Genomic DNA, 124,802 nt, shown 5'->3' on the forward strand with positions numbered 1-124,802 from the left:
TTCAGTTCTGGCTTTTTAATGTATAAACGCAATTATTAAATTATTAAAATAAATAAATGTATTATGAATCATGTAAAACTTAAATACGAGATATATCGTATAGTATTTAAAATTTCAAAAATACATAAATCTAATAAATTTTTCCATAAAATCAATTTAAAATGTATTTCATACAAGTAAATCCAAGTTTTCCGTATTTTAAAACAAATTTGAAAATTTAATGATGGCTTTTTTGATAACTTTCAGTAGCAAGAAAAGAGCGCCTCTATCGGTAAGAAAAGATTTGGCGAACGATCAATAGGAGAATTGGGTATCGCCATTTAGCAACCCGCGAGATTATTTCATCTAAAGGTAACTAATTTAATAAAATGAAATCATTTCAATGTATCTAAACAATAATTTTAAAGCTAACTGATCTTTTGAAATAATCAGTAATTATATAATGTGAAGTTTTCCGTATTAACAACTCTGTACATCGGTTCAAAGGACAATGAGATTGACGCCATTTTGATAGTGGAGCAAATGTTAAGTTAGAAATTAAATTCTTAACTTCTTTGTACGTTTTCCATAAAACCAAAACTGATTTATTGAATTTGTGCGAGTTTAAAATTGCTGAAGAGATGTGATATTAATGTAATTAATAGAATCAGTATTACATAGAATCAAAATGGCGGGTAACGAAGAACACAAAGAAAAAAAATGAGTTTAGCTGTTTATTTCATTATATTTGAAAGGGTAAAATGACAAGATAGACACGAATGCTTTATGAAATATTTCTATTTTATACTTAATGAAATATGAAAAATTTGCTCTGATAAATTAACTCACTATCAGTTCATTATCAAACTCAATTTTTGATTTCTTTCGGTCATTACGTTATCAAATTTACAAAATTTTTTTTTTTATATATATATGTCTGTGACATTATATTGTAACTAATGTTTATTATTTAAAATTTACCACAAAAAAGATACTTTAATATTCATATGCTGATATTATTGACCTCTAAAGCCATGTGATTATTCACTGGAATCAAGTTTTTCATCTATTCATAATAAACACATTTATTTTGTTTTTAATTTCTATATGATCTCAGTATGAAATATCCTTTAAAATAAGTCATAAAATTTTTCTAAATAATATGTAGAGGTTTATAAGGGTGAACTAGCTACTGCGGCTACTCTGCTAAATTAGTCAATGCATCTTTGACAGTGGATGAAGTTTAAAGAGTGCTGTGCTTGTAACACTGTTAATTGGTCATCTTTGGACGTGGATGGTTGAAAGTAGAACTTTTCACCTTTTAACTTGTTCATTGATTGAGGCAATAACATTAGTGTTCTTTAAACTTAATTTGTTAAAAATGCATTGATTACTTTGGGTGTAGAATTTCAATTTGTTGATATTTTTATAGCACAAAAGTGGTAATATTGTATTAAAACATATTTGGTTATATAATCTTTGAATGATTGGTTGATAGGTTTCTTTTTGATGTAGGTTATTTGCATTTTTCATGGCATGCTCGCCTGCTGGTGTTTAATAACAAAACTATTTTATCTGGGTCGTTTGAATCATTCTTGAGTATTGTCAGTAGTAAAGATGAATAGCAATTTGCGTTTTTTGTGAACTTTAGGGGCATTACATTTTTACAAAAGGGCTACTTTATCTGGATCGTAAAATTAATCATATATTACTGTTCGATATAATGATATATGCTGCCTGTAGTTGTTTATCGAGAAATTTTATAGAAGGAGAACAATTATTGCTAGCAGGACATGTCATTGTGTGATATTGAAACAAGTGAGCGAGATCATTCTATACATATTTCTGCCCTTTGTTTTAAAAAATATCAGCTTTGACATTGTCCTATCAGAGTTGGATTTACAAGTAAAAAGCTATGTAAGTTGCTTAGGGCCTCGACTTTCAAGAGGCCTGAAACATTTGTACAAAAGAGAAAATTGAAGTCAAATTTTGTAATAAACATTTTGGGTGTACTATAGATTACTCCCTATGGAATTTCAGGACTTTGATTATATATTTGAACTCAGGGGTCCGAGACGAGTTCAACGGTACCCTATTTTTGGACCGGAGACGAAAAATAAAAAAGTTATCGCTCTTTTTAAGTTACCATACTTTTTTAATGCTCTCATGCAGACGGCATCGTAGTTGCTAGTATTGCCATCTTGCGGTAAAGTCTGCAAACCATGACGTCGGACTACAGTCATCTCCCGGAGCGTTAAACACGCGATACGAGAGCGGAGAGAGCGACGCGACTTCCGATCATCACGCGATTGCCATTTCGGTTAATGTTACTTATGGCAGCGAACATGGCGGCCCGACTGACCTCTCGTATGGGAGCCACCACACGCCGCCATGTGCTAAACTAGTGATCGATTCACGGTAGTTCTTGAACAAAGTAAAAAAGGGGGGAAACGTCTACTAAAGGCAATTTTAACGGCAAGCACGCGACTTCCGATCGCGATAGCGAGGCCGACTTAGCGGAGAGCGACGCGACTCCCTATCATCGCGTGATCGCCGGAAAAAAGTATGATAACTTTTTTATTTTTCGTCTCCGGTCCAAAAGTAGAGTATCATTGAACTCGTCTCGGTCCCCTGAGTTCAGATATATACCCAAACACACGAAATTCCATAGGGAGTAATCTATAGTATACCCAACATTTTTTTTACAAACCAACAAAATATACTTTACTTTTTATTTTGTGTAGTATTTCATTAATTTTTTTCTAAGAATCACGATAAGGTCTTTTTTTTAAAAAAAATTGATAAAACCAATTTTTAAAAAGATTTTTAATGGAATGGGTATAAAAATTTAATTATTCAGTTATAAAACAGAAGACTAGTGAAACCTCACATCTTTTTCTTCCAATATCCGTATTAAATCAGAGACATAATCTGATTTAATTCTTTTCTTTTGACTTCTAAAATTGTGAAGGGTTGGTAAGGGGACTTACAGAGTTCAGCTGAGGGCTTCGAAATTCTTAAATCCGACCCTGAGTCCCCCACAAAATTACTGGCATTTTAAACTTTAAGAAAATATGTTTTAAAATTGACAGCATAACTTGTTCATGAAAAGCTGGACAATCGGGAAACTCAATTCTTAACAGTCTAATCCACTCTCAGAATTCAGAGAAAAATATAACCGATTGATTTCCGAATAATCATATGGGAAAACTTATATTAGGCTCCTGTAAGGTTTTGAAATTGCAATTTGGAATGCAACAGAGAACTTTGCTTTTTCTATTGCTATACATCTTTACTGCTGATAATACACAAGAATGAATCAAATGACCCAGGTAGAATAGTTTTGTTTTTAAACACCAGAAGACGAGCATCTGGTGAAAAATGTGAATAGCAACTTACAAAGTTCAGATTAGTTTTATCCCAATTTTTGTAGATACAGTAGAGAGTCGAAAATCGGAATCAATTGGGGACTGAGGTTGTTCAGATTAGTGATTTGTTTCGATTACCTATTATGTACTAAAAAATATATTAACCTGTCCGATGTTCAAATTTTTCTCCGTTGGGTGTCGCTTTATGTTGAATTTTCGTCGATTTTAAGCCTAACGAAAAATTTTTATAATAATAATCGAGGCTATCGTATCGTTAAAAATTATTTCTGCATTTTGTACAAACAAAATAAATATATTGAAGAATATTAAAACATGAAAATTATACTTTAGAAGTAAATCTAGTATAAAAAACGTTCGATTCAGCATGACACAGTCCGACTGAAAATCGTTCCGATTACTGGTGATTTTGATTACCGGGGTTCAGATTAACGACTCTCTACTGTATTCATTTTTATTGCTTACTTTCTATTTTGAGAATTCTCAAAACAAATGTGATGAAGATATTTGATTGTATTAACTTCCAGTGATTGTGATAAATGTAATATTTTCAACAATTTGAAAGAGACTATTTTAGCAAATATAAACTATAACTATGGATATTCAAAATTTACACACAAAATCTTTTGTTAGCAACAAAACCATTTAATTACATTTTTGGCTTTTTTTAAAGACCATTTTCATGGATCACTACCATTTACTGTTATATTTTATTCATTTGTTTTGTTCAGTTCTGTATTTTACCCGAAGATGATCTTTAAAAAAGGCTTAAAATGTTTGTAATTAAACTGTTTTGCTGCTCACAATAGACTTTCAGCTAGATTTACTCTAGCTAGAGCTCTACATAGTGTAGACCAGTGTTACTCAATCTTTTTCTTTCTTGGGCCACATACACATGATAGCTATTACACACGGGCTGCAACATAACGATTATAATAAAAAACTTATATAATTTCTCACTCACCCTAGAAATTTAGTGTGACTGTTGATATTGCAAACATTTTTTCACAATTTCATTTAAATTAGGCTTGTAACTGCTGCATGCTACTCGTAAAACAGCATCCAGGTGTGAATCAGTAAGTCGATTTCTATATACAGTCAAACCTGTTTTTATGCGGTGGATAGGGACCGCATTAAAAAAAAAACGCATAAAAAAATCGCACGAAACTTCACGAATGGCTGTAAAAAATAGTTTTCACAACACAATTAAAAAAATATTTTTTTTTTTATGCGGTCAATAGGGACACCGCATAAAAAAAATCTCACATAGAAAATAACTCAAAACCGTACGAAATAGAATTTATTGACAACAGATGTCAGCACTTGACTGCATCGTCTGGTCTATCGTCTGTTTTACATATTTTTGTCCAGGTGGTGTTTTGTTGACTTAAAAAGTAAATTATTTTATTTTTCGCATATTCATGCAATAATATTACTATAATAAGTGCATTTATGCTATAATAAGTTTATTTAGCTATAATAAGTCAACGTGAGACATGACGAATCGCACGAGACTAGTCGCCAACTATATCGCACAAAAAAAAATCGCACAAAAAAAACCGCACAAATAAAAAATTTGCATTAAAAAAATTGCACAAAAAAGACCGCATAAAAACAGGTTTGACTGTATATGTTCTTTGCATATTTCATTTTTGAGTATGACGTTTCATGCAGTTACGTTGATGCGAACAACGTAAAATTTGAGCACATTTTTTTACAGAAAGGATAAAAGGGACTTTGCAGTGTGGGCGAAGTGACCGAATCCATTTTTTGCCGCAAAAATTTCAAAATTTATATTTTGACTGCATTATTTACGGGTCACGTCCGGGCCACTCACAAAAGCTCGGTGGGCCACATGCGGAGTATTGTGGGTGTAGACCAATATATGCCGCTGACCTCGATATAGAGACACAATTACAAGCTAGTGTCCTGGTAAGATGCAACACACTGCCTTAGATTTTTGGAGGTTTCAGAAATTTTTAAGGCAACCATGTTGAATTTTTGTCGATGTTAAGCCTAACAAAAAATTTTTTTTAAAATAATAATCATGGCTACTGTATCATTAAAAATTATTTTTTTATTTTGCACCAACAAAATAAATATATTGAAAAATATAAAAACAAAAAAAATTATATTTTGAAAGTTTGTTTTAATATAAAAATTATGACACACATCGACATCTAGTATCAAAAATGTTTCAATGCAGAAACGAGTATGTTTGGAGTCAATGGGTTAGGTCAAATGAGGTCAACACGAAAATACTCAGGAACAACACAGGATAGGTTAAACAGTGCACATATCAATTACAAAGAGGAACTTTCTTTGTCAGCAGCTTGGCAGGCCCTTTATGAACCAGAGTTATAATATTTAATTATTGTAGAACTTATGGTTCCTTCCACTAGCTCTATGGGCAACCATAGAGCTAGTGGAAGGAACGGCAAAACTAGATTGAGGCGCATCCAGGTAACAGAATCGGGGCTACAAAGGCAGCAGCAGAATTGTTCCATGTAGTACTTTTGTACTAATTTAGTACCTTTTACTTGTTCCAGTACCAAGATACCCAACACTATTTTCCTAGTACCATTTTTCTAGTACCATTCATGAAATCCTAGTACCTTTCCTTTCAATTTAGTATCTTTCAAAACATTCATTTCTATTTTATATTTCTTTTTTACTTTGGCAGTAAATAGATGTTTTTATTTCTTCCTCATTCAAGTGCAGCAGTTGAACATATTTTTTTGCAATTAAATTTAATAAAAACTAAACTACAAAATCAAGTTCTTACTGATTTCTATGAAGCACTGTTATTAGCAAAGGAGCTACTTAAAAGCTCCAATGATAAAATGTTACACTTGGAAACCATCATCTGTTTCAACCATACAAAAACATTCTAGTGAGGAAGATTCTGATGATGATGATCATACCAGTGATTTTTCAATGTGATAATTTTAAAGTTTAGTACAATTTAGTACAAAAGTTTAGTACATGTTGATTACTTTTGTTTCAACATTTTGTTCACTTGATTGTTGTTGAGGAATAATAGCATTTTTGCAATATATGAATTTTGTGTGTTACATGTAACACTATATATTTTAATAAATAGAAATTTGATAAATTATAAATTTATATACTTATAAATAATATATAAATTTATAATTTATGTGTATATATATTAGGGTGTCCCTTATCTTTTGAATATTTTTTTTCCAACACATAGGGCCTAGTTTTGTTTATTTTACCCTTAAATACTCCCACAATAAATTTCAGCTCATTTTGATCACTAGAACCAGTGCCGACTTGCATCGAATCATTTCCATACATATGATGCTAGAGAGTGGCACGTATTTGCTTTGTTTGCCATTCTAAAACAATTTGCTGGGCTATTAAGACATATAGTTTTTTTTTTGAAGATGTCAGTGGAATTACAAAGCACTAAAAAACATATTTTCTTAGTCGGAGAGATAAACCACCAAATCATGGGTGCAAAATTATCGTCAAATCAGCAAGTACTCGCAGTTTTGTTTTTTAACATTTGCTAAGTTAAACTAACTGTGAGTGAAAGCATAAATCTTGTAATATGCGAGTGTATCATTTTGGGAAAAAGCTAGAATACCTAAAAAATCTATACCTAACTATGTCAAGAAATTGTTGGATCTTTATCACATATAGAGAGTCTCCATACCTGAACACACAGTCAATAAAAACATGGATAGTATGGTACTAGCTGCATTCGCCAAGGAGCAGGATGTTATGGTTTATTGGGACAAGGCGGAGATTATTAAACATACAAGGTCAGCACAAGCGGTGAAATACATAGAAAAAATGGAAATACACAAAGTGCATCTCAACAAACAGTGCATTAATCATAGAGGCTCCGACAGTTTATCCATGGCCTGGAAGTCTTTCTATAAAACGGATATGACGTAATTTTATGACTCTGCAGAAGCCGCTTTACTTTATTCCTGTCTAATATTGTTTTTACCTTTGGGTAATTTATATACGTGTGCTAGGATTATTTTGGATGTTTAAATTTTACATTAGTTGTGACGTTATTAAGAATGGATTTACGTTTTTACCGTTACATGCACGACCAGTGTTTGAAATATTCGTTCTTTTTTAAATTCGAATTTAAAACAAAATAGTAAAACAATCTTTATTGTTTAGTGCTTTTGAAAATTTACCATTTTATCAGTAATAAGTAGTAAATTTGCAATCTCTGTACACAAATTATATATGTGTTTAAAATTTTGCTAAAGTGACTTTTTTATGTAATGCATAGGCAGTTACAGACTACAGCCAAACTTTGGTTTTATAACAATTTGTTTTTAAAAGTTGTTCTAAAACCAAAACAAATTTTTCCGTAAGAAACAATAATACCTTTAATATCTTTTTGTTTATTTGTAGTTAAGTTAGGACAATGCAACATTTGGGTGATTTGCCTAGGGGGAATGCCTTCCAGGAGGTCTTTTTAAGGGTAACTAGCCCCTATTCAGGCATTAAAGATGTGGAGAAAACTCAGAAATGCCACATGGCCGGCCTGTCATGTTCTCAATGCTGAAAACAACACTTTCCTGTAACCTTTTGACCTTCTAGCCATAAATTACTGATTTGAATATAACAATTGACTGTCCGTCGAGGCAGTTGCCGCTCATTCCTCCAAGACTTAACAAATTGTCGCCCACCATTTCTCCGATGGTTAAGCTTAGTTCACATTGAGTGCAATTCACTGGCGAAAGCAAAAAACAAAGGTGAATAACACGTCAGTCATGATGTCGTTTCTGGTGAATTTTATCATTTCACAAATTGCTTTGAAGTTCAGAACTGTCAAATTTTTTCGCCAACGAAAAAAATTTTGACACCGATCATATTTCCATTAGTTGTCATATGGTTCTTGTTATGTTCAAAGTAGCTACAGAAACTTTCTCATGCAATAGAGTAAATGTTGTAATTACAGATTTTTAATATTCCTCTCACCCAGCATTGTTTTCTTTTCAAGGTATCTTTCTTTCTCAATAAATAAACAAATGTGGTTAATGACCGAATATTGGAAGTGGCCATTTTGTTTCTCAAGATTATGTTTTCTCTTGCTTGAAAATGATTGGCTTCTTAAAATTCGCACTCGCTTTTTGGTTTTGGTTGTATGGGCCAATTTTGCTAAGCAAATAAAAATTGCTTTTTGCTTTTCTCATTTGCTTTTGCTATTTGCTCAGTGTGATCTAACCTATACAGTTGTTGCCAAAACCTGGTCCTATAACAGAAGTCCTTGCCAGCTCCTTAACCCATCATGTTTGCACTGTGCCTCCTACTTGGATTAACTTTGCCACCAAATGAACTTATTAAGTGCCTCTTATTTGGATTAACATCATTGCCAAAGTGGAATACTAAATTGCATCCTAATAGGATAACTTTGTCGTTGAAACTCTGGACAATTCTAGATTTCACCTCTATTCTCAGAACAGGGAGGTACCACATTTACTAGTGGATCAGTCAAATTTCAGGTATTTACGTCTACATGAGATATCCTGTAAACTCTCTCTTGCAATCACCTATGGTATATAGGTCAGTTATTTTGACATAGTATGATGTATGTATCATGTAATCCTTTTTCATTTTCAAATAAACAGTTATTAGTTGTTAAACAGTATGAGTGATTCACTTCTGACTCGCTGTCTCTCTGACTTCCATGCAACTCGCCGTCTCTCTGACTTCCATGCAACTCGTCGTCTCTTATATATCCATCCTGAATCTGATCACCTGTGCACAGGCGATCTAACTTTGACTCTTAACACTCGTAGATATTACAAAATTTAGACAAAACAGGAAAATAGAACATTTGGTGAAAGAAAAACATCATATTATAGTAGCAAAAATTCTTGAGTGTCAAGAAAGAAAATGTTAAGTCTAGAGATATGAGAAAAGATTTCAAAGTTTGTCACAGTAAAGATGCATTGTCAAACTTTGACACTGCATCTTTACTATGACAAACTTTGACAATGTGTGGATTCCTTCTAATCAGTCCTAAAGGCACCATCTTATAAACGATTGATCATGAGAGGACCAGGGGATGAAAAATGGGTTATAGAGGGCTTCAGGTGTGCAACTTCCAAAATCTGTAAACATTGATAGTAATTTCACCATTCTTAAGAGAGAAAGATATATCCAAAAAATGTGCCTTGGTGTCACTTTCTTGCTCAAGTGACACCAAGGCACATTTCTTTCTTTCAATGTAAGGCCAGATAAATTGGAGTTAGTATTGTTGACAAATTGTAGGATGTGGGGATGTCTCCTCCATATAATCAGCACATTACCAATGTTTATGAGTTACAGACAAATGTTTGATGCATACTTGGGCAAAGTAGCAAACTCCAGGAATCTAAGGACATTTCACACACCGTTTGTGAAAGTTGGCTCCCCAAAATAACACCCCTGTTCTGGACGTATGTGGTGATGTTAAACGTGAAGGAAAAGTAGATGACTAGGTGTGCAAGTTTTAAAATCTGTGAATGTAATGCTGAAAAGTAGTTGAACTTTTCCAGGAGAAATTCTTTGATGTGACATAAATGCAGTTTAAGTGTTAACAGGATAAAAATTTAGTAGTTGTAATCATTAAAAATATTCATGGTTATAATGAGTTACCTAAATTTTTAGTAATTACTACAACTCATTATAACCACGAATGTTTATACAGAAATGTATCTTACATGTAAACAAAATTTATTTCAATAACCATGAACAATTGTAACAAACAGTTTTATTATAACTGTTTAACTTATAATTACTTAATGAACTTTACATAACAGTAAGTTTGTTAAATCTTATGTTTAAATAATTTACATTAATATATTCCTAGTCATTTATTGAATATATTTTTATTGAAAACATTAATTTATATATTTCAGATATTTCTTTGTATTTGAAAACGTGAAAGATTCATAATGGTTCGAGTAAGTAAATTATATTTGTTGTCTTTTGGTACGTAAGTTTTGATGGTTATAGTCAGTAAGCTGGTGTTGCAGTGAAGATTATTTACACTAGTTTATTTTACTGTAGTATAACTTATTTGCTATTAATTTAGAATTTTACTATATTTCTTTTGTAACATTTTTAAGAATTTGTTAAATTTGTTTGAATGCTTTTTATTTGATCTTTGGAATGTGAAGAAGAGAATTTAATTCAAATTTATGATACTCATGTATCTTTCATAATAAACTTTTTTTTGTGAGAAGTACATCTAGTACTTAGATTAAGTTTTCCACATCATCACCATTCAAAATCAAGTATTTGTTGTATTGTGGCACCAGCTTTTACAATCCCTCATCAAAAAAAGTGGTATCACCAGGTTACCTAGCCAGTTGTTGATTTCATCTGTGAGCATCTCTATTTCAAACTTCTGCATATCCAGCCAGACCTTCATCTTCCTGAATAGATGCCAGTTACTTGGTGCTAAGTCTGAACTGTAAGGGAAGTCAAAAGTCTTCCAGTTGAACTGCTTGAGTAAAGTGTTTGTGTGAACTGCATTGTGAAGTGGAGCATTGTCTTGGAGGAGAACAACATCCTTGGTGAGCATTCCATGCCTTTTGTTTTGAAGTAACTTACAAAGCTTCTTCAGTGTTTCTCAACAAAGCATCTGAAGCTATTGTCCCCAGTTCTGTGAATTCCATCAATTGGGTTTGCAAAAGAACTTTGAAGATTCTGGTTGTTGTTTTTCTTCAGAAGTGTTGGTTTGAATTTCTCTGATTTGTTTGGAGAATGAGTGATTCCAAAGTTTTGATTGTTTCTTAGTCTCTATCCAGGAATTGAACCAATGTCTCATCCCTAGTCATAATCCTGTCAAGAAATTTGTCCCCTTCCTTGATGTTGCAGAAGAAATGTCAAAGCTGAGTTCATTTTTTGAGTTTTGTTAATAACAGTAAATTGTTTTGGTATCCACCAGGTACAGAGCTTTGGGGTAACCTAATCTCTCTGTCAATACCAAATAAACTAGTCTTCAAAATTTGAGTAAATTTGTCAAAGTTCTGAAATCATGAAATGTTTTTCACATGACTTGTCAACTTCTTTAATGAATTTATCAGCCAATTGAGTGTCATCCTTGTTCACACTTGTGCATATCTGTGTGCCATCCCTGAATTTCCTACACCAGTTCCTCACATAGCTGTCACTCATAACGTTATCGTTGTACATATATCACAATTGACAATGAATTTTGGTGTCAGTGTGTCCTTTTGCTTGCAGAAAATGTATCACACCATGCACATACCTTACAGCTGGCAGAAATGATGATGATGATAGGATCCATGTTTACTTGATAGCACAAATAAAACAAACAATAATGAAACTGAATAGCGTTCAATGATATTAACATTTATTAATTCTATATGTAATGAGACACATTGCATTGGCAACCAGTCAGAGGTGGATTTTGGAATAGTGCTGTATTATTAATAATTGTATTGTATGTAAATGTTGGATCAGAAACAATAAAATGTAAAGATATCTAAATTAAAATTTTAATGGATGTTAGTAGAGATCAGATTGAATGAGGCCTGTTTATTCTGACATTTTAGCATAATTCATATTAGTTATTAGTACCCTTTATAAATTAAAACAAAGTCAGTCTCAGTTCTTTCTATTGATCAGTTCAATTTTCTTTGATCCTCTACAACATCTAAATTAAGAAACAAAAATCAAGAACATTCACTCGAAGACCATGATTTAATTTTGGATATATATATATCCTAAATTAAATCATGCCAGCTTAATAATAATAACAAATTATATATATATATATATATATACACTGGACATTCCAGTTTTCAACACTGACTCGGTGCTGATCTCAACGTTCGTTAAAAGTCATTTTGTTTTTCAACGTTGAAGTGGCGCTATTGTCAGTGCTCTCTCAACACACTCAGCACTCAACAGATATGTTGACTGCTACTTTCCAATGGATTGTGGGTAATTGGTAAGACATTTGAATGGAATCCATCTTGCTGAGAATGGAATTATGGGAATTAAGCACTTTGTGCTCGAGTTGGAACATCGTTGATGACGTCAAATTGTTGACTTCAACTCTCAACACTCGCGTTGAAAATTGGAATGTCCTGATTACAGAATGCCAAGGGACCAAACAACTCTTCTGTAGTAGACAGGTTTCCTCTATATACAGGTTACCTGCTATAAATATCCCTTAATTAATGAAATTAATAAATTCTCGATGTTACCGCATATATCAAAATCAACCTCGATACTTGACCGAACAATCACCACCTGCGCAAATATTTTAATTTTAACTAATTTTTTTATTCATTTGTAAAAAAGTTCTCTAAAAATGAGTAACCAATTTAAAAATAAAATAAAATCTTGCAGCTGCCTACTTTTGTCAGTCAAAATTATACTCAATTCAGTTTGTTTTATTCATAAGTGGAGAGAAAATTGCATGCAGAACACAATCATCATCATGTTTTACAACCATTTCAAGTGGATGAAGTGTTTCAACAATATGCATCTGTGATACACTAAGATTTGTTGTAAATTCATCTGTCAATCTTTAACAATTTCTTCCATCAATTTCTCTTCAACAGCTTTTGGGGACCCATATGTTTTGTATCCTTCAGTTCATGATTTCCTGAATGAAATTTTCAAAATTTTGTCACATTTGACAAATTTAGAGTTTAGAAGCATTTTTCCCATATGCACTATGAGTATTTTTTTTTTACTGTTTGTATAGCTTGATATCCTTTATGAAACTTAAAAAGCATGCATAATATGCCTGATGTGCATTTTATCTGCGGACATTTCAACTTGATTTTATTCAAATGAAATGTGATGTAAAATAGTTTAAAATAAGCTGCAAAACAAAGAATACAATCTCACATCAGGAATAATGTGTTAGATTTCACAACTTATAATTACATCACATATTTACTTAATTAATTATTCACATATTAAATAAAAACAGTTGTTAATAAAAATACACAAAAACTTTCCATTCAAATCTCAATAAAATTACTCTAATACAGTAGATGTATTTTGCTATTCTGTATTGCATATGTGTATATATTGACTTTTTATGATTTATATATGCTAGACTTGTAAACTTCTTGTTAAATTTGTGTTAAATTCTAGTTGAAATGCTTTTATAAATGTCATCATTCTAACAACTTACTTTCTCTTGGTCAGGAATAACTCTTGGATGCACACGTTTTTGTGTGGTAAAATTAAAGATGTGTTAATTGAAACTTCTTCCATGTATGTAAAGAGATTGTTTCAATTAATTTCACTGATACCTTACATGTAAAATGGATTATCTTGCATACTTTAAAGATTAGGAGAGATTAAATTACTTCATGAAAGACACACAAAACACTGTTTTATTTTGCTTAACACAGTTTTCTACATCCCCGTAACATAAATAGGATATTTTATGTTTTGGAGTAGAAGTCAAATAAAGTAGTTTGCACTGAACTGCCCTTGAAAACACACTCTTCAGCTATTATTTTTGCTCTACTGGCCAGAAGCAGCAGTTCTGAGTCATTTCGACTCAGAACAAAGTCTTGAAGTTCTGTGATGTGCTTTAGAGCTTGATGGTAAGTCTTCACACACTATTCTTTGCAAGGATCCATGTTGTCTTCAGACTCCATCTCTTTATCTTCATCTTTATGCTGATGATCACAAAATGCACTATGTTCTCTAAATTATTTTTGGTTGCAACTTCGCTGTCAATACTTATGTAATCTTCAACATGCGATATTCACAAAGTTAGCATGATTTAGAATTTCCTTCAGAGTTCTGAATCTGGCACCATCATCTTTGCTAATTTCAACTGCGTCCTCATTGTCATTACATAAAAAGTTTGCTTTTCGAAAGCAAGATTTGATTGTCGCCAGCATCACTTTCCTGAGTGCTTCTTCTATCTACAGTGTTGCATCCAGTACAAATACAGATTGGGAAATCTCAGCTGTAGATGAACTGGATTCCATCTTTGTGATAATCGAATGCAAAACCAATTGGCAATAGTTTAACTTGATGCACTTTATTACACCTAAGTCTAAGAACTGCATGATGCTTGTTCCAGCAGGAAACAATGCAAGACACACGTTTGACAATTCAATGTGAGGGTGGCATGTTGCATTGTCCAAGAACAAAAAACATGGCGATTCTGACTCTTCATTCTATTGTTAAATCCTTTGAGCCATTCTTCCATCAAATTAGGCATCATCCATGCTTTTTTGTTTGCTTTCCATATCATGGGAAGTTCCCTGATATTTGTGTTGATGAAACATCTGGGCCTTGCTGGGATTTTCCTATGATGACAGGTATTTCTATCTCTCCTGTCATAAATGCACAAACAAAAAGTGTCAGGCAGTGTTTAGATTGCTACCACTCCAAAATGAACCTGTTACCGGTGTTCCTTGCGAAAATCGTCATCTCACTAACGTTTTCGAACTTATAAAAGTTCTTCTTCAGGTGAAGATGGAAGAATTTGAAAAAATAGAATAGAAGGTTTTAAATCAAACCGCTTTGTCTAATTCCGTCGTGGCTGATATGCGCTGTAGTGTCTGGGTGTTGGTTATTGTCTATGCACGTCTAAAAGGACTTGCCAGGCTGATGAAATGTTGATCTCCTCTTTTTGGTTGATGCAGATATTATTAAAGCTCATTTTATATATAGCAATAGCTTCTAACCACTTTATATGTTCCGGGTGGGGCGTCATTATGATGATTTTAGCCTTATCTAGTTCTGCCTTGATATCTTGATCGGATGCGTATGTACTTAGCGCCGTGTTGAGTTTCCAGTGCTGTAGGTCAGCTTGGTGTTCTTTTAATCTGGTCTTTAATGAGCGCTTAGTGGAACCGATGTAAATGAGTTCTCTTTGCCATCTGTTGTCCATTAGAGGGATAGAGTACACTCCATACATTCTGTTGGGATCCGGAGGGTCTTTGCAATTTTTTAGGATTTCGGCTATTGTGGGGCCTCTTCAATATGCTATCTGCATCTGCTGATAGCGTATTCGATTTGAAACCTTCTATTCTATTTTTTCAAATTCTTCCATCTTCACCTGAAGAAGAACTTTTATAAATTCGAAAACGTTAGTGAGACGATGATTTTCGCAAGGAACACCGGTAACAGGTTCGTTTTGGAGTGGTAGTTTATAAATTCCGGTGTCAGTAGAGAGTAGAACAGTAGTTTAGATTGCTTTCCACCTGAGCACTTTTTTCTCTTCAGATGCAGTTTTGTCAGGAAGTATTTGGTAAAATAAGCCAGTTTTATTGTCCATTTGCAATATCTTTGGGTTTGTAGCTCTCTATCAGAACCTTTAGTCTCACGGTCCATTCTGCTACGGTTTCTTCTGCAACATCTGATTTTCCAGACATGATCTGTAAAATTAGCAGATGTTGCAAAAGAAATGTCTTGAAAGAAATTGAATGCCTCTTCTGGAAACTATCCAACCAACAATTTGATGCTTTAAAGTCAATCTTACCTAACAGCTCAACAACTTTCTTTGCTTTCTTGCAATATAGTGCCAGAAACAGGCAGGTTCTTTTCCCTAATTTTGCAAAACCAAGCCCAAATCACCTTGTAGGCAATGGTCGTCGGGCACTATAGTCTTTGTTCGGTCAAAGCAGTGGATGATGATGGATATACATCTGACCTCATGAGTCGCCAGAGGAAAAGAGGCATGATTTCTTCAATGTCGCTGACTTCATTACTACGCGAGACCCTCTGGTGGCATCCGTAGACGTTTGTGCTTTCAGTAGTTCCCTACAAGTGCTAACGATACCTCACGTTGAAATGTACCCATCGTCCAGAGTGGGTTATGACTAGGGTTGCCAACTCAGTGGGTCAGAAATCCGGGAGTACTCTTGAATGCAGCACTCTACCCAGGAAATTCAAAAGTATGTAAACCATGTATATCAAACCCAAGCTATTTAAACCCCATAACTGATAATCTAAGCTTTTAAACCCATAACCCGGGGACAGTTAATAATGTAATTAATTAAATGCTACAAATATGTCCATGGCTTACCAGTTTCGTGGTTGAGTCAATGAGATGTTTGTTGCAAACGTCTGGAAGAAGTCTGTAATGGGATAAAAAGTTAACATCTATTAACAGTTGTGTAACGTCGGTAACAATGAATTGCCATGTGAAATTCCGTCGAAGAGAAAAATTGGGTGTGATTGTCACGTGGCTGTATGTTTTGATTTCTGTTCCATTCACTGCGAAGAGTTGGTAATCTACACAGCACCTTGGAAGACGCGAAACTGGGTAAATGGAGATGTCAGCACCAGTGTCGATGAGGAATGCCATTTTGGACATGCAGTCAGTGGTGAATAGGCAATGGCTTGGGTTTTCAGACTCAGTCACCGTCTGTACTGACTCCCGTTTTCGTTTCCCATAGAACAGGAGTGGCCAACTTTTGTGTACATAAGATCCACTTTTTATCTTAAAAATATGTTGTGATTGACTTGTTGTCATAGGCATAGTCTAAGTGGGGAGGGAAAGGTGTGAAATACGTACTATGTTTATACACTGTGTTTCACTGTGCACTCCCGCGGGCTATGGGTAGATAAGCAAAATATATGTTTAAAACTATTTTTTATTTTTTAAATCACTTATTAAGTTTTCAAGATATAGGCTCATAATGAAAATAAGTTTCAGACCCAACTATTGATATTTGCAGCTACAAGTTCATTCTGTACAGGTGGTACCTAAAAAATTCAATTTTTCGACTTTTTTACAAGATAGATTTTTATAAACTTAAAATATAATTTAATTTTTTTATCAATTGCAATGTATAAGTTGTGGTACTATTTATTTGTAAATATGAAAAAGTTGTTATAAAAATGCACAGTATAGCTGATAATTTGATTATAAGATTTTACTTTTGTGATTTTTTTTGGGCCAGGAAAATTTATTATTTTTAGACTTATTTTTTGCTAATCTATCAATAGCTTGCGGGAATGCACCTCGTACTGAAACACAGGGTGTTTCAGTACGAAGTGCATATCTACCTACGTAAAAAAATAACGGGCCAATAAACTGACATCCAGGGAAATTAAAACAACATGCGTAATTATTAACAATTCTTCACTCCACGAAAAAACCTTTATAGTCCAGTGATAGGTGTTTCTACAACAGCTAATGTTTTCAACCCCTTCAAGGTCTTCCTCAGGCACAGTTCATAATAAATTTCAAATACCAGTGAACGGAACAAAAAACCAAAGCGAATTCTATTCCATATTTGGAATCATGGAATTGGAAGATAAGATGGAACATTACGCTCGTGTTGGGATGTTGTTTACGCATGCGTACTATTACGTTTGCTGAACTTCGAATATAAATTATAATTTAATTCAACTTATATTCAAAGTTCGGCAAACGTAATAGTACGCATGCGTAAACAACATCCCAACACGAGTGTAATGTTCCATCTTATCTTCCAATTCCATGATTTCAAATATGGAATAGAATTTGCTTTGGTTTTTTGTTCCATTCACTGGTATTTGAAATTTATTATGAACTGTGCCTGAGGAAGACCTCGAAGGGGTTGAAAACGTTAGCTGTTTTAGAAACACCTATCACTGGACTATATAGGTTTTTTCGTGAAGTGAAGAATTATAATTCATCCAATATATAGTAAGAAGTATATTTATTATTAACAATATTTATTAATTCAAATTAGCTACAGATAAAGACAGATTTAGAATTTATTTTATTACCTCAATATTAATGGAAAGAATGAGTTTGCATGTCTCTAAGCAAGGAATCATAATTAGGTGTATATCCTGACAAAGATTGTAATAATGAGTCTTCAGTATGGTAATCAGTCAGGACAGAATGTTTTTTAGTCTTCGTTAACTTTAAGTATGAAAATGCGAATTCACACAGGTATGTAGATCCGAAATAAGAATAAATATATTTGCTACATTTAATGATACTGGGATATTTTTCTCGGTTGACGTATGATAGTACCAAATATTCAAGCTAAATGGCTGTGTTTTTCTATGAGTCTAGTAATAACTGCATGCATACTGTTGCATTTGCGTGTTACGTTTACATGTTGCATTTGGTTACAAGTGTAACACATTAAGTCAAGACATCACGAGCGATCGACCAAAATGGCTTCATGATAGACTTGTTGGCCACCCCTGCCATAGAACAAGGTGGTCAGGCATTTATGGCAAATTTTGTATGGTATCAGCAGATATTGTTAGGAGAGGTAATAGGTGGAGAGTGTCAACTGAGTCTTCCATACCTCAGGTGACAGCAGCGAGTTGGGAAATGGCCATATCGTCATGACATCTTAAAAATTTGTGTTGAGAGCTCTGTGATTTGCACTTTGAATGCAGCGATCTTGGAGTCATGGACATGGCAGAGATGTTTGGTGTTGGAGGGTATAGTTCACTAAGACGGTTGGCGATCTTAGTGAGGGATTCAAGCTACCCATTGGATATGGTTAGTATCTTCTGCATGTCTGCGGATAGATGGGATAACCAAATACTTTTGAGCAAGTCCTCCGTAACTGTATGACCCGTGAGTGTTCTCAAGCATTGTAGAAATTGCGATGGTGTGTAGTCGCCGAGCTCTTTGGAACATAGCTTTTCGAGACGTTGAGCTTTGGACTGGAACATGCGGTCGATCAATGTCCGTTTTATCGCTTCTTACTTGTTGGTGTTTGAAGGTGCAGCTAATATGTCCTGGACTTTAGTGGCCATGTGCTCTGATAAATTTGTGACTACATAGCTATATTTAGTTTCGTCGTGAGATACATTAAGAAGGATAAATTGACTCTCTAGCTGGGCGAACCATGATCAGGTTTTCATTCCAAAATGGCAGAGGCTTAATCGCCATGCAGTTGACAACCGGTTTGCTTATTTTCATCACATACCTGGTCAAATGTTGCTAATATCTCGGGGGAAATTTCTGAATTTCTATAGGAATTAAATGTTCGAAGGTTTCAAACATTCGGGCTCACCAATGTAGGCAGTAGTTGTCAGGCACTATAGTCTTTGTCCGGTGGATGATGATGGATATCTGTCTGACCTCGTGAGTTGCCACAGGAAAAAAAGCAGGATTTCTTCAATGTTGCTGACGTCACCTTTACACAAGATCCTCTGGTGTCTGTAGATGTTCGCACCCTCAACCTCATTAATTTCCTTGTGATGAATTTGCTCTAAGACAAAAACAATGACAATTTAGTTATACCTGTGTTTTCCAATTTTATACCTCTCTACAATTTGTTTCACAGTCACATTTCTTTGTTTTTTTGTTTTTTTTTTTTTTTTGATGAGCTTCCAGAATCGTAACTTTAGTGTTAAGATCAATATAACATGTTTGTTCACAGCCATGGTATGGCATTGAAGAACTGGAATAAACTAACAAGTGATTACAGATAATCAGTGTGAGATTTTACTTGGTCAATATTCCCTGTTCCTGTGGGGAAATCGGATGACAGGAGGGTTAATTTTGCTACATGTGCAAGTTGTTGTTTGTGATTTTTTTTCCTCAAAAAGAGCATTTGTGTAATCAAAGGTCTTTTGTACACTAGATGATTGCAAAAGTAGCACAGTGATTTATGGATTAATAAGTCACATATATTTTAACTTCAACAGAGATTTTTTATGAAATAATGAGCTTAATAGTAATAACTAAATGAAATAATAACTTTTCTACCTCAAAACAGTTTGCATTCAGTACCACATAACTGTCCTATCCTGTCCTCCTATTCCCCTAAAATAGAGACAGAGTTAGTATTGACCAAGTGCAATCTCTTGTTTCTATGACTATACTTGAATAAAGGCAACAAGGCCCAAGTCAACTAAGCTGTGTGTTATGGCCATGACTCATAGCCTGGCAGTGTGTACAGTTATAGAACCTTCTGCCTCTCCTAAAAGGTGCATTCCACATTGTTCATCAGCCTGAATAAAGATGCCGATTTTTCCATTAAGTGGTCTGGTTTTCCTTTCCATTTCTGTGTTACACAGGTTCTGCTATATACAAGTTAATTTACATATTTACATTAATTTTTGCAAAAAATTCAAGGGACTGAAGAAATTTTCTGTTAATGACAGGTTTTTGCTACGTATAGATTCTGTTATAGACAGGTTTCACTGACACGCACGCGCACACACACACACACACACACACACACAACACAGGGTAGAGCATCGATAATCCGAAACAGTTCGGGACCAGGGTTGTTCAGATAGCTGATTTTTCAGATAACCGATCATATACGAAAAAATATATTAATATATTCCATGTTGAAATTTTTCTCTGTGCGTGTTGCTTTGCATTGAATTTTTGTCAATGTTAAGCCCAACGAAAATTTTTTTAGAATAATAATCGTGGTTATTGTATCATTAAAAATTACCATATTTACTCACATGTAAGATGAGGTTTTTATTCGTTTTTTACTGCTTTGAAAACTATGTCGTCCTATACGTGCGAGCGAAGGATTCTTTGCATTTTTACAATAATTTCTGTGAACCGTGTATACTTCATGCTGTCATTATAGGTCTACAGTCTATTTCGCATAAGTTGGTACCTACTGTAAACAAATTAAGACACACTTTCCTTTGTTTATTGGTTTAATCCTATGTCCATTAATTATAAACTGCATTGCATCTCATTCATTTGCAGAAAATAGTTTCTGGTTATTTATAAAAACATTAATGAAATACAGGTTACTTAGCAATAATTATAAATGTAGTTATTTTATATTAGTTAAATTGTTATTTTTAATGAATATTAGCATATTCTGAATCATTAAAAATAAACTTTTTCCAGTCATGTGCATTATAATGTTTTGGTTTTGTTTTCCATTCATCACGTATTAAGGCAAATATGGTTGTTCAGTTAATACATGCATTTGATAATATTTTGTGATTAAATGAAATAAAATTAGAATTGTATTAATAAATCTAATTTTCTTTATTTTGATCTCTAAAGTCATACCTCGTCCTATATTTGAGATTGTCTTACATCCAAGTAAATATGATATTTTTTTTATTTTGCACAAACAAAATAAATATATTGAAAAATATAAAAACAAAAAAAATTATATTTCAGAAGTTAATCTAGTATAAAAACATTCCAATCAACGAAATAGGATACGTTTATAAAGTTGAACAAGTTAAATGAGAATGACGTCATCATTGTTATTATTTCACTAGACTTTTCGACCGATTCGTTTATAACTAAATGGCTGTTTCTAAAATTGAAGATATGAATGTTGCTAGTGCAGCCTTATCCATAATATTTTTCTTGGATTGCTTTGGGTGGATAGTTATTTCTATCATTTCATCTTTTAATTCACAATTTAAACACTCAAGTAGATTTACAAACATCAATATTGTTGGGTGCCATTTTCTTAACAAAGTAAACTAACTCTTTCCTTTGTGAAGAGTTAGAAGTTAGAGTTAGGGTTTTGTTCAAAACATCATCACCACAGAGCATGCACACTGAACAACACTACTACTTTTTGATCGATTCGTTACTAACATGTTTAACTCGTTTGACTTTACGGACGTACCGTAAAACAACGAGTTATTTTATCTCATGGTTGTGCCAGTGCTGCCAGCTAAAATATGCACACCAACACACACAATAATGAAGTAGCCCAAGACATAGCCAAATATTTCAGTGCCACAGCATCATTGGAAATTTGAATTTGCTGACTGGACAGCTTTTGGTTAACCAATGTTACGGTTGATCGGTATTTGGATAATTGATGCTCTACTGTATTATAATACAACACTACTTGCTATAATCATGTTTATTGTTATTAGCCTCTTATTTCTGATCACTTTTTAAAGTCCTAAGACATTCATGCATTTTCTATGCAAAATTCTTTGTTTAATATGATCAGTTTACAATAAACTATGTATCTTTGATACCAGTGCAAGCTGTTTCAAACATTTGTAAGTGGTCTGCAAACTTGTCATATTAGCTATTTCAGTTTTCCCTGTTTGCATTTGAAGTTTTTCTGTAGCTGCAGCAACAAAAAGAAAAATTAGTGAATGTCATTTAAGTGTTATTTATATTTCTACTATGCTAGTAACTTTTGAAATACCTTATCACCTTTTTCATAAAGTTGATTTTTCAAGAAATTTTGAAAAACCCAAAAAAAATTATTACGCTTCTAACTTTTTAAGTTATAGGACATGCAGTGTAAATTTTTTGCTGGTTTTTTAGAGAAAAATGATGATGTCTTACAGATGTCAGATAACTAAATTTGTAAATAAAATTTGCAGGAAAATTGCATGGGTGTGGCACTTGTGGAGTGAAGAAAATGTTTTTTTTTAATATTTATTTTAATATAATTTGATCCAAAAATGCAGAAAAATAAACACATCAAATTTTCAACTTGCTGTAAATTATCTAAAGTTTCACAGATTATCATTGAATTTGTTTGTAATTGAAGATTGATAGGTTTTCTTTAAAGTTCAGTGTAGTAAAATTTGATTACTTTGCAGCAAGAGAGAGGAGCAAGTTATACCTACTTGTAAACAAACCACAAAGTGTTTTATTATCTGCAATAAAACACTCTACTCTCTCTATTGAAAGTCAGTCAAATTACAGCATTATTGTTTTATTCAAGATTAAACAGTTTCACCCAATTGAATTATCTTTATTCTACTTTTTGCTGTGGGTACCGAGGAGGGATGACGAGGTCAGACCTCTGTTTAGTGTCGGCAACAAGTCGGAGGGACTTGCCTACGAGTCAGAGATGGCTTATTTGTCGGTAGGGGACTGCTTTTTATCTGGTCAAGTGTAGGAGGGAAAGTGGAGTCGTGGTAAGATGATAAGCGAATATTCGAGCAACCAAGACACCATTTAACAGGATAACAACGATTTAATGGAAACAAAATATACATTACAAAAATCTGACATTAAAAGGGGTGACATATATATATATATAGCTATATATCCCTATCACGCAACGGGAGAGAGAGAGTTCACATAAACGGGTTCCATACCTCTGGGACAATCAGCAATTCAAATATGCTGTTCGTCACGATGATCGAATATTCCTTTCTAGGGAAGGTTCGATGGCACTGGAGGCACAATAGTCAAATATATTCCGTAGGCACAAAGGGTAAGATCGCGACTCGATCTTAATCGATGAAAGACTCTCCAACGGGGGAGGAAGGAAACATCTTATATATATCTTTTTGCTGGGAATTTTGGTCACGTGCAGGTGCTTAGGCCATAGGTGTTCCCGGGATTGGAAACAATACGGCAAATTCGGGCGCTAACTATAAACTTAAGTTGCAAGATGATCTGTAAGCAGCATAAGAACAATGGATAGTTGACAGTTATACGGCCGGGGACGCATATTTTCTCGTCCGGGACCGTTTTTAGGCAGGATGTTTACATCCAAGTCAGTTTTTAGACGGGATGTTTATAATAGGAGAATTTTTCGATTCGATATAGGGATTCATTTTATTATAATTCGTATTATATTCGGATTATAACCGGATAGAGGAAAGGGGTAATTATTAATTCGAATATAATATATTACAACGTTCGTTCCAGGGGATTTCCAGATCTCACATTGCAATATAGTTGAATAGTTTCAAAAATTGATTACCTAGCTTCAAAAATCAACATACTTGAAATAGTACAGAAAGCAACAAAGTTTGTGGATGATTATTTAATTAGGAATGTTTTCTATACGAGGAATGAAAATAACTTGCCAATATGAAAACAGTTCATACACTGCAATGTAATTATTATAACACAAAGATCCAGTGTGTCATATATGACACATTCAGTTGGTTCATCTCATGAAGTACTGTTATTAATACAGTTTAAAAAGTACTTTTGTATAATCTTAGTCTCAAGAACAGAAACATGTTTAAATTGTAAAATTATAATCAATAGAAATAGAAAAATGAAACAGTCATACTTGTAATTACTTTCAAAAACACATGTTTAAACAATCACATATATTTTTCTTTGTTTCTATCACAGTGGGATTCATGTCGTCTGATAAGCTTCACTAAACTCTAGTGACAAAACAAATAACTAACATAATTGTTTAGCAGGCAACAAAGCATCTCATTCTTTGGAAGAAAAATTGTGTCTTAAGGTGCGTTCTTTAATAGCGGTCGCTCTGCGTCTTTGCTACTACGGGAGTGCACTGCTGTTTGTAGGCATTTAGGAACAATGGTGAACGAAAGAAAGATGGCAGTGCTCGCATTATCGATAGTATCGTGATGGAGGAATCTATAATTCTAAAATATGAGCTTTTAAAGCAAAAGTAGGGTCCCAATTGTAAAATTTAACCATAAAATGGATTATTTGTTGAAAGAGCATTCAAAATAGCCTCGAAAAAAATTAGAATGCTGGCTACCATTCGAAAAAAATTCGTAAAGACACTTACATCATCGTGTGCACTAACTTGCGCTTTCACAATTTCTAAATTTTCATTTATAAAACCACATAATGGACCCGGAAACGAAACTATCTGAGCCGTGGAGGACGTCATGTTGCTTTCCACTGTAAACTACTGCTACAAGCGGCCGTTTTTGCCATTTGACAGTGCGCACTCCCACCAGAATTTAGGAACGCATTCCGCAGGAATTTTTAAACGGATGTCGCTCGCGCAGAGTTACGTGGAGGAATAAAAGAACGCACCCTTATATGACACACTGCATCTCGAGGTTATGATGGATGTGATCAGATGGACTATTTTAATAAAGGTTTTACAATGATCAGATATTGGGGCATCTTCATTAATTTTGCTTACTTATTTTCATAACACTATATATAGTTGTCATTCAGTAAATCCTCAATTTAAGGAATAATTTGGAAGATGGGGATTGCCAATATTTCAGAATATCTTTAAATTAAATACAGAGAATACTTGACTTTTGTTTTTTGGTATACAGTAGAGAGTCGTTAATCCGAATCAATTGGGGACAGGGGTTGTTCGGATTAGTGATTTGCTCGGATAACCGATTATGTACGAAAAAATATATTAACCTGCCCAATGTTCAAATTTTTCTCCGTTGCGTGTCGCTTCGTGTTAAATTTTCGTCGATTTTAAGCCTAACAAAAATTTTTATAATAATAGTCAAGGCTATCGTATCGTTAAAAATTATTTCTTTATTTTGTACAAACAAAATAAATATATTGCAGAATATAAAAACACGAAAATTATACTTTAGAAGTAAATCTAGTATCAAAAACATTCGATTCAGCATGACACAGTCCAACTGAAAATTGTTCGGATTACCGGGGTTCGGATTAATGACTCTACTGTATTTATATATTTAACTGTGCTCTTTTGTATGTTTTCAGCCAGTGGGCTGTGGGACTTTCTGTTGGTTTTGGTAACATCAAAATCATTTGTAAAAATTATTTTATCTGTTTTCTGTTCTATGGTTTAATGCTTTAAATGATGATTTATAAATTGTAACATAAGAAAATTTAATTGTTAAATGACTATCTTAAAAAATTTGTATTTTTTATTTTTAGTTCTCTGAGAACACAACTATATATCATACAACTCTTGATTTTAGGATATTTGACTTTTATACACATTTTTAGAAACATGTTATGACTGAAAGTTGGAGACTACAGTAATATCTCAGTTTTTGCTGACTTTGGTTTTCGTCGATTTTTTTTCTGTGAAAAATTTGTCTCTGTTTTCATCAGTTGCCTCAGATTTTGTTGAAGTGCCAATGTGACCTTACTGCTAATTTTGCAAAAACAAAGGGCAATCTGTGCATTTTCCTGCTCAGTGTGGAATTGTTTTGCATTGTGTGAGCATTATTACTCTGTGCCTCTAGCCAAACAATTCCATTGCTTTCCTTTCCTTTTAGCTCCATTATGAGACCAAAGAAAGTTTCCAGAGCCATCAGTCCTTCGAAGAAGAAGGCCAGGAACATGATTTTGAAGAAGGAAATCATTGAAAAATACGAGGGTGGCATTAAGATTGCTGAAATTAGCCGCTTTTATATTCATTTCTTATTGTTTTTAACATCAAACACTATTTATTCTTAATAATATAATAAATATAATTACAACTTTTAACAAAGATAAAACTTTGCTTCAGTCCTGTTGGCTTCAGTTACTATTGGCCATGTTAAATTCATTTTTAATTTTATTTAAAACTATTTATTCTCTCTAAAATGTGTTTTTGGTATGTATTTTGGAGTGTCTAGAACAAATTAATTGGATTTACATTGATTCATATGGAAATAATTGCTTTCGTTATTGTCAGTTTTGGATTTTGCCAATTGTTTTCGGACAGATTATTGACGAAATTTGAGGTTTCACTGTATCTGTACTGTATTTTGAAATGGTGCTGCTTGCTTTATATAAAAAGCAGAAGATTTTGCTAAATATCTTATATATCCAGGTAATAGAAAATTACAATAAATAAAAATAAATTACCCATAACAAGTAACATCATAATTTATTGGACTTGAATTCCTTGAATTCAAAGATTTAAATTAAAACTAAACACCATACACACAGTCTTCCAGCAAATATGTATTGGAACCAATTAAAAATGGAATGTTTTTGGCCTCTTTCAGGAGCCTACATCAGAAAAATTTAGAATTTCAGGTAAATTCTGTAATGATTGATGCATGCTGTTCCATTTTTAATTGATTCCAGTAAATTTTATTTGCTGGAAGACTGAGTGGGATGTTTAGTTTTCATTTGTGTATGTTCCAGCTTTTGGAGACTTGTATGTTCAAAGATTTAGTATATCACTACTATTACTATGATTAATTATTACATTTTATTAAATTTTTACAAAAATCAGAAATGAAATATTTTAGTATTGCTTATTTTGTAATGGAAGTGTGAATTATAAAATCATAAAGGCTCCTAGTGAAGTTTAAAAGTGAACTAGGAAAAATCGGGAAGGTACTGGGAAATTTTTTATGAATTTGAGTTGGCATCTTATGATAACATTTGTTGACAAATATTTAAGATTTAGCAAATATGTTTCAAAATTGATTTTAAATTGTGATATAGTTAAACAAAAATATCCAAAAACAATTCTTATTCTGACCTCTGCAGATGGAAAATAACATTTAGCCTGTAAACTGCAAATTGTTTATTTTGTTTGAGTTATGCTTAAATTATGAATAAATTATAAATTAAGTAAGAATTATTCTGTATAATTCTTACTTAATTTATAATTTATTCATAATTTAATCATCATTATCTCAGATTTACAACTAATGTTAAGAATAGACTATTCAAGGCAGTTATGATGAATAAACAGTTACACATAACTTATCATCAATTTATTAAAGTATTAATATTTAATATTTTTATGATGTATTCCTATATTTTTTTTTTCAGAAAATTACAAAAATTTATATTGGAAATTTGCCAGAATCATGTCAGAATAAAGACATGCAGCAACTGTTTGAAAAGTATGGAAAAGTTGAAGAATGTGATGTCATCAAAAACTACGGATTTGTTGTGAGTATTATACTTTCTAAGAATATAATGAAAGTCATTGATATTTATTATTTGGCCATAAAGCTGAATGATATTTTAAAAATATAAATGTTTTTTAATAATTACTTTTTATTAATAATAATTTTTAAATATTAATTAATAAATGCTTTAATGGCTTAAAAAATCTTTTATCACTTTCCATTGTTATCCAATTTTTTATTAGCATTAAAAAGATTATTCTTTAAAATTAATAAAAGGTCATTTTTCATCAGAAGCAATACTGAAATTTAAATAAACTTTTAAAATGATTAAAATAATTATTGAAAATGTAAATTATATAAAGGTAATTCAAGAATGGTAGATAAAACTTACAGGGTGATCACCTGTTCAGTTTACAGTAAAAAATGTTAATAAACACCTACCCAATTCTGAAATATAACCAAGTTACAGAGAAAAATTTTAAGAGTGAATAAATTTTGTATATATTTATATTTATTCTATATGTATCTATTCTATATATATTGTAATTTATTAAATAATTAAAATAGAAATGTTTTTATAGCATATGTCTAGTGAAGAGGAGGCCAAAAGTGCAATTGAAGCTCTAAATAATACAGAATTTATGGGATCAAAAATTACAGTTGAGGTAATGACTAATGACTATTTTATAATTATTTTGTATAACAAATAACTATTTTCTTTTAAATTAATGTAGTAGATATATTTTAAAAATTGCTACACTCCACAAATACCTGATTAATGTATTAAAGTCAATAAAACTAAAGTGAAGTTTAAGAAATTAATTTGATCATTAGAGATAAGTATTTACAAAATGCATTAAAATAATAAAATTGACAATCAAATATTGTTGACTACAATTAACAATTAATGTGTTTTTATATCAATTTTCTTAATAAATTATAACTTACTAGCATGTAGGCCCGGCATTGCTCGGGCAAAAGTAACGGTAGCGAAGATTAAGATTATTACGTTATAGTTAACCTTACCTGTTTTCACAGAATGCAAGAATTGGGTCCTCCTGTTTCTAGACTAATTAGAGAATTGTTAGATGGGTCTAAAAATATGTTCAATTTCCCACAAAAATGAAAAGAACTGCATCTGTGTCTTGCACGTTGCTTTCTCTTAACAATTTCATTGTTACGTAACACTTCCATTGTTACTTAATACTTCCATTGTTGATGGAAGTGTTAAGACTTAATCCTGTCCCTCCCCTGTGGGGAGGAATTTCGAAAAATCTCTTTTTAGTGTGCGTCCTTGTGACGTACCCTAACTGTGTACCAAATTTCAACTTTCAACTCCTTACCGTTTGGGCTCTGCACTGATTATTATTATTATTATTATTATTATTATTATTATCAACTCGTCTTGATTATATATATGGATTTGCTGATTATATGCAATCATGTACTTTTTATTCCAGAAGTACTTTAACCCTTTCCCTGCCGTTTGCCACGCCCCCTTATTTTGTAAAACGGCCAAGGTCAAAATAGGTAAATCAGGCAATATTATTTTAAAAATTCACCAAAAATTAAATTATTATTTGATTCATATGAAAAAAATCACATATATTTATCAATATAGTTAGTTTTAAATACGACATTTTTCAATAAAGTTTGTTTGAAAAATTTATGAAAAAAAAAATAATATATGATAATTGACATTCAAACTTGAAAATTTGTTACTTTTTGTCAAAATTAACATTGTCTGGTTACTTTATTCTTATTGTCACTGAGCCAGAATGACGTAGAATATTGTTCTGTACAATTTGATATTACATTTATGCATGTACGTTTATTCGTTGTGAAATTATCGCACATTATATCAAACATTTGTTTGAAATCTGAACTTTATTCTGCTTTCATCTAATATAATTAACTAATATACTTTATTCATTTCATATCAAACAAGACTATATATTTTTGTAATAAACATATGATTACCAATAGCAATAGATGTAACATTTGCTAATATTTTAGATTTAAAAAAAATTAAAAATTAAAAAAAATATATAAAATATCAGAACTGAAGGTCATAACTTAAATATTTACGATATATTAACATATTATAGCTGAATAAACTTATTATAGCATAAATCAACTTATTATAGTAATATTATTGCATGAATATGCTAAAAATAAAATAAAAAATTATCAGAAAATGAAAAATTAAGAAAAAATAACCGATAATTAAAATTTTTTAAGTCAACAAAACACCACCTGGACAAAAATATGTAGAATGAACGATAAACAAGATGATGCCGTCAAGTGCTGACATCTGTTGTCAATAAATTTTATAAAAATCGATTGTTAACAGGGTAACGATCAATCGGTACCCTGGCCGTTTTGCTAAACGAATAGGGTAACGATAGATCGGTACCCTGGCTGGGAAAGGGTTAAAAGTTTTTAGCAATAATAATTTCATCTTTTGTCGGTCGGAGAAAGAGCCACAAAGGCTATAATCTCCATATTTAAAGAATAAGAAGAAAAGTTAATTTCATCTTTTTACTGTTATTTTTAAACATTGTTAATACAGTGATGCCGAGTGCTTTGAATTCATTCCAGGAGGTTGTTCAAAGTCCAAATCAAATTTTTCCCATTAGAAATAACGGAAAGTGAATTAATCTATTCCTAGACCCTAAACAATACCAATTTTGAAAAATATAAACCAGCAAATACACAAAATTTAAGATAAAAATAAGTAATATGTTTATTCTGAAAGTTTAGATATAAATGTTTGGCATGTTATAGAGTTATAACACAACAGTTAAAACTGTTTTGCAGAAAATATCTGTATGCTACAGTTTGAATATACTTGAGAGTAATGCTAAACTTATACATTGTGATCAAAAGATTATTTTTATATGAACTTTGTATAAATAACAGTGATATGACAGTGATATAACAGTCATATGACAGTGAACAGAGTATAAATAAATTAACAAAAATAAAATGGTTTTAATAATGCATTCCTATCTTGACCAATTGCACTTAAAAATTAAATGTTAAGCTGGAACCATTATCAGGATAGGATCCATACTCCAAAGCACTGATAAGATGCTTTGAACAATATACCAACAGATCTTACAGAATACTATTAATAATATAGTGTTTAAAAAGGTTAAAGGATACACTTTTTTAAATCTTAATTATTTGATTTTTAGATCTTAAATGTTTTCAAACAGTTTGTTATAGTCATCATTAAATAAAATATGTATTATTGTGCTTATTCTTTTCAGTGATGATGATTGCAACAATTTTTTTTGGAAATATTTGGAAATAAATGATGACTCACTGTAAAATGGGGGTGCTTATTAATTTCTAAGGCAATATATTTGCTATTGTTTCAAAATATGGACTCAAAAGAGTTTAACAGGCAAAGATGTGCCAACAGTATTTCAGTTTATTGTCAGTTTAGCTAACAAATATGCATAATCTTCTGGTGATGATAATATGAATTATTATTATTCCTTTATATCTAAACAAAAATATTGAATGATTCATTGTTTAGTTTTGCTTAATGATAACTCAATTAAAACTTTTAGGGTATGAACACATCTGTACTTTTTAAATATTACTATAAAGAAATAAATTTTGTAGTAATTTTGTTAATCTTTTAGTATGATTATTTTATATCAATAATATAAATTGTTTTAAAATAAACTTCATAATTTATCATTTAGATAGATGGGTCGATTTTTATTCAATTGATTATACTTCATTAAATATTTACTTATTATAATGAATTAACTTGAGTTATTGATAAATTTTTTCTATAAATTTTAGGTTTCTCATAGCAAGGTTCGGCCTAAACCAGGAATGGGAGGTAAAGGACAGTGCTATCGCTGCGGTCGTCAAGGTCATTGGTTAGTATCAATATATTCAGATAATACAATAATTTTAAATATCAACCACAGTTTAAATACTTGATGTATTTAACATTAAAAACTCTAAACTACACTAAATAATTAATCCAGTAAAGAATAAAAATTTAAAGAAACTGACATTTTCAAGTTTTTCAAAAGCCATCATGGGTTTTAAAGATGGAACAAATTTGAACAGAAAACAAAATTTAAATGTAATTGGATGGGCATACTGTATGTTGTAACATGTGCAAGTGTTAATAAATAAATAAATAATTAATTATTTCCTTTATTCATTTTGTGTTCAATATCATCTCTTTGTATTTAATGAGTCTCATGCATCCCAAAGATTTTTAGATCTGTTATTTGCAGTTTTTTTCAGTTGTCTTTAAAGTTTTGTCAAATTAACTAATTTTTCTACTTTCTAGAAGAAATATTCTAATGCTATTATTTTATTTTGAACATGATTGAATCAATAAGTTTAATAAAATAATTGTTTAGGTGGATTTGTTGCTTTTCTCTAAAGTTACAAAGCACTACATATATGTAGTTGACTTGACTTGTCTTAAAATGAACAGTGATAAACTGAATTTTGCCATTGTCCTAGGAAAATGCCATTGTTATAAAGTTAATTTTTATGCTATATAGCAAACAAAAGTTTTATCAGAATTCAATAAACTGAACTGTAAATTAACTTTTACAACCCCTAAGAAATAACCCTATTTTCAATAATCATTTTATTATTCATGTTGGAAAGTTAAAAAGCAAAGTGGCTGTAATAAATGTTCTGTTTTAAGTAGAATAAATTTTCTTTTAATAAGCAAAGACTGGCTTGATTATAGAGCAATTCAAATATTTGATTTTAATGAACTACAGTAGAGCATCGATTATCCGACCCCCCCCCCAATCAACCATATCGGTTATTCGACCGCGTTCTAGTCGGTAAATTCAAATGTCCGCTACTGATGTGGTGCTACAATATTTGGCTATGTCTTGGCTACTTTAATATTATTTTTATATTTTTGCGTGTTTTAGCTGGCAACACTGGCTCGACCATGAAAGGGAGGCCAGTATTTAAACCAGGCTTAATCTTTTGATTTTGTATTTATTTTGTGGAAAATAAAGAAATAATTTATAACAATACAATAGTGATGATTATTATCTTTTAAAAAATTTTGTTAGGCTTAACATCGATGAAAATTCAACGTGAAGTAGGTTAATAGTGATATACTAATATACCAATTACATGGCATATACTAATAATGTATTTTTTCATACTTTCGGTTATCCGTTTTTTCAGTTATCTGATCAACCCCAGTCCCCAATTGAGTCGGATAATCAATGCTCTACTGTATTCTAGTGTACTCAAAAAATAGAGGTTAAAGTTTAACAATGCCCACCCCTTTAAATGGACGTGGTCCTGTGCAAATACATACTGTAGGGAGTAGCAGGTTTGGCTAATTTGACCAAATTTGGCTTCTTTCTACTCTTTTTTGGCACCAAAAAATATTTTTTACTTTTTAAACAATCTTCAACAGAAAAAAGTGATGAATTTTTTTTAGCTTTGTTATATGTTGATATATGGCTCCCCACATAAATTGCAAATACAGTATTTTCCTCATTTTGTTTAATTTGAAAATCATTTTGATCACTTTGTTTTTGTAAATAAATTTTATATTATTTAACCTTATACAATAAATTAATTTAAAATAATATAATTTAGAGATTTCAATTGCCTTTTAATCCATAACTCCCTAAATTATACAGTCTTGACAGTGACCTTGAAAATTGTTGTGATATGAGTTTTTGATAGTGACTAAATACTGTTCCCCTGGAGATTTGTATTAATGGCAGTTGACTGTATATAATGAATTATATTTGAAATTTTAGAGAGAATACTGTAATTGCTTAATTATTTGTTGATCTATACAAAATTAGCAATAATCTATTTTATGGTAGAATTAAATAAAATTGAATTTTAATAAACTAAGTATATGGAATAAGATGCTAAATTTTGGAAATTATTTTTGTAATAGGTCTAAGGAGTGTCCAAGAAATCCGTAAGTATATATTTTGTTGTTGCACACTTCACTTTGAAGGAAACTTTAAACTGACTGCATGATTTTTCTAATTTGAATGAATATCTATTTTGTTTTTAAATATTTAATATTATTTGTATTTTTGCTTTAAATTCTAATTTTGTTTTATTGTTTTTAATATTTGAGATTTAATGATCTTTTATTTAAGTTTTATTTTGCTCATTTTCTTAACAAAATTCATAATATTATAATATATATTAATACTAGAAATGCTCGAATGGGAAATATGCCACCACCTATGACACCACCTTTTCCATATTCTGATCGACCAATGCCAAGATATGGACTTGATAGAGGATACGCTCCAGCTGACAGAGGGTTTGCTCCTGAAAGAGGATTTGGTGCAGATAGAAATTATGCTGGGGAAAGAATGAGACCTTATCCAGACCCATATGATCGTCGACCTCCTCCACCTCTCTCTCCAGGTTTGAGAGATGATTATTATTGTTACAGAAGAACTTATGATGAATATGGGTAAGAATTATTATAAGCAGTTTTTGAAAGAATGATCAGTTAATAGACTTCGCTAGTATATTTTTGTAATATAAATATATTTTAGTGTAGACATAATTTCTTAAATTCATCTTATAGCAGTTCTTATTTTAGTTTTAATAGTTATGTATTAAAACAATCAATGAGTACTATTAATCATTTAGTACTATTAATTACTTACTCATATTCAGGAATGTGAATGCTTTTAAATAAATGACAATAAACATTTTCTATGGTCTATAGTTGAGGAAATGCAGGTAAACTTGATAATTTCATGTGCGCCCTTCTGATGATGAGCCAAAAAGAGCACTTGGATTTTGTGTGTTGAGATTTACCTCTATAAAACATATTTTTATTTTTAGATGTAGTTGTTGTTTGAACTATAAATTTAATAGTTTAAATATTTTAGTTAATGTTTTGCAGTATTTAGAAATAGGTAAATTTTAAATAAGTTACATAAATATTTCATAATGGTTTGCTAATTTCATGAAATCATTATTTTTAGAAGACTAGAATTTATTTATATAGTTTACAAATTTTACAGGAAATTCTTGTTAGTTCAAAATTCAAGGGCTGAAATAATTTTGACTTTGAATTATATAGTTAAGTGGGGCCTCCTGTCCATAAGGTTTCCATATCTGGTCTCGTCTTTCATCTGTTTAACTCCATTCTTGAGATTAAAGAAAGACAGATGGATGACATGGGAATTTATAGGTATACAATTTTTTCAAATTACAAACCAATAAACTACAGGTAAACAGCACATGTTTGGTTGACTACCTCACAGATTACCTGATAAGTTTTATAAAAAGTAAAGCAGAATTCCTCAAAATGTAGCCCAAATTATTTTAAAAGTAGCCCAAAAAGTAGTAAGTTTTCCAAACATAGTATCCTAGAGCCCTACAGATATCTCAATTTGCTACTTGTAGCCCAGCCTTGCAATCTTGAAACTTAACTTTATTTTATGAGATGAGAGAAAAAAGGGTAGTTTTTGGGTAAGGTGACAGCTGAAAATGTGTTATTGTAAAACCAAAGCTATGTTGACCAGAGTAGAGTTCTTATTGGTCTGTTGTTCTCTTATAGTATGGAGGCACTTCAATCTAAACAAACAAGTTGATGTACTCATATCATATAAAATTTTTACTTTCCAAATTTCAAGGTAGCCATATTTCAAACTAACCAAATTTTTTAATGTTTAAATCTGTATCCCTGGTTAGGACAAAATAATACAGTTACAAACTAATGGGATTTCAAACTATCCGAGTTAAAATTAACAAGAATTTCCTATATATATATTGATAGTTTCATGTTTACATGTTCATTGTTCATGAAATTTGCTAGTTACAAAAAGACTAACAAAAATAAGAAACTAATGTATAGTGAGTGACAAATAATTTTTTCCCACGCCTGAATGAATATTTTAAAAGTGAAGCATTTTTGTATATATGATGCTAGATAAATACAGTTAATATATTAAATGAAAGTTGAATAAAATAATAACTTATAAATTAACTTATTAAAACTTACAAATTAATAAGTAAAAAAGAAGACATTGTTACCAGGATGAAATTCTTCTATGGTGAAAAAATATATGGTTTTGTATGATAAGTAATGAATCATTTTATATGTAGTCAAACATAATATTTTTGCATATACATTTATGCATTTTATATGACATTGTCAATAACTAGTTTGCTTCTCTTACAGAGCAGCAGAATGATCTAAATCAGTGGTGCACAAACTATTTTCATTTCCAATCCCCCCATTTTGTATAAAATTTTGTTGCAATCCTTGGATAGACAGTAGACTTTTTTAATCGTCAACGTAGTTAATGTGAAATTCTTTCTGGGATTTAAATTTATGTTTCTGCTTTATTAGAGGTCTGAATAAAACACAAATTTATAAAACAATGGTTTTTATGTATGCATATTGATATTTAATGGCACTGATAGCTTGGATTTGTTTTATGTCACAATTAAAGTTTTTAGCCAGTGTTTCTGTGATCTACCTGTTTTTCTTGATTGTGGAGATTGCTCCATTTTGACCTTAAAGGACATTTTCTTTTTTTGTTCCAGAATTTGTCATTGCTGTCACTATCATTACAGACAACTTACAAATGTTGTAAGAGGAATTTCTTAAATTTCTTTCTTAAAATAAAATTAACAAAGACATACATTGTTGATAATGCAGATTCACACTTAATAGCATGCTAGTTATCATGAAATTTCATTAATGAAAATTTAGTCTATACAAAACAAAGTTTGAGTCCTTTTGCCTATTAATATCCTTTTATCCAGTCCATGAACCACAAAACAGCCAGGAACTTGAAGCAAAACTTCTAAAAATAACTGACAAACACAATTAAAAAACTTACAAATTAAAAATGATCTTGATGTTGACTCTTTTTTGTAGGCTACAACATCTACAAACATTAAAAATTGTTAAAATTCTTCACAACAGTATTCATGTTATATAATTGCATTTAAGCTGAGATTTACTTTTAGAAGTTTTGCTTCAAGTTGCTGGCTGTTTTGTGGTTCCTGGACTGGAATAAAAGGATATTAATAGGCAAAAGGACTTAAACTTTGTTTTGTGTAGTCTAAATTTTCATTAATGAAATTTTGTCAAAATAAATCTGTGCTTCTATGTACAAGCATGCTAGTTACGATTGACAGCAATCTAATAAGTCCCTATCAATTTAATCAGTAAACTAGAGAAATATTGATGTACAATAGAGCATTGTTTATCTGAATGAATTGGGGACTGGGGTTGTTCGGATAACTGATTATGTACGAAAAAATATATTAACCCTATCCCATGTTGAAAATTTTCTCTGTTGTATGTCACTTCACATTGAATTTTTGTCGATGTTAAGCCTAACATAAATTTTTTAATGGCATCACTGTTCTTTTTAATGTTCGATATTGTGGCATTTCCAACTCCATATTTCTAAGCTAAGCTTGATTCACTAGCATCACATTTCAATTGATCTATTATTTTAAGTTTATCGGAAACATTGAGAACAATGCATTTATATTTAGTCGCCATTGTGAACAGTACAACTACAGCACAATCTGTTACAAGTATAAAATTCAAAGATCCAAAATTAACGTCCTCGATGGAAATGGATTTTGATTCAGCACCACACACGTCCCAACACACAGTCCTCAGAAAAACACCACACAAAAGTGCCAGTGCTGCCATCTAAAACACACACACCAACATAAAAAATATTGGAGTAGCCCAAGACATAGCCAAAGATTGCAGTGCCACAGCACTAGTGGAAATTTAAATTTGCCGACTGGAACGCTTTTAGTTAATCGACATTTTGGTTGATCAGTTTTCGGATAAACAATGCTCTACTGTTCAATCATTTTTGAGTTAAAACCAATAAGTTTTAATGCAGAATGAGAGCAATTGCATTTTGACTAAATAAACAAATTTTATAAGAACTGTTGCATATTTTGAAATAATACATTGTAGTTTTTATATAATTTATTTATAAAACTGCATTGTTCTGTGTAATATATTGTGATGATACTTTTATGTAATTAAATTAGAATTTTAAATAATTTATTTTATTTCAGTAAATATTGAATTGTATTGAATTTTTATGAAATACTTCTTTCTTGTTTAGATTTTATTTTTATTTGAGGCTTTAAATTTAATTACAGATTTGACAGATATAATTATGCAGATGATCGGTAAGTGTTTATATTTTGTTCAATTTTTAAAATATTTAGTTAATATGGATTTAAAAATAAGTATGAATGATAAAATTTTTGTCAAATTGAATGTTTTCTAATATTATGTGTATTGCATTGAAAATTTGGAATAATTTTTAATCATTGATTTGTTTTCAATATTCATAATATCTTAAAATATTCATTTATATTATATGATTACCTGATTAATTTTATAATGTTCATTTATGTTTATAAGATAAAAGCTGGAATTCCTTGTCTAATACATTAGTTTTACAAAAATTTATAATATATTCAACTTAAACTTTCGTATTAAGGAAGTATCTTTTGTTTTCGTTACATATATTTTTGTACAGTTTGAAATATTTGTTTTAACACTTTTAAAACAAATATTTCAAACTATACAAATGATATAAAGCACAAATTATATCTGATCAATTAGCTTGTATCATCTCTGATAACATTATTATTTTAATTTTAATAATGGAATAAAATTATGTAATTAAATATTTGCTTATTATTTTTTTCATTTGAATGATGATAACTGAAATATGATATTAGAAAAGTTGATATTTGTCAACTTATGATCATTATCAGATGTAAAGATGATGAATTATTCATTAGAAAATTTATATATTATATATATATATAATTCTTATTTAGTTCTTGTTACATTTATTTTTTAATCTGGAAACTTGAAATTTTAATAAATTCACATGCATGAATACATTCTGAAATATTTTAAATAATAAATTAAAACATTATCAGATTATTTTAAGCATCTAAGAATAGAAAATTTCATTTTTAAATTATTTGAAATTTCTGTTTAAAACTATGCAGTAATATAGTAACTTTAAAATGAAAAACTTGTGATTTATTTTCAAAATATTTAGTAAAATTTATATATATAATGTACATGAATAAATTTAATCAGGTAAACACATGCTGTGAAAATATCTGTACAGTACAGCCACTTACAATAAATTTATTATTAAATATCATTAAAATTATTTTTTCTGATGATCAACATTATTTAATTTAAAATAGTTTTATTTTGCATATTAAACTACAAGTGTATTGATTGTATTTTAACTTAGGGAATGGAAAATAATTCAAGTATGTGTGACATTAAGAAGTTAAATTTTTTTATTTAGTAGAGAAAAAAAATAGAAATTTTTATTAATTATAAAAATTGTAGTGTTAGCCTACATTAAGTTATAACGTGTACACTGTTGTCAAACTGAACTGAAAATCCATTATATTGCAAAAAAAAAATTACTTAATGTTCTAATATATTTATCAGATTTAAAAATATGCATTTTGTTGTTTGGAAGTAGCTTATTAATTTTTTGTAATTTAGTTCAATCTTGATTACATTTAATGAATAAAACAGTTATCAGGATACTGTAAATGTTTTGGGTAAGTTTTGTTTTTAAAGAAATTAAATACCTCTGGTTTCAAGTGTACAAATTTCATATAAAATACATTTTACTACATTTATATTCAATAATAGATCTTTATAATAATTGTGTGTAAAAAAAATTTGAGGAATATTAAATGTAATCATTTTTATGAAAACATTGGCCAATTTTACCAATGTTAAGGAAAATACTTTATTAAAAAAGCCCCCTTTTGCTTATTCAAGCCATTAACAATGATTAGATAGATGTGAGAGACCTGCAAATTCAGATAAATAAATAGAGAACAGAAGAATTTTTATTTTTTGAAGATGCTCTTTGAAAATCTGTTTTTCAGTCCAGCTTTATGTGACATTTGATTAAATTTAATAACTCTTATATGTATAATTCTTTTTTTTTCTTCTGGTTCTTGCTGATGTTGACTAAGTGAAACTCTTAAAGTTCATTTTGTTGAATACTTGTAGTTGAATCAGTTATTTGAATTATATATAATTTCCAGAATATGTAATGCTGTTTTTTGATATTAATGACGATCCTTAGTCCTGAATAAAAATGAAGGATTTGCTATGATTAGTCTATGCTACATATATTATTATTATTCTTAAAATCATATTTAATTATATCTGAGTTGATTTAGTTAGTTACCTTGTAGTTGGCTTATTTGAAAAGGTAATAAATTATAACATTTATTCTTCTTCTAAATTTTTAACATAATCTTATTTTTAATGAAAGAACATTATGTGAGATTATTGAGAGAACAGAAAGTACATTACACGAGTTATCTCATATAATGTTGTTTCATTAAAAATAAGCTAATGTTAAAAGTTTGGCAGAAAAATAAATGTTATAAGTTATTGTATTTCGTAATGCGCTTAACTGAGAATAGCATTAAGGAGCTTCTTACTAAATGGCAGGGTGGCAGTCAATATGTTAATATGTTCTGACTGGAACACTTAACTACAAAATGAATAAAGCCTTGATATTTATATGAACATAAATGAAAAGTTTTAGTGCAAAAACATGCAATGTCAGTGCAAATCCTTGGAAAGTAAAGTGACATATGATGTAATTTTTAAAACTAATTTTTATTTCTTAAATTCTGTATTATGTAGTCTTGAAATGTACATTTGAAGCATTAAAAAGGAGTTTAAATTAAATAGTTATTACCAACAAAGCCTAAACTATTTGAACTGATGTGATCATTGAGCAATTTATGTCATTTTTCAAACATTTTCTATTGTTAATTTTTCTAATGAGTTCTGTTTCTTTATATACATAAAATAACTTGAGCAACACAAGTAAAAATGTTCGTGGTGTATTAAAGTATTGCAATTTTTTGCAGATAATGCATGATTGCACACATTCTAAAAAAATTATTAGAACAGAAATAAAACTTTTATATTTACCCTCTCCTGCAATGTGGTTACTAAAAACATGACCTTTATTTATATTCAGTTTAGAAGCTATTGGAAGATATGAACTTACAGTATTTATTTTGTAGGTCACTTTCAGTGTCTTGATTATCAGTTTATTTTTTTTAAGATTTAATTTTGATTAAATCAAGGTAAACTAAAGCTGCTTTCAAATAGTAAAAAATATATTTTTAAATTTTATAAATGAATCAAAATAATTTTTTATGATTTCATAGTGCTGCTTAAATTTTTTAAATTTACCATCAACACACCAAAAAATTTATTAAATTAAAAAATGCAGCTTAACTAAAGAAATCATTTAAAACGTTATGGTTTACAATTAAAAATTTTTAGAAGTATTAATATTAGGTTTAAATATAAATTTGTACTTTAACAGATTTCTATATATTTCCTAGTTAAACAAGTAAGGAAATATTTTACTTCATGGTGTTTTAGCTAAATGTAAATAAAGATGTATTTGGAGAAAGAACTAGATATAATAATCTAATTAAAAATAATTTTTATAATTTACAAATAAAATTTTAAATATAATGCTTGATGTAAATGAAATTTATCAGTTTTATTCAGTAAACTGAATACATGCTACAGAAAACATCTTAAACTCAAGTTTTAAAATTAGAATTAGGGGAATGTAAACAGTAAGTAGTCATTAAACTTGACAATGCTAACTAGTGTTGTTAATTTATAATGAATTGGTTTTTTGTTTTTGAAATCTGTGTACATTATTATTCAAATATATGAATTGTTACATTCTTTATTTGTGAGTACATGTTTACAAACAAGTAGTGTGCATTTTGGCAGTGCAAGTGTGTTATATGATATAAATAACTAAATAATTATTTTTTTGAAAACCAAATTATTAGAAACACAAGCTGTTACTTTAAAATGTTTGTTGTCTATAAAAGATATGGTTCCATATTTAAAAAAAAATTGAGACTTAAGCTTGTTTTCTATTTTAAACTTATGGGTGAGAAACTATGATGTCATTGCTTGTCAAATATTTTAGCATGTAACAAGTTGACAACTTATTATTTTTTTCTTATGAAACACACACGTACCTTTTATCATGTCTTTTGATTATTTCATTAACATGTACTTAAGTTTATAAATTAATATAAAGTTATTAGGCTATATTACAATAAGGCCAGAATATAAAATTATATAAACATCAAAAAACAGTACTGTAAAAAAATAATAGCTGTAAAATTCTTTTTTAAACAGCAGAGAAAGAAATTATAAATCAGTTGTTTCTTTATTATAGTCATAGGTATTTCTTTACAATTTGATGAAAGGAGTGGTTGCATCCATTTGTTGATTTTGGATATTTAAATCTGACTCCTCAATCTCAAATTTGTAACAGGACACACTATACTACGAAAATGCACAAACTCACATATCTGGTCATAACTTGAAAGGAATAATGAGGGATTGAAATTGAATATGTTTAATTTATATATCATATGTTTTTGATGTATTGATAATAATGTGATTTAAAAATGCTAATTATCAGATTTTTGATAATTGGAAATTTATTCAAAATTATTATTTAATATAATCCCATGATTATAAAATTCAATTGTCATTTTATCTCAGATTGATCAATAGAATCTTTACTGTAATGAATAAGAGTTAAAATCATCCTTTATTTTCCAACTGACATATGTCTAATAGAATGGTTGTAATTGCTTTTATCATGTATTTTTTATTTAGCATTCATTATTAGAAATTTAAAATTTCATTTGATTTATATATAATAAGTTATTTAAATATTGATAAAACATATAGAAATTACTATATAATTATTACATTATATGTTTGATTTGCAATATAATGGTAAATCTCTTTGAATAAAAATTTTTATTTTTACCTTTATATTTGAAATTAATTTTGGTTATTTAACAATAATCTAGACCAGTGTTTTTACCCTCTAGTCCATGGACTGGTGCTGGTCCACAAAAATATATCACTGGTTCGTAGTAAAATATTTGACTGTATTGAAGCCAGTGCAGTTGATTACATGATGATATTTAAATATCATCCCGTACTAATCTAGACTTACTGCATGTACTTTATTATGTACAGTAACTAGATAAGCATATATAAGCTTAATAATTAAAAATAATTCATAGCCACAAGTAATTACTTAGTCCACGTAAAATTGTCCATAATTTTACTAGTCTACAATGAGAAAAAGGTTGAAAACACTGATGTATGCATTAAGAAATTAATCTTTTAAATATAAAATCCAGTAACAGTGATGCAATTATAATAGTTTTATTACTTGATTAATTTAAAAGTATAAATTTATTAGAAGTTTTAAAATTACATCTTTGAACTTGGATTTATAGCATAAGAATGATTGAATTTACAAATTATTTTTAAGTGGTAATTTATTTTTATACTCATTATCATGGAAATTATTTTAAATGGCAAAATGTCAAAATGTTTTTTCCTTTAATTTATTGTAAGTGGAGACACTGTATTTATTGCACAACATTTTTTACAGTAAAAATGTTGTAAATATAAAAATTTTGAATAAGTGTATCATTTGCAACAGAACCTCAATTAAGCAAATTTGTTCATAAAACTAAATAGAGAAATTAGTCTAAAATCAAAATGATTTAAATGTATAAACGGAACTTTTATTATTTTCTTAAATAAATAAATATATATATTTACATCTATTTATATAATGAATTTATAGGTTTTTGTATTTCAATATGTTTTATGTATGTTTTCAAAAGTGTTGTGAATTTTTAACTGTATTAAGAGTTAAAAGATCATAACAGTAATGGAATAATAAATATGGTAAAGTATTTAAGAAAAATATCTATACATGCAGAGAGAGAGCCAAAAAGTTTCCATAAGATTTTGTTATGGTTGCCAAAATTTGTATACATAACATAATAGTAATATTTTGCAAAAATTTTCAAAAACTTATTTTAATATCTTGTCATTTTGGATGATATAATAGATGATCAATATATTCAGTGAAATTTGTTTTAAAATGTATTGAAGAATAAGTAATTTTATTAATAAACTGTTCATAATTTCTTTTTAAAAATAGCAAGGACTTTTACTTGACTTTCCTGTCACTCATATAGGAGGTTGGGGGAATCGTTAGAAAGTCTGTTAATTTTCAGTTAGGCCAGGATATGAAACTTAACCAATAACACTACAGCTTATTCTAATTTACAACATTTGAAAACTAATAACTTACATATTTCAAAATTTGACAAACAGATAATTTACATATTAAAACGAAAACATAAATTAACAGATAAATTAAAAATAAAATAAATTACACATTATTAACCAACATTAAGCCTAGCCTATGACTCTTGCCTTATTGGGTTATCAAGTAGAGACATTTCTTTATTGAAATTAATGCATACATCCTTTCTCGAAACTTGGAAAATTTCAAACTCATTATTTTTAATTTGATGACAAATACCTTTTTAAATAATTTAGCTCAGTCCCAATGTGCTGACACCTCCAGTTTGCTAACAAATTGGGCAAGTGCTATGAATAGACTATTTGTACTAACATTGTATTTATGTTCCTTGAACCTTTGGATTAATGATCTTTTAGTGGCGTCTATGTATGTTAACCTTCTACCAAATCTATCATCCTACACTGGTATCATGTATATTCCTGGGGTTAAGTTTTGATCTAAAAAATCCTTCCCATTAGCTAGCAGCTTGTACTTTTATTTCTTGATTATCTTTGCATACAAAATGGCATTATTACGAGATTAGGGAAATCATTTGCTGTTTTGTTTTAGTGGATACACAAGATTCTAATCAATTATTATGAATATAGTTGGATTACATCTGTAAGCTATTCTAGCATTTATATGTTTTGCTAATGGTTTATATTTAGAAGTAAACCTTGGGTCATAGTTCACTGCTATAAATTTCTGAGGTAAAGCCTCTGAATACTGTATATCATTATTAAGCTGTGACACATTAATGCTGTTCTCTGTTGTCAGCTAACCTAGCAATCAGATTTTTGTTGTAGCCACGAGCTTCCACTAATATTTTAATCTGCCCTATCTCCTTAAATGTGTCCATAATATTTTGTTTTAATTAAAATATTGCTGGAAAAGTATAAAAGGTTGGAGTTATTGGTATATTGATTTTCAGTTTTCTGCAAGTGTTTTTCTGATATGAAAAAAGCTTAAAAGGGGTAATTTTGTTGAATTATGCTAAAAATTTTGATTTAAAAATATTTAAATTTAAAAAACACTGACATTAACTCAGTTAAAAATTATGTGGGTTGCCATATGTTACGAGATGTTATTAATCATTATAAAAAGGTTTAATTTTCTGGTAGAGATGTGTTTTTAGAAAAGATTTTAAATGTCAATAACAAGTAAAATTTTTATTAAGTTAACCATATTTAAGATATGACACATGATCCTTTTCTATTTCCCAAACCTTAAGTTTCATACTCCAAAATTTAATAGCATTAATGCCTCTTATCATGAGATATTAAATAATAGATGACAACACGTGTGGAATTATTTTCCTATTTTTAACATTTTTGGGTTCAGGGATCTCAAAATGTCAAGATTTGCAAAAAACTTAGAAGGTCAAATTTGATACAATTACAATACTTCATGTTATAATAACTAGGAAATTAAAATAACTAACTGACGATATTTGTCTTTTGACTAGTGTTGATTTAGGAAATTTATGGTTTTCTGTTTTAAAATATCATGAAAGATTTTAAGATAATTTATCAGTTTAGATTATTCGGATGAATGGAAAGTTGTTATAAAATATAAAAAGCATTTATTAAAGAAGAAAATTATAATTATTATTTTGTTAAAATCAATCTTTTAGTTAATTATAGCTATTTGAATCTGAAGTTTATTTGTTTATTAAAGTGTTTTTTGTAAATGAATTAAATATTAGAATATCTCAGGTTATTCAGAAGTATTTTAATTATATCGTCTGATGTTTCCTTAACTTCTTACTAGGCTATGTGTTAGTTTCAAAGAAAACATCAGTTTGATTTTTTACTTCAGTTTAAAAATCTGAGATTTTAGCATTTTTATATTTTATTAAGATATGAATTTATACATAATTTTAAGATTGCAGAATATTTTCAGAATTTTGTATGCAAAGATAATCAAGAAATAAAAACAGCATTATTATTAGGGAAATCATTTGCTGTTTTAGTAGATACACAAGATTCTCATTAATTATTATGAAATAATTTTAGTTTACTGTGAATTTATCTCTAAATCATTGTGTGAGAAAGTAATCAACTATGTCACATTCTTACTAGATATGATATAGTTGTTTACATATATCAACAATTATGTAGAATAATATAGTAATGTTATAGACAGCTGATATGTACTATAAGAGGCTAATTTATGAAATTGTTATTTTATTTTAACAAGAATAATATATTAAATTTTACATTTTTTAAAAAATAATAATAAAATTACAATATATATTATACTTAAATGGCATGCATCTAAATTGACTTGTTCTTGTTTTAAATTTTAATGAACATAAAAAGTTTGTCTCATTGATTTATATTGAAAACAAAAAAACAAAACACACAATAAACACCTATAAAAGTTGGAAATTAGAATTTTAAGCCACAGATTTTTTTCTGAACTGTTTTCATATTGGGTATTAAATGATAACAACATAACCTCTAAGCCAAATTGCATCATCTATTTATATAAATTATTAATTAAAACTGTGTAGAGGAGAAATAGATTTATTTCAAGATTAAAGCCTATAATTTTGTAATTTGCTAATTTATTATTTGGATATGCCATCTAGATTTCAAGTCAGTTTCAAAGCCAGTATTAGGTTAAACTTAATGAGGTGCTTAGAATTATATGTCTTATGTTTTTGTTATAGCAAGAATGTAATCTGTACAGTTACATATATCATTTAAAAGCATAATATATTAAAAGATTGCTTTGAATCTAGATAGTATAACTTTTAACATAAAATCCATATAAAGCAAAACAGATAAGAATTCCACTCTGGATTAATCTTTTCTTCAGACATTTCTAAATTATAATAAAAATTTTAATTATTAAAGTTGTTTGTAAAATTAATGTTGCCTAGTTTTAAATCAAATTATAGGTTAACTTTCTAATATTAATAAAAAAATAATCCAATAGACTAACGGTGTTCATTTTTTGTTTAACAAGGTATTTAAAGCTATCGTCCAACTAAAGCCAAATATTATCAGGCTAGAAATGGCTATAATATTAATAATTTATAAGACAACTTGGCACTAGAGTTAAGCGTTAGGCGCCATCTCTTAAATTACGAGTATTTACACTACCAGAGGTCTGGGTAGCATAATTGGCAATGCATCTGCATGGTAAGCAGGAGTTGCGGTTCAAGTCCTGCTCTGGGCCAATTCTTTTCTTCCAGTACTTCTAAATTATTAAAATTATAATTATTAAATTTATTAAGAGATGACACCTAATGCCTAACTCTAGTGCCAAATTGTCTTATAAATTATTAATATTATGGCTATTTCTAGCCTGATAATATTCTGCTTTAGTTGGACGATAAAGCTTTAAAATATATCAGGTTTTATGATGATGTTTATTTATACAAGGTATTTACTTCTGTTGTTGATTTAGTTTAAAATAATTCGGAAGAAAACATTTTAAAGTTTAAGGTATAATTATTATTTGTATAAATATATTGGATGATTTTAAATACAAAATATTTCAAATAAAAAAATATGAATGCTTATTTGGAGAAAGTGCACAGTTATTGTGGTAATGATAGTTGGGCCATAATTTTTTTGAGAAATTCACAATTGGGTTGTGATTTGGAGAAATATGCAGAGGTCAACCTAATACTAAAAGTTAGGAATACCAAGTTATTACATTATTATTATTTTGAAGAATTTTGTATATATCACTAAAGTTCAGATTTTGTTGATAATAGTAAAACATTCACTTTTATAACCACTTAAAAGGTGTTTGTTGCACAAATAAACCTAAATTTTATGTCCTTCAAATCTGACGTTCACCTGTCTTTAAGAATTACTCAGAAGACAATGTTGTTCTCAGATAGTTTATTTAATAACTGAAAATAAAATCATCATTATTGTAATTCTTGAACTTGGGTGAATGTCTGATTTGAAGGACATAACATTTAGGTTTATTAATCCAAAAAAGAAAAACCCCTTTTAAATGTTTATAAGAGTGAATGATTATATCCAGCAAATATTGCTAGTATTAGCTTTGTGCTAATAGTAAAGCAGTTATTTCATAAATAGTTCATTGTTGTTATGGTTTCTATTATACTCTTAATATTAATGAAAATTATTTATTTTATCGATGATGCTTTGTTTTATAAGATGATGATCTTAAACATAGTATAACTCAACCAAACAAATCTAAAATTCAAATTATTTTAACACTAGAAAATACTTTTTTTGAATTAACTTCATTTTTTAATATGAATTTGTTAGATTTGAAATATTAATACATATATGATTAATGAAAATTTTGAGGTTCTGTTGCAGTATGAATTTTGAAATTGTGTATTCAGAATGCTGGAATGATCTACCTGTGAGAAAAATACAGAAAGCATTTGAAAGCTTTTTTCTTGATCAATTTGAGAAATATTGTAACTTATTAGTCATTTAATAATTACTATATAGTTAATGTTTGAAACATATTTAAAATAATAAAATAAACAAATAGATTATGTTTTCTCAACAGTAAAAAATTTTAGTATTATTATTATTAAAAATGCTCAAGAAATTTGATGATTTTTTTTAAATTTAAAAATATTTCTTTTTATATTATAAAGTTATTTTAACATCATCTGTATATAGATTATTTTTAAACTAATTATTTGCTGGAGATGGATGTGTTATAATTTAACTTCAAGGTGAGACATCAATGATTGCTTTTTATTTCAAGTGATATAATAAATTTTTGTAAGAACAGAAAACAAGTATTTTTTGTAATGAATAAGTTTGAAAAATGGCCATGCAGATTTTCTAATTCAAAATTGTTTTAATTATAAAATGGAAATGTTTATATTTTTGAAAGTTTCTTTTAAAATAAACTTGCAAAAATTATCTTTTAGTTAGCAATTTTCTTTTAGATAATTTTTCAGTTTTTTCATATTGAGGTTGAACTCTGAATGCTTAATTATTATTATATTTACAGCATTCACTTACTGTTAAACATTGGATTCTTTAATTAATATGTATAACAGTAGGATTAATAACTTTGTGATAATGATGGATCACATTAATTTCATGTCAGCTGCAAAAGAAAAATTATATATATTTTTTATAATTAACAGTTTTGCTCATCATTACATAAATTAATTAATCTTCAAGAGATAAAGCATAGTAAAACTATTTAAATTGTAGCTTAAAACATTATCATTTTAAATAAGTACCATGCTATAAGTGATGTATTTTTCTTTGCTTTATAAGCAGTATAGGGAAGACCAATAATTTCAGTATGAAACTTTATTAAAAAGAAGTATAGCAACTTAATTTTTTTTAAAATAAAATTTCTAACCTAGAATGATTACTATAACTGATTTCATTAAACATAAAATTTAATATATTGCTAAAATGACATATAACAGAAGAAGAAAAACATTCATATCATAAAATGCATCATTACATTAAAAAAGTGACTATCCTTGACTTTACCATCTGTCTATTCCAATCTGTGTCTAACACTTTGCTTTTACAATAGTCATGTAGCTGCTTTCAATGTTGATACAGTTGTAATTCCATAGTTGAAAATAAATCATTGGAAACAGAAAAAACAAAGGCAAGCTGAAAAAAATTCTTACTGGTATTTTTTTAATTTCCAGCTAGCACTAGAGCCTATTAGCTGCAGTCCAAGTCTTAAAAACATAATGATTGCCTAAGATTATATGATAAAAGTGAAAGCATATATTATATATACTTCTTATGGGCATTCTGACTAAACAGAGGTATCTTAGCTACCTCATAGCTAGTGAGTTCCTATAGTTACAGTTCTCCAATTGTCATGAATATAACTTTCACAAAAGAAAAAAAAAACCTTTTTATGACACCTTTGGATGTTCTTGTTGTTTTTAAAATAATCAAAGTTTATGCTGCTATTAAAACTATTCAGACACATTAAATCTCTAAACAGAACTGCTTGTGCACTTGCTATTTTATAAAATTTGACAAGTTTTTTCTAAGTTTGTTTTACTTACAATGATTGCCATATTATGAAGTGAGCAAAAGAGGAGTAGCTGTGACATAGGTCGGTTAGAAATAGAAAATAGCCAATTTGTTCCTAAAATCGGTCTAAAAATAATTTTGCCATGTTTTCAAAGCTAGGTCGATTTTATCTTCATCCTCAGAACCTACAAAAAAAAAAGGTGATATTTAATTTTACTAAAAATTAAAGTTTTAATGTGTTATTAAACTGCTAATATTTAAACATATTACATACAGTAGAATAGAATCATTCATTCATTCATTATCATTATTTTAGTTCGAAGAAACATATCATGAATGATTATTGAATTGATAATCATTTTTGATATTTTTTGCCAAAGAAAAACAATCATAATTCCATCTTACTATGATATGTGAGATAAAAATAAAGAAATATGAATGTGATCAAAGAATTAAGTTGAAAGAAGATTGAAAAAATAATTTACAAATTGTTATAAAAAACTTATGAAGAGAAGAAAAAAATGATATGAAATGAAACAGGTGTTTACTGAAAGAAATATGACAACTTTCAAGTAACATGATCTTTCATTGGCTAAATGCCTCCAATATTCAGGTCTAGTTCTGTTTTAAGAAAAATGGTTAATTTTGAATATAATAATGAAACAGTTAGAAATACATATTATTTTAAACAAAAATATTTAATATCTTGAATTACTCAGAAAATTCATGATTTTATGCCACAATAATTATATTCATTCATTAAAGTATTTATAGTTTCTGAAGAAGCAGTTGTTATGAAAAAATTATTATAGTCATAAGGTAACTATACAAATATAAAATTGTTTGCCAAATCTGGATTTTAATTTAAAAAGATAAACCTTTAACAGTCTGTGAAATTGTACAGTTGACAATACATAGGTGTAAAATTACACCTATGTATTGTCTATTTTTCTAAATTTATTTAAATTTTATAAATTTTAAAAATTAATTGTCCTGGCAATTTTTATTGAATTCAAATTGTGTTTAATAATCATAATTATTATAGCCTTTGTAATTTGTTTATTTTCTCAGTGATATTAAATAATCATGATCATTTGAATCTTTATCATTACTACTTATTTTAAAAAAGACGAATAGAATGGTGGATATATGTAATGATGATGATGAAATTAGTTGAAAAAATTAGAGATCTTTAAAGCTTACAAGAGAACTGGTTGCATCAATCATAAGGGTGTGGACACATTAGCTACCATATGTTGGTCTTTTTATAAGAATTAATGTTATTAAGAGACATTGTTTATTTTAATTCAGTTTTATTAAGTAACATTTTTGGCTTAATTTATATTATTTTATCGACCACAACTACATTTTCCATTATTTATTTTTATTTTGGAATTCCTATTTTCATATTTACATTCTAATTTATGTTAACTGAAGAAGATTGTTAAAAAATGGTCAAACATTTTTATGTTATTAAAATAATCTTTTGCTGGATTGTTAAAGGTGCGTTTTATTCATATGATGATGAAATTAAAGAAAATCCATTATTATACATAACTGATTTTTAGAGAAATTGTGAAATAAATATATTTGTGTGATTTTGTTAAAATAGTTCTAATTCTTGAAAATAAAAAACCAAACATTGACCAAACATGACACAAGTGTTGTGTGTGTTGTCATAACCATACATACATCTTAGACTGTATATATGATAGTAATAAAATGTTTATGTTGATGTTAGAATTAAACCATAAGTAAAAAAATTAACAAAGGTTTAGTAAAAATTGCTATAGTAATGTACAAAAAGGTGAATTATAAGGTAATAATTAAAAGTATTTATTAATTTTAATTTATTAACTAGAACAATTTATAATAGTTAAGAACTTCAGAAGAAGTGCTCAATATATAATTCAAATTGGTAATGTCAAACTTTCTTTTGTGCTGAATGAAATTCTATAATGAGGAGGACTAATAAGTTACAGTGTCAATGTACAAACATTAATGTTTTTTAATTTAAGTATTTAAAATATAATGAAAAATTAATGTAAATTAAAATTGTGTTCATTTATATTAAATTACATAGAGAACAAAGTTTTTCTTAAAGGTTGATCAGTTTCAGCATTTATCTAATCATTAATATATTAATTCCCCTTATCAGATTTAAGATAAACCATTATGAAATGTAGCTATAATTTTAATTGTCTGGGGTATAATCCATGTATTCCCTCTTTCCCTTTCAAAGCACATATGCTGCAGGACGGCTTGCTCCACCTCTGATTCAGCGCGCTTCAATTACATAAAATTATCAACCAAGTCACAACAACAACGCGAATCGGGTTTGCTGGTGGAGTTCGGATGTCGGATGTCGCGTGATGACGCGGTCAGGCAGTTTATGATGAATGGAAGCAGAGTCATCAATTCACACTTTTTAGTGTAGAGTGAGACTGATATTTTGTCTAATAAAATAGCATTTAAATGCCATATTTTCTATTTTCGAGAGAAATAATTCTGCTTTCTAATTCATTTCTTAGTTGATTACTTTGTTAATATATTATAATAAATACCGGTTATTTCAAACTTTGGCGCGACGTTTTAAAAAACTAAGTTTTACTATCGAGTTCATTTTATTAATATATAATTATAAAAATATTTATTACTATATATTTGTATATATACTGAATACGTATAATTAAATGCATGTTGAATATAAAATTTTCATATATATTAAATCAAAAATGTAAAAACTTTTCAAAAACACGTATCAGTATATAGATTATGGTCTAAGCATGCACAGTTTTTGGGTGCATTCCCTAAAAGCTACTTGCCTGATTACTAGGGTGCTCAACTTCTAAAACACGTTGAGCTTTGAGGATGGACTTAAGGTGGAAAAGAATGGCTGCAGGACATGTGTGCTCTGAGAACCAAACTCTTCTGGTAGGTGTTTTACTTTTTTATTGATGGGAAAGATGGAGATATTGAAATATAATCGGTTTGACTTAAAACTTTTTCAATTCTAAGTAGTTTTTGATGTAAATTAAGAAATATTTATTTTTAAGCATATAAAATATGTAAGTTATTTGAAAAGATATTATATAAATGCAATCTCTTATATTATATACACATGTGATTATATTATCGAAAATAGATCGTAATTCAGATGATTTTAATTTTTTTTCAATATTGAATAATTTTATGTTTTAAAATAATAAATTGCCTTTTTAAGAAAACAATACTAAAATAATTATTTCACAGTTTTGATTTTGTACATTTAATATGTAATTATATTTTTTAGATGATTTTGATTTTAATTTGTCAATTAATAATATTTTTAGGACATTTTTCTTGTGTAATTTTAATTTCTAATTACATTCTTATTTTGAAATCATATGAATTACTGTAAAAATCTTTTCCATGATACTAATGAAATTAATTATACATTAAATTACATTTAAAGATACTGAGTGCAAAAAAAGATTCTTAATTGCTCAGTTCTGATTTTAAAAAGTGAATCTTGCTAAATATATTTTATAATTTAATTTATCAAATTTAGTATATTTAGTCAATTTTACTAAAAATTTTTAAAAAATTATAAAAGTAAATTAACATGTTATTTTTCTGTTATATATACTAATAATGTATTACAATATAAGTTTATAAAGAAATTTTATTATTTTGCAATAAATTATTTACATTATCTAATAATTTGCTATTATAGTGAAATCTGTCTATAATACATAAGTTGTTTAACTATACATAGTTTTGATGTTTTATTTTAGGTAAAATACTTAGTAATATTGATGTTAATCGAATTTTCATCTCAAGTCATAAATTTTGATCTTGCTTTTGATCAAAAACAAATTTTAATTCTATATTTTAAAAAACTAATTTAGTTACACTATATTTTTGGATTACTTTGTAAACATATACACTTAAAATAATTATCACATTCTTATTAAAGAAAAATCTAGTAAGTTAGTAAATTGTGCATATTTAATTTTTTCAAATTAAATAACAATTTTCAGAATTTATTTAATGCTGCTATTAAACTTGCTTTGGATTCATTATTCTTCTATATTGGATACCTTAGAATATTGATTTGAATTTTGAATAACAATGTTTAACTATTATTAAGCATCTTCTACAGAAATAATGATAAAAGGGTTTAGATTATTTTATTGTTTTAACAATTTTTAGAATCATTAATGATACTGAAATTATTTTGGATATTTACTATTATTTTATGATTTTATAGATGCTGTTGTTTATTTCTCTATTAAATTTTATTAAATTTTTAGCTTTATTACTTGATTGATTAGAGATGAGAATTCTATTTTAGTCTAAAATTAATAATTTAATTTTGTGAAAAATCTGAATTGAATTAAATCAAGTGCTTGCTCAAAATAGTCTTGGTTATATTTTATATGTATTGCTGAAAAATTATAATGATTGTTGTTTAAAAAAAGTGATCTTTATAGTGTTTGGATCAGTTTTCCACACTAGAGTAAATAGCATAAAATTTATCAATAATGATAAATTTTTATTTAGTAAATAATTTTGCTAAAAATTTTTTAACGGTGTAGTGTTTGTAAGACAATTAGCTTAATAAATGAAACAAAATGTGGTAATGTTTCAATGTAGTGGCTTACGGTAATGTGGTGATTTTTGATATGATATCGAAAGTCATCACATTACAAAATTTTTATGTACTGTACAGTACATATTAAAACTTATTTACATATGAAATAATTTCTTAAAATTAAATTGCATAAACTTTATTGAGAATGATATATTTTGTCTATATTATATTCTCACAATCTTAAATGTATACAAAATTATTCAAAATGATTCAGAATTGCTGGAAAATTGTATTTTGTGTTCATTTCATTACAAGTTATCTATTGCAGTTTTAATTTTGGATTTTATAATTCATCCAATTTCAAATGACTATATTTCTTGAATTTAACAAATACAGAATGATTAGTGATACATTAATCAAAATATAAACATTCCAAGTTTTTTCTCTTGCCGTATGTTTTCTGACTTTCATAGTTACATGAGCAATGTTGAGATGATAGTTGAATTCTTACTATATTTACATAAGTATATCACTGACTTCACAACAGTAACAATGTAATTTTTTGCCCATTGAAGGTTTTGACATGTACACAGAATCCTTATTGCATTCCACAGAAGTCACACAGTATAAGATCCAGTGACATTGGAGGCCAGCTATTAGGTATCAAATTATCAGGTCCACTATGATCAATCCAGTGTTGTGGAGCACTTCATTGATGAAACTGTAAACATCCAACTGCCAATAAAACATCTAGTGGTGACCTGTAGCTTTTAAGATTTCCTATTTTATTTCATAGTTAATAAAAATTATCCTCATTTGAAATTGGATTAATCATTTCGAATAATTCTGTATAGTTATAATTGCCTTCCAAGTGTGTCTGTAAAACATTATTACATCAAAATTATTTTCTATTTCCTGAACACACAAAGAACAAGAATTGCTCCTATTGACTAGCACTAATTTAGTCAGTTCAGAATTATAAAATTATTAATACATTAATTTATTTTATTAAAAAAATAAGCAAAAAATAAAGTAAGCTACTGTATTATATGTATATAACCCATTGGTTAGCTGTATTTAAAAGATAATTTCAAAGGGGTGTCAGTTATGTTATGGAGCAAGTTATATGCTGATTTAAATGTGCAACCATAAACCTGCAACTATGGAGTAATGATTGCTTTCATATATGCAGGGAATATGGTGGGGTGAGTTATGCAAAGGTTTTATTTTTATTTTAGCAATTTTTCTGCAAGGTATACACTGCCATATATTATACATGAAAACATTTAGTTAGCAAGTAATTTTAAGTTTAAAAAATGATATGCAACTGTCAGCAAAAGAAATGTGTATATTAATTGTTGGAGCATTACAATAAAAAAGTATACAGTATGACCATGATTCATATGGACCTATTTTAAATGATTTTAAAATAGTAAATCTTATAATGCAAAAGATCAATAAATAAGTTGTATTGTGTGTGTAAAAATTAAAGTTAACAAGCTATATATTTTTATTTGAGATGTTATTAAACCTTTGCACGAATATAGAAATGAACAAAAAGTCTTTTTTATAAGTTTCATTTAATCTTTATCCGGTACCAAGAAAAATTTGTTCTTGATATGATGTAAATAAATAGTGATTATTATTTATATCTTCAATTAATTTACATTGATATTTTAAAGTAAAAAAAAAATTACTTACATTACAAAATTAATGTACATTGATATTGTTTACTTCTAAAAGTTTTTCACTTACAAAGTTTATTATTTTACCAAGATTTAAGATATTACCATGGCTTAATTGATAGTTTTTATAGAATAGCATCATTAGAGTTTTTAAGTAAATATTTTATGATATCAAAATTAGAAAAAAAATCTAGCAATTTGTTGCATAACCTTCTTGGCTGTTATGAGTTTTTATTTAAAAATCTTTTATGTTATTAAGCAAAAATTAAAATTGTATGATGCCATCTGTTAGATCTTATAAAAAATATTTTATAGTTTTAATACTATAAAATGGCAAAAAGCTTAATTTTGAAGGTAGTGTATGTTTTATAAAAGTATAAATGTTAATAACAAATAAAATGTTCATTAAGTCCTACTCCTCTCGAGATACATGACCCCACCTCTATCTCCCCACCCTCTTGACCTTTCACCACCAAAATTTAGTAGCATCAATGTCCTTCATATACAAGCCAGCATGCCAAATTTTGTTTCTTAATCTTTACCCATCCTGAGATATTAAGCAAAATAGATGCCAATACACATACCTATGGAATTTTTTATTTATTTATTTATTCAGATGGTCTCAAAACATGGAGATATTAAGAATTTTGACTTAAATTTTGATTGTAATATTTTGAAATTATAACTGTAATAGTAAAGAATTTTTACAGTAGTTGATAGTTAACATCTCTTCAGTAAGTTGATAGTTAATTTAGAATTGCCTAAACCCAAGTTTCATCTCCTGTTATGGTGGTTTTTATGATATTTTTGTCAGTAGTGGCAGGATGAAGCAGCTCTTGGCTGATCATCAACAGTTCTCTTGTCATCAGTCAACAAATGTGACATGAGTTTTGCAGAGATGCTTTTTTGGTCAACATTTTGTGGCATGATCTGGTGCTGATGCATCTTCACCAGCAACCTCTTGTGCAGTCAAACAACAATTTGCATGAATCAGAGTGAACAGAATTGATGTTTTCATCATTTGTTGATGGGGAAACTAATCACAATCTTGAATCTTCTTTAATCAATGTTCTGCTCAATTTAAAATGTTTAAATTACTTTTGGAACTGTAAATGGCTCATACAGTACTTTTCATAGGTCTGATGAAAGAAAGCCCATGTTTCAGTAAAATTTTTGCCAATGTGTGTCTAAAATTTTGCTTAAAGTAAAATTTCACACAAGACACGTTGCTCCTTAATGTGTTTCATTTCACTTTGCAGATCAGTGATTATATATGTTTACTTCAAGAGCTCTAGAGCATCAACGGTTCAAACTGTTTGCATTAAATTTTAATATGAACTTATGTTTAATAATAATAATAGTTTAACCCTTTCCATGCGGGCGATCTACAGCAAAAAATTGAGTGGAATTCGTCATGCGGCGCATTTTTTGCAGTTTTTGGATGATTTTTAAATCGCGATATTTCGCTTTAAAATCGCGTTATGTTTAATCTGTTTTTTGCGTTTGATTAAGGACATATCACAGTTTACGACTGTTTAATTTTTAGTTTAATAGAAGTTTAAAATAATATTAAAATTTGAAGCTTACGAACAAAAGAAAAAAAAAATTAATTTACAGAGAATCGCTGAACTTTGTACATCTGTTAGATAGAAACATCTGTCCTCTATTAAACAAAACAAACCGCAGCTTTCTACCTAGAGCGGGGAGAAGTTATTGCCATTATTCACACTATGTCTCTAATTACTTAGCTGGGAGAGTAGTCGATTGTTATCGTGAAGATAGTTTTAAAAACATATTTACTCGCTTAAATATTGTCGAATTAGCTAATTTAATGTCTAAGTGCATTAAATTAGTTAATTAGAATTAAAAATCGATTTAAAAAGCGAATTTACAGTGATTGTTTACATTTTACTTCGAAGGTTGGAGGCGGGGCTTTTCGCGGCAATTTTTTCGTTTCATAAGTCTGTGATTAGTTAAAGTAACGTCAACAAAGACAGAAAAGACTCAATAAAACTGTAGAAGGAGTTTCCCTTTGATTGTTTTCAGCCAACTGTGTAGTTAACTGCGAAGATTTACTGTAGAATAGTATGGGATGTATTTACCAAAATATTTATGGCCCAGGGGTGGTAACAAAACGTTTATTGGCTTAAACAAAGTCAATCGACCTACAGAATAGCGAATCAAAGCTAAGATCGCTGGAAAATCGAATATAACGCAAAATAATCGAATTTTTTGATTAATTACGCCGAAAGGCGTATGCCGCATCACGAATTAACGGCAAGTCACGTGACATACGCCTAAAGGCGTATAACCGCATGGAAAGGGTTAATAATAGTAAAAGACCCATTTAATATTAGTATAACAACATATAGTGTTGAAACAATACCAAAAAATTCATCATAGTCAGATGAACAGCAACTAATAGAATTTTGAATATGCGTTTATTAAAATTTTGTGTTTAATATTTTTACTGCTGGCAAAACAAAGGGAGGAGGTGATATTTACTAAAATGATTATTATTGTAAAATTTTCAGCATTAGCATACCCCTCACAAAATCACATGTATCTAAAAGTATAGTTGGGCAACCAACTCTTTGGAGCTTTTATAAACGTTGTGGCTTACCAGTTTAAAGACAAATGTTATCTCTCTACTCATTGATTAAATAGTCACTTTGTTTTTATAGTATATTTGTAAAATTATGTGGAGTTTTCCGGATTTTCTCCACATCTATAATGCCAAAATAGGGGCCAGTTTTCCTTAAAAAGACCTCCTGGAAGGCATCTCCCCTAGGCAGATCGCCCAAGTGTTGCATTGCCATAACTTCGAAAAACAAACAAACAAACATGAATAGCAATAGGAAAAGCAAAGCTTTTGAATTGAATTCCAGATTGAAATTCCAAAATCACACAGGAGCTTGATATAAGTTTTAATCCATTCTCAAGTAAAAACAGATGATTATTCAGAAATCAGAATTTATAGAAACTCATAAGTATAATCAACAGAGACTAGATTCAACTGTTAAGAATTGACAAAAGAAAAAAGGTTTCTGATTGGACGTCCAGCTTTGCATGAACAGATTGTTGTCAATTTTACAAGATTTTTCCTTAAAGTTTAAAATGCCAGTAATTTTTGTGGGACAATGTGTGCATTTACATTCATTTGATATTTATTTGTGATTAAACAAAATAACATTAGAATTGTATTAATAAATCTAATTTTCTTTATTTTGATCTTTAAAGTCACACCTTGTCCTATACACAAGTAAATATAGCAAATAAATTACAAATAGGAAGGCACCTACAGTTCTGTTGATGGTAACTCCAGAACTAACACAATTGGTTTCTTTATGAAGTTAATCTTTATTAAAAGTAATATTGAATTTATATAAAGGTATCAAATATCAAAATATTTGGATTTTTGGTTTGTCTGAAAATACAGTGTGAAAATATAAGAGCTGTATATTTATGTATTGATATGCTGTTCACTTGCTATTTTAATTCTGTTTTTGGTTACAGTATTAAAGATGGATTTTGAGTTACGTAATATGTAAGATGCAGTCGATTTTGGTTATTAGCCCAGTAGGTTAGAAGGACATGCCGTGTATTTGAACAAAACATTCAAGAACAGAAACAAATCGTATAATGCAAGCATAATTTACTTTGCCTATTGGCTCTGAAATACCACTTAGTAGTCCTGCTGGCACAGTATTTTTCTTGGAAAAGTAAACAAAAGAGAGAGAAATTTGGATATTTTTGGCTTTTCCATACACAACCTCCATTTGGTTTCCTTTATCAGCTGTCAATCATGATTAAGAAACATTTTAAGAGTGCAGGCCTTGTCTTTCCTTTCTCACTCAATTGTATCAAATTGGCTCAACCACTCATACAGACCATGTGTTTCAGCAAGGTGTGTTCTGCTACCATACAAAATGACAAGACAGAAATTCTTGGAAATTCTTCGTTCCCTGCTTAACATCCCCACCCCACTTTTGTCTTTATGGCCATTAACTGTCTGGAGGACAGACGGAGCACTTACCCTTTTGTTCTCTGGTGTTCGATTCCAGATGCCATGGACAGAATTGATGCTTGCTAAGAAAATTGATCTGCTAGATCAAATCAGAAGAGAACTCCCTAGCACCAGTACCAGCAACTGGCAGAGATGACAGGTGTGTCCAGAAACACAATTTCATGCTTGATAAAGCAGGAAGACAAACTTCAAGAAGAATGGACATCCTGAGAAGGAAGTCAAGGAACAATCCTGAAACGGAAACGTGAGGGCAAGGATCCAGAAGTCTACAATGCTCTCAATCAGTGGTTTGCTGCTGTAACTGCAAAAGGTGTGTGTGTCAGTGGTCCAATGCTCAAATGTCAAGCAGAGGTGCTCACTAAGAAGCTGAATCACCATGATTTCAAAGCAGCAGATGTAGGGTTTGGGTCCCGGGACATCTCATGTCTCGAAGACCCGGAACTTTTTCTAAATTTAATTGTCTCGGGTCCCGGGACTTTTGGGTCAAGACTCGAGACACGCTTGTCGAAATTGTATTGTAATAATTTTATTTTCGAAAGGTCATAATAAACTTTATTAGCTTTCTGCGCTCTGTCATTGAGAGCGCCGTCTGTTAGCTTAAGGAGTAATTACTTGATACTCCTACGTAACTTACTGAGTGAGTACACAATAAATACGTTTGCCACCATATTGTTATTTTGTGACGTTTGTTTATGAGATTGTGATATTTATGACTGTCTGTGTCAGTAATATCAGCTCAGTCAGTCAGTCGTCAATTTCACTTTGTGAGGTGTGTCCCAGTGAGATGATCCTATGCTCGAACCATGCAATACATCTAGGAGTCGTAGACACATTTTATTAAAAAAATCAGGCTACTGCCACATTCGCTTCTTCTACCTCCAAAGATACTGATGATAGTGATGATGAAATCGTGGAGAACAAAAACTCTTCTGACGAAGAAGAGGACTGCAATGCCAGCTACGAAACAAACTGCCCATTACAACCAATTGATGAAATTAAAATAGTGCTCGATGAAACTCGATTCCTAGTGAAATTGTTTAGAAAGAGTCCACCGAAAAACAGCCAATTACAGAAATATGTTAAATCAGAATTTGGAAAAGAACTCAGTTTATTACTGGATGTCAAAACGAGGTGGAATTCTATAATTGTAATGGCAGAAAGGTTTTTGAAGCTCAAAAATTGCGTAAAGAAAGCGTTGATTTATTTAAACATGTTAGAAAATGGAAGGAAGACAATCTTCTTATTTTGCAGTCAATCGTTACTTTATTGCAGCCAGTCAAGATAGCTGTAGAAGCCTTAAGCAGACAAAGCTCTTCATTACTCACAGCTGAAGCAATAATTGACGTTTTACTGAAAAAAATTCAGTCGACAACGACAAATTATAATCTGGCAGTACGGTTCTTTGAAACATCGAAAGCCCGTTTAGAAGAAAGATCACAATGGGTTATTTGTTTGTTAAAATATTTGCACACTGGCCACCACAGCTCAGTCGCAAAATACGGACTTTTTTACTTCAAATTTGAATAAAACTGCAACTTATTGCTTTTGCGGAAAATCTGTATTGCAGACTTTTTGAAAATATCCCTCATATCCAAACACCAGATTCGGAAATAATGGACGCCGATGAATGAAACAATGCCACAAGTGCAGATGAATAGAAAAACACCAAATTGCTCGAACTTCTGGAGAAGTTTTCTCCAGATAAATGCAAATGAGACTGATTTATTATCATGCTATGCCAGATGGCTTGTTGTGCTACAAACACATTGCCAGACCACTTCTTTGATACAGCCAATGGGCATGGGGATCATGAAGAACTTGAAGATGCTGTACTGTGGACAACTGGTAAATTTTATTCTCAAAGAAATTGAAGATCTATTAATGTCATTTTCAACTGCCATCGAAGTAAGCTCAAAGGTCAATATTTTACAAGCAATCCAATTCCTAAGTGACAGTTGGCAGAAGATAAGCAGCAAGACGATTCAAAACTGCTTTGTTCACTGTGATTTCAACCACTCAGACTTGGAAATGCAGCAGACAGCAACAAGAATGAAGTTAATGCAGAAGTGCAACAAGTTCACCAGTACAGTGAGTTTTTATGAGTTAACGACAATCTTCAATGCCATGAAGAAAATGAAGGAAGATCTGGAAGTTGGGATTGTGGCAGAAATTACAGTAAAACATTAAAAGATCTCAGAAGACCAAGAAAGTGACAAAGATGGCATTCCTGAGCCTGAGCCAGTAACAAGCTGCAATGCCAGAAAATTCATTGATGGACTACAGTGCTACTTCATGCTGGAAGGCAATGAAGGCAGTCCTATGTCTGCACTGGATATCTATGCAGATTTTGTTTATGTGCAGTCAATCAAAAGATAATGTCAGGTCACACTAAACCAGGGGTGGCCAACAATTTTTGCCCCCGGGCTTAATTGGAAAGAAAAATTTTTCACGGGCCGAACAAAATATTAAAATTAAATTATATTAAATACAAATGCGCTGACCCGGGCAGCAGGTCAGGTTTGTTCAAACAGAAGTTCCTGATGCATGCGCAATGTCATTTTACAATGTGAAAAAACTTACAAGCAAAAAAAACGGTCGACAGGAAGGCAGCACTTTGTGTCACACATCAGCATAAACAGAGTGACATGGTGGAATGGCAGATGAGTTTCAGTGGGTGTGGGGGGGGGTCTTCCGTTCTTTAAGTAGTGTAAATTTATAACAGACAAATACGAAAGTTGTAAATCTCTACAATGGAGTTTTTTTTTTAAATGAAGAAGTATCACAAATCATCCATTCAACCAATTATTGGAAGTTAAGTAGCTAATATTGAAAAATTAATCGCGGGCTGTATGTTGGCCACCCCTGCACTAGACAGATTCCTACAATAAATCTGGTAAGAGCACTTAAACATTATGTACCACACAGCATAAGGACAGTGTGTGAAGTTAAAGATTAGCAAGAGAATCTTTCCATTTTCTAAATTGTACTGCAATGATTTTTTTTTTGTACAGAAATAATTTGTCGTTATTAAAATGGTTTTATTGTGCTCAGATATTTTATTGGTGAGAACACATGTTGACATAGCTCTTAATATAACTCGTTATATCATAACTCAATTGCATAACTTATTGGGATGTAAGTTTAGTAGTCCCAAAAGCTCTGGTTCCAATGCCATGCTATTAAGTGGAATCGACTGTATTTGAAAAATACTTAGTGTACATTTCTTGAAGTAACCTAATTCAATAAATTTATTATAAGTAATGTTTGATGAGCTTACAGTTTCACTTTAACTCAACTGTGTCAGTAGTTGGAAAATTCACAATTTCTAAAAGTTGTCATTTTTATTGAGACAGTGGATGTAATGGATAATTGCAGCAGACTGGTCATGCAAACCAAAAAAAATTAAGTGCTATGCAGTGACAGTTTTAAATTGAGGAAAAAGTCAAAATTTAGTGGGCTCAAATCTATGTTGTGAAGCATATGACAGATTTCTCAGTTGTACTTCATCAACGAATTCTTAACTACAGTTTTATAATGCAAACTATTATGTTTGTTACCGAATTTTTCAGTTTAGTTTTTGAAAGAAATCATCACAATAGTGTTTCACTGTTAACAGATAATAGCGAGGTTGAGGCTGAAGTTTTAAAGATGAAAACGTGTATGTTGGACGTTCAGTGCTGCTTTCCTGTAAGCCTAGAAGTTTGACAATGGTGTTTGGAAAGTCAGTGGAATCACGCTCGGCATTCCAAACGCCATTGTCAAACTTCTAGGCTTACAGGAAAGTGGTGTCAAATGTCCGACGTACACGTTTTCGCGTTTAAAACTTCGGCCTCAACCTCACTAGTATAATTTTTATTATGACATCAGTGTAATTATATATTCTTTTATTGTAACAATGTCTGCTTTTTTTTAACTTCAGAAGAAAGGATTATCCATTCACTAGGTTGTGATTTGAGCTTAGTTCAAAATTTATCCAAATTTCATCAGTAGTAATAATTTGGTACAAAAAGTTTTCATTATTAGCAGAAAGTCTTTACAATAGCTGTTATGCACTTTTTAGACAAGCTTATTTTCTGTGCAGCATTCAAGTCATGACATGAACTTATCTTGCTGACACTTGGTATTTCTTCAGTAAAATACTGAAATGTCATGACTTGAATGTTTTGGTCATTATACATATAAATTGTAAATGCAAGTGCATTTCAATACTTGCTTCAGTTTCCTTAAGTGTTTTGCTATGAGAAATTTTCATTTCTTACATTGCTTTGGTCTGCTATTTGATCAACACAAACTTTTGTCAGTGCAGCATTCAATGCTATTGGATATTTACCATGTAAAGTTTCAATCTTAGCCCTTTACCCCCGACATCTTGTTTATGTTTATTTTGTGATCCTTCCTAAGGCAATATAGGTAAGTCAGGCGGTATTATTTTAAAAATTTATCAAAAATCAAATTATCATTATATCTATATGAAAAAAATCATGTACATTTATTAATATCTTTAGTTTTAAATACGATATTTTTTAATACATTTTATTAGAAAAATTTATAAGAAAAAAAAATAATATATATCAGAACTGACACAAATTTGATAATTTGTAACATTTTGTGAAAATTAACATTGTCTAGTTACCTAGTGGATTGCTGGCACTGAGCCAGTAAGACATAGAATATTGTTTTATACAATTCCATATAAAACTTATGCATATACGTTTATTCTTTGTGAAATTATCGCACATTATATCAAACATGTGTTTGAAATCAAAATTTTATTCTATCAACTAATATAATGAACTAGTGTACTTCATATTGAACGAGATTATATATTTTTGTAATAAACATATGATTACCAGTAGCAATACATGTAACATTTGCAGATATTTTCGATTAAAATAAAAAATAAAAAAAAAAATATATAAAATATCAAACTGAAGACCACAACTTGAATATTTATAACACATTGACTTATTATAGCTAAATAAACTTATTATAGCAAATAAATGAACACTTATTATAGTAATATTATTGCATGAATATGATAAAAATAAAATAAAAAATTACCAGAAAGCAATAAATTAAGAAAAAAAGCATTAATTAAAATTTTTTAAGTCGACAAAACACCACCTGGACAAAAATATGTAAAACAGGCGATAGACAAGATGATGCCGTCAAGTGCTGACATCTGTTGTTGATAAATTTTACAAAAATCTATGTTTACCAAAGTAACGATGAATTGGTACCCTCAAAGTTTTGCTTAAAAAGCCAGGGTACTGATCAGTCGGTACCTTCGGGGGCAAAGGGTTAATATAAGATTGCTGATCTCAGGTTGTAACAGTACAATAATACTTTGATTGTATGTTGAATTTGATTTTAGTTAGTTATAAATAAAACTCATAAACCTTATTGTGCTTTCTGCTTAGTTGTGAAAATTTGTCACTAACACTTAGTCCACGCCTTGGACCTTTCTCAGATAGTAGAACTCCCATGGGTGCTGCGGAATCATTCTCATTCTTTCTTGGATACCATTAACACTTTTCCTTTTACAATTAAATTACTCCAATTTCCCATCATCATTGGATTTGCCGTGGATGAGCAAAAGTCAAGGACATGCTCGATAAAGTTGGTATTTATTTACTAGAGCTGGTTTTCAATCTTGGTATGCTACCCTTTCCTGATCCAGATAAGCAAAGGGTTCTGTACCATGTAATGTGTTCTTACAAAATTTGGCATGACTGTTTTTAACACTAGAAAAAAATATATTGTTGGGATCCCACTCCAACTACCCTAAAGCCCAATTATCCTCTCTTAACTTTAGCCAGTGCAATTTTTGTGTTTGCAGTTTGGTTATTGTAAATACTTGGGGGCAATATATATATATGTACTGTACATTTTAGTTACTAAGACCACTCACTGTTTTATCATTCTCTCCGGTGTAATCTCACCAATTTTTCACTTACTCAAAAGCCTAAGCAATGCCAGGCACACACAGCTAGTTACATTAAAATGAAAATAAGCTTCACTTCATTTTAAGTTTTTATGTTTTCATTAAGTATTTTTTAATGTTTGAGAAAGGTTGTTTTTATTTGTGGAAATTTTTTTGTGTAAGATTAATTCTGTAATCACATAAGTATGATTTCAGTTCATTCTGTTTCTTGAGTAATAACTTTATATTCCTTAGATAACAATAACAAAATATTCTACATAGTCAGTTATAGTCCTTGCAATTTCATTCAAATTTTATAGACAAAATGTGTGAACATCTGAATTCTGTATATAAAATTTCTCTATCTTGAGGAAACCGTGTTTTGTATTTTCTTTTCGTTTCTTTTCTTTCGAAGACACAATGTAGTGACGTAAACTTAAACACTGGGCGAATTTTTCATCCTTTTTATTCGGTTGGTAATACTGAATAAAAAGGATGAAAAATTCGCCCAGTGTTTAAGTTTACGTCACTACATTGTGTCTTCGAAAGAAAAGAAACGAATATAAAATTTCTGTTGTCCATCTTCACAAAGTAAGAAATAAGTGAAGTCTGTATAATCTCATGCTATCTTATAATGCTTATATATGCGATAGTTATACATTTTATGATTTTTATATTGTCTGCCAATTAAATTTTTATATACATTATGTGTTGTTTTAAATTTTAAAAAATAATTTTTAAAATATGTTTGTTCTAAGCATTCCATTTTGGAAGTTGGTTTGCTTAAAAACCTGAATTAGGCTTTGGATAAGGCTGAAAACATTTGTTTGATGTTTTCATTAAAATTATGTTACTGGTGTTTAAAGGTTCTTGATTTGTGTAATTCTTTAATCCGTGGTAGTTTATGCTAGATTAAACTCCTTGTCAAAAGACATCTATTAATTAATAAAGAATTATGATGGGCTTACGTAATTACACAAGTATTCTTGTTAATACAATTTTATATATTGTATATAATATTTTTAATCCTAGCCGTTATATTAACATAGGAAAAGTATGGATATCAGTCAAAAATGGCCACTCAAGATTTTTTCATTTTTGAGTCAAGACTGAAATGTTGAGAAATGAAAAAAGTTTAAGTTTTTTCTGTATGTATGATTATTTGGATGTGTGTAACAAAATTTTGTTAACCAACTTTAAAGCTTAACTCTTTTGTGAAAAATTTTAGATCTGCAGGGAGTTTTGTGTATTAGGGACATTAATGCTATTAAATTTGGTGGTTAAAAGATGAAGGGGATAGTGAGATAGGGGGGGGTCATGTGTCACCTCTTGAGTGGAGTCAGATGAAGATCAGAATGATTTAACTCATTATTAGCATTTGCAATATTTTTTAATATAAATCATCTCTACCCTTAAATTTAACTTTTTTTGCTAGGAAAGTTATGTAACTTGTTGCAGGATTTTTTACTATTACATAATATATTAAAATTGATGTTATGTAACAGTTCAGTATATCCAGACATTTGTTTGTCATCAAAACTATTTTTTCTTCTTTTTTAAAATGATCTAGCATGGGTCAACCTATGGCATGTGTGCCAGACAGACAGTTTTCTGTGGTGCATTGATTGAATAGAAATGTAGTGAAAATTATATGATAATTATTAATTACACATTTAAATGAAAGCCATAGCTTATTGCAGGCTGTGGTACATTAAAAATGAATCTCTTGCTTGCATTTATATTACTGTACAGTACATGCACTTCATATGTAAGAACAACACTGCTGAAAGGTTGCCAACCCTTGATCTAGCATATAGCTTCCTGGCATTTGATGATAAAAAAAATCATGGTTAGGCATTTAAGCATAAAAACAGCATATACTATGCTGTGACAGATTTTCTGAAAGATGATGTAAATGCTGTTCTAGATCCTGTATACTGATAACTGAAGCTGGTGTACCATCTGGTCCTACAAATAGTTTCCTTGAGGAGTAACAAATCTGGATGGACACTAGCAGGTAAGGAAATGTGGTAACATGATGGAGACATTCTTGGAAAATTTTAACTTTGGCTGAGTATTTCCTTGCTGCAGAATGGCTGTTTGCAATCCTGCCAAAAAGCAATACTTGAGGCTGCAGGATTTCCTGAATGTGCTGCCTTGTTATTAATTAATATCTCTTGTACACTACTAGGGGTGACTGACTGTCATACAAGATGGCTCTCTAGACCAGCATGCTAGAGTGGAAACTGTACTAATGAGAGGGATTGAAGCACAGTCCTCTATAGTATATTGGAATCATCCATTTAAAAAAAAAAAGGAATTTATTAAAGCCACCAGATTAAATTGGTAAATTTTCGAATTAATTGCTGCTAGTCTGTAACAATCTCTGTAATAATTCTCCAGTCTGTAATAATTCTCCAAAGTACCATTGCAAATGAAGCTGACAACTTTGTGATGTTAATAGCAGGTTGCATAGTTGTTACCATGGGTGCAAATTTGCCTCTGCTAGTTGTACAGCAAAAGAGGATTCTGTAGAGACTTTCACCTGTCTCTGGTTGGAGGACAAAGTCATCAGTGCAACTGTTTGTGCTTGTCTCATGAGCAAGCAATCACTCTCCTGATGGTCTATCTGGCATGTCCTGAGCCTGGCTGCTGTGTATGCCATCACATATCTACTACCTCCAACATCATCTCATAATTAGGTCAGAATGGCTCAGATGTCAGACAGTTTGACAAAACAGCCATTCTACTTTCCTAAGCTAAATAACTTGCTTTATTCAAATTGTGATGTGCATAATAAAAACACCAAGAAAAGAAAATATGCTTTCTTTTTTTAATACATATATCATCAATCTTACCTAAATGGCAGACTAAATAAGATGTTTCTAACAAGGAAACCTTTTCATTTGAATGTTGAGATGAGGCTTAAAATTTCTTTCTAACTTAAATTTGGGTTGGAAAGAAGATTCTGTAAGCCACTGACTTTGCAATTGTTTGCATGTCCAGGTCAAAAATCAAAAATTTGAAACAGTAAATTTGGTGGATTGAACAGGAGATTAGATCAAAACCTGAAACAGTTGTCTAGAAAGCTGAATGACTGAAGATTTATCGTAAGAATGCATTTGTATGTTTGTATTTAATTTTGTTGTCATGATTTAAGAATATGATTCAGTATGTATTAGAAAGATCTGGGAAATGATAGTGAATGCAATGACTGTTGTTGTGAAAAGGTTTTAGCTACTTAAACATCAATGGTCATTTCTAATTAATGCTTGGCCTAGAGGGATACTCAACTATCTTTTTTCTATTCTTGTTAGGTTTGTAGGCAGTCATTCATCTTGAGACAAAAATACAAATTGCAATGACTTGTGTGTCACTGATAGTGAAATTAACCAGTCAGCAATGAGGATCATTTCTTCTCATTTTGATCACATGATGTTAGCACCATGTGGTGTCAGTGTGTGCTTAAGTCGGGTATCTATTATTTTTATAAATATAAAAACATGGACATTTTCTTAACATGGAGAATAAAAATTGAAGTTGTGAAACTTCTACAGTTAAGTACCAAATAATGGTAACTTTATGAGTGTACACAAAAAAAACTTACTGTAAAAAGCTTTTTGTGTACATTCACGAAGTTACCATTATTTGGTATTTAACTGTAGAAGTTTCACAACTTCAATTTTTATTCTCCGTGTTAAGAAAATGTCCACATATATGTTACGTTCAAAACTCATTTTTAGTTAGAACGCATTTTAACCAGTTGTTTGCGGAGTACTGCTATTGGAGTAACCGGTTTTCGTTAAACTGTTGTGGAGTACTCCAGTTGGAGTAAGTGTCAATTTTTTTCGTAATTAACTAGTTGGTGGACAATTTAAGCACTGATTGGCTTTTATCTACATAGACTAAGTCTGTTTCAACGAATAAGATATTTGTTACCACCCCATATTTTTAAATTTAGGCACAAAACTCCTCTATTCCATGTTAAGTCTATGAGAGACCCTTCTTTTGTTCATTTGACAATAAAATCCTAGTTAGCATGCCCGTTAAGTTCTAATTGGTATATTATAGCTAAATGACTATCCTTTGACCAATAAGCATTGACTTGGGTTTGTGGGGTGGGAACTTTCTTGGAAAAAGTTATACCAACTTCGAGCTACATTGTCAGCTACAAATGTAAACAAATAATTATAAATCGTTATTCTTATCTAGTTTTAGCATGAATTTAATAAATTTTTATGTATATTTATCCTATTTGACAAATAAGCTTGTTTTTTAAACCATTCAGCCATAAATCTTTCAAAAAACAAAGTACTTCTGGTTATGGTGGTACTTCCGTAATACATAAGATATACATGTATAGTCGTTAATATAATAAAGTAATAATCACTTATTATAGTCTACTATTAGTACAATAGTTTAAATAACGTGCGAATAGAGTCAAATACACATCAGCAATAATAAAAGTGTATTAACCTAGATTTAGAAAGGCCACCACCCCCACACTGATCGGCGTTATAATCTATAGGCCGTATTATTTCTCTACATTGATTTAGAAAGCTGCAGTTTTTTTTATTTGACAGAAAATAAACATGTCTAAGTAACATATGTAACAAATTAATGGAATATTTATAAAAAAAACGATTTTTTAAAATATTTTAAAATCTTAAATTTTATTAATTTTTTAAACATACATAATATTTTGAAGTTAACAATCGTAAAGTGTAATATGTACGTGATAGAAAACTGAAAACAGATTATATCTACTACAATTTTTAAGCGAGATATCGCAAATTGAAAAACCACTTTAAAAACCACAAAACCTGTACGCAACAGCGGTGTTGTTTTGGATTATCGAGTGCGCAGCTGACAGGTTAACTAGTTAAAACTAGTTTTAACTCAAATTCATTTTTGACTAGCAGTAAATTCTAGTTTTGACTAGCAGTTTTGTCTAAATTTCATTTTTGTCTAGCAGTAAAATCAAAACATGTACAGCAGTAAATTAACTAGACAAACCCATTTTGTCTAGTTAAAACTAGAATTTACTGCTAGTCAAAAATGAATTTGAGTTAAAACTAGTTTTAACTAGACAAAACGGGTTTTAACAAAGACATCCAGTATAAACTAGTTTCAACTAGTTAAAACGCATTCTAACTAAAAACGGGTTTTGACTGTAACATATATACATATACATATATAGTATACTATATATGCTATATTTCTTAATTTTATACAGACATTATATTTGCTGTAAATGATATTAAACAATAGTTTTAAAATGAAATTAATAATCTTGTATAAAATAAGAATTTAAGTATATATTGAATAATTATCTAGACTCAAATCTCCACATAACCTTTCAGTAAATGAGAAAAGTCAATGAAAGTTTCATTCATAATGAGAATACAGAGTGGTTCAGTATTACATTTCCAGCTGATTGTTAAGTGACATCACAACATACTCATGTCACTTAACAACACCATTCAGTATCACCCTCCCGGTTATAACATAGGTAATATGAAGCCAAACAATTGCAAAATTAAATCAGGCTGTATTAGTGCTAATAATAATTAAATGCTGAGAAATTTTTTCTAAAGGTAGATTTAATAATAATAAAATTGATATTTATTAAATTATTTAGAAATGATAGACTGATTTAATTTGGCAATTGTTTGGCTTTAATATAAGTATATTGCCTATTAAACACCTCTAAGCCTGATAGTCATCGAACTTAGTGATGTTTGTATAAGTAACAAGTTAGGTTTGAAAATATACTGTATCTCAATTTTAATACAAAAATAGGTGACTGCTTGGTTGAAATTGTGATAAACTTTTACTTTTATGGCTGTTATGTATACATAACAAGGGAAAGTATTGGAATCATGTCAAATTTGACCCTCAGATTTTTGCAAATCTCCACATTTTGAGATTTCCTGAACCCAAAAAAGTAAATTTAAAAAAAAACTGGGCAAAAAAATTAGTGTGTGTGTGTGTTGGTATTGGTATCTATTTCATTTAATAATCTCAGGATGAGGTGAAGATGATGAAACTAAATTTGGCATGATACTTTGTATATAAGGGACATTGATATCATTAAATTTTGATAGTTAAAGATCCAGGGAATCAGGGGCTAGGATGTCATGTGGCTCAAGAGGGGTCAGATTTAAAGATTTTGCTTATTATTAGCATTTACAAATTTTTATAAAACTTTTTTGCCATTTTATAATAATTAAAAATATAAAACATTTCATAACAGATGGCACCAAACACAATTTTATTTATTTTGCTTAAAAACAGAAAAGTTATTTTTTAAAATAAAAACTCATAACAGCTGGGAAAGTTAAGCAACTCTTGTTACTGGATTTTTAAAAAAATGCTTTCACTGCAAATTTGAATTTTGTTGTCTTCATTTTTTGATGAAAATAATTCTCATTATTATGACATTTAATTGCCACTTGATTGATCTAGTAGATCACACAAACAGTTGTAAAATTAATGGCTTACAGAATTGTATTTTCCAACCTCAAATTAGGTAAGGAGGACAATGTTTCAAGTCCTCACTCAGCATTTGCTTGAAAAGGTTTCTTTGTAAAATACATATGGACCAAATTTTTTTTATCTTTCACAATTTATTTGATTTTAAGATTATTAAAATGGTGTTTGATGAAAAATTTCATAAAATTATTTACAGGAGCCCCCTTACTTACGAACTTTCAGACTTATGAACAGTTAGACTGCAGGAAATTTAAATTTTAGATCCACAGATTCTGATTCCATTGTCTTGCCAGTCATGGAATGGCATCAAAGACAATCTTTGGCCAGTAATAAATAATAAATTTCTAATAGAAATAAATTTATATTAATTATTTATCACATATTGTCATTTTTCATTTTTACATGTGAGATAACACTGAAGTCACTGACATTGGAGTAATGGCATTTTTCACTATTGTTTGCAATTTTTATAAACTTTACCGCTTTAAAAATGCATCCAAAACATAATAGTAAACTTAGCAATGGAGATAACTACAAGAAGTGTTCCTCTGTTATCAATGGAACTAAACTTGACATTAAAAAAACTAAGTGTCTTAGGTGGAAAAAAAACTGAGCAGTAGCAAGTGGGTAAATAAGTGTAATGTATTCTGTTAAGTACGTTGAAAGATCAAACACTAAGAATATGTGATTGTTGTATGTTCAAATGTACTTTCTAAATTAGTTTTTGAATTACAAACATTTTGACTTGCAACACAACCTCTGGAACCTAACCTGAATTTACCTGTATTGTAATAATTATGTATATAGTTAATTTTATTAATAAAAACAAAGTAAAATTGCACTAATACAGTACAGTTATAAAATATACATATACTTTCATTAACAAAAGTTAAAATATTTTGTTTATATAGAACAATTATATATAGAAATTGAGCATTCAAGACAGTTAAAAAGGTCTGAGTTCTCCATTTTGAAAATGTAGGACCCAAAGAAGACTCAGAAAAGTGATCAAAACATTAGTCCATATTCCATCAATAAAATTTGCACTAGAGTTTATTTTATGGTTCCTTTGTGTATTGTGTTTCATTTATGCATATGAAGAGAGAATTTATAACATTTAAGGAGAGATGTGATCAAGTATTTTTTTTATATAATCTGTATTTATTTTCTAAATTTTTGTTAGTAATTCAGATCTGTTCTTTGATTTTATAAATATTTGTGAAAAAATTGTTTACATCTTTATATGATTCCAAATAAGAGATGATTCAAAGAAAATTTTGTTATTACCCATAAAAATTCTTTTCAGTTTAAAATTTTATAAAAACTCACATTAATTTTATTTTTCTTTTGCCTGTTCAATATTTTTATTTGATCCAAAATTCCATATAGTGAATTTTGTTATCAGACATACTGAATGATGAAAATATTTCAAAGAACATATCTTAATTGGAAAAACAATCTTCTAATTATGCAAATTTTCAAAATATTGATAAATTTTGTTTTTCATATGTATTCTTACATGAACTGCTAAATGTAGGGAAGTTAAATTATTTAGTCGTTAGTGGCAAACTAGCTGAAGATGTACAAACTATGTGTGCTTACTAATGTTATTAGAAACTTTTCATTTGACATGTTGAAAATAAAATGATATGACATAAATGCACTTCTATAGTTTATTAATGATTAGAAAAAAAAATGATTTTGTAAATAATTATATTAGTCCTAATAATTTCAATTTCAAAGCATATAAGCACTTTTTCATTAAGTTATTTTATACTTGTCACTTGTAGAAATGCATTTGTTAGAAAGTCTTTTTGTTATATTGGTTTTATCAGTAATTATTATCTGGAAAGAAAATGAAGTAAAATGATTTGAAGTTGCACTTTTGAAATTAGAAAAAGCACTATAGGTTTCACAAATTGTCATGTAAACATGACCTGCTTAAATAATAGAAATTATCTTATGTTAAATAATTGTAGACTCATGAAATTTAATTAATGTAAGATTGCAGTCTGTTTGTTAGGTAACTTATTTAGTTTGATTAAAAGTTTAGCTGAATTATAACCAGAAAGAGCCTGGTGTTTATATATTTGATTATATTTAAATTTTTAAAAATTTTATTTGCATAAAATAGTCCAAAATTGATTATATTAATGATTACTTATGGAACTATAAATAGTCAAATTTTGATGTGTTTTTATGGAATAAGTGGTCTTAATTTCTGTATATCTTTATTATATATGTATTTGAAGAATGCAGTCTCTGTGTAAGTTTCATTGTCATTATACTTTTTAGTTATAATTGATCAAAATATTATTTTTATTTGTTGGAATTTCATTTTGTCAGTTTATTTGTTTTCTTCATATGTCATATGAAGGTGACTTGAAAAATTGGAAAGGAATGTATTTGAAAAAGTTGATTTAAAATCATAGTATTACAATTGTTTGTTTTTGTTAAAAAATTTATCAAAAATTGATATTGATATTATTATTATTAGTATTAAGTTATGAATTTTTTAAGTCATATATATCGTTTAATTGAACTGAAGTGTTTTAATAAAAAATATAAATTTTGATTTTTTATATTACTAAATTAACAGTAATTGATATCTAATGTATTAAAACTTTTTTATCACTTGTTAATATATGATAGTACATGTCTAGTATAAATGTAAATGTAATGGACAACTACTATGAATGAAGATTTTTTTATTTTTAATATTGCATTGTTATAAAACCGGTGTCATTACATAAAAATAATTTTATTGTCACTTTTAAATTTTCATAATCTAGCTACAACAAATGCACACGTGGATTGTCTATTATGTTACATACTATAGAAAGTTAAAGCAGTAGTTAAAAGAAAACTATTCATATTTTATTTAGGCAGATTTCACTATTACAATAGTAGATAGAATATTAAAGTAACAAATAATTTATACTATTTGTGTTGTAATATTGTGTTAGTTTATATTGACTATTAGTTTATTTTACTATTATATTGACTGATCTATATTATATTTATATATATTAATATTTACATTTAATTTCAGATGTTAATATTAAATTTTAAATTTATAAAGTTTTAATTTATATTATTCATTATAACATAATTATGATAATTTGAATTTAAAGAAAGTCTTTAGTAGCAATGAAGAAGAACAGTAAATTATAAACTTAATAGTATTTTTTCCTATAGTGATATGGTTGCTCCCCAGGGAATGACTGCGGCCAGTCAATATGCCAGTGGAACACAAGATTTGAGGCGAGATCAATATGACAGTTTTGCAGGAATGACTTCAGGACAATACAACAGTAGACCAGATCAATTTACAAATTTTCCTCGGGGGATTGCAGCTAGTCAAACTGATGCTAGCAGAATGACCCAATACGATACAACGACTGGAATGATGGATTCGTCTTTCACCAGTAGGCCAGATATGAGAAGGGATGTTGAAGGATTTAATACAATGACTACACAACAGTACAATACTGGAGGGTATGATATTAAACAAGATCCATATGGGAATGTTAGTAGTATGATGACTACTACACCGGGTGATAGTACACGTGATGTATCTACTTATGGTGGGGTATCTGGCAGTACATTATTGGATGTAAAAAGGGATTATGTGGATCAGTTTTCAGGTATGGCTACAGCAGTTGTAGCTGCTGCAAGAGAGACTACAAATTATGCTGGCATGTCTGCCTCATATGGGCTCTCTACTACTCAGTCTGCTGATACTAAGCGTGACTATAGAGATACAATGGGAGTGACTGGATTTATAGATAGAACACAGGAGGTTACAAATTATAGTAATCTTACTACTCAATATGGAAGTATGCCTGTAGATGTAAAACGAGATTATTCTAATACTTTTGCTACAACAGCAGCAAGCATAACTACTCCGCAGCAAACCACGCAGGGCTCTTACAGAATGGGTAGGGAAGGTTATGAACAGTTAGAACGAATGAATGCTCAGTATAGTAATGGATCTGCTAATCTGTGGAGAGAGCAATATGCTCGTCTTACAGGTTCAATGATATAAAACTTCATTGTCTAGTATCTGTGTATCTTATTTAGTTGTCTGATATTTCTTGAATTCCTAGTATTGGGATTATATCAGTTTCTTTATATAATCGTACATCAGGGTTTAATTGTCGGGTGCAACAGTAAAATTACTGTTGAAATATTTGGCAGTAGTGAAGTGTAATTAATAGTAGTAATATTAAAAGGAAAACATTGTGATTTTATAGGATGCCATTATTCTCACTGTTTCATAGTGATTTTTATTTAGAAAAGCACAGTTATTTTATGTCACTGATAAATTGATGTAGTTAATGAGCTCGGGATATTAGTTTCAAGATCAATTTATAAAAATTTTGACATTTAAAAAAGATGAATGATATCAATAATAATAATGACATTTTAAGAAAAGTCAACACTACTTTAGCAGTTTATTGTATTAGTTGTAAAGACAAATATAATAAATTGTTAAAGAAAAATTATTTTCCAAAAAACTTATACAAGTATTTCAGTTTTTTTTATTATAATTATATAATGTGATTTTAAGAAAATTCTGTAACCTATTTTTCATAATGACATTTACTTCAATAGTAAAAAAAAAAGAAATAAAATCATTTAAAGAAAAATAAGGAATTATTTTTAGTATTCTTAACACAGTTGAAATCTTTATTTTGCATTTTATAAAAATTTATTATTATTATTATTATAATATTTGTTATGTACTATAACTTAATTTGGCAGTTTTAAATTTCTTCTTTTAAGTTTAACTTTAATATTTTCATTGGCAGATTTGAATGAATTTGGTTTAAACAATCAGAATTTATAAATAGTGTGTGGCATTTTCTGTTAAAATAATTTTTATTTTTCAAATTCAAACTGAGTTAAAAAAATTTCTAAATTTTTCTGATTTTATTGTCATTAGTTATATCATTTGAACATTGCCATAAGAAATCAATTATATGTTTCATATTATGTATAAATTTATATATTAATATGCTGGTTTTAATATTTATATCTAATAATTTGGAATACATGGATATTAATTAGATTTTATTTTTGTGGAGAAAAAATTGAAGATTATTTCAGATATACATCTTAATACTTTTCATAATTACATAATGAATTTCAAATACACATTTAGTTATTTATTATATAACTTTGTAATAGTGTAATTTTTCTTTTGGGTAAGAATGCACTTCATGTGCTCAGCGTGGTTTGAAAGCGGATTATCAGCATTATCATCATCATTTTATTATTTGTTAATAAAATTGAACTTGATCTATATCCTGTATATACATATACATAAATACATAATACATACACATATATATATATATACATTGCTTGATGTTAATTGTTCCAAGAAAGAATTATGAGTTTTATATAAAAGTAGATGTGACATAATATTTCAAATACAAAAATTATCTTAATTTTCTGTGATAGAAATATACTAATTTTTTAGTTTCCAATAAGTTTATTAGTTTCTTACTTATTTTTAATTGTATGAATAAGTTAAAATTGGATTAGCTTCATTTTATGTTTGGTTTTGTAAAATCAGAATTTTGATTAGTCTGATTGATTGATTACAAGACAATGCAAATTTTTATGATCTGAAGAAAAGACAATTTAGAAATTTGTGTAATGGGCTCTAAAATTTTATCTTTTCTTTTCCATATTAAAAATGGATAAAATTAACAACTTGTCAATTTTTGTTAAGAGACTTCAAGAAATTCTATGTTCTGTTCAAAGAAGTGACTGTTATAGTAACCAGTGTAATGTTTGCGTTCGTATTTAATTTTAATCGGAATAAATGGCTAATAACCTTTGAATAAACACTGTCAATCATTTTCTTAATACTTAGTACCTTAAACATTTAATTGATAGTAATAATTTAAATTAAAAACTATATTTTAATAAATAAATGAAGAAATGCATTCATTATAAAGAATACAACATAAACATATACAGCATATGGCTAATAATTTGCATTAAGGAGACTGTAATTATTACATTGAATTAAAGTATTCTGGATAGTTTATATTTAAAAGCAGATTTTTTTCAAAATTCAATCTAAGTGATCCATAGATAAAAAAAATATAATATAATCACGTCAAAAATATATTTTTTAAGTTTATAAATATTGCATTTCTAGTCTGTTCATAGGGAGCAGAAAACTGACAGTGAAATAATTCAAAATTATTGACTATTATATAATTTCAAGAAATCATCATAAAATTTTGTAACCATCATATTAGACATAGTTTGATGTCATAATTATGTTTATTAAAAGGTGAATCTGATTAATGAAAGTGATATTACAAAAAATTATAATTGTGTTTTTAAAGGATTTGCCTGAATATTTCTGCTTACACAGCTGAGAATGAATGAACAATTCCACATCAGTGAATCAACAGTCTACAGATGTGCTAGAAGATTAAAAAATGGTGTTGGCCCAGAAAATTACCCTGCGAATGGTTCTAAGTAATCAAAGTTAAATTCAAAATGTTTGGCAATATTCAAAAAAAAACTGACAGAAAGTTATCTTAATATGTCAGATTTTAATACCAACTTATTTTTGTAACATGTCAAATGTTTTAGCCAACTTGGTTAAAAAATTTGACTTCTTAAAAATAATTTGGTATTAAAATTAAAGGACTGGGAGTTGTCTGAAGAAAAAAGAGGTGCATCTAAACTCACCTTAATATAATATATATTGTCAAGTTTATGGATATTTATATGGATAAAAAACAAAAATTCTGCAGTTTTCCAATGCCTTGTTTTATTGTGTGATTAATGGTTTTATTTTGCAGTTTTGAATAAACAGATTTCTTCACTGTTAATCCTAGAACAATGATATTCTATAATGTAGAACATCAGTAACATAATGTGCAAAGTGAAAGAATTTTTAAAAAATAATAATGTCATAAAAAACTGTTGATATCTTTAAAACAGTTTGGACTTCAGAACTTTCCTTATTATAATGAATGCTATTTCTTCCTAAATATGAACTGCTATAATGAAATATTATTCCAGCACATAATAATGAATTAGTTAACAGAGAGAAAATATGCAAGTATTTATTATGTTAACATTAATAGATTTACAATTAGGATCTGAAAATTGAATTTTTGTATTTAGTGAAATAAGTAATCCATAAATTATCAGGCATTTATTGTGTATGTATATTTATACATAGATATAGTTTTTTTAAATACAAATACAGTAAAATCTGTGTAAAGCAGAATCACATCATATGTAATTTTTTTCATTCTGGCCGGTTTTTGCTTTGAATGCTTTAGTATTTTTTTTAGACTCTACCAGAGTACTAGAAAAACACATGTAACTGTTATAGTTACATGTGTTTTTATAGTAAAACCACTTTTACATAAAAATATTTGTTACTAGGTTTAATTGAAAGCAATTCTAACTAAAGTTGAAGATAAAAGTATTTAAATGCAAGAGTTGATAACTTTTTATTTTTAAAAGGTCTTTGTTGTTCTAAAAAAATTTAGGCTAGTTATTCAAATACTTTTTGAAAATATCCTTATAAGCTTGCAAACAAGCCAATTTGAGTACAGAGTGTAGTGTCTTGCTTTGCAGTCAGAAATTTTAATTTCATTACTTTAATACAGAGATAATGTTATTCTGTGATCTGACTTTTGAAGGAATTTTAATACTCTAATTAATCATTAACTTTTGACCTTTAATTTTCAATGGTATTAATTAACTTGTTTTTGAATATTCAGTACAAATTAGTAACTAAAGATTTCATATAAGGTAGTAAATTGGCAACAGTTTTTCTTGTATAAAATAATTAGTAGTATACGGGTTACCTTATTCTCATTGTTTTCAACAAATTACATTCATTGCTTGTTCTTCAGAATTCAGTTCTTGGAAACTGAATTTTTGAAAGTACTCATTTTTAAAAGTATTTGATTATGCTTATGGTTAAATCATCAATGATCTTGTGTCTGTACACAACTTTTATTTCTCTGAATAGGTTTAGAATTGTTTTTGGAATATAGTTTTATCATGCTCTGCAATGACTGTTATACCTAGAAAAAATTTTACTTATTTGATTACAAGCGGAATATTAATTTTTCCACTTTATTCAGGTTAAGTTAGATTCTTTGTATTATTCAGGTTTCTGGCTTTTAGTAAAATATAAAAAAATTCCTATTTTAAAGTTTTATATTTTTGTTTAGACAGGTTTCTTAGTAATTTATGTTTTGTTTTAGACAGTTCTTACTATATTCTATTTATTTATTGGCTCTAATTGAATTTCTGGAATTTATAAGAAATAATATTTACAGCAGAAACCTTATCCCAAACTGGATATATATTATACTACAATAATCTCAGGTTTGGTAGTATTATAGAAATTATATTTACCGATAGTTATTCTTTTTCAACTTATTTTTAATCTTTTAACTGTTCCATTCAGAATTGTAAGAGTAAAAATTTAATTTGTGGAACATTAGTATGAAGCAGGGTCACCAAACTATGATTTGTGGGCCAGCTCCAGCCTGTGAGGTCAGTTCATCTGGCCCATTGCTGCACTGTGTCACAAATGAACTAAAATATAATTATTTATATGGAAATATCATAGATTGTAGAACTTACTATGTAGAAAAAATTAAAATAAGTGTAAGTAAAAATGCAAAAATTGGTCCAATCTGATTTTTGCATTTGACAATGATATAATTTATAGGAAAATCAGTGGGAAAAAAATTTGACAGCTTTTTGCGACTTTGGATATCGGAGTGCTTGAAGTTTTTAAGAAAAGCGATTACGAGCTTGCTGCAGCAATCGTGTTTGTGTATTGGTAAATAAATATGTTGGTTGTCTTTATTTTTTGTGTATTCAGTGTATCATATTGAACAAAATGGTTATTCAGCTCGTGCTCGTCATTCTCTCAGTTATCTGGCCCACTGTGAAAAAGTTTGGTGACCCTTGGTATAAAGTGATGATCAAATAGTGGAACCTTTTGTTTATCCAGATCCCATTAATCCAGATTTCTGGTTTATCCAGATTATAAAATGTAATCCCTACTTCAGAAAGATAGCCATATGGAAAACCTATAAATGCAAAAAATTAAAGAACAAATTACATTCTTGCTTGAGTGTAACAAGAATAGACTTGTTTCTTATGAATTGGCATATGATATTCATTGTTATGCATTCTGAGGGAGTGTTCTTTGAATTTACTTAATACTTTGTTGAACCTTTTCTAATCTTTTAAGATTTTCAACTTTAAAAAATTGCTACTTCCCTGTTGAATAAAAATGCTATGCTTCTCATGGCAGGCAATGTGTTTTAATAAGTTTATTGTTTGTAACTTTGCAAGTTGTTATTCATTCAACATCCTAAAGCCTCTTGTTTTGCTGAGTTTCACTCATCTTCAAACATTTTAGAAACACCGTGAAAATGACATCTAAAGGAAAGAAAGAGGTTGTTACGTTGAAGAAGAAACTAGAAATATAAAAGTCTATAAACTGTGTTATGCTGTAAACAATTTTTCCAGCTTTCTGGTCATCTGAATTGAACCTGGTCCTGTTTGAGCCACATAAATGGGGTTTCACTTTATAAACATAAAAAAAAAAAGTTGTTTTTATAAACTAGATCTTGTAGATCAATAATTTTTTGTGTTGTTTTTTAAGAAAATTATTTTTAAGTAATTTTGTCTTAATGCAATAGTTGCTGTTTTTCTATTTCCTTTAAATATGAAATAGAAAAATGTTTCTTATAAAGCAAATGTATGTATATATGTTTTAATTTGAGGAGTGTTTTGTTTTTTTCCTGTGTGAAGGTAAAACATATATAATTCTATTAGTTTTTAAACATAAAACTGATTTAAGTAGAAAAAATATGATGGAAAATCTATTTAAATGTATAATAAAATTTAACAAAATTACTTAAAAATAACTTTATTTTTCTTAATTGATTATTTTATAATCTATATTAAAATTTTAGTTTTAAATATTTTAATAATATATTTTGAGAAAGTGTTAAGTTTTATGTAGATTTTTTTCACTTTTACTCTGTAATGAGCCTTTTCATCATAGCTATACGCTGTAAAGTAATTATTACAATCACTCCCTGACTTACATAATTGTTGCATTCTGCAGAATTTTATGCAAATGAGATTTTTACTAAATGTTAATATAGTACTTATAACTATGTATACTGAATTTTATTGAAACAAAAAACAAATGTTCAACAAATAGAATTATTTATTTTTTTCCATTTGTAATTTTTCCTGTACACGAGATATAAAAGTGTTCTTTGCTTAAAACAGAGATAAATTACAATGTAATGCTATGAATGTTTGTGAATTTTTTTAAAGTGCTTTTGCCTATGGTCTACATAGTTCTGATATATAGTTTGTAGTATCTCAGTAGTCATAGTATTTCATTTATTTTCTGCTATTGATAGATGCAAAATATATTCACAATTTTTTAAGTTTGTTTTAGCCAACAAAAATTTACATAGAGGCTGTATTAATTAACTTCCATTATTTGAATAAAGTATAATCTATAGACCAATATATTCAGAATGCAGAATTAATTGTGGAGGAAGGAATGATTTTGAATAGGTTTTCAGTACCAATTGCATGATTTAATGTATCAGTAATTTTTTTCCTTAAGTCTGATCTAGCTTTTTTCTTTTAGTGTATATTAGATTACTGTAGTTGCTGGTTATTATATGATGTCTTGAATATTTTAATTTTAAGAAGTAGTGATTCTATTAATTGGAAGGCATTATAAAAACTTATATTAATTATATATAAAATAAAACTGTGAAATGTGCTTTTATAAACAACCATTACTTAGCTTTTAAATATTTTGAATTAGCTCACTCATTTTCAGGAAAACAGAAATAACACGCTGAACAAGAACATGTAATGAGAACCAACTAGAACATTCAGATAAATTGAAATAAAATAGAAAAAGCATAAAGACAAGAAGAGATTATTTACAATGTGTTTATAAAATAAAATGAGGTGATGTTATTTTAATGGAATTCCTTGATGATTAGCTTGTGTAGTTTGTGTGTGTGTATTAGCTGCTTCCAAGATACTGATTACATTAGTTGTTATAAGATTCTCATGTAGATCTATATGGACTCTGTGCGCCTTGTCCTGTAAGCTGTTAGTCTGTCCAACAGTGTTTATGCCAGGGTGCTTCATCTCTACCCATTTATGTCTTTTTGATGTTTAGAACTTTGTTCTTTGGTGTTACATGCTGTTATCCCAACATACTCTGAAGAAACACATGTTGTGGATTGGAATTCTGTAGATACTGCTTGTATTCAGAGACTCTTCTCATGAAAACAAATGATGGTTCAAGTTCATAATTAGGAAATTTTATATGTAAACGTGTATTTTAAAGTAAATATAAATCAAAACACAAATTAATTTTAATTTAAAATTACATTAAATTAGTAAAATGAAAGTTTTTTGTAGAGCTTAGTCACCATATTAATATGCTGTGAAGACTAATATTATGATTCAGATCAATTTAAATGACACTTTATGTCTGAACTTTCTAGAAATTGGTCATTTCAAGGAGAGGTTAGCATGTGTAATTGACAATTGTCATTGTTTGTGACTCTACAAGAAAACCAAACTGATTGAGCAATTATGTTCTTATCTGCTGGCTGGAATCTTTATTTCAATATATAAACTTGATTTTATAGTATCTCAATGTTTCTGTCTAAGATTTCTTAGGAAGTACTAATGCTATTCATTTCTCTAGATCAGTGATTCTCAACCACTCAACCACACTTCAAAAATCTTGTGGCACTTAAGTGTGCTGCATTAGTTCAATTGGTTCTACCTTCCTAGGGACACATTTTGAAATTGTAACCGGTGTTATCGGTAACTGCCAGTAATTACCAAGGCATTTAGAAAATGTTACCTAAATAATCAACTGTGTTTAAAAATCACTGTTATGACATCACCAGTTGTCCTGCGGTACTTGCCGAAGTAACCGTGTGTGCTGCCAAATTTTTAAATTATTAAAAGTGTACCGTGATGAAAAAAAGGTTGAGAATCATTGCTCTAGATGTATCTAAAATGTTTAGAAATTCTTTTACACAGTTTCTCTTTGTAAATTTAGTGTATTCCATGCTACTGTTGAAAACTGTTTTTGATTGGTAGTCTGTAAATTTCACTTTGTTAATTTAAAGGATTAATTTTTTACTTATCATTTCATAGTAAATTAAATTTGGTAACAATTCTATTCAGAATTAATGTCATATTAGTCGTTTTTTTTTTTTTTTGACGTAATAATTTTACAGGAAGAATTCAATTACATACACTGTCGTTTGTTTTTATGATGGCATACTCATAACTAGTTATAGAACCGAGTATTCATTACTATAGTAAGTTCTTGAAGATATGAGGATCTGAAAGTACTCAAAGTTGTTATTTTTGTGAAATAATTCTATAAATGTCTTTTTGACATTTCTAATAGGCCATTAGGCTAGATTGAAAACATTTGCTAAATAAAAGCAAATCCCAGCAGCGAAAAAGGTGTTTATAGAATTATTTAGAATTGTTATGCTGAGGTTGATTTAGATTATTGATTATTTTTGTGTATGTGTGATTTTTAACACGTTATTAAAACATGTTTATGCAATTTAAATTTGTTCTGCAAAGTTTTATATTTGGGTGATTTGGTCAGTTGTCTAAAACCCATTCTATTTTTTTGTTTTTTCTGATAAATTGACTATCACACAATTTCAAAAATCATTTATAAATATATTGCTATCATTTAATGTTTGCATTGATGACATATCTATTCAATAAATTTAATTGAACTATTGAATAAATAAGCCATCTAATTCATTGACTAAATGTTTTTGTAACTTATTATACTCTCAAACCTTACATCAAATTCACAAGATAATTTTATCATCAGTTTTAAATTTTTTCTAATAAGATAATCTTGAACTTTTCTAACACAGTGTGAGATTTGACTAATAAGGTGACTTTTTTGAAATTGCAATGCCCAAAGCATAAGTATAGATTCAGTATGTTAAATTAATACTTGGATTTTTTTATTGTCTTTAATAAACTGCATGAGAATAATAATATAAATGATCTTATAGAACATATTTTACTTAGAATTTATTGAATGAATAAATATTGGGTGGATGAAAAAGTTACTGGATTTTTCTAGTTTTATAGTACAGCATATATTTCAAAAAGAAAAATAGTTCATTCAAGAAAATAATGCCATTACATTCAAGCACCTTCTTCCATCAATTTGACAAGTCACAGATTCATCTGAATAAAACTCAGACTGTTTTGACTTTGCAAGTGTGATTTTCATCTTGTTATCTGTGAACTGCTTTCCATCCATGAAGTGTTGCAAGGGGTGGAAGAGATAGTAATCAGATGGTGCAATATCTGGGCTATAAGGAGGGTGAAGGTGAACCACCCAGTCAAGATCAAGCAGCTTCTGCCAGGTCAACCTGACACTTGTGGTCTTGAATTTGGATTGTGGAGAACTCAAATGTTAATCTTGCAGACTTTTCCAATAGCAGGTAAGTGACAAACTATGGAGAACTAGTCACAACCAATTGTCTTTCTCATTCCTCGTGTGTTTAGGTGTCTGAAAACTGCTGCAAGTCATCATCCAATAGGACAGGCAGCCTTCCTGAGTGTAGCTTATCTTTTACTTCATATTTCTGAGCTTTGAGTTTACTGAACCAATCATAGTTTGTAGACTCAGAGACAACATTTTTGCTAAATAATTGTACTATAGAGTGATAAGATTTAACTGCTTTTATACCAAAGTGATAATCATAAAGTGCATATGTGAATTTGGTCATGAGAAAGTGTTGGCAAACTTGATATAGTTGGTATTGCCACACACATTATCTTTTCACTTACAATTGTGTTCTTCAATACCCTTCATTTACATATCTTACAAGAAATTTCTAGATGCCATCTGTTGGAAAACAATTTCAAATATTCTGCAGAGTATTAAAAAAAATTCAAGAAACTTTTGCATCAACCTGATATTTTTTTTGTATTTCATAAAAGCTATTAAGGAATTTATTCAAAAATATATAAACTAATTATGCATAATTAATAATTGACAAGACTATGTCTTGTTTATAAAATCATGCTGCCTGCTGTCTTATCAGCTTAGAGGTATGAAGGAGTACATGTCAGGAGTTGAAATTTGGCACAGAGTATTAAGTGCCAAATCATGTGCGCATAAAAAAAACCAGACTTGTAGGTAGTCAGGGGACCGAGAACCAAAACACAATAGACTACAAAATGGCGACTCTCTCTACAAACTGGCAGTAGTGCGAGATTTGCACATGCGTTGCTTGTTGGTAAGTTGGAAATACAAATATTGTGAAATCGAATTTTGGCAAACACGTGTGTTGGGAAGTTTGAAAAGCAAATGTTGCTAAATCAAATTTTGACAAACAAATCTTTGAAAAAACCCATTTACCTGTCCCGTGTTTACTCCCCACATTTTTCTGGTCACCACGTGCTAACCTTTATTGACCGGAGATATCTCGTTTTATCGTCGGAACTTTTTGAAACTAGATGGCGTGCTATTATAATTTTATATTAAAACTAACTTCTGAAATAGAATTTTTTTCTTTTTACATTTATTAATATAAGTTATATAGATTTTGTTTGTGCAAAATAAAAAAATAATTGCAAACGATACAATAGCCTCCATTATTTTTTCAAAAACGGGAAATTTTCGCATTGACAAAAATTCAACCTGGGGCATCATGCAACAGAGAGAAATTTCAACATTTGATAGGTTAATTTCAATGAAAATGCATCGTAAAGATCTCGTGGTTGTGCTGTGTGTTGAATGATTGCGCTCAAAACCAGCGATACCAAAGATGATTGGAGAATGAGAACGAGACCCATCGTGAGCATTGAAGTGATCCCACTTAGTAGTGAGTCTCCGAGACATAGTCTTGTCCCAAATACGGCCTTGCCATTTTATTTGTTTTCATTTAAATATAAAATTTATGTATTAAATTTTTATTTTTCTATTTATATTATTATATTAAACTTAAGAATTAATTGTTTTTATAAGAATTGAAGAATTACAAAATTCTCAAAATATTCATTAAAGCTTAAGTTGCAAATGAACTTATTTAAATACGGTTTTTATTTATATTTTAAATTCTCTGCAAAAATAAAAATTTATTATTAATTATAATTGATTTTCACACATTAAGACGAGATATCTAAAATTATTTCACAGTTGTTGTTGTTGTGCTAACAAGTTAGTCTTTGAAACTAATGTCAAGTTTTATCAAAATTTAATGTTTATTTGGAAGTTTTATAATTTTACCAATTAAGAGTTGTGTTAATTCTGTTAAAAACTTTAGATTTAGAGTTGACTTGAATTAGCATATAAGAATTATTAGTTCAAACAATATAACTGAACTAGATTGTATAAACTTGAATATGGTTATGTAATAGTTATGCAAAAAGTAAAGTTACAGATTAGTGATGGCAAACCCATGATTTACAAAGTGATTTAAAAATACCCTCATTAAATACAAGGTGCGTCTGAAAAATTTAGTGAATGGTCCCATAGTTGAATAACCATGCTGGTTAGGAAGTTGTGCTCACGCAGACGTAGTGAGAGACTTGCCAACTGGTGCTCCCTAACATTGAAATCACGACAGTTAAACAGAAGTGCGCACAGCAAACAATGCAACGCAGTGAGTGTGAGAATGAGTGTCACTGCAAAATGGAGTAATGCGTGAACATTACAGCACTTCCTTGCTACACGCCAGGTGACAGTTCTTCAACAATCTCCATATTCCCAGATCTGGCAACTGCAGATTTCTTCTTGTTTCCCGCCTGAAAGGCCTACGCTTTTTCGACATTGCGCAGATCCAACGTGTGACAACAGTGCTTTGTGCAATACTGAAAGAAGTGTTTGCTCACAGCTTCCAGCAGCTGTACAACCGATGTCAAATGTGTGTTGTTGCTAATGGCAATTACTTGGAATGCCAGTAAAGGTATTTTGTTTGTATCTCTTGTTTCCTTTATTTTATGAGAGCGTTCACTGAACTTTTCAGACACACCTTGTATTTACAGAGTATTTCTGATATTGGTGAAAAAGTAAATTTGTAAGCATTTTTGTTATATTTAAATTTGAGTAATCAAAAAAAATTTGACTCATGATTTGGAGTTATTAAATCTTGAATTCAGTTTTGCTCTAGCTTAAGGAATAGGTTGAAATCACTGTTCTAGATTTTAGTGTAATTGCATAACTAAACAATTAATATGCTTATAAATACAGTGGTGCCTCATATAACGTACTTAATCTGTTTCAGCTGCACGTTCGTTAAGTGAAAAGTTTGTTGTACGAAACGCATTTTCCCATAGAAATACATGTTAAAACATTTAATTCGTTCCACAGCACAAAATAACCACACTGTACCATTTAAAAAAGTGAAAATGGAGCAGTTATGAATTATGCTGGGTAGTCATATGTTGTGAGGAGGAGGTGGAGGAACACTTTCTTCACACAATCATACATACACACAATTTTTACACATTGCAGCAGATCTCTTTTTATTGTTTTTTAATCAGAGTTGGATTCAGGAGAGGCTACCAGGGTTTGCAGGGTCAACTCCTCTTGTTCCGTCCTTTGTTTTTTGGCAGCTGGCTTCTTGAAAAACATGTCCAAGGTGATCTGTTTCTCTCTCTTCTTCAACACCTGTCAGAAATGTTGGGCAAGGTTGTATTGTAGAGATCATTGGTCCTGTTGGCCTCAGCTGTGTTTGGATAGTGAGTGTGTAACCTGAATCTCTCCCCATTTGACAAGAAAGTCCTTGTTGGCAGCAGTTGAAATTGGTTGATTGGATAGCTCCTCCTCGTCGTTAGATGAAGCTTGTCTTTGACCTTCTTCATGTTCCTGGACAAGAAGTGCTTGGAGCTTTTCAGTTGTCAGCTCTTCTTGGTGTTCTTCAATGAGCTCCTCCGCATCCTCCATCTCCACCTCCAATTCCAACTCTTGGGCCATCGAGATAATCTCCTGCACCACTTCTGTATCCCCAGCTGGTTCTTCCTGGGTCCATTCAGGAACATGCCTCTTTCAGGCTGAATTGAGGGTCTTCTGCGCTCTCCAGGCCTTGGATGAGTCTGATTGCCATAAGAACATCAAACTTCTCTTTCCAGAACTTTTGGACAGTCATGTCTCCACAAAGCTGACATTCTTCAAACACCTTCATGAAGAGAGCTCTGGTGTACAGTTTTTTGAAGTTGGCAATGACTTGCTGATCCATTGGCTGAAGGATGGCAGTGGTGTTTGCTGGCAGATACTGCACCTTGATGAAAGGATAGCTTTCTTCCAGGATCTCCTCCAGGTATTTTGGGTGACCAGGGGCTTTGTCCAGTATCAGCAAGGCTTTGAGCGGCTGATACTGGACTTCTGATAAGAGCTATTTCAAAGGCTCTTAAAATACCTATTTCAAAGAAGCTATTCTGGGAAGCCAAGAAGAGGAAAAATCTAAAAAATAGCAGATTGCCATTGGCAACGGCAAAAGAGTAGAAACATCATTCGCACTTGTTTGCAGCCAGTCTGTTGCTCGAGTCACGTAACGGCCAAACAGAAAGTCCATTGTTTGCAACGTCCGTTATACGAGGCATCACTGTACTGCTGGTGTGGCCAAACTTTTATCCCTTAGGGGCTACTTTTTCGGTAAAATATAGTCTGCAGGTGACTATGAATATGGGCAAACAATTTTAGGATTTTTCAAATTTTTCATAAATATTTTAATAAATAATTAATAATGATAAGTTTTTATTTTTTTCCGGCCTGTACTTGGTTTATTCATTCTAAAATAATAGGGTTATTAATATTAATAACATTTAAAACAATAATTAATGTACTAACATACCTGCTTCTGTTTGCTGTATGAATAAATAAAAAAAAACTAAAATTGAAAGTAAATACAAGTGCACAAACAAGGAGTAACAAGTGGATTGAAGCCAGGGGCTGTCACGTTACTGTCTGACACATGATTTTGTGCCATTTCATGCGATTGCCATTTATATGCGCATGCATTGCAAGTACAATTAATTTAAAAGTTAACATTCATTTGCATTGTTCATTGGGATAAATACAAACAGTATGGGTACGTTGCACAGACAGTCTATTATTGTAAGAATAAATTATCGAATTAAGATTTTTAAACATTAATTTAAGTGAAAGCAAATTGTTCAACTTTAGCTTCGCGGGCTACTTTCAAAACCTTTGCGGTCGACCGCGGTCTACGTGTTGGCCGTCCCTGCTGTACTGTATTACATACATTGACATCAAATATTAATCTACAATACAATGCACAAAACTGCATTGTAGATTAATTTTGATGTAGCTTATCTTAATTTCTTGCATTATTTATGACAGTCAAGTTTTAATCAGAGATTGATTTTTATTTATCTTGATTGGATATTCACAATATTTTATTCTACTTTTCTATGATGTTTTTTTCGACGTATTAATGGTAGCTTCTTGTCTCATAATTATGAATACTAATACAGTTAACACTTGTTAATATAAATCACTAGGGGAACAATAATTAGTTTGCTTTATTGAAAATTTGTATTAATGATTTTCAGGGTCAAGGTCAAGATTGTAAAATTTAGGGAGTTAAGGCTTAATAGGCAATCAAAATTTCTAAATTATAATATTTTGAATGTATTTACAAAAATAAATTAATGATCTTACTGATTTTCAAATCAAATATAATGAGGAGCATATGGTATTCACAGTACGTATGGAGCAGTATATCAGAGTGATCAAACAAAACAAAACTAATCCATGCCTCTTCAGCATGTTTGTAATCATTGTACTCTAAATGGACATGCAGAATCACTTATAACAGGTGGCAAACCTTTCTGAGCCTGCGTGCCATATAGTAAGTACACTTAGCTTTAAAGATGTTTGTGTGCCAGAATTTTAGACTTCGAATAACGATATTTAAAGAAATTAAACAAATATGCTTTAATTAGAATAAATATACAAAAAACTTATTTGAAAAAGGCAGATGATCAATCAATATCGTATGATACATTACGTGCCAGATGATTTCTCTATACGTGCCATAGGTTCGCCATCCCTGACCTTTAAGAATGAATGAATCTCCAGTTGCAGCAACATGTGGAACAATGACAGGTCTCCAAATTTCATTTCTGTATCTTATGTCAATAAACCAGTCCAGATAATGTGGAAGTCTGTTTGACCCTCAAAATTTCCTCCTCTTATACACTGTATGCTCCACTTTACTAAACTGGTACTAATTCTGTACAAATGAAGAATAATTTTGGGTTCTTCACTGATGCTAGATTAGAACTTATTAATTTATCTGCAATTAAACTGCAACTTATCAGAAAAAGAACATATTGCCTTTAGCCAGCACTTCACTCTCTACATTCCACAGCTTATATGAAATTAACATCAAGAACACCAACAATTCAGCCGGTATTTGAACACTAAGGACAGAGATCACGAATCCCATTACTTATCAATGTTGGCTTCCGTGTGGCTCTCACATAACTTGTCACTGGCCTTATTCAACACTGCCAGCTGAATTTGCCTCGCAACCTCAATCAAGACAAACCATACAACACTGTAACTTACAACAAAAGGCTCTCTGGCATATGTAAAGAAAAGCTAAAATCAACAACTTACATAATTGCTTAAAGGAGGAGTCTTATAATCTTTTCCTTATTTGGAAATGACAAGGACCCAGTTGATAGGAAACACCTATCTGTGGTTTACACTATTCCCATCATCAGTAACAGAGCCAAAATTACATGGGAACAATGAGCAGATCTTTAACCATTCATATTCAAGGACAAAAACACCATTAAAAAAAATCTTACAACTGCTGCTCTGGTAACTAGTTCCATTGATAGATATCCAGGTCCTTCTCAATCAGGCCTGTATTCTGCATCACAAGGCTCATTTGATGTATTTGGAAAGATTAGAAATATACAAAGCTGCTAGAAAGGTCACTGCCATCAACTTTAAGGAAGCAGAGTCCATCTCTCATGGAAATTAACTTTGCCTAAAGATTTTACAAAACATCATTTTATTTCATTAATTTTTAATGTTTAACATTTTCTGCAGCTATCACATGAACAGTGTTTTCCAATCAAAACTTTATGCAACAGCTTTTGAATTGTGTGTTCCATTTTCATTTTGTTCTTTTATAGAACTCTTTTAAACCTGAATGTCATCATTATAAATGGTAGAAAACATTTGTTTTTACAATACTTTTACGAGCTGTATTTTTGGTGTTATTGACATTAATTTGATGTAAGCTTATCCAGTTTCTCATATACTTATGTGGTTGTTATTACACAGCCTATGCTCTGTGCATTCTGGAAGTAGTTATGTTAAAATTGTATATGCCATTATTTGCTGGACTTGAAATCCTATTTAATGAAATGATTTTGATTATGTTGTGTGGATATAAACTTTCTTATGCTTAGAAAGAATGTCCATTGCAGTTCTGTAGCATTCTGTTTATTATTCCAGCAATCAATTAATCATAAGTGATGAGCATCTATTGATGTAGTCATTTTTTGACATTGTTCCCTTATCTTCGGTGCCATTGTTCTAGTTTCTAAGAAATATTAGCGTCCATGGGCATCTGGAGAAAATTTTCTACAGGGTAAAGGTTGGAGACATTTTTTTTGGAGTTTTTTTACAAATTGATTATAGAATACAGTATTACATGAAAGCATCCCATGGCTGAGGATGTAAGGTTACATATATCATTTTTATGATTAGAATTTTCGAACTTTTACTCATTCCAAGGGAGAAAGTGTTCTGTTTGACCCTCTCTGCTGATGCCCATGTTTGAGTCTAATTATCATATATATTCTAGGATATTCTCAGACTTCATCTCATAAGTTGCTGTTTAGGCAGTTTTCAGCCTTTTAATCACTCTTCATGTTATAGAATATTGTAAATCATTTCCAGAAGACATTTAACAATCTATTTACAATTATTTTTTGTTTGTAGTGAGATGTTGTGAAACACTGAGCACTGTAATTAACCTAATTTTTTTTCTATTCAATTATATTTAAAAAATCTCAAGGATGATAATTTTGCATATTTAATACAAACCTTTTACAATGATAACCAGTTATTTGTGCATTTAGCAAAATTATATTGTGTTTTCTATTTTTTCACTTAGAAGCATGCTCATTTTGCATTGAACTTAATTCATTTGAATAGTATATAACTGATATTGATGATATCTTGTTGTTGAAGAAAAATTTAAACAAAACATCCTCAAAACTTGATAGAAATAATTATTCATTTTTTCTTTTATCATTCTGATGATTTTGTTTTGAAGAGGTCTATTTATCATCTAGACCAGCATTTCTCAAAGTGGGCGATAACGCCCCCTTGTGGGCGGTGAGTAAATCTGGAGGCGCTGGAGGCAGGGTACTGAACGGTGACCAAAGGCAAAAGTTGGGGTCACTGACAGCCGTTCCCTTTCCTCTGTTAAATTGATAAGAGGAAACATTACGTTTAATTGTTTCCAGATGTTGAGAACAATGTACGGTAAGGGCCCAAAGTTTGAGATTCATAGAAAAGTTTTCCTAAGAATATTTGCAATCCTTTCTCACACAAGAGAAAATGGGTTAGGGGGCGTTGGGTATAACTTTATGGAACAAAGGGGGCAGTGGATCGAAAAAGTTTGAGAATCACTGATCTAGACTTTAAATTTATTTATATCAATTTCATATTATAATAAATTTATTGCATTTTATAACAATGTTTTTTATATTTTTATTAAAATATTTCAAGAGTAATGTTGTGTTGACAATACTCATTACAACATTTTACATTATAAAATTGTTGTATCTGTTGAGGATGCAAGAAAGTATCTTAACTTAAAAATTAGTCTCATATGTATATAATAACCCAGTTATTTGGAAAACTAAATGAATCTTTGAAGAATAGCTTTAGTAAAATATAGTCAACCTCTTAATTGTAATATCAAATTTAATATAAATAGGAATATAAATACAGTAGAACATCGATTATCCGACCCCCGATTAACCAACTTATCGGTTAACCGACCGCGTTCTAGTCGGCAAATTCAAATGTTCGCTAGTGATGTGGCGCTACTATATTTGGTTATGTCTTGGCTACTTTAATATTATTTTTGATAAATTTTTGCATGTTTTAGCTGGCAGCACTGGCTGGGTGCTATGGGGATGCTAGTATTTAAACCAGGCCTAATACACTATACTAATAACGTATTTTTCCATACTTTTCGGTTATCCGACTTTTCAGTTATCCGACCAACCCCAGTCCCCAATTAAGTTGGATAATCGATGCTCTACTGTATATAAATATTGGAATATGAATAGTAAGTTTTGATTGTAGTAATAACTTTGTTAACCAAAAAATAAAATAGCAATGTTGTAGGATTATGAAGAAAATTTTGTTGCTAGTAAGGTTTTGTGTTCTTAGATTAGACGTTAAGAAGAGATATCTTAAAATTGTTTACTTATTGTGACATTGTCACAATGCTGCCGGCAGTAATTTTTAATTATATTTTAATTTTAAAAATTACTTCTGGAATGAATCAAAATATAAATTAAATGTTTACAATGTGAGATTACATGAATATTGTATACATTTTGCTCAAGTGATATATTATTATTCATTTTAGTTTATTGAAAGGATCAATTGTATTGCTCTATATGGTAAGATGATAATTTTGAATTGAAATCATCTGATAAGACCAGGTTTGTCACATTTTTGAGTCCACATGCCATATAGTTATAATAATAATTTTTAGAAATGTTTATGCCTTCCAAAGTTTTAAATTTCAGATAATGATAATTATAGAAATGGAATGAATGTGTTTTAATTAGAATAAACTTTAAGAAGCTGATTAAAAAAAGGAGTGATAAGGTGATAAACCAAAAGGATAATTGAAAACGACATGATAAATCAAAATTGTATGATACATTACATTCCAGATGATTTCTCCTGACATACCACTTGGGCATGTGTGCCATAGGTTTGTCACTCCTGGTATGTAGTTTATTGGTGCTGCCAATCCTAAGATTTTCATATCTGTTCTTGATTTTTATCTATTTAATTGTTGTCGAGATAACAAAGGATGGGTGGATGGGAAAGCAGACAAAGGTGGGAATGTAAAGGTCTACAGTTTGAAAATTACAATCCAAAAATTTAAGTTATTGCTATGGTAGTAGTTTTTGTCTGATTATAAATTCTGAAGTAAAAAATTAGGGAATTGCTTATTATCTAATTCTTAATTAGAGTAAGAGTAAACAAGCAAAAAAAAATCTACCTTGCCATTTCAAGTACTATGAGATTTTTTGAATAGTAAATGATTCAGTCTTAGCTTATAACTTTGAGGCATTTTTCTCTAAAATACAGATTGGTTAAATTCGACTGATTTTAAATTTTAAAAGTTTAATTAGTTTATGAAATTGTTGCTTACAACTTTGCTAAAAAAAGAATCAGTTATAAATAGGAATTTTTAATGTTTATAGATACTTGTCTTACTCATAGAATTTGAGTTTTTAGTTAAATGGAAATATATATATATTAATTTAAAATTACAAGCAATAGAGTTGTTTGAAATTGTAATATTAATGAAACTTATTCAAAGATACTTACTGTAATTTACATATTTAAATTCCAATTTTTTGGTTAGATAATTCCAGTTTTTTCGTTAGATAATTTAACAAATTACTCAATAGAAATTTTTTAAACATATGAAATTCATAAAGCTATAATATTATGAATTATTTTTGAAAGAAAACACCGGCAAATCTTTTAACTTTAAAAATTTCAAAATATCAACGCCAAAATTTGTCGAGATAACAAAGGATGGGTGGATGGGAAAGCAGACAAAGGTACAAATATCAGTTTCACTGTTTTAATATGTATGAAACCATATAAACAGTGAAACTGATATTTGTAACAGATAAAATTCTTTTCTGTGGATAAATATCAATATACAGGAAAGACTTGTTAATCATATATAAATTATATCAGATTGTAAAAAAGTTGGTAAAAAGCAACTGTTAAACAAAACCATTGATATTTTAGAGATCGTTTTTTACTTACTGCTGGCTGATATGATTCAATGAATTCAACACTTGTATTTTACAATTAACATTAATTAGATTATTTTCCAGTTGATTAAGCCTGGCATGTAAGATAAAATTAGTACTGTTCAGAAAATTAGGACAAACCTATTAAGTTTGATGGTTTGAATCTAGTTTATGAAAATTCCTTCTTCCATTCTTGATGGTTTGGTCTTGTAATTTATTAAAATGATGATTTTGTTTCATTAATAATGGATGTATGATTTTTCAGTTTTATTTCTTGTTTATTATTGTTTACATTAGGTTAACAGTAATTATTATTAAAAGTTATATATATATATATATATATATATTAACTGTGATTTATTAGATTTTTTTATAACTAGCTAAAAGATTTGTTAAGTGGTTTTTTTTATTTAAAATTTGGCATTTTAATTTACAAACTGTGTAAAAAATTTTTGCTTTTAAGATTTTTTTAAAATTAAAAGATATATTTATTCATGAAGGTTAGATGGTTTATTTATTATTAGATAAGGTTTGTAATGTTACAGCAAAGTAATAATAATTAAATTTACAGCTTTCATCAAATGTGTTCTCATAACGGAACTAATTTTTTTGAATTGCTATGCATCTTGACTACATGGAAAGTGTTCACAAAAACTTAAGTTGATTTTTACTGTTAAGGTTTTAAAAATTGTATTATGAAATTTACAGATGTATAAAAATAGGAGTTTAATATTGGAAATTTTCATTAATATAAAAAATGTAGGAATACATGTAATAGAAATCATAAGTAACAACGGTTGAATTTAAATTATTTTTAATATAAAGAAATAATTTTTTGATCAAATAATAGGTTACCAAGAAAGGATTGAATTTTTGGAATGGTTAAAGTTATAAGAATTTGGAACTTCATACTTTGAGTTAAAGTGCTTTTATATATCTTCTAGTTATGTTGCTTTGCTGGTAAGAACAAATTATTTTGACTTATTCTCTTTTTCCCCACTTCAGAATGTGTAGAATTTTGAAAAAATGGGACTTAAATAACTAAAATATTTTAATATTAGCAAATGAAAAATCTGAGTTTGCTGGTTTTAATTTACCATAAGTGCAGAAAATTGCTTGCTTGCTGCTTTTACTTGATGTTTAATATTAATATCATTTAGTTACACATTTTTAGCTTGATACGTGTATTCACGCGATATCTTAAAATTGGTAATGCCAGAAAAATTAAATAAATTTTAGTGTTTTTCGGGTTAAAATCTTATATACGGTTATAGCCAATAATCAATATATAATTTTGAGTAGCATCTCTCGTGTTCGTGTTATTAAAACGGTAATTTAAGTTTTATATTCATTCGGATTAATTATATATTTTTAACGGTAAGATCAACGCTAACATCGGATATTTAAAAATTAATTGTTTTGAATTTTTTTAAACGGACTTAGTTACTTCGGGTGTTCGGTATATTGTGTGTGAATCGGTGAAAATAAATTGGTGGGATGATATTATCGTGACTAAAATCTTTTGAGCATTTTGGCCTGTTTTGTTGCAACTTTATATTGATAAATTTGGAATTATTACTGTTAGAACTTCTATTAGCAGCAGCTCATATCTTTGAATGCATCTGCAATTGAAGAAAAATGACAAAGAAAGCAACAAAAAAATACTTGTTTAAAATTGTGGAAGATTGTGAAAAACTGATGATTTCAACTCAGCTTGAAGACAATTACAGCTGCATGGCATGAATGAAAGGTTTGTTACTTGATGAATTATGATATTACTTTAATACAAACTTTAAAATAAGATTATTATATTTAATAAAATTTCAAAATGATGGATTGAGCTGAAAAGTATTGAAGATATGAAATTAGTTATGAAGAATAATGATCTAGACATCGCAATTTCATTTGAAGATCAACAATAAAACTAAGTGAAGAAATTTATTTTCTGTGATGCAGAAATACAGCATATAAGAGACTTTATCAATGCAGAATATAATGATAAGGAGTTTAATGTTTTCTTCAAAATTTTAGGTGTAATTGATTTGCGCGTTAAACTGACAGATTGTTTAGTTTCATGATTGCAGCGCATGTTTACGTTAATTTCGTGTTTGTCGGAAGCCTTTTGTTAATGCACACATATTTAATTTTGTGTTTACAAGATGTTGCATTTTCGGGTTTATGTAAAATGTTCTTATTAAAATTTCGCGTAGTAGGTATTTTTGTTAATTACGTGTTTGTAGGATGTTTTATCTCGGTCACGAGTTAGTGTTTATGATAAATTACATGCCTTCGGGATGGTTTTTTTAATTGCGCGTCAACAGAATGCTTATATCGTGTTTAAGCAAAACTTTGAATTCCGGTTTGTTGAAGTTCAGAATATTCCATTTTGCCGTGCTAAAATGCTGAATGATCAGTTAGGTATTTTGACTTCTTGGCCTACTTTATTTTACTTGCGCGAATCGGCATACTTATAATCGTGAATGATCTTTTGTTCGCGAATCATCTTATTCAAATTGCGTAATTAGTTTTATTTAAGTTTAATTCTATTTTGTCGGTTGAAAAAAATTATTTATGTAATAAAATAAAAAAAGGCTTAAAAATGGAAAATGGGCAGTATAGTAACATCAACAAAATGATTTCCAGTTCTGGTGACGTGAATTTTCGGATTGTTTTATGTAGCATAACAGAAAACGTTGTATTTCATATTTCAGCGATACTATGCAATTACGCAGTACTTTGATTGCACAGATTCTCTTGCATTTTTTTTCCATTTTGTGATGGGCAGCATATAATTTGGAATACCCATGAATATAGTGTTAGTCGTGTTGCTAATGACCTTAAAGATTTGGCGGCAGGTTTAAGTAATTTAGAAATTTATATTTCTGCATAGATACTGTATTTAGTTCTGAAACAAAAATATATGAAAAAAAGCATTTCAAATATAATAAATTTATGCATAATATACATATTTAATACAGAGCAAATTTCAGAGTAACTGAGAAATTTGTAAATTGAAATTTTTCCATGAGACCATTTCATATATATATTTATATATGTAAATTTTTTTGTACGTTTAAATAAAATGATCTCACTTTGCATTTGCTATAAACTCGTCATGATGATGATGTGTTAAAGAAATACATTGTTAAGTGTTAATAGGAATTTTTTAAAAATTACTTAAAATAAGGCATACAAAAGAAAATCAAAAATTTGAAGGGAAGGGATAGAAAAAAAAAAAATTGGTTATAAAATTTATAATTAATATATTTAGTATTTATACATTTTAATTTTTTAATAAATATATATATATATGTAAAATAATATAGTATTTATAATACTATCTTTTGAAGTTTTTATTAATTTCATTAAGCTTTTTATAATATATAAAATTTATTTACACTTAATATACTTGTAAATAAGTTTTATTTTATAGATTAAATGAAATTTGTTCAATTCAAAAGATGAAAAATTTTCATTTATATATATGAGATAAAACGTTTGTCTATAAACTAGAATCATTGCTTTTGTACTTATTTGAAATTGATAGATATGTTATAAATAATTACATCATTTTAATAACTTAGAATGAATATATCTGATCTTGTCATTTTTGAAATATGATTTTTCTGAACATGACTTTTGGATATTGCTGAGATACTGCTTAATTTATTGCAAACAACTGTAAAAAATAATTCATTTATGAAAATAACAGATGTTATATAAAACAATTATTTTTTAAAAATTAAGTAGTCAAACTTTTAGTAATTTTAATAATACATTTACATAAAATAAAGTTTTCCAGATGGGATGATTTTGTAGCCAGCAATGAAGCATATAATTAATTTCCAAATTGCTAAATCTGTTTTGGTGATAAGTTAGGTATCAGTTTTGTTTTATTTTTATGAAAGTTAGATAAATATATATATATATATAGATATTCAAAAATAGAAAGATATAATGTTATATATATATTAGGACATTATATATTTCTGTTTTTGAAATTTTGAAAGCAAAACTCTTAAGTTCCATTCCAGATGTAATTCTATAGATGGCTTACTTTAAATTTTAAAACTATATTGTTTAGCAAAACTCTTTTTGAAACGTTGAAATTTTAAAATTTTATGTGTTTTGTTAAATAAGTAAAATGAAGTGGAGCTCACACTGACTTCTTAAATATACCATATGTTAACTTGTAAAAACAGCTGTTTTTTTTAAATATTAAACATTTTAAATTGCATTTAAACAGACAAAACATCTCAGATTTAATAAATTTCTTGATTTTTGATAGTCTCAGAAATAGTTACTTGTAGAATTAGAATAGTTACTGGTAGTTATATAGAGAATTACACCATTATGAATCAGTGTCAATGGCTAATATAAGAAAGTTTCATTGAATGTTCTTGATATATAAATAAATTATTGCATTTGATTTATGCATGATTGTTAATGGTTGTTACAGAGGAGTCTGTGTTTTGTAGAGTTATAAACATTCTTAATTATTCTTTAAATATATATTGATGTTACATTTTAATTTTTTTAACATAGCCAAATTTCAGGTTCAATTTTTTGTTTTCCTTAAACAATGTTAAAACAATGAACAAATTAATCATAAATGTAGTAGTAATTGATAGTTGTTAGACTTTTTGATTTCAATTAGGAGGATAGAAAGATTTATACATTTATTTTCAAATATAGGATATGTGATATACATAAACAATTAAACCAATCTGATTTATTATTATTAAACCAAATATTTAATGTTTGGGCTGCTAATTTACTTACCCGTATAAGATAAAACTCCAATTTTTTGCAAAATTGAGACCTTGGACCATCTAATTATGAGGAATATTTGGGCAATTGGATTTTTGCTTAAAATAGTCATTTTTCCCCCTATTCAAACGCCATTACGTATATATGTACATAATTGTGGAAATGTACCTACAAATGAATATAGTTTATTTTCTACCTTTAGAAAAAAAAACATTTTTTATGCATATACAGTACATAATATATATGCTTATTTATTTTTCAACAAAGTTGGAGGACAATCTGGATAATTGGAGTTTTACTGTAATTTGACCAATGGCAGATGGTTTGTCTGCCATGCTGCATTAATATTAATGAGATAGCAGTTTAACCCACACTATTTTTATCAAATTATATAAATTAAGTAAATTAAATCATAGTTTAATAGATCCAGCAATTAGATGTTTGGTCCAGAATATGAAAGCAGTATCTGTATGTATAATGTATATTAACAGAATCAGCTTTTCTCTTAAGTCTTGTTCTTAAAAATGGCTTCAGAACGAAATTGATTCTAATCTTTATAATCATATAAGCTATAAACTAGTTTATATACATTTTTATAAAGTTTAAAATGCAGACTTTGTATGTATATAAAATTTATTGTTTAAATTACAGAAAATTATAATTGAACAAGTTTCGTTTTAATAAAATGCACAATGAGCTATTGAATAGAAATTTAATAATTCTTTCAACATTTTTAATACAATTTTAAAAATCTCTTAAAATATATTTTATTAAATAAATAAATAATTTTGAGATTAAATATTTTCTGGTAAAAAGAAATTTAGAAGGGACAACAATATTAATGGCTCATTGTTTCACTGTTGTTTGCAGGTCTTTAAAGTATTATTTATAATAATAAATTTATTTAAGAATTTATTGGTTTAATGACAAAATTAAATTATTGATTTTTATGTATAGGTTGTTTAACATGTTCGTAGGGTCTATATCTAATAATATATATTTTTTACCTAGCAGCTATTGTTTTATTTTGAATTGAAACTTCACTATATAAAAAAACAATTCACAAAATACCGTAATTATAAGAAAACAGTGAGTTTGTAATAATAAGAATTGTGACTTGCCTATAGTTATTATTAAAGTTGCATATTTTAACAAAATAACGTATTTCAAATAATAATGTTTTCTTTGTACATGGTGATGGTTTCTTTGTTTAATGTCAAATGCATTGTGTATGGAATATAAAAATTATATTATTGCTACTATAAAACAGTCAGTTTTTTGTTTGTGTATTAATAGGTCTCATAGGAATGTCATAAATTTTCAAAAAAAATGCTAAGTTTTGTATACTTTTAATATTTTTGTATACTTTTTTAAATATAAAAATATTAATCTTAAACAGCAATTTATTTATGCATATAAAGGCATCTTTGCAATGCTGATTGATTGCTATACGACCAAAACTTGAATGTGTCACTTGCTCAAAGTTTGAGAACACCTGTTTAATATGATTCATTTTATCTCTCTTATAAATTTATTTATTTGTATATTATTACATACAATGTATGTATTAAAAGTCTAAGAAAAAGAACAACCAAATATTTGCTTTTTATGAAACTGTATACAAAATACTTTAAAAATTATTGCAAAATATTTGTTAAAGTGAGGTGGTGATAACAGTTGAAGTGAGAATTCCTAGAATAAAAGTAAGATGAATGTTATTCATATACTGAAGTGACATTTTCTCTAGGTATTCATTATTGATAGTAATTATTGGAAAAGATTGGATAGAAAATAGAGAAAAGAATAGTCATTAAAATAAATGGTATATTATGCTTCAAGAAATCCAAAAAAAAAATGTGCATGCTAAAACAGAAGGGCAGTAGTTATAAAATATTGACCTTGAAACAGATCTTGTTGTTTGAGTGCAATAAATTGAAGTAACAATCTTATATAAAGTTTATAGAAAGAAATCATTAAGAATGACAATTTATTTCTAAATCTATGAAATACATGAATTGCAATGTTGTTAATATCATGTGTGTGTTGTTATGTTGCATAAATAATTTATGTAGTTTAATATATTGATAGTGAGAAATTGCAAAAATATATTTTTTTAAAGTAGCATAAACATGTCCAGCTTATTTTCTGTTGAAAAATCATATTTTTAGTTTATTATACACAATGTTTTACAATGGGTAACAGAGAATAAAAATATTACATCAAATTAAATTATTTAAAAAAAATTTGTATTCAAATGTATTTATCAGATTATATTGTGTTAAATTTTATTAGTTTACAGAATTACCAGAATAGAAAACAAAATAAAATGAGCAAATATTTATTGTGACATTGTCACAATGCCAGGCTGCAAGTTTTAATCATATATTTAATTTATAATGTATGCTCTTCATCTCAAATTAGTGTCTTGCCCCTGTACATCATACTTTTCTTTTAACAATAGTCATGCTGGTCATCTATCTAACACAGTGGTTCCCAACCAGTGGTTCGCAAGAGCTAAAATATAGTCTGTAAAAGATTTAAAACTTTTATTCATTTTAAATTATTATTTTCACATTGATACAAACTGAATTTAATTTTTACTAAAAATGTTGTTTTCTATTATAATAGTACTGTTAAAGCATGTTACTCTTGAGTTTAACAATTACTTATGTTAACGGTTTTGATTAAAGTTTTTTCTTTTTAAAACCTTGTGGTCCCTGCCTGCTAACAATGAAATCAAAGTGGTCCCTGGTCAAAAAAAGGTTGGGAACCGCTGATCTAACACTTTTTATGGGAAAATTTTTTAATCGAAATAACATGACTTCCAGTTTGTATCAGAAGTTCATATTTAGTTAATCAAGGCCTCCTGCTTCTAAGGTTTCCCTATCTGGTCTCATCTTTCATCTAACTCCATTTTTGAAATTAAGGAAAGATGGACAGATGGACAACAGTGGGAATTTATAGGTCTACAATTTTTTCAAATTGCAGCCCAATAAACAGATTATTTACCTAATGATGATAAGTTTCTCATAAGAGAAGGGACAAAAGTTGAATTTAAAAAGATTAAGTTTAAAAAGTAATAGCTGAATTATTTTTTGTTTTGAAGTTTCAATTGGAATATTATAATAATAAATGTTTAAAATATTATAGTATAATAGATATAGACTCCAGAAACTTATTTTGCATGTATACCATATATAAATGTGTGCACTAGTTAGTTCAGAAGATTGTTATTTATATGCTTGTGATTGATGGATAAGACTATTTTTTGTAAGAAAAGTAATATTTTTGACACAATTTTCAGAATTTCACTTGTTAAATATTAAATCTATTGTGAAAAAATTAGAAGAAAACTTGTATGATTAAAGTATGCTTGTAGGTAGAAAATATAATTCATATTTTAAAAAAAATCTTGGAAGTAATTTAAAAAAAAAGCTACTTGAAATAATGCATTAATATCTGAGAAACATTCTAAAATAAACCATAAGTCATTGTGGATTGATAATTTGTTAATGTGGATATTAAAATTTGCAAATTACAATTTTTCATTGGCATTTATAACATACTGATGGAAGATTTTTTCTACCCAGTAGTAAATAACTATAAGATGAGTCTACTACAATTTACATGAGCATATATTTTGAATTTAAAATTTAAAGCTCTCTTATTTATCTGACTCATTATCTAATATTCCTTGGGTGTTAATTTGTATTTCAGATGATTTTTTATTTTATATTAATATGAAAACATTTCTTATAAATTGATGTAATATGTTATGTTTTATATTAATTGTGCAGTTTTATTATTTCAATTTCTGTATTTATTTGTGAGTGAATAATTATTTTACAGCTCTCAAAATAATTGATATAATTAGTTAAAAATACAAAAATATTAATAATTGCATAGAAAATATTTCTCCTATTACAAACATAAACTTATCCATCAAATGTTAAGCATGTATCAGTAGTAATCTTCTGGACTTTAACTTTTTTCCTATGATGTATTACTTTTTATGCATCCTGCATATTACCATAAACAGAAAAAAATTATAAATGCAAATTAAATGTTTAAAATAATTTTTGTTTTTATGAAAATTTTTGAACTAACTAAAAGTTAAAAATTTGGAATATTGTATAATTTTCTAACAAATACTATATTTTACTATTTTTTTAATTTGCATTTTTTTAAACTGTTTCTTATGCAAAATTTTTAAAGATTAATTGCTTTAATTATTTTTTAAAGAAAATTAACTTATTAGAAAGTTTTAAGTTTTTTAAAAAATTATTTTGACATAAATCTTTATATTGTTAGTAAGTTTTTCCTTTAATACGTTTGTTATCTAATACATTTTTCTCTCTTTTAGAATTTATCCATACCATCAGAGTATGGAATTGGAACAAATTCCAGATGAGACAAGTATAACTGTTAGTACTGAAAGGCAGGGGTAAGATTTTTAAACTGAAGTTTTTGTATTTTTATATTATAATAATAATAATAATAATAATAATACATTTTTTTAAAAATAATAACATACCACTAAAATAAATTTATAAAACAAACAAAAAAAGAAATTTTTCCTTAATATGACAAGATTTCTATTTCCATTTTCGATTTATGTATTTCATATTTACTTGTTGAGTAACCTGACTTCACTGAAGTTAATGATATATTTAATGTCTAAATTGCTTAGTCTGTTGGACTAGATTGTTCCTCGTTAGCTTTATATAGGATATAAAATGTTTGTTCTTTATTCTTTGTTTTTTGGTTGATCTTCTCCAAAAATTATTCTCGTTTAAATCAGAATCTGAGGAAAATATAGACTTACAAAACCTAGACTCCTTGCTCCTCCCCCTTGTTAAATCCTGTCGTGTATATGGTCAGGCAGTGCTGAGTTTAGATGCACTCAAAAGTAAAGATGTCATTCTTTATTATACTCTGGTAGCAAGGGCGTCTCCAGGGGGGCAGAGGGACAGCTGCCCTCCCCTAGAAATTTGAAAAAATTATTTAAATGCTAAGTTTTAATTAAAATAATCTTCTTAGGCTTCTTGTAAGTTAAAAAAAAATGTTTTAATTAAGATATTTCTTTTCTGGTACATAGTAAATGATTAAAACTTTATGAATCGTTTTTATTTTACCTACATACAATTCATATCCTCTATCAATTTACATCATCTTGCCCCCCCTGGCCCATTGGCTGGTGTCGTCTTTGTCTGGTAGTGTCTTAATTCTCTACATGTTAATTACACATCAACACCTGTGATATAACGATACGATAGATGTCATGTTATACCAAAACCTGGGAGAAAGGATCTGAAATAATCTTGGATCAGGAAGCTGTAATTAGTTGAGGAGTGTCGGGGTGGAATTGTGTAAACACGATTCTCGCCCTTCCCTTTTTGCGCTGATAACGATCATCGTTCCAAGAAGACGGTGGAGGGAGGGACTGACCACATGTGAACAGGAAAACACTGGGTGGTCATCCGACACGTGGCCGACATGTGTGTACGAAAAGGTCGAGGCGGGAAGAGGGAAGTGGACGCTGGGGTGTGGGAAAAAAGAGAGAGGGACGCAGGTGGTGAAGTGAGTTCATCTGGTTACGTGATTCGGGACAGTTTGTCTCGTTACGGGATTCGAGAAGTTTGCCCACGTTACGCCATCCGGACGGTTGGCGAGAGAAGTTTCTAAGATCGTTTGGACCCAAGTGGAGCCTTCAAGCAATGGAATATTCGCAAGGTGTCTTCCCGACGGACCTGCAACGGTGTTTCCCAACAGGACACACAGAACTTCATCGGATGTTATTGGTGCACCAGGTCGGTCGCCAATAGTGAACACATTGGACGTTTTTGTGAACTTTACTAGGAGACATTAATCCAAGATTCCACCAGATTCACCAGTTCCATTAACCCTAATAGCTAAAACCTCCAGTAAGGCATGGAGAGACTGGTACCAACAGTTTGAATGGTACACAACACTTACAGAACTAGAAAGGAAGCCTGCGAGAGTATGAATTGCTGTGTTCATGTTTGCAATTGGCCCAGAAGCAGTAAGCATTTTCAATACTTTCTCAGAAGAACAAAATAATAATTTGGAAAAGTTAGTAGAAGCATTTACGGATTATTTTATGCCCAAAGTAAACATCACATATGAAAGGTTTGTGTTTAACAAAACCATTCAACAGGAAAACAAACAAGTTTGTTGATTTTCCTATCAGAAAATTGTCAAAGTTTTTGAAACACAAATGAATAAAATTGAAAATTATTAAACTTTTTTAAAACAGTATTGTTGAACAAGAGCAAAACTTTCAAATTTAGTACCTTGTACGATAGTCTTGTGTTACAGTTAACGGAAATCTTAGCCAGGCACAATTCAGGGTGGTTGACACTCGAGAGTCTGTACCCCAAGGTTCAAATCTATTCTGGGGTATACGTTCATTTTTCTTGCTTCGCACTCTCCAATGTCCTAGCAACAAGTGACCATGTAACAAAGTGTGTGAACCTGCAGTTCCTCTCGTACCGTGCAGGATTACTATCACAACGACTTCCTTTGCCGTGTCTAGGGGTCTTCTGCCTTAGGGGCATTTAGTCATAATCCCACGAACAATAGCTTCACACCACTGGCCACTCGAACAAGCACATTAACATTTCTTTCAGCTGTAATTATAATTGCCTTATACAGTAGAGCGTCGGTAAGTGGAATGGCCGGAAAGTGGAACAATTTTCAGTCGGACTGTGTCGTGCTGAATCGAATGTTTTTGATACTAAATTTACTTCTAAAGTATAATTTTCATGTTTTTTATATTCTTTAATATATTTATTTTGTACAAAATGCAGAAATAATTTTTAACGATACGATAGCCTCGATGATTATTATAAAAATTTTCGTTAGGCTTAAAATCGACAAAAATTCAACACGAAGTGACACGCAACGGAGAAAAATTCAACAGGAAGCGATACGCAACGGAGAAAAATTTGAACATCGGACGGGTTAATGTATTTTTTCGTACAAAGTCGGAAACTGGAACAAATCATTAACTGGAAGGACCCCAGTCCCCAATTGGTTCCACTTATCGACGCTCTACTGTAGTTCTTATTTCTAATGTTATCTATAATTGTCAAGGTGTAACAGACCAAGTGTCTGTTACACCTTGTCACACCTTGTCACAGACAGAATAGTAGTTGGTATCTTTAGTGATAGAAAAGCTTCTTGCTGAGGAATATTTAATTCTGGAGAAAGCTGTTAAAATATGAGAGCAAGTGAGCAAGTTTGTAGTCAGTTGACCACTATGAAGAGCAAATCACTGAAAGTTGAAGCTGTAAACATAAGCAGGAACCTAAAAATGTGCAAATGCTAAATACAAAGAATGCATATGATTATAAATCTGTATGTTTGAAGTATGGAACTATATACGTGGTCAGGTTCATGTATTGCTTATAATAAAGAATACCACATATGCCATAAATTGGGACATTTTGCAAAGCTTTATAAATTGTCTAAATGTATTGCAGCAGTAGATGGACTGCTAGCACAAGCCTCCATAGAGCAAATAGAACAGCATAGCATAATTGTAAGTAGTGTCATAAATACAGATAATTTTGTGGACTGGTATGAGGAAGTTGAATTCTCTAACATACCTAAAGTCAATCTGAAACTGAATAACAGGTGCATAGTGTAATGTTTTGACATTTTAGGAAGCTAAGAAAGTCAGTCTGAAAATAGGGCTATGAAATGTGAAAACCATTATGTTCTTTTCAAACCACACAATGCCTGTGAAAGGTGAATGTATTGTTGATATGCATATTAAATGTAAAAAGTTAGTGATGAAATTCATTGTGGTTGAGGAAAAAGTTCAAACTTAGGAAAGGAGACCTGTGTTCAGATGGGACTAATTAAAAGAATTCAGAGTACTGCTGCTTCATAACAATGGTTAGACAGGAGGTCCAAATGAAGAATTTGGATGCTTAAGAAATTTCAAGTATGAAATTGACTTGATTTACAATTCCAAGCTCAAAATCTTTCCTGCTAGAAGAGTACCTCATCTGATTAAGGGTCGGGTAAAGCAAGAATTAGACTTCATGGTACATATGCATTGAGCTTATGACAGCCTACATCTGCTGTTTCACCTATGGTGATAGTTTGTAAGGAAGGAAAATTACCAGTATGCATTAATCCTAAAAGGTTTATCAAAAATATAAAAAGAAACCATTAACCCTTAAGTATGTTGGAAAAAATAATGGCATATAAGGGTTCTAAATGATTTACTGTTTTGGACTTAAGAAAGGATTCTAGCAAATTCCTGTAATGAAGAAAACAAACAGTTATTTCACCATGGCTACTGTTTGGGGATGATATTCATATCTATGGATCCTAATAGGTATTTTTTCATCTCCAAAATGTTTCAGCAGATCATGGAACATCTACTGGAAGAGGTGCAAAAAGTAGAATGTGCCATGGATGACGTGGAACACTGTGCATTCATTCATGCAGCTACCAAACAGGAATTAGAAGACACAACAGCTAAGGTTATGAAGATTCTCTGTGATGCAGGATTAATACTCAACAAAAACAAAGATGTGTTTTCAAGAAAGGAAGTCTTGGACATGGAGTTACAGATACAGGACTGAAAGCAGGCCCAGAGAAAATAAAGGCAGTCAGTCATCTGAAGCTGCCACGTCCCGTTGCTTTAGTGTTTTCGTAGAATGCTCACTTACTTAAGCCAAATTTATTCCAAACTTTTCAGAAATTATTCATCCACTTAGAGAAATATGCAAAAAAGGTATTGCCTGGGTTTGGGAGCTCTGCTTGAGTCAGCAATGAATCAGCTGAAAGAAATGTAGATATAATAAAGAAAATTTGTTTTTTCTGAACTAATTCTCATTTTTGTGTCAAATCTAAACACCAGTGTAAAGTCCTAATAATGAGTAATGTTCATGTAGACAATTATAGATAACATTAGAAATAAGGACTGTAAGGTAATTATAATTACAGCCGGAAGAAATGTTAATGAGTTTGTTGACCTTAGCATATTTTGATGTTAATGCTCCAATTTAAATTATCAGTAGATGTAAGCAAGCATGTCGTTGGTGCTGTCTTGATGCAAAGGATCGATCTGTTGCGTGTGCAGCTAAAGTGCTTGACAAAACACAGCAGAATACTCATAGATCAAAAAAGAAGCATTTGCTATTAAATTTGGTTGTGTAAAGTTTCACTATTATTTCTGGGGATCCAAATGTTTAACTATTCAGACTGATTATAAGCCTCTTATATCAATTTCAAAAAGCCACTGCACTGCATTTCACTAAGATTGCAGAGAATAATTGATATTATGCCATATAGACCAAGGATGGAGTGTAAAAAGGGAACAGAAATCACATTGCAGATAGCTTGAGTTGAGACTGTAATTTCAGCAACATTGATAAGATGCCAGAAAGCCAAATCAAAGTGCATCTAGTTCTTCCATTAAGGAAGTCTAAAACAGATAGCAATGACAAAGTCAAAAGAGCTTTCTCTATTAAAGAAAATAATATGGGATGGATGGCCTGAAAACATTTGTGATGTCACAGAGTTTTTAAAAAAGTACTGGTCCTTCTATGACATATTTGACGTTACAAAGACATTCTCTTTAGAGGTGATCGTGTAGTTATCCCTCCTAGTCTAAGACATATACATGCTGGATATTTAGATATTCAGCACTCTTTGTAGAGCTAGAGAAAGTGTGTACTGATATGGTAATAATAATAATAATAATAATAATAATTTTGTTAGAAAGTGTGCAGTTTGTCAACAATATCAAAGAGATCAGCTGGAACCGATTATGGTTCACCAGATACAAGAACGACCATAGCAAATAATGGGTACAGATATATAACACTGCCAAGGAAAGAATTACCTAGTGATTGCAGATAGTTGTTCAAGATACTACGATTTTTATCAAATGGAAAATGTACCTTCAGAATCTGTGATAACAGCTCTTAAAATGATTTTCAACAAATGGAGTATCAGAGACACTGCTGTGACAAGAGTACTCAGTTACTATCAAGGAAATGCAGAATTTTGCAGATCAATGGAATTTTACAATTCATACATTGAGTCCTTACCACAAAAGGTTGAGTGGTTTAGTTGAATGCTACGTCCAAGAAGCAAAAAAGTAAATCACTAAATGCAGAATTGATGGAACCAATATTTATTAGTTATATTGAATTATCATAATACTCTCAGAAGTAATTTAGAATCTCCATCTCAGCATTTGATGGAAAGACAAACAAGAAGAGTTCAGCCAACTCATGCAAACTCACTAAAGCCTAAAATACTGCAAAGTACAGCAGTGAAACTTAGGTGCAGAAGAGAAATAAAGTAAGTTGTAGAGACCAAGGTACCAAGCCAAAGAGTCCCATATCTGCAGCTCAAAATGTGTTGTATCATAAAAATCATAGAAATTGGGCTCCATTGAAAATAATTGCACCTGCATCTGGCCCTTGTTCATTTATACTTAGAATGCTGGACAGTGCCAACTACAGAAGAAATTTGTGGTTTATTCGTCCCAGCAACTTATCTGAAATTGCTGCAGGAACAGTCATATCTGAAATGGAGAGAAGACTGTCAGAGAAAACCAAAGATGTGGATTCTGATGGGTGTGTTAGTTACAAATCTGATTGGTCATCAGAGAGTGGTAACATGGATTATGCTCTGATGGTGAAATTGCTAAAGAAAGCATTCAAACCTGTAATGTCTGTTGAGAGTCCAAATTATGACCCATCATGGATGATAGATTAACAAGAGACCTAAAAGACTAGATCTCTTAAGTTTACTGTTGTTGTTGTTGTTGTTAGTAAAAAAAAAGATGATGATGTGTATGGCCAGGTTGTGCTGAGTTTAGACACACTTGAAAATAAAGATATAGTATTATTTTATATTTGCAGAGTTACATTTCCTTAAAATATTATTATTATAATAGAAGAATCTTTTTAAAGATTTTTTAAGACAATACATACAAATGTGTCTTTATTCCAATTCAGTCCTTTCAAACACACATTTGAGGAATTAACAATTTCTCGGCGGAGTCGACCTACCTTTATAGGCTGCTCATCTGACTCTAAATGTAAAACAGTTAAAATAGCCCTCTGACAGTGGCACTTCATATAAAATAAAAAAATATATGACCAGGATGAATTGGTTATTACAACTGTTGATTATTTTAACTATTTTACATTTAGAGGCAGAGGAGCAGCCTATAAAGAAAGGTTGACTCTGCTGTGAAATTGTTAATTCTTCAAATGTGCATTTGAAAGGACTGGATTGGAATAAAGAAACATTTGTATGTATTGTCTTAGAAGAATCTTTTTAAAGATTTTTTGTAATAATCCTCCTGGCCGTATATTTTTACCAAATATTATTTATTTTTATCAAATATTATTTTGTTTTATGAATGATTAAGAAAAACAATATGAATTGCTTCTCATTAAAATAAAATGTTTATTCTAGATATCTAATTTTTAGTTATTGTAAAATCAGCTTTAGGTATATTGTATAATGATTTTAATATTTCAGCAAGCTGTCAATAAATCAATTCAATTTGAAGTTGTTTATATTGTGAATGGAATTTACATTAAGATCAAATAAAATTAGATATGAAATTGAATTTTCACTTTTAAAATGATATAATTTGTATTTATGTAGGTATTTTAAATGTTTTAAATAGTTTATTTAAATCTTAACTTGGAATAATTAGAAATTGTTTTTTTTTTTTTCAGTGAAATGACTGCTGTTGTTTCTACAAATTGAAGCCGTTCATTGAACGATCCAACTGAAGAAATAAAAGTTGGATTGGAAATTCATGATTATATTACACACGTAGAATATGATAATCGCCTCACTCCATTATTTCGTGTTGTGTAAATTAAATTTGCTCCACCACATCTGTTCATTGGAAGAGCTTTTCTGACAAGATCTGGACATCCCGTCCCTCTTCACTTTACGCGTATTTATAGTAAAAAATGGCGTCACGAGTTCCTCAATTATTCGCTAGAGGTGCCAATGTACCAGCTGTCTCATGCAAAATCTGTACAGTGTTTTGTGAAAGAAAAGTCGGTTTTCTAAGTTATTGATGATAATGAAACTCATGTTTCTTGAAGTTAATGACATCGATTGATGCTTCTATTTAACAAAAGCAATTTTCAAAAATTGTGAACAGTATTATTTTAATTAATGACATTCCAGTGCTGCATGTGAATTGCGTCACAAAATGCATTTATATATCCTGCCTGAATCAAATCGAAATTAACGTAAACAATAGTGAGGCATCCAGATACTTTCTTCACTACCTTGTACATTCGAGACGTGACATCTTTTTATTAGGTGCGGATATTGATATGCCATATATACTGTATATTATTTCCTTGGCACCAATTATATTGATGTCATCCAAATCATTTTTTAAATTTCTTTCTTTTCTCTTTTGTTTTAGTCTCGTGAGTGTAGTGGAAGAGTTCCACAAAATTGGTTTTAAAAAAAATAAAGATTTACAGTAATCAGTTAACATTTCACTCTCGAATTTCAATTAATCAATTAATTTCAAAATTATAAATTTTGTATTTAAAAAGAAAAATTATTTTAATTTGAATTTTTCATAGTTGATGAAAAGTGTAATCATCAGTTTTCTTGACATTATCTTTGAAGCTACAGAATAAAGTCATTATGGAAACAATAGGTATTTTGATTTATTAGAAATACTACTATAATGTACAAAATATGTAACATGAATTTGGTATTTTTTATGATTTTGAATGTGTGTTAAATTTTTGGTTGGAACATTAATGCATATAAAAAATTGTACTATTTACTTATTTCAAAAATTGTCACTAAAGAAATGAATTTTTCATTGTTGGATTGTTTTTTTTTAAGTAATGTATGTCTCGGTAAAATTATGTATATAGTTTGATGTCTCTTGGTTTTGGAATTACCATTATGTTACATATGTCTGAAGTTATATGTGTTACAAAGATATTAATGTTTGTCTTCTGATATAATTATTTCTCTTCCATTTTATAGTTTTGTTCTTGATAGCATATTCACATGACTTGATTTTTTTTAAATCATAAGATTTAAAAAATATTAGACTCAGACTCAAATATTAGATTTTTAAAATAAATATATGGTTGCTGAAAATAACTTTTTATCAAATTCTAAATACCATGACTGTTTTCGGCATAATGAACGGATGTTTGATGATAGTTATGACAAATTTTAATATACTTTTCTTGATCATACTCTGAGAACATGATTTTGCGGCATTCCTATGCATTGACGCCACAGACTTTTTAATGATATTTAGATTCAACTTAATTTTTCGTTTTGTTTTGTTTTGTTTTTTTCATTTAAATCAATACTATTATGCTATTATTTTCTCATAAAAGAATAAACAAATTAAAAGTACAATTCCTTAAATAAGTGCTTTTTTTAAAAACTCTCTTTCTGCTTTCTGTAGGTGCAGTTAATAGCTTAACGTTTTAAAGTGCAAAAAAGTCCAGTTTTGTTAAGTGTTCCTTCTTTTTTGTTTAGTGTATCAGGATGTTTGAGAAATTAATCATATTAAAAATGTTTCGAGAAATGCAGCAAGGATTGATTATTTGTGTTTAATCAATTCTTATTGTAACAGTACGATTATCATAGTCTAACGATATAATATATATCTTAACAAAATGTGAAAACATGAATTTTTTTTTAAATGGAGAAAATGTGATGACGATTTTAATTTCCGATTTCATTCGAAAACTGTTTAGTTTTTCTTGTAAGATTCACTTCAGTATATCATTAAGATTTTTGTGCCTAAAACTTTATATTATTAATACTTCAATGTAAATTACAATGACTTGTATTAAAATTGTATACATTGATTCATAAATTTATTTAAAATTCAAAAATTTCTGGTCAAATAACTGAAAACATTTACAAAAGGAACATTTATTTGTGGATGAAAAAGTTCATGTATTTAGTATTATTAATAAAATTAGGAAAAGTTGATTACGATGGTTTTTTTAATCATTCAGTATATTCTTGTCTATATCTTAAGATAACTGCTACATATTCCTATACTTGATATATACATAGGAATCATTGTGTTGTGCTTTAATGAAAATTATATATATATATATATACATACACACACATCATTTCAACTGATCTCAATCAGATATTTACGAGGTATACTGATAAGAATAAATACATTGAAAACATTCAGTAAAGAAAACAATTTATTTAAACAAACTGAAATAAAAGTACAACACAACTACAAATTAATATTTTTTTCACGTAAAACATGTTTACGCATACCGTCAACCAAGAATTCATGGATTCTTTAATTCATGCCAGCTTGGTTAACTTCACGATCCGAGGTTAGATGAATCCCCTTGAGATTCCTTTTGAGGGTAAGAGGAAAAATGAAAATCTCTGCTAAGTTTGGGCTGTAAAGCAGATGCGACAGAACCTCATTTCAGCTAAGTCCCAAAAATAGTCCAAAGAATATTATTTTGATTTTGTCGGAGAGGAAGCCTGCTTGTATTCGTTGTTCTCCGTTTTTCTTCGGGGTTAATTAAAATGATGAATCCGTGATTTAACTAGCAGTAACATTCAAAACAAATTGGGTCTCCATCTTCGAGAAAGCGCGTCTATACTTTTTTATAATACTTTTTTGTCATAATACTTTTTTGACAATAGTGCTGACCATCTAACACCTTACAGGGGAAAATTTTTGAATTGAAATAACATGACTTTCCGGTTTGTATATAGTTAATCGGGGCCTCCTGCCCATAAGCCTTCCATATCTGGTCTCGTCTTTTATATATCTAACTCCGTTCTCAAAATTAAGGGGAGACGGATAACTGGGAATTTACACGGTGTACGATTTTTTCAAATTGCAACCCACTAATAGATGATTTATTAGATTATACATATTTTAAAATGTGTTTTACTGTCAGAGCCAATAAAAGTAGGACTTCATTAACTGTAGTCTAATTTACCGCTTAAAATTTATCAATTTTATCATCATAGGCGAGTCAAAAATGATTACAATAAGTGAATTCTAGTGTTCAAAGAATTAGAAATTGCAACATTTCTTCCGAGCATGCACAGAAAATGAAAACGATGACATTCAGGAAACATCCTTTTATGATGTAATACGTGAAAATTATTTGAGGATATTGTCAAAAAAAAAAAAAAAAATAGGCTTTAGAGATTTAGACTCTCTTCAAAATCTCAAGTTGCTTGATTATGGTAGTTTTAAAATAGTGAAAACTGCTTAGGCGACCACCTGCATTCGACGGGTACCTGTCAAAACGAGCAAAACTTTCTGGCACGTAATAATTTATACATAGAATTTTCCTATAAGTTATCTGTATTAAACGACCGCCTGTATAACACGACCGCTGGCATCGATCTTTGGTCTGAAACAACATACAACTGTAATAAGCGACCACTTCCGCGAATATATCAGGTCTAAACTATTGTTCGAACTCATCTGAACAACGTCTCCCCCTCCTAATATAATGAATTAGTCCAAACTCTTGTTGGAACCCACTCTCCCACCCTTGAAATTAGGTGCATGTATTAATGAATTAGTCTAGCAACAAAGAAAATTCATTTCAGTTTGTTCGAAAAACGAAAGAAATGCAAAGTGCTGTCATTAGAAGATCGTGTTAAAGTTATCAGGAAAGTGAAAATGGTTTATCACAACGGCAATTAGGGAACTGGGGGAAAACGAAATTTATTTTACCGTAGATCTACAGTATTTTCCTTAGAGGTATAAATTATTGTACAGTACACTATACAATTAATCGCTGATCTCATCGTTTGATAAAATTTATTTTATAGCTCATATACAGTATACATGTGCGATATATAGTTTCTGTATCAACCTGCCTTACCTCCACTATATATTTAGAAAAATTAAATCCAAGTAATTTTCTCACGCAAAATATTCAAAAACAATGAACACATTAAAGATCTTCGTGCTCATCGTATGTTTTATCACACTTGCATATATGGCAGCTGGTGATTCTTTGTTTTGTTTGTAGAGGGCAGTTTTAATCTTACCATCGTCGGTTTCTGAAGATCCACAATTTGGGCTGCTGGACTGTCTTGACACACCAGGTACAGATCGTCCCGGGTTCTTCAACAGCCTAAAATCGATCTCAGAGCGGTAGACTGAAGTCTTAATCGCTCAAACATCCGGCCGTCACCTTGTTATACTAGGTGTTGAAAGTAGCGAAAGTATGGGACCAGATAGAAATATCGAAGAAAATCAGGGAGGTACTAGAAAAAGGCCTTAACTTTGTCCCAGACGTTGTAAATAGTTGGGAAACCTCCATACAGGAGATTGAAAGAGGGGTAGTTGATATGGATCCCTTGGATAAAGAATTGTTTATATGGAAGACGGTCATCAGTAACCGCCCAAAGAAAAAAGCAACTAGTATTAAGAATAGAGACATATGGCTTACGAAAGAGTGGTTAAGAACGAATGACTTAGTGATGACCAAAGCAGACAAAACTAGGCATTTAGTTGTCATGAAGAGGCATACTTTTGACAAGGAATTACATGCTTACATCAAGAAGACCGAGTGTGACATTGTTGATGACAAGATTATTGGGTCTTTGGACAGAAGGGTCAAGAAATTAGAAGGTCAAGTCTTGCTGCCGTTTTACCTTTTTCTGAAAAAATGTCACAATCCAAACGCAAGAGCTCCAAGATTGTTTGCGTTTGCTAAGACGCACAAAGCCGAAACGAATTAAGACCAGTGGTAGAGAAATGTAGGGGGCCCACCTTTGTCTTAGAAAAAAGATTACATGAATATTTATCCTCACAACTTGAAGATGATAGGCTGGTGGTAAAAGATCCTCTTGTCGTAGTCAATGAAGTACAAAATATTTCTTTAATGGAAGATGAAGTAGCGACCGTTTTGGATTATGAAGGCATGTATCCTTCAGTAATGATTGAATCTTGTGTGGAGACATTATTGAATTTCACGTACAACAACAAACCACAGTTGCTTAATTACACCCAAGACCTAGAAGAGCTAGCTAGCCTTGTATGCCATCAATCTTGTTTTACTTTTTGTGGTCAAATGTACAGATGCAGATTTATTTATTTCTAAAATACTGGGATACAGTACATACCTGGTGCCATAGACATATAACCAGGTGGAAACCACAACATATTTACAATGTTACATTTTCAATAATGAACAGAGGGTACAGAATTAAAATAACAATAGAAGTGTATGAAAATGAGTACAGATGGGTTAACATATTGTAAGATACAGATACAGGTACAAAATAAAATACAATATAGGGAATAATACAGTAGATGGATATTAAAGTACAAAATACAAAATGAACACAGATAATAAAATACAAGAAATAAAATATGTACAATACAATTAATATACAAATACAGTCGCAAAGTGTTACAGAAATTTGGTCAAATATACAGGCAGAAAAGAGGGGTTCCGATGGGAAGTCCCCTCTCTGGAATTCTTTGCGAGTTAGTAGATAGAAGATTAGAAAGAAGAGTCCTGCGTGATTTTAAAGAAGATATTATACATCTCTGTAGATATGTGGATGACATTTTTATTTTATGGAGAAATAATAACAGGATACACTGAGTTTTTAAATAGAATCAATGATAACAAGGATGGTCATATGTAAACTTCAAGCGCCTATTGGGAGCGGTATTTAAGCCTTTTTTCTCTTCGTTCCTTTCATACTTCTTGAGTAATCCAACAATAGTGCTTTTTTTGGTAACCTAGGGTCTGGGCTATTTGCAATATCATATTAATTTCTTTATTTCTGTCATCGATTCTATCACAATACAAATAAGCTCCTCTTATCAAAGTTTGAAAAGCGGCCATTTTATATCGATATGGATCCATTGACTGTGCGGGTATATATAGTGGGGTGTAAGTAGGTTTAATACACACGCTGGTGGACAAATGATCTCCCATGAACTTGATATTAATGTCTAAGAAGTGCACATTCAAGGAACTTTTTTGTTCCAATTTTAACATATAATAGTAATTTGAATAGTATTATGAAAGAAGTTGCTAATCGAAAACAAGCAAGAATGATTTTAAAAAGAGCCCCCAATTTATATAAGATATTGAGGAACGATAAAGATAGAATAAGAACAGAAGAAAATTCAGGTGTCTATAAAGTACCTTATGAGAACATCCAACTAAATGTTAAGAAAGACTATATAGTCGTCACCAACAGAAGCTTGGCAGTAGGACTAAAAGAGCATAGATATAACGTAAAAAAAGGATCCAATGCTACAATTTTGTCGCAAATGTCGCAAGTCCAAGGTTCGGTGGTAAAATGGGACGAGGCAACAATTATAAAACCTATATCTTCCCCCACTTTATCAATGACGGCGGAGAAGATGGAAATATATAGAAGTAGGCTACATGAGGGATGTTTAAATGAGAGAGATGCTGAGAGCCTGCCGTCAGCGTGGAAGTACTGTACATGATTAAAAAGTGCACTAAAAACTCGGACTAGAATTAGTTTATTGGAAGATTTATGATATTTTTTATTTTAATTCGTGTTAATTTTATTTTGTGTTAATCTTATATGTTCTTCCGTTTATCTTGGATATTTTTTAAAAATGTTTTTGTTCTAAATTTTGATTTAAATACATGGAACGTATCTGTTCCATTTTCGTTTCCTTTTTTAACCTGATGATGGCCTGTTAACCAGGCTGAAAACGTTTGTTTCAAATATATTCTTCTCAGCAACAAATTAAGGTGTTTTATTTCTATGTGTTTATTTGCTGAGCACTTTTAATGTTACACCAAACGATCGCCTAAATATCGGGCTATAATATGGCTAATTAAAGATGTGACAAGTATGAGTTTATTAAACATTAACTAAATATCTGGTCAAAAATATGCTTCTTCCGAAATTCGTTAAAATTTTATTTTAAAAAATTAGTTTATTTTCACTTAAAATTTATTACTTTAAATAAATAAATTATTAGTTCTTGGAAATAAGTCTTATTAATATATAAGTCACTTTAATTAACGTTTACGTAACTAAACTATAACACGCATATTTCATATAACCAACGTCCGATGACGTCAGGTAACCGCTTTTAAAATGGCGTCGGATAAACGAAATATTACGAAATTTAGCAAAAATTGCGCTGTCGGTCAATCGGAGAATACTGGACGAACGAGAGGAATGATTTGTTCTAGTTTTGGGGGTGGCGAGGTAAAGATGACGTTCGATTATAGAAAATCTTGCTTCTAACCCCTTGTGGAGAATGGAAACGGAAGGCGGAGGGCGGTAGGGAGTCTCTCGATCCCAATCCGTCGTCATTCGGGGGATAGAAACGTAAAAAATGCAGATATTTAGCCTTAAAATTCAAAAAGAATCCATTACGTCAATCGCATTCGAATTCGTTAAGCGCTTTCTAATCTCCATAGAAACGGCAACAATTGCCGTTTCTATGTTTCTATGGAAACGCGTATTGTTGCAACACGATTTTGCGTCACTTTGCACGTTTTTCGCTTGCCGGACGGACGTGTGCGCTCTTTGCTCCTGTTTTCGGTGTGTTTTTTGCCTTTTCTCAGTGTTTTTTGCTACCCGAAGTGGTTTTAAGAAGACTTTTGGACGCCGACAGTACACAAAGTAAGATTTTAATTAGAATTTAGCTAGCTGTAAGATTTTATTTTCGTTTCGTTTAATCCAACTTACGGAGACGGCATCGGCCGGCGTATTTGCGTTTAAATCTGCCGTCGCTTGTGAATTAGGACTTTTAAACGAGCCGCCACATTGGAAAGCGACCGAAGCGCCGAAAACGGATTAAGTATTTGCTCATTGGTTTATTTTCGTAATTAATTCATTTATATTTTATAAACACTGTCAAAGAATAAGGATTATTTATAGAAATTCAATTAAAAATTATTTAATACTAACTTTAAATACGAATTCCATCGTAATTTTAACTGAAATATACTCTGGTAACATTGATGGACGGAGACGGCATTCTGAAGCATGGGATGTTCCTTCGACAGGTCAAAAATTTCGCCCTTTGACCTCCGACTTCTCCATGCAATTTATGTATTAGTTACAACGCTTTTCAATGGCTTATTTTGCCAGAATTAAATTGTCTGCAAACACGTCTAATACTAATACACTTGACAGTTATCTATACAGGCTGGACACAAAGAATTCTTTTCCTTAGGCTCTTTGTGTCTTTCCACGAGGTGGTCTTTTCTGAGTGCAGTCGATCTTCCACACTTACGTAACCCTCTGCCAATGCTTTGTGCCACTTAAACGTTCGTGTCCCGAATGGCGAGTTCGGCTGTGGGCACGTTTCGCTTCTTCGTACGTTTGTCTTGTGTTTTGGACGACTCGTTGGCAATTTCTTTGCACGAAACTCTTTTAAATGCCGTCGTTGCGTTTATGTGACATACACGTTAGGGTAAATTGCTCTATAACGAAACACTTGTTACGACTTGGGCTCGAGTGCCTTTTTCCGCATGGCTACGTGCGGCGTGTCTTTAATTTTCCGTCGTACAAATACAAATTACATGTAAGAGAGTTTCTTCGTTCCGGGTCGGTCGTCTCTACTGCAAATACAGTTGGAACGTTCTAGCAATTTCCGCTAGGATCTAACGCGAGCTATCCGAATTCCGATTCGTCGTGAACTTTTTCTGCGTTAAGTAATATCCGAATCCCATTAATATATATATATTTTTTTCTTTCTTTACAGAATGAAGGACTGGCGGTTTTGGCGGTGGCTGCGGCCTAAGAAGATGAAGAAGATGAAGAAGTGTGAAGGGCGTTCTCCTTCCGCAATGGATGAAGAGAGGGCCTTTTCCCCCTTTGAGCGGGGAGAGGAACTCTCTTCCATCAATTGCGGAAGGGGTTCTTTCTTCACGGGAACGACTTCAGGAATAGAAGATGTCGACAGCATTCTCTGTTCCGCGTTGAACGGAGAGGAGGCATTTCGCTGTTCGGACTTGTTCCGAAAAGTGAAAATTCTCCATGTTGACGACATCATCTTTGCCGCACTGGGAGGGGAGGAATGTTTCGATCATTCCTCCCTTTTCCAACGAGTGGGATCCTCTCGTTCGGTGTGGGCAAGGATGCAAAGGAAAAAGCGTCGCTTCGCAAGAGATGTGAACGACTTTTTCCTTTGCTATTTCTGAAGTATCATTTAAATTTAAGGTTTTAGTTTCAATTTACTAACGTAGTATAAGAAGGCAAGAGGTTTTTTAATTTTTTTTCCTCTTGTCGTACTAACATTAAATTTAAGATTTCGGTTTCAATTTACTAACTTAGGATAAGAAGGCAAGAGGTTTTTTAATTTTTTTTCCTCTTGTCGTACTAACATTTAAACTAAAACCTTAAATTTAATTAATTTTTTTTCTATTTAATCTTTACCGGATTAGACACTTTTCACCCGGACTCGACACCTTTTCCCGGACGTGACCCACGGACTTGTCTCCCGAACGTGACACTCGGTCGACGACAACGGATTTGACTCCCGATTGTGACCACCCGGACGTGACACGTTTCTTCACCGGAATCGACATTCGGCTTACCTTTCTTCCCAAACAGCTGTTATGAGGATTGAGCTTCCGGTTAGGGTAGGTTAGGTTAGGCTAGGCTAGGTCAGGTCCTTCGCTCTTCTCATAACACTGTTCGGGAAGAAAGACTGTCTGATAAAGGTAATAATCTTCACCTTAGGTAATGAATGAATCAACTTCTCCTTTTCTCACTGTCTTTGTGTTTTGTAGGAACATTTGGGAGGGAGATTCTTCTCCCTTCCCAACTTTACCACGAAGAGGACCAAGTGGACATGTGAATATTTTCCGAAATCTTCGATGGTAAGAACTCTTTCGTTTCATTTTTTAACACATCTTATTCTCGTATCGTAATTTACTGTTTTTTCTGTTTATAGACATGCCGAATACGTTCTTCGATCACACACACACACACGACACAACATCACTGTACACGAAGATATACACCGTTTAACCTTTACTCGAATTCTCGCACTCACGCACTTACACGTCAAGCGCCACGTTCTGTGTAATTCGACACAATGAAACAACCCGAACACTCGCTTCCCACAAATCCAACCCCTGGGTCCTCGTCCCGGGAAGTGGAAACGCCAATTTTAAAGATTAAAAGACTTTAAATTGGCGGCCGAAGGGGCTCTGGTATCACACATCTTGCATGGATTAAATAGAATTTCAGACATTAGCATCAATAATCGTTTTGTGATAAATTTTTCTGTTAAATTTACTGTGGTAAGAAATTATCTGCGCACAAATCTCGCTCGTATTTTAGTACTGTTAACTCTTACCTAAGATTATTAATTAATGCAAAAATCAGTTTTTCAGGCAACCTTCCTTCTCCGATTTTGCGATTGTCCAATGACAATCACGGAATGTAATGAAATCGTATTATGAGAAAAAATAATAAAATCGTTTTATTATTAATTAATAATTATTTTTGTTGTACTTAAGAAAATATTAAATATTAAAAAGTATTAGTGTTTGTAAAGTTAAATAAGATTAAACTAACGAAAATCAATGTGATGGAGAGATACGACGCGCTTCTATATCGATGACGTAATACACGTAACTGAGGAGCGAACGAAAAGAACCAAGTTGAATTAAGTTGGAAAAAAGAGGGTGCATCATAATCGAGAAAATTCTAGTATTGTATTAATCTTTAAAATATCAGTATTAAATCTGTCATAAAATCACGATGATTTATGTTAATCCTGTTATCCTATAAGAATAAAATACAATATCAATATAGCTCTATCGTTGAAAAAATTCGCTTATTTTTGCCCACTTCGAGTTTTGCTTAGTGGAAATGGATAAAAAGTGCGCAAAATACGTACGGGAATGCGGTATTACAGCACCACTTGTCTAAAAGACCACTTTTTGAAGGAACCGTGGGTGGTCGCTATAGACAGGTTTTACTGTAGTCATAAAATTACCCAACATTAAAGGAAAATAAAATAGAAATAAATTAAAAATATCACAAAGCACTCAGCAAAATATACATATGCATATATACTTAACACCTTATTCTTGCCGAGAAATATAAATTTATTTAAAACAAACAAACGTTTTCAGCCTG

General features: G+C 30.0%; 1 protein-coding gene across 3 annotated transcripts; it reads left to right on the forward strand.

Moving 5' to 3' along the window:
• Positions 1-230: 230 nt before the first annotated feature.
• Positions 231-115,667, forward strand: LOC136977628 (RNA-binding protein lark-like). Of its 3 annotated transcripts, XM_067273180.1 has the most exons (11): positions 231-351; positions 10,265-10,309; positions 27,700-27,822; positions 28,364-28,447; positions 31,605-31,684; positions 33,718-33,741; positions 33,988-34,254; positions 37,947-37,976; positions 75,906-76,220; positions 106,015-106,095; positions 113,399-115,667. In XM_067273180.1, the coding sequence occupies exons 2-11, from the start codon at positions 10,301-10,303 to the stop codon at positions 113,427-113,429; spliced, it is 1,044 nt and encodes a 347-aa protein (XP_067129281.1). In that variant the 5' UTR covers positions 231-351; positions 10,265-10,300; the 3' UTR covers positions 113,430-115,667. The 3 variants fall into 3 exon arrangements, with proteins under 3 accessions (XP_067129281.1, XP_067129268.1, XP_067129273.1); XM_067273167.1 differs by lacking the exons at positions 106,015-106,095; positions 113,399-115,667 and having other exon boundaries at positions 75,906-78,581; XM_067273172.1 differs by lacking the exons at positions 106,015-106,095; positions 113,399-115,667 and having other exon boundaries at positions 75,921-78,581.
• Positions 115,668-124,802: the final 9,135 nt, after the last annotated feature.

This window comes from Centruroides vittatus, unplaced genomic scaffold (genome assembly GCF_030686945.1).
Source record: "Centruroides vittatus isolate TY-2023 unplaced genomic scaffold, ASM3068694v2 contig_1114, whole genome shotgun sequence".
Classification (NCBI taxonomy): Eukaryota; Metazoa; Arthropoda; class Arachnida; order Scorpiones; family Buthidae; genus Centruroides; species Centruroides vittatus.

What these genes read in the sequence shown, in the direction of transcription:
- LOC136977628 (XM_067273167.1), top strand. An exon ending in GATCAAAAATTACAGTTGAG is followed by an intron (nt 28,448 to 31,604) that starts GTAATGACTAAT and finishes TATAAATTTTAG; the next exon opens with GTTTCTCATAGCAAGGTTCG. An exon ending in TGCGGTCGTCAAGGTCATTG is followed by an intron (nt 31,685 to 33,717) that starts GTTAGTATCAAT and finishes TTTTTGTAATAG; the next exon opens with GTCTAAGGAGTGTCCAAGAA.